General features: G+C 50.5%; 1 protein-coding gene and 4 long non-coding RNA genes across 11 annotated transcripts; 3 read left to right on the top strand and 2 right to left on the bottom strand.

Annotated features, from left to right (window-relative positions):
• Positions 1-11,023: 11,023 nt before the first annotated feature.
• LOC144305874 (uncharacterized) lies at positions 11,024-24,269 on the bottom strand. The gene is made up of 4 exons (XR_013372896.1): positions 23,988-24,269; positions 17,773-17,944; positions 13,807-13,894; positions 11,024-13,148 (listed from the first exon to the last, which is right to left on the bottom strand). It is a non-coding gene; the product is annotated as an uncharacterized LOC144305874 (long non-coding RNA).
• Positions 23,352-125,483, top strand: SGPP2 (sphingosine-1-phosphate phosphatase 2). 6 transcript variants are annotated; one of them, XM_077884999.1, is made up of 6 exons: positions 23,355-23,607; positions 63,485-63,643; positions 97,709-97,888; positions 101,034-101,123; positions 114,927-115,052; positions 122,269-125,483. In XM_077884999.1, the coding sequence occupies exons 1-6, from the start codon at positions 23,422-23,424 to the stop codon at positions 122,878-122,880; spliced, it is 1,353 nt and encodes a 450-aa protein (XP_077741125.1). In that variant the 5' UTR covers positions 23,355-23,421; the 3' UTR covers positions 122,881-125,483. The 6 variants fall into 6 exon arrangements, with proteins under 6 accessions (XP_077741128.1, XP_077741129.1, XP_077741125.1 ...); XM_077885004.1 differs by having other exon boundaries at positions 23,530-23,621; XM_077885005.1 differs by lacking the exons at positions 23,355-23,607; positions 63,485-63,643 and adding exons at positions 71,785-72,038; positions 72,446-72,529.
• On the top strand, positions 23,924-31,520 carry LOC144305875 (uncharacterized). Its single transcript, XR_013372897.1, has 3 exons — positions 23,924-24,639; positions 24,744-24,940; positions 26,901-31,520. It is a non-coding gene; the product is annotated as an uncharacterized LOC144305875 (long non-coding RNA).
• LOC144305918 (uncharacterized) lies at positions 38,497-46,313 on the top strand. 2 transcript variants are annotated; one of them, XR_013372948.1, is made up of 4 exons: positions 38,497-41,410; positions 41,938-42,091; positions 43,938-44,016; positions 44,318-46,313. It is a non-coding gene; the product is annotated as an uncharacterized LOC144305918 (long non-coding RNA). The 2 variants fall into 2 exon arrangements; XR_013372947.1 differs by having other exon boundaries at positions 38,497-42,091.
• LOC144305876 (uncharacterized) lies at positions 93,097-99,021 on the bottom strand. Its single transcript, XR_013372898.1, has 2 exons — positions 98,830-99,021; positions 93,097-93,449 (listed from the first exon to the last, which is right to left on the bottom strand). It is a non-coding gene; the product is annotated as an uncharacterized LOC144305876 (long non-coding RNA).
• Positions 125,484-132,474: the final 6,991 nt, after the last annotated feature.

The following is a 132,474-nucleotide window of genomic DNA, read 5'->3' as shown; positions in this document are numbered from 1 at the left end:
TCAGTTCAAGCATGAATACGTCCATGATTAAAAAAAGCAAGACACTAGGGGGAAGAAAAAAGAAAGCCCCACAGAAGAATAAATGGCGTTCAGAGAAGATCAAGCAGTGAAAACTGGAGACCAGAGCAAAGAATGGGTCTCTGAGTTCCTTGGAACACACCTGGCAGTGAGGACAGAGGCATCCTTGGGGCCAAGACCAGCAAACGACTCCAAACAAACATATGGCAATGAATTAAATTATCTTTTAAATAAAAAAAATGAAATATTCCTGGAGTCAATTAGAGCTGGACCAAATCCTGACTCTTGTAATTGAATATGGGAGATAATTTGGGGCTGCAGTTTATGTTGACGAAGAAACAGAACATGTAACACAGGCTCTTTTCTTTTTTTAAGAGGAAAGTGCTTCTTTAGAGCTTAGAAGTGCATTACTTTCTAGACCCCTAAAAGTGAGGTGCGACTTTCTCTCAAATCACTTGATTATAATGGCTGATGACTGATGTTGAAAAGGCTTTGACTTCATTATGGCCAAAGGATTCATGCAAAGAGTTTGGGGACCAGGGTATACTCATTATCTTCATACCGCAGAACCCCAAGTCTTATGGCTGAGGGTGGGCATTTATCCATCTGCAGGTCTCTTTTATTCAAATTTAAATTTTAGTGTGTTAACATACAGTCCAGTATTGGTTTCTGGAGTAGAATCCAGTGATTCCTCACTTACATAAACACCCAGTGCTCTCCTCAACAGGTGCCCTCCTCATGCCCATCTCCCACCCCCCTCCCTCCATCAACCCTCAGTTTGATCTTTGTTGTCAAATCTCTCGTAGTTTGTTTCCCTCTCTCCTTTTTCCTCTTTTCCCCCTTCTCGTATGTTCATCTGTTTTCTTAAATTCCATGTATGAGTGAGATCATATGGTATTTTTTCTTTCTCTGACTTATTTCACTGAGCGTTAGTAGCCTCTAACTCCATCCGCGTTGTTGCAAATGGCAAGATTGCATTTTTTGGCGGCTGAGTAATATTCCATTGTATAGGCACACCACATCTTTATCCACTCATCAGTTGGTAGACATTTGGGTTCTCTGCACGGTTTGGCTATTGTGAATAATGCTGCCATAAACGTTGGGTGCATGGACACCCCCCGCCCCGCCAAAGCTGTTATTTTGTATCCTTTGGGTAAATGCCCAGTAGTGCAATTGCTGGATTGTAGGCCAGCTCTATGTTCAACTTCTTGAGGACCCTCCACACTGTTCTCCAGAGCGGCCTCACCGGTGTGCACCCCCACCAGCAGTGCACCAGGTTCCCCCTTCTCCACATTGAGGACGTCTCTTTTATGTCCAAAATAGATAGAAACCGCCCAGTTGAGGGCTTTAGAAATCACCTCGGCCCTTCCTGGCCAAGGTCGCAGCCTGCAGGGGCAGACTCCATTCCCAGGAGTCACTTTGGGGCTTGGGGTGCTCTTCAGACAGCGCTTGCTGTCCCCAGCGGAGGAGTGCTGTGGCTGGCAGGGGTTAGGTCAACTTGGCGTGTTCCTCCAGATCCCTGCTGTGCCCAAGGCCAGGCTGGAGCCCTTGGTTGAACGTGACCTTCTGTTAGAGCCTGAGCTCTGTCGACTGTAACCTTCATGCCCGACACTTCGCAGTAGAAGCTGCCGGGGGGCGGTGGGTGGGGGGACCCCCACCCCGATACAGAAGGGGCCCACATGTCTCCGCCTCTCAGAAGAAACAGAATAAAAGCAGAAGGAATTGAAAGTGAAGCATCGACCCGCAGGAAGCAGCCCAAGTGGAAGGAAGCCTGTGGGGCCTGGGTGCACCGGGAGGGCCCGGCCGCCGCTCCTGCCCCTGCTCCTGGGTCCTGGGTGACCGCCTTCTTCCATTGTCATTCGCTTCGATTTGCTTTATTATTATCATTGGCCCAACTTTATAAGAGCAATAAGAAAGGGGGCAGAAGGAAAGCAAATGACTCAAGTGGGCTTGGAAATGGGAAAGGTTGTATCAAGATGACATTTGAAACGCTGGCCCAGCTTTTCCTTTGAATTGCGCAGTTAAGATCGCAGAACAATATGGGAAATGAGCCAGATTACACGGTACATTAAAATAAACTAGAGTTATTTCCTCCACCCCACAGAGTCGGCAATGCCACGGACCACTGCCTCTCCATGAGATGGAGAAATCCTTCCCATCTTTTGGACAGGTTCTATTTTAGTCCTTGGAAAGCATATTGGATTTCCTTATTTTCTTTGTGCTTCTCTCCCTTGTTAATGTATTCTGCAGAGCACAGGGCCTAAACCTCTTCCCGTTGGCTCCTACTATTGTGAGCTGGAGCAACGCATTGTTTCGGGGCTTGCTTTTTTTTTTTTTTTTTTTTTAAGATTTTATTTATTTATTCATGGGAGACACAGGGAGAGAGACAGAGACACAGGTAAGAGAGCGGCAGAGACACAAGCAGAGGGAGAAGCAGACTCCATGCAGGGAGCCCGACGTGGGTCTCGATCCTGGGTTTCCAGGATCACACCCTGGGCTAAACCGCTGAGCCACCCGGGCTGCCCTGTTTCGGGGTTTTCAAAGTTCATCGGCTCTTGGGTGTTTTCCTGTTGAAGTGGAGTTAAGTAGCATATTCCAAAAGTTTCTTTGCAAGGATGTTGTTTTCATTTTTCCTAGGATGAGAAGCAGTCTAGTAGTTTCTACCAGCCTTAGACAGGTTTCTGTATATCTCATTTGCATTATAAACATGAATCACCTCAAATTAATTTAGTATTTTTTATTTAGGTTGCTCTTGAAGTCCATAATGATAACTAAAAGAAAGCCACCTGATATAAGACCCAGCTGCCAAAAATTATATTTAAAATTAGAAAAATAAAATAAAATTAGAGTTTTCAGGGTGCTTGGGTAGCTCAGTGGGTTAAGCATCGGCCTTTGACTCCAGTCATGATCCCAGGGTCCTGGGGTTGACCCCCATGTGGGTCCCTGCCCTCCCCCTGCTTGTGCTCTCTCTCTATCTCTCTAATAAGCAGATAAAATCTTAAAATAAAATAAAATTGGGCTTTTCTTACTTGATCCTCTCTGGTACAGTTTAAGATGTCTCTTTCTGCAGAACATTGTTCAGTAGTCATTTTAAAGCTACTTTAAGGGGCGCCTGGGTGGCTTAGCAGTTGAGAGTCTGCCTTCCGCTCAGGTCATGACCCCGGGATCCTGGGATCGAGTCCTGCATCAGGCTCCCTGCAGGGAGCCTGCTTCTCCCTCTGCCCGTGTCTCTGCCTGTCTCTTGGTGTCTCTCACGAAGAAATAAAAAGATCTTTAGGGGCGAAAAAAAAGCTACTTTAAAATCATTCACCCTAAGGTCATAACTGAACACAGTTAAGACTTCTTGTTAGTTCACTTGGTCCTAGGGTCAGCTTCATAGAGTTACAGGAATTATTCATTCCTCCAAGCAAGGTTCATATCCTACCCACTTAAACTAAAGATGGCAGGAGACCAATCTCCCACTGAAACCTGAAAAGTACGTGCTCTTTTAATTAATGAATAAATAAACGTTTTGCAATAAAATTGCATAAAAACAAAAGAACATTAACTAGAGAGGCTTTTATACTCGGGCAAACATATCTGACACATTGAACTAAAGATAAAAAAAGGGTTTTTAAGAATAAGGCGAGCTGTATTTTATTAATATATTATTGAGATTGAGAACGCTTATTTGCAGATTTTATGACATAGGATGTAATGTGTATCCTAGTTAAGGCTGAAAGTTTTCTCTGCCTTCAAAGTTGTATTCATACCTTGTTTTCATTTCTTAAAACACAGTTACAGCTTGGACATTTCCCCCCACCCTGTTCTGAGAAACAACTGTGCCTCTGGGCTCCTTGCTCTGCCCTCAAAGGCATCCTTCCTTTTTCATGCAAGGTAACACATATCTGCAGCTTAGCAGTTTTATCAGCCAGTTTCCTGAGTGTAGGATTTGAGAAACGTGTCCGCGTTCTTTCATTCTGTCCCCTCGCTGTCGTTTACAACCCAAATTGGCGGTGCCTGTGATGGTGTAACATTCTCAACCACATTGTGGTTCTCTTTCATTTGCCACAGAGGTTTACCCAGGCAAATGAAATGAGTAACCCAGGTTACTCCATTACCCAGGAGGTTCCTCCACAGATCTTTCCTGAGTGATCCCAAGTCTATTCCTGGCTTCTGGGGAGATGACCAAGGGGATCCCTGAGTCATGTGCCCAATCTCTTCAAAGGGCCTTCGGTGTAAGTGGATTTTTTTGTTAAAGATTTCTATTTATTTATTCATGAGAGACACAGAGAGAGGCAGAGACACAGGCAGAGGGAGAAGCAGGCTCCCTGTGGGGAGCCCGATGCAGGACTTACCTGAAGGCAGACACTCAACCACTGAGCCACCTGGACGTCCCTGTGTAAGTGGATATAATGATCTTTTGATTCTTCTCAGGAACTAGCAGAAGGTTGTCTATGTTCCCCAAATTACTAATGAAGAAACCAAAACTTGGAGATACTATTAATTTAATATTATTATTCATCAATTTAGTATTTATTATATAGATCTCTCTCGATCCGCCAGAGTTACACTGTGGTCTTCTGTATTCCTCTAATAACCAGAGCCTCACTCATCTCAAGGTCATTGCTGTTCCCATTGCCTAGAATGTTCTACCTCCAAGTATCCATGGAACTGAAGGATTTTCTGGGATGTAGGACTTTCTGTGCTAAAACTGGGAAGGTCCGGGTAAACTGGACACATTGTTTATCGAGCTAGAATATATGCTTTACTAAGTCAGGAGTCTTGGTTGCATATTTGGGTTTCTACAGCCCCTAGAAGAGGCATACAGTTGATGCTCAGTAGATATTTGTCACATGAATAAATGAATACTATGCAGAGTCCATTCTGGCAGTGGGGGCAGTTGGGACAACCAGTCAAACGGAGTTTCCAGATGCAACATCCAATATCAGAGCTGATGGTGTGGGAGACACAAGACGTAACCATATGGAGTCTAGTGGCGATGTACTGGTTCGGTTCCAATCAACTCGACTGGGCTAAAGAATGCCCAGATGGCAGTAAAATATTGTTTCTGCATATCTTTGTGAGGATGTTTCTGGAAGAGATGAGCATTTGAATCACAAACTGAAATACAAGAGAGCTGGTGGGGGAGAGGACAGAACAGAGAGCATCTCGAGATCTGTGTGACAATATCATTCAGCTTAGCATATACAAAATCTGATTCCCAGAAATGGGGGTGGGGGGCAGATGGAATGGTGAAAAGATGTCAAGAATGCTCCAAAATGATGAACAATATGAATCCGCAGATCCTAAACTCAAAGCGCAATAAATATGAAGAAATCTTCAGGTACCACACAGCATAATAAAAGCAAAAATGAAGGCAAATCATAAAGGTAGGCAGAAAGAAGGACACGTTACATTCAGTAGACGCAATACAACAGTGATGACATCACCAGAGACGATCGAGGCCAGCACAAGCAAAGGACGTCTTGCAGGCACCGAAAGGTAACTCCGGGCTTTTATCTTGACTAGTGCTGCCATCCACAGAAGCCCAATCTCGCCAACATCATTGCTAGGTTGTTAAAGCTGAGGAAATCAAGAGATAGGATGAGCTCTCAGAAGTAGAAAGAGAAACTGAGGGCTTGAATAACACTCACAAATTTGGCAAGAGGGGAAAACCAATAAAGGACATAGAGAGTATGAGTAGAGTTACAACCAGGTTGCTCATTTCCACAAAGTCTGCTCTTTGCACATGGGGCTGGGTAGTGCCCCAGGATGTCGCGCATCCTCAGCTTCAGTCGTTCAGTCATTGTAAACACCAAAATGATGACCACTGGTCTTCAGGTTTTTCAGTACCCTCCAGGCACTGTACTACTGGTTATGGCTGGATTTCCTAGCCTTGGCAATCTGACATTCTGGGCTAGAGAGTCCTCTGTTGCTGGGGCCGTCCTGGGGACTGTAGATGATTAGTCACATCTTGGCCTCTTCTTGGTCAATGTCAGAAGCACCCCTGTCCCACTGTAATAACCAAAAATATCTCCTGGCATTGTCTAAACATCCGCAGGGGGCAAAATCTCACCTCCGTGTTGAGAATCACTTGAGTATAAGATAGAAAAAAAAAATCTGAATCTTAAAAAAAAAAAAAAAGTCATAAACAAGAAAGAGTAAAGAAGAATGTCTAAGGAAAAAAAAAAACTTTTCATATGGCAGCAGATACTGAAGTCAGAGTCAGAGTCAGAGTGCAGGTTGAGTCCATAAGGCAGCAGCAAAGGTGGACACTGAGTCAGGAAACTGGACAATAGAAGAAATTGGAAGATTCCAAGATAGGCAGCAGGGTCACAGGGTCTTGCTTTTGTAGTGAGAACTTTGAAACCTCAGGGGCAGAAGGAGAAAAGCTGGTAGAAAAAGGTCGCTCAAGGGCCTTGCTGAAAGGGAAGGGGACATAGGAGGCAGCGACACTCGGGCTGCCTGAATGCTGCAGACGTAGTTGGATACTGTGATGCGGGTATTCTAGAAAGTGATGTTTCTTCTGGAAGTCATCCCCCCCTTTTGTAAACATAAAGCTTCTGTCTCTTTATGACGGAGACAAATGAAATCAGTGGGTCGAGGCTCTTCACTTTGTTTTTAATCTACATTTGGCCATCCCCCCACCTCCCATCCCCACCCCCCAGACCTCTAGGGTGCGTCTCTCCCCAATCCCACTGCAGCTTGATAATCATCAATTTGCAGCTTCAAGGCAAAAATCAGTGTTCACTTTTGGACAGCATCTAATGAGATGAGGTAGAGGAGGAAGAGGAAGAGGAGTCTGGTGAGAAGGAAAAGAGAGGCAGAGAGAGAGAGGGAGGAGCAGCAGGAGGAGGAAGATGGGAAGGGAATGCAGAAGGAGAAAGGGGAGGGGATGGATGAGCAGCAGGTTAATGGATCCGTTCAGTTGAATCCTTGTGGTCTCAGCTCCGCCCTTAGAGTTAACCTATAGGAACCACCCTACTCTTGATAGATAACAAGTAGATAAAGATGCGAGATAAATGCAAATTGGGTTGGGAGAGCGAAATCCCTACCTCAGCCCCTACACTAAAATAAATTCCAGATGGATCCATGTTAAACTTAAAAACTGAAATAATAACAGTGCTGGAAAAAGACGTGGGTGGATTTTTAAAAACAATATGAGCATATAGAAGACCCTTTAAAGCCTATTACAAAACCCAAATTAAGTCCGGAATGGAAAAACATTGCTAAACATGACTGTTTAAAATTTTAAAGTTCTGCATGGCAAAAATAACATCAAAGTAAGGAGATAAAATGGGAAAAATTGCCATACATACTATGGGAAAAGAGCCATTTTTGTGATAGTACAAAGAATCCATAAGCAACTGAGAAAAAATATAGAAAAAATAGAAAAATGAGCAAAGGAAAATGATAAAAGAGTTCCTAACAAAGGAGTCAAATTAGGGCAATAAACCCTTATATTTATAAAGAAGCAAGTAAAGTCCTGAGATGCCCTTTTCACCTATCAAATAGGCAAATATTTAAAATATTGCTAGTGCTTAGTTTCAGAATTGAGTAGGAAAGGAGTTTCATGTGCTCTTTAGAGGGCCTTCGAATTGATGACATCTCTCTGCAGGATAATTTTGGAATATCTTTCAAAATTAAAAATGCACAACCCTTTGACCCAGCAAGGTCATGCCCAGGAGTAGAAGTCATTAAGAGAAACTCTGCACCAAGATGAATACTACAGAATGCTCACTGCATTGCTGCATTCTAATTTCTTAGGGGGAAAAAAAAAAAACCCACTGGGAACAGCTCCAAGTGTCCTGGAATTCTGGGCTTGTTTTCCTGTGTGCACAAATTACAGGTGAAAAATATTCTAACTTTAAAAAGCAGGTCATAAAAGACAAAGTTGCAGGGCTCAGGTCAGTCTGCATCTGGCGATGCCCGAAGCTGTGGGCCGGGCTAGGCCGCGGGAACGGAGTGTTTGGAAGCCCAGCCACTGCTGACGGAGCCACTAGAGCCAAAAAGTGTGTTACTGTGGAATGGTCTCCGAAGGGGATATGTGAATGAACGACTAAATGAATCGATATTGATGCTGATTCCTCTTCTTTGGAGGCAGCAGGACTTGTCTTACACAGTACGGCAGTGGGAGGGAAGGCAAAATGGTGCAGTAAGCAGATGGCTGGGGCAGCCAATTAGAAGGACCTAGATTGCAACCCCACGATGCCTATGCCCAGCTATTCTAATAAAGAGTTTTATTTTTAGAGATTTCTTTAAAGAGCATCATGGAGTAGAGAAGCATGCTAGCAATGCTCCTAATGCACATCTACGGTAGTTGTAAAGGGCCTAGAAAGTCAGAGCAGAATCCATCTGGTTAATTATGTTAGTGTGAAGCAGTCGAGGTTTATGTCAGAACAATTAGTCCCTGAATTCATTTCTCTAATAAGCTCGAGGGTCATATTCCATATCATCCAATTATGGTTTGGAAAAAAATATTGTTTCCATAAAGACATTACACAAGAATGAAATCCATGAACCACAGCCTGAATATTTGAATTATTTATTTATTTATTTATTTATTTATTTATTTATTTATGTATCCAAAGTACATTAAAATGGGTGGTGCATCTGCGAACCTTATGTAAATTAACACTCAGTGTCACAGTTCCCATAAAAGAGCCGGGTTGCAACACTGCATTTGGAGAGCATTGCGCATCTGTGTGTCTATCACTTTTGCATTTTAAATGAGAGCGACTTCTCTTGCCTAGATTTAGTTCACGGCATTGATTCATACTTAGTTCAATAGTTCTTAGAAGTTTGCTCTAAATTTATTTTCCACCAATGAAGACACTTTCTCTTTTTTAAAAGCACAGATCAATATATGCTTTCTTGGGTCCCAGTATAGGCACTTTTGTGATCCGCCTGGTGAATCTATGGTGAGGAGGACAGTGTGGTCCGTGGGGAGGTAGAGACGTCTCATTGGGCAATGAAAGCAGTTCTCACTATAATTATTGTTTACGTGCCCGTGTCCTCCGCCCTCCCCACACACACCCACACCCCACGTATCTGTGGGCACACACGCAACACCATCTTTGTAAATTTGGGCCTTAACCCAAATAGGTGCCCCTAAATACTTGTCGAGTTAGTGAGGACTCGGCCTCCCCAGCTGCCTGCTCGGTGGCCGTGGTTGTCTGTGCCCTTCTTGGAAGAAAGCCTCGATGTGTGCAGGTGGTGCCGGGGACGCAGCCCCGGCCGGGGCAGGGAGGAGGGCAGCTTGGTCTACACCAGCGCAGCTGGATGCCCGCGGCCGGTAATCCCCACGTGCGGGGGTTTTCTCCGCAGGCTTTCACACACCATCTCGCGTCCTCCGTGGGACCTAGCACGCTCAGCTGGCCGGACCCTTTGCCCACCTGCTTCCTCCTGACACGGAGACAGGGCAACGTGGCCAGGACTCAGGGGGTAGAAGGACTTGGCTACCACCGCCCAGTGGTCGCAGCGGCTTGGAGAGAGGGATCCGGGGCCTGGCGCCGCCGGCGGCCCTGACTGACCCCAGCCTCCGCGTGTCCTTAGGGGGCGTCTAAGGACCTCGCTGTCGGGGGGCCACTCTGGCCCTTCCTGCCGCGCAGAGTGGACGTCGCTGGCGCCCCCGTACCCTGTCCCCCCTCGCTCGGCTTCGCTCTTAGTCCTCTGTTCCCACGTGAGAATCGCCACCGGCTTAGCCGTCTGAAGCCACGTTCATCGTCCCCTCCCGGTTTTGGGGGGTGTCAGGCCTCTGGGCACCGCTGCGCTGGGTCTTCTGCCGAGGGTTTGACAAGGTTGATGCCAGCGGGGCTGCTCCCGCAGTTCTAGCAAAATCCAGTTCCCTGCAGTAGGCCTGGGGCCTGCGCTCCTCGGTGGTCCTGAGCCGGGGCTGCTTCCTGCTCTCAGAGGCTCTGCCACCGGCGTTTCGTGCCCCCTTTTCCTCTTCACGCCGCCGTGGACGGCTTCGAGTCTCTCACTTCCTCTGTCTCTCTAGATCTGGATTGATTGATTGATAAGATTTTATGTATTTATTTGACACAGAGAGCAAGAGAGAGAGAGCACCAGTGGGGCAGAGAAGGGAGCCCGAGTGGGGACTCGATCCCAGGACCCTGAGATGGGGCCCTGAGCTGAAGGCAGGTGCATCACCGACGGAGCCCCCCAGGCGCCTCTGCACCCTGGATTTAAGGGGTGCCTGTGTGCAACCTGCAGCCCTCTGCAGCCCCTTCCCAGCAGGCCCCGCATTAGCAGGTAGGAAGCGCGCGGTTGGGGCCGGCAGTCCCGTGTGACACAGCGTCCGGGACAGACGCTGGCCCTGCACCTGTGTCGCGGCTCCCAAGCCTTCCGACCCGAGCTCCTGGTGAGCTTTCGCCCTGCCGGCAAGTTCCGCTCAAACGAGCTTCGCGCGCCCCGTGACTGCAGATTCACGGCCAGTGCGTCCCGGGCCACGATGGCCGAGTGTCCACCAGTGGATCCGACTCAGCAGTCGATGGGGGGTCGGGAATGTGCAGCTCCGGGGAGGACGGCGGGAGGGTCCCGAGGCGAGCAGTGGGCTGACCCACGGGGATGGCTCCCTCCTCCGTGCGGGCCTCCGGGGTACAGGCCGTCCTCCCCGGGGTGGCCTGGGCACCGGTGACACGCAGCGTGGAAACCACCTGGCCCGTCTCGAGAGTGCAGGGAACGTGGAGCTGTTGCTCTCCTACGTGGCACAGTGCCTGCCCTGCAGAGGGCATTCAGGGCCCAGTGGGACCCGTTGAATGAAAACCGAAGGTGCGGGAGTTAGGAATACTTTGGACGGCTCGGCACCATCAAACCCTGACTGGTAGTGGTTGTTCGGAGCCAGGATTATTTTTTGCCCAACAAGCTGTTTGTCGGTTTGCCGTCAGCGGCTAAATATCTAAATACCAAGGCTGTAGGCTGGTGTCTCTGTGATTCTCTTTTTTAAAGGATTTAAAAAAACAAACAAACAAACCCAAAAACTCAACCAGTTCTGTTGGAATATAATGTACATACCAGAAAGTTCACCCATCGCAAGAATACACTTTATTGCCTTATAATATATTCACAGTCCTGCCAACCGTCACTGCGATCTAGTTTTGGAACATTTTCGTTGTCCCCAAAAGAGACCCCATTAGCAGGTCCCCAGGTCTGCTCTCCTCCTCTGGCCTAGCCAAGCCCCGATTCCCCGCGCTTCTCTGTAGATTCACGGATTCTGGGCGCCTCCTCACAGCTGTTTTGCAAGTGTGCTTGGCTTCATGCGCTTAGTGCCGGGTGAGCCACTCGATATTGAAGAGCCCAACGCCCATGTGTATTTTTAGCAACATGATTATGCTTCCTCCCTTATCTGCAGAAGCTGATCTCTGTGCCAATTACAGGACCCATTAGTTGACCGGCTGCCCTATGAGCTCTGTGGCTGTCATCACGCGGTCTTCTTCCCCGTGATCATTTTCAGAAGCGCTGCCCTCTCCTAAAGCAACGCGGGTTCGACCAAATAATACCCCTGAGGTGGATGATTTACTAATATAATATTTGTCCACCTAATTAAAGTTGGTGCAATGAAGCTTTTCTTCTCCATTTATATTTCTAAATGAAGATATTCAGATCCACATCATCTGAGAGAGAGGGAAAAAAGATCCTAATCCATTTTCTTTGTGTCCTGTGAACCGAGCCTCTAACTACTTGTATTAAAATAAACATATCCCGTTTATGTGACAAACGTCCAGTGGCGCTGGCTTCTAAACATAATGGAATTCTTCTTTTTAATATATTTAATCACTGCATGGAGACCTGTCCTAGTTCTTAAGTGGACAATTGGTTTCACTTTCATTTTTTTTTTAAGACAAATTCACGTAGTCCAGTGCTTGTGCTGGTGCTCAGTAACTGCTTATTTTTTTGTAAGTTAAAGTTAGTATTTAGTACAATTTTATCAGCCTGACTTCATAATTAAATTCACTGGGACGCCTGGGGTGCTCAGTGGTTGAGCACCTGCCTTTGGCTCAGGATGTGACCCCGGGGTCCTGGGATCGAGTCCCCCATCGGGCTCCCTGCAGGGAGCCCCCTTCTCCCTCTGCCTGTGTCTCTGCCTCTCTCTCTGGGTCTCTCATGAATAAATAAATAAAATATTTCAAAAAATAATTAAATTCACTAATCAGAAAAGTGTTTGGGTTACTGTCTAGAACAAAGTGGCTTGTGACGACAGCTGCATCCACACACTGCGTGGTGAGGGCCTCCTCTGCAGATCCTGCTCAGGCCATTGTGTTCATCTTGTCCCTGAACCTCTGCCCTGACGTTTCCCCTTCATCCCTCCCTGTCCTCCACCCACACTGTTCTGTGCCTGCTTGTCTTTGTGCTGTGCCTTCTGCCTCTTGTCTGATGTGTCCTCTCTGGATCTCTGCTCGTCAGCCTGACCTCCCTGCAGAAAGGACTCATCCAATCCTGCCTTCCTCACCCCCCGCTAAAAGTCACAGCACATGATGTCGCCTGTCCCAGTGACTTTGTACGTGGCTTCTGGGAAAGAGGACAGAATGGGACTTCTTGACAGCAGCTTAGCGGAAACAAAACTTGTGTTTGCCCTGAAGCACAGGACTGTTCATGGATGGTTAGGCCACTTGCGAATTGATGACGGTGGCCAGCCACTGGTTAACATTATGTTCTGTAGCAGTGATTTAACCGCCCCAAATCTCGGTGTTCTCATCTCTTAGACGGAGTAATAGAAACTTCCCCAAACTTTGCAGTTTCTTATGATGATTAGAGATAATGTTTGTTCAGTGTTGACGCACAGCGTGGCTCTCCTGGTTCTCAGGCCTTCGGGCTCAGCCTGGACCTACACCACTGGCTTCCCTGGGACTCCAGCTGCAACATGGTGGCATTTAGGTGATCAGGAAATAAAGGAATCATGGGATTGTGTGGTGAGTCATAGGGAGTAGGTGATTCACAGCAAGGCACCCAGAAGCCGGTGGCCAAACCTCATATCTGTCATGTTTGGAAGCTTCCACATGAGGCTGCCAGCGTCGCAGGAGCAGGACGGTGCACCCAGTATCACACCAGTATCTCCCATGGGAGGACTCTAAATAGGCCCTGTGCCAGTGAGAGTGAGTTTCAGAAATGCTGTTTTTAGGCTTCCAGCCCTGTGGTGAAAGGGAGAGCTTGGAAGTATTATTTAAAAAAAAAACCAAAAAAAAAAAAAAAAAAAAAAAAACAACAGAGAAAAGACATGAATCTATAAGATAAAATTGTATTAACTTCAATAGCCCCCCCTAAAAAAAATTGTCCTCCTTCCTCCCGTACAGCAAGTCCAGCAAAAGCCCACGATTTTATTTTATTTTACTTATTATTTTATTTCATTTATTATTTTCTTTTATTTTAAAAGCCCATGAGTTTAGCTGAGCAGACACTGGCCGGCGGTGGGAGCACTCCTGCCCTTGGACTCTCCGGCGCTGGCACTTTCTCCTAGAAGTCCGTCAGACGTGGGGGCTATTTACTGTGCAGTGGCTGGTATGAGACGTGTGTGACATTTATAGGTCAATGACACTGGCCCAGATTCAGCGGGGCCACTCCCCTGAAACCAGCCACCAAAGTGAAGGTTAACCGAGTATAGAAAAGGAAGTCGACTCCTTAACCCAGGCTGGGGAGAGGATTTTGCACCCCCTGACAGAGAGGGGACAACTTCCTGTCTCTTTATGAATTAAGACCTCACTTGTGTGAAAGCGATCCTCCAGTGGACGGAGAGAACCCTCCCGCATTCTTCCTACCATTCAGCCGACCCACGAGACCAGTGACCTCATGTATACAGATGGCACTTACCATGGTCCGTGAATCCAGTTCGTGATCAGAATGGGGATCTGTGAGTCTCCACAGGCGCTTGTTAACCAGGCCGCATGCTGGTATTTGGCTGAGACATAAAACATTTATAGGAGCTGTTACTACTTGAGACCCTCGAACTCACGGGCAACACACACCGTCCAGAGATCAAAGTGGGTACGAGTGTTCCACGTAGCAGCTGGCAGGCGGCGGGTCCGCGGCATTCCACGCTTTCTATCTCACCTCGTGGGGTGAATTAGCCAAGTGACGTAGGGGAGGCTGAGAAAGTGATAATGCAGATTGGAAAAAATTGGGGGATCTGGAGAAGATTCTGTGATCCTTCAAAAAAAGGTAGGCTGTGAAATACTAATACCGCACGGGTACAGAGGGTTCTCGCTGGGCTCAGAGTTAAGAGAATTGCCCGAAGACTACATGAAAGACCTGGATTTGAACCTGGGGTATGCAGATCACTCTGCCTCCTAGCCCCGCCGGCAGTGGGAGAGGGAATTAGCAGGAAGGAAGGCTGGTAGCAGGAGAAAGGCTGATGAGCAAAATGACAAATCAGCGCTCTGGTTAATTGTTCTGGAGAGGTAAGGGTTGGCTATTTAAGCAAGACAGTAACCTTACTAAAATTGCCAATGTGTGAACGTACCCTCAATAGAAATCCTACAAATGTCCACGTGGATGACATTCCACCCTCTTCAGGGAAATTCAAATATAGGATCGTTTACTGACTGTTACTAGCTATGCTTGAGGAAGGCGAGAAGATCTGGGTGCCAGGTTTCTAACTAGGTTTACGGGACCACCGCCTGTCCTGTCTCCCTGGCTCTATCCAGGTGCCTTAAGGAAAGGGATGATGATTTCTTTCTGTATCAGCCATTGAGAGACGGCATCCCAATGGATAGCGTTGCTTAGGAGCAGCATCGGCCTTCCTTGATTTAAGTGCCATGACTGTAAAACCCAAAGGCTTCAGGGACCGAGCCAACCATGAAATGAGCAATGAGAGAAGGATGTAACAGAACACGGAGCGAGGAGAACTGTAGAGAACCCCAGCATGGGGCCCATCTAGAGAGAACAGCAGATACTCAGCTCAGCTAAGTGTGGCCAACAATGAATCTTGGCCCAGGGAGATCAGTTTCCAGTTCTTTTTTTTTTTTTTTAAGGTTTATTTATTTATTCATGAGAGAGAGAGAGAGAAGCAGAGGGAGAAGCAGGGTCCATGGAGGGAGCCCGATTCAGGGCTCGATCCCAGGACCCTTAACTGACTGAACCACCCAGGCGCCCCCAGTTAGGAGTTTTAAAAGAAAAAAACAAATCCTTTCAAATCCCAGGAAGTTATACATGGCTGGGAAAAACTCAAACAAATACCAAGTGCACAGAGTGAAAACTGCAAGTTCCCGTTTGCTCCTAGCCTATGCCAGGAGCTGAACGTTAGCAAGTGGGTGTTTTTATCCTGGATCTTCTTCTGTTCTTGTGCGCACACACACACAAATATGTGTTTCGTGTCTTTTAATATCCTAAACATAAGTAGCAAAATGCCGTACATATTGTTCCGTATTATTCCGGGACTGGCTTTGTTTATTAGGACTGTGTTGGAGGTGAGTATCTGTGAAGCTTTCCGACCAACTTTCAGCTTGTAGATGATTCATGAATATATGCATGAACTATAGCTAAAAATGCTTTCCTTGGATTCAGGAAGCTTATTTGGAGGCTTTAAAATTTTGATAACCAAGTGGTAGGCTTCTACCCTGGTCTATGTAATAAACACAGCCTTAGTGTGCCGTTAGCTGAATTTGTATATTGAATCGTATGATAAAGATGTCCAGGAAACTGGTTATTGGAAAGGACTCAACCATGAGTGATATTCATAGGGAATGTTCTTTAAGAATAAAAATGACAAGGGATCCCTGGGTGGCGCAGCGGTTTAGCACCTGCCTTTGGCCCAGGGCGCGATCCTGGAGACCCGGGATCGAGTCCCACGTCGGGCTCCCGGTGCATGGAGCCTGCTTCTCCCTCTGCCTGTGTCTCTGCCTCCCTCTCTCTCTCTGTGTGTGTGTCTCATGAATAAATAAATGAAATCTTAAAAAAAAAAAAAAAGAATAAAAATGGCCATCCCTAATATACCACCCGTGAAGAGTCAGATATATTTTATTTTGTTGTCTTGCGCTAGAGCACTCAGTCCCTGGGCTTGACCAACCCCAATGCAAGCCTGATGGAACTGGAAGAAACTATTCACTTTTCTTTATTAGATGTTTTGATGTGTTTTATCAAAGCAAAAGCCAAACAAAGAGAAGGGTTGACTTAGCACTGCTCGGCACAAAAGATCTGTCCCTTCCTTCGGGTTCTTTAGTTAGGTATAATATGCTAAACTTTGCACTGTTCCGCATAAAGTGCGCAAAATCCATCAAAACTTATTGGAAGGGATGCCTGGGTGGCTCAGTGGTTGAGCATCTGCCTTCGGCTCAGGGCGTGACCCCGGGATCTGGGATCCAGGATCGAGTCCCACGTCGGGCTCCCTGCACAGAGCCTGCTCTCCCTCTGCCTGTGCCTCTGCCTCTCTGTGTGTGTGTCTCTCATGAATAAGTAAATAAATCTTAAAAAAAAAAAAAAAACTTACTGAAAAAAAGTATTTTTTATCATATGGTTGGATTCAACTGGATTCAAACCAAGAAGTTCTGGCTGAAATCAAATTCTTCTCCAATATTCGTCCTTATGCGAGGATGCGCATGGGACCTCCCTCAAATGTCTGCCGCGGGGCAAATCCAAGACTGAGCCCTTCTTCTTACCGTTTGCCTTCTTTCTGCGCCCCCCTCTTTGCAGGAACAACACCTGTAAATGTTTTCTTTTAAAGCAAGGTTTTAAGCTAGAGTTTCTTCCAACCTGAAAAGGTATTTTTTCCCCCTAAGAGAATTTATGTTTGGTGATTTATTGGAAGTGTCCAAAGAGGAAAAATGGTTTTCATTAGTGAGAGAGAAGAAAAAGAGTAGCACCGTGAACAACACAAGATGGGTTCTGTGCTTCACATTTCAGCCTTTCGGTGAGCCAGGTAGCCCATGGAGCCTAGGGCCCTGATCAATTTATCAACAAATGGTAGGTCTCTAGGCTGTAAGCCTGTTAATCCTCAGGTACTCTACATAATGTACGTACAAAGATATACGTTAGCACTAAAATTCATATGTAGTAGTTTGCAAATTCTGGAAGGGTTGTGTGCCAAAAGTTGGCTTGTATCTCAGAATGTTTAATCCATATAAAGTGACGAGGCTTCCAGCAAAGCCCAGGAAGCAATTTGATTCATTAGGAGGTTAAATATTTTCAGTAGATTCACTGAATTCCCGAATCTCCTAGGAAGCCCAGACTGTGTCACCCTCTCTAACAGCCCAGGGGGCTGGGGACAGGAGGGGGTTTAGGGAAGTAGGGTGGGGACCGGTGGTTTCCATGGCAGTAAGAGTGACTGCGGCCTTGGTGATGCCCTGCCCCTAACACAGGTGGGAAACTGCTCCCATCTGAGCTCTAGAGCCTCAGTTTCCATGTCCTGCCAATTCCTGGATATCTGAGTTAGGCCTCTTGAAGCTAAAAGGGATCGAAATGGGCAATCTGATACCAGGGATCTATGGGTAGCACAGAAAAGGAGCTCACAGGGGCTCCTAGGGGGCTCAGTTGGTGAAGCAGCTGCCTTTGGCTCACATCATGATCTCAGGATCCTGGGACCAAGCCCCCCCTTCTTGGGGTTCCCTGCTCAGTGGGGAGCCTGCTTCTCCCTCTGTCTCCCATGCTCCCTGCCCCATCCCTGCTCGTGCTCTCTCTCTCTCAAATAGAGTCAAGAATGAAAGAGAGAAAGAAAGAAGAAGAAAGAAAAGAAAGAAGAAGAAAGAAAGAAAGAAGAAAGAAAGAAAGAAAGAAAGAAAGAAAGAAAGAAAGAAAGAAAGAAAGAAAGAAAGAAAGAAAGAAAGAAGAAAGGAACCTCATAACCTCATAATGATGGAAACAGCATAGACCTGGCCCGGGGTGCCTTGTCCGCGTCGCGCAGCTCGTCCTCAGGAGCACACGGCAGGGTCGCCCGCCGGCTGGTGTAGGCCCTAGCTCCTGCATTTCCTCCTCTCTAGTTCAGCAGATGCCGAATGCGGCCTCGGAATCCAAATTCCTAACAAGGAAGCACGTGTGTTGAGCCCAAATTAGACCGGGGGTGCGGGCCGAGGCCAGCCGGCTGTGGCTCTGCGGCCAGGTCGCGCAGCTCGAGGGCGACGGCGGCCTGCCCTCTCACCCTCCGCCTTCCCGCGGGGAGCCGGCCTGAGCGCCCACCCTGCAGAAAGCATCTGCTACCTCTGTAAGTCGGGGGAAAATCTTCCGGCATCTCCGACGATCTTCGGGCGTGGGGGCCGAGGACCAGGCCCCTCCGGCACCCAGGGGCGCCCTCCCCGCCCACCATGGGGCTCCAGGGCCTTGCCCCCAACAGCCGTGGCCCTGCAGCCCCCGCCTGGGCGGTCTCCGGTGTGCTCCCTGGGGCCACAGAGCCCTCTTCTTAGGGGCACACCCAGCACTTGGGCTTGGGGACCCGTGCCACACTAGCCACACCTGCCACCATCCTATTTCTGAATGAGGCCCCATTTGAGGTCCTGGGTGCTAGGAGATCCGCGGAGCTGGGGGGCACAATTCAACCTGTATAACAAATCATACGACTTTTCCCCTTAGCGCTACTAATGCAACGGTAATATTGATGGATTTTTTGTTGTCGCTGCTACTTAACGACGTTTGTTCACGTTATGACTGGAACCAATTGCACTTAAGCCACCACACGTTCTTTTTTAAGCGGACTGTTGGGTTTCAGCTGTGGATAGCCTAAGATTTTGAGCCCTACCCACAAGTGAGAGTTTTCTGTTTTCCTCCTGGTGCTCTTTCAGCTTGGAGATCCATATCATGATGACTTTATAAGGGAATTTAGAAAAATTCTTTCTTCTGGAAATAAGTAGCATTGAGATCGTCCATTCTTTAAAGGTTGGGAAGAATTTCCCTGTGAAACTATCTAGCCTAAATGCTTTTTATGGGGGGCAGGATTTGAACCCCTTTACCTACATCTGTGATAATTGGCTGTTAGACTGCGGCCAATTTTTAGTAAGTTTTTTCTTTCTAAGAAATTCTCTATTTCATCTACATTCTCAGAGGGAATGGGAAGGGCATGGGAAGTACCCTCCAAAGACTTTTAAAATTTCCTCTGCTTTTGATGATTATTTCTTCCTTAGCATTTCTAATTTTGAGCTTTCATGTTTTCTCCTTTTATTCTTTGTCATGCTAGCGGTTTTTCAGTTTTGTTATTTTTTTTCCCCAAAAAAAATCTGTTTTTGGACTTCTTTATTTGTTTCATTGTTTTTCTCTTTGCCAACTTAATAGTTTCTGCTTTCAACTGTCTTTAAGGTGTCTATGACTTTGGCAGATTGGTGAGGTAATGCTTATCCCAGATTTGAGAATTTCAGCTGTGGTACATATAGTTTTGTTTTCTTTTTTTAAAGATTCTATTTATTCATGAGACACACAGAGAGAGAGGCATAGACACAGGCAGAGGGAGAAGTAGGCTTCCTGCATGGAGCCCGTGACGGACTCAATCCCAGGACCCTGGGGTCACAACCTGAGCCGAAGGCAGGTTCTCAACCGCTGAGCCACCCCGGCATCCAGTACAGTTTTTTTTTTTTACTAGAAATCAATCTTCTGATGTCCTGTGTCTTCCATTGCACCATTGTTCTCATGTCATTGCACCTTCTTTTGTGTGTACATGCATCTTATTTCTTTGAGCCCAATGCTATGAATCATATTTGTTTGGGATGATACGGATTGATATTATGGGTATGAAGATAGAAAGTTAATGTAGATGTAAAGAAGCTGTGGTAGGCAGCTGGTAATTCTTACCTCCTACTCTTTAAATTTTTGTCTTATCCCCACCCCCTTTGAACGTGGGCTGGACCTACTGACTTGGTTGTACTAAGTAGAATGTGACCAAAGTATTGGGGTGTGACCTCCAATATCAGATTGTGAAAGATGGCTACTTTGTCTTGCTTGGATTCTCTCTCTGATTTTCTGTTTGCTTGCTTTGATGAAGGAAGCTGCTGGGCGGTGAGCTGTCCTATGGAGAGACCCCTAAGGCAAGAAAGAGAAGGTGGCCTCTGGCCAATAGCCCACAAAGAATGGAAATCTACCAACCACTTCTTACGTGATTTTGGAAGCTGACCTACCTTCAGTTGAGCCTTGACATGCCTGCAACCTTGTGAGAAACCCAGAGCCAGAGGACCCAGTTAAGATGGCCCTGGATTCCTGACCCAAAGAAACTTCAAGACAATAAATGTTGCTGTGGGATCCCTGGGTGGCGTAGCGGTTTGGCGCCTGCCTTTGGCCCAGGGCACGATCCTGGAGACCCGGGATCAAATCCCACATCAGGCTCCCGGTGCATGGAGCCTGCTCCTCCCTCTGCCTATGTCTCTGCCTCTCTCTCTCTCTCTGTGACTATCATAAATAAATAAAAATTTTTAAAAAATGTTGCTGTCTTAGGTTGCTATAAATGGGATAATTGGTTATGAAGCAATAGATAACCAATACAGAACCCAACCCTGGATATCTGTCTTGATCTAGGAAATAATCGCCAAGTTGAAAACTGAATGGTTTTGTTGTAATGTGGAAGTGACCTGCTCTATAGAGAGAGAACTCTAAATCAGAATTTAAAATGTAATAATACGATCAATACCAATGTTTTTCATTTAAAAGGCATTTTGACATCATTTTCTTTTAACTTCCTCATTTTGGTTCCACAAAGAGATAACAGTTTTCCCTTTGAATTTACTTATTTTTAGTGCTTTCTTTTGACAAAGATTTGTATGTGCACGTGAGTATTTAGAATGTGTCAAATTAAAGACAGACTGCTAGATAAAATTGGGCAGATTATGGGTTGAATTATAACACAGATTTACATTTTACAACATTTAAACCAACACTGGTTTGATTTCCATGCCTGATTGCCCACCAAAAACATCTGTCCTCCCTGCTCTCACTGAAATACAGTGGAAGCTGGACATAGGCTACCCTGCTGGAGGTGACATTTCCAAGCCAATCTGGGGCCATGTGACCATGTTCTTACTGGTGGAACATAGTCTGCTGCTCAGGACACTCACTGGATTTAAGATGTGCCCATAACCAAGTTTCAATCATGCAGAAGAGGACAGTGACTTTGGGCTTGGTCTCAGTGGGTGGTGGAGCAATAAAATGAGAAGAATCTGAGTTACTGGGTGGCCTCATGGAGCCTCCCATTAACCCAGACTTCTCACCTTAGAACTCTTATATGAAAGGGAAATAAATAGCTGTGCTCTTTAAGCTACTAGATTTTGGGGTCTCTTTGTTATAGCAGCTTAACCTTTACCCTACTGAATACATCCATCACTCTTCCTTTAAAATATGTCACTTAGTAATTATTATATATACACAATTAATCAAAGTACAAATACCTGGATTTCTACACTGGCGGGGGGTAAAAAACCAGCAAAATGTATTTCTCCCAGGCATGACTAGCGTTAAATTATCCAAACAACTACAGGTTATTTTTCCTGCATCAACTTTATTAATTTAAATGCATAACTTCAGGCTACCGTGTAACTTCTCCACTAAATGTTACGCTAGAGCAGTCCTTCAGCCTACCACTTCTAGAGGACATTGATTTTTATTAGATGAGTTGGGAAATTTATGTTCAGAACATCAACCTGTGCCTTAAAAGAAAGGTTCTGGGGAGAGCATATGGATCAGCGTCAGAAGCCACTGGCTTTTTAGTTTCACTTGAGATATTCAGAGCCAAATCCTCCCGAAGATTCCTCCTAAATTGAGTGGCTCTGGTGCAAAACAGAATGCTATGGCCATGTCACCAGGTTGCCTTATAGAGCTTATCTAAAGATTTTTCACAATAGCCTTACAAAACAAGAAGTGCAGATTATTAGTTTATCACAGGGAGAAAACTAAGGCACCCGGTGACATCACAAGTCACTAGGAGCTGGAGCCAGTACTTGGTCCTCCAGGGAGATAAAGGACATTATCTGAATGTGCAATTCTTTGGCTTTATGTTACATGTGCCATGCTTGCTTTGCTTCTTTTCTTTGAGAGAAAGGAAATTTAATATGTCAGAGATACATCACTCAAGTGTCTTCATGGGAGAGCCTCTTTCTTTAACACATAAGAAGAATAGGCCCTGCGCTAGTCAAACGTGAGCTTTTAAAACTCAACTAGAGGGTTCCGTCCCAATGGCTGTAAATGGCAGTGACGTTGGGGAGAGGAGCCTTCCTGGGTTGTGACAGCAGCCCTGTGCTTCCTCTATAAGTTAAGTGACTCCCAGGTGTTGTGGCATTCTCTGTCCCCTTGATCTTGCTCTGGGCATGGGACCAGAAACTAAGGTGTGAGGGAGACCAAATCATCCTTGAAAGCTACATCCCAAAGATCTGAAAGGACAACCAGATACACAGGCAAGTGGCCGGTGTTTGTTCATAGTCATTTGTGCAACCAGGGAGTCAGTGTGCAGCCTTCTGCTGTCCACCGCAGACAGAAGGACAGAGGACTAGGTCTGTGCTTTGGCTGCAGGCTGATCAGGGAGGCCTGAGTTCACTGTGCGTCTCAGTCGCTGTGAGGAAGCACAGGAGCCCTCACGGGGGACCTCAGCACCCCTGGGGAGATTCAGGAGGGAGGGAGGGAGGGAGGGAGACCAAGGCTCCTCTCCTGCTGAGATCCTTAAGCAGGCCAGGGCGCGGTGAGACGTCCAACCCTCCTCCCCGCGCGTCCCCTGGTTCCCTCGGGGTCTAAGTGTCGGAATGAGCCTGCGCCCTTGCGCCACCGCCACCGGGGCCGAGCCAGGAAAGCAGCAGAAGCGGGAGGGGCCGCAGCATCTTTCCCAACGCAGAAAACCGGGAAAGGGGAGCGTTTCCTCCACGCCCGTCTCCCAGGGTGCTCACCCATTGCCAAATCACAAGAGCAGGGGAAGGAAGGCCCCAGCGGGTGATTCAGGGTGACTGTCAACCTCCCGGGTTCTTGAGCAAGGTCGAGGAGGGAGGTCGGGCTGCGGGGAGACGTTGCATCACAGTTTGGAAAAAAAAAAAAAAAACACCCACAAAGTTTGGGAATCCTCCCGAGAGGGCTCATTCTTCCAGGAAACAGGAGCGGGGTGCGGGGAGCCGGAGGGCTCGGGGTGAAAGTGGGGTCGGTGCGGGCCCAGCGCGCGCCGCAGGGAGGACGGCGCAGGTGTCCCCGGCTCGGCCCCCCGCGAGGTGGCACCTCTGCGCCGGCCGGAAGGGACGGGGCGCGGGGGCGGGGGGCGGGGGGCGCGGCCGAGGCACCTGCGCGCCGCGCCCCGCTGCCAGCTGGCCCGACGCCGGGGCCGCCCGAGCCCGTCCGAGCCCGCGGGGGGAGGCGGCCACCTGGGCGCGCGGGGCGGGGCGGGGCGGCGCTAGGACCCGCGCGGCGCACCTGTTGGCCGGCGCCCGGGCCCCGCCCGCCCCCCACCCCCACCCCCACCCCACCCCACCCCACCCCACCCCACCCGAGGCCGGCCCGCGGGCGCCCGGGCGGCGCTGCAGAGCGAGCGTGGGGCGCGGGCCCGGGCGCACCATGGCCGAGCTGCTGCGGAGCCTGCAGGACTCCCAGCTGGTCGCCCGCTTCCAGCGCCGCTGCGGGCTCTTCCCGGCGCCCGAGGAGGGTCCCCGCCACAACGGCGCGGGCCCCGCGGAGGGCGCGGCGGCCGGCAGGGGCGCAGGGGCGCCGGCGCACGGGCTGCGGAGCGTCGCGGCCCCGCAGGTAACGGCGGCCAGGTGCGCGGGCCGGGGGGGGCTTCCCGCAGGGCCGGTTACGTAACTGCGGACGAGGGGGGGCGGCCCGGGGGGGGGTCTTGTGCAGCTCCCGGAGGGTCCCGGCCCCCGGCCCCCCGCCCGGGGCTCCAACAGCTGTGCGGGGACCCCCCCCCGCCCTCCGAGTGCGGATGCGCAGCCGCTGCGGCCTAGGGGAGCGCGCCCGGGCATCGCCGCCTGGACGCAGGGACCCGGCAGGCTGCAGCGGCCGGGGGTGGGGGGCGGGGGGGCACCCGAGGACGCGGCTGCGGACGGAGGTGGGGGCCGCTCCAGCTCCCTCGGTCGCGGAGGGGTGGGAGGAGCCGTTCGGGGGCAGGAAGTGGCCCTTACCTCTGCGGGGATTTCTAGATCCAGGAGCTGAGGAGTTGGGAAGCCCCTGGCTTGCGCGGGGCGGCGCAGCGCGGGCCCCGGACCACGGAGCTCGCTGGGGAGGGCGAGGGCGGGGCTGTGCGGCTCTAGAGAAACCCCCTGGGATGCTGTTCCTGTTCCTTCTCTGCCCCGTGGGATACCTAGTAACTTTTAGAGGAGTTGGAGACCCGCCCCCCCCTTCCTCTCGCCTTAACAGTGGGGCACAGTAGGAGGTGAGGCCCGGCCACCTGCCTGGGAGGCGGCACAGCGGTCCCCGCGCACACCTGTGCGCACCGTACGCCGCGTCGCGCCCAGGTGGATGCAAGGGCCCCTTCTGATTCTCTCTCCCCACGCTTCCCCTGCTTCTCCAACTCCGGAGGCTGAAGCAGGACGCAGTTTCCCACTAATGCCTTTCAAACTGTTTTAAGCATTACCTTTGATAATGGAACTAAATTCTGCAAAGGGATCCTCTTGCCCTTTACAAGCAAGAGGAGCAGGGGTCTTGCAGAGAGGTGACTTCTACCTGCTTCAAAAGCCTGTGCACCAGCTGCAGAGTAGGGGTTTCTCCCCCACCCAACACAGGACCTCACTCACTACAGGCCATGAAATACTTAGATGGAGCTAACCATTCACGGTAAGAAGTCCGTGTACTGGTGTGTGATGGTGGGGAAAATAGCCCACGGGAGCATTCGATACAGGAGAGGTTAGTGAATGTTTTTAAAGGTGGGTTTGTTTCAGGTGACTTGGGAAGATTAATATTTTACAAATACGGGGAGAGTTCCCAAAGGAAAATGATTGCCTACCTGTCCTGGATAACTCATAAGAGCCTAAGGGGAAAGTTGGAAGACTCTCCAACAGCTGTCCTTCCCTGTGGCCGCTGGCCCCTGGGCCTTTCCTTCTTTCTCCAAATAACCCCTCATCCTTCATTTTCAAAGGTCAGTTCTTCAAGAGACCCCTTTGCTCACCTTCCAGTCTCTCTCCCCCTTTTATAGGTTCTCTTTCATTCTGATGATTCTTCACTATGGCATTTATCCCATTACGTAAATATGCCTTTGGGGGTGGTGGTGGTATCTGATCATTGCCAGGCTGCTCCAGTGGGTGGTAAGCTCTGAAAATGCAGGAAACTTGCCTGGTGTGCTCATTATTTTCTTCACATGGGAGCTCAGTGAATTCTGCGAATAAATGAGCGCAGACTGCAATATAAAATCTGCCCTTTAAAAGCAAGATAAGCAGATTTCTTGCAAAGACTTGTCTTTCTTGCTGCTTCAGCAAGTCAAATGGTAGGGGTTTCCCCCCTTCCCATCCCAACAGGGCTTCACTCACTATAGAGCATGAATAGTGAGAGAGAGAGAGCTAAAAATTCAAAATAAAAGATCACAGGTTTTTTAAAACTGAGGAGTAAATATTGAAAATCAAGTGTTTTCCCCGTAGCCTAGAAATCAGCTCTCAGACGCTTAGAGCTCTCACCTTGCAGACCCTCCAAACAATAGAGAAGTGTTTTCTTCATTTGGGTGGCTTTAGAACGCAGCAAATCTAATTATTCTCACTTCCCACATTTGCTGTATTTATTTCACTCCTTAAAACGGGACAAGTGCAGAAATGATTAAGAACTTCCTGGACCAAGTCTCAACGTAACAGCACGTTCTGCTGAGTTAAAGATTAACTAGGGCTGGGCTGGGATTGTTCAAAGCTGTCATTGAAATAGTCAGAGGGGGCCTCGGAGATTTCTCGGTAGTCATGACTTTCACAGACAGGTCTGAGTCCTGAAGGGTTAAATGCTTTGTGGAGGACTTCCCAGAAACACACACACAGATCTTTTGACTCTCAAGTCTAAACTTCTTTCTTCTGTACGCCTTCCAGGGAAAAATCCCAGGGTTTCATTTTATCTGTCTCACTGCGAAGGTATGAGGTGTCAGGGTGATTGGGAGCCGGGTCGAGGTTGGCTGGAAAGAGAACATGTCACTTTCCGCATCCTAGGATAACTGGTTTGCAAGGGTAGCCGTGGGAGGACGTACCTGGCAGTAGCCAAGAGCAAGAGGCAGGGATCCTGGGACCGAGTAGGAGGGCAGAGGCCTGCTTAGAATAATGTTTATTTGTTCTGGGGTAAAGCCAGCCTTGGATATAATGGTATTTTGATTTTTATCACCTTTGCTTACTCAACACAGTTGCATTAAGGTAGACTTTGCAGCGCCTTTCCCTATCATTATGTTAGACTGGAGTGATCTTTCCAAACTATACTGTGCTCGATAAATACTTTCTAATAACTATTTGCTCAGACATAGTTCTACAGTTGGGTTGAGGCAGGGATCAAAGATACGTTATTATACAAACCTTTACACCCCGATTTTAGAACAGCTGGGGCCCTCCCAGAATGTCAATCTACAAAAACTCACCCTTTATTTTATTAGCTTTGCTAAAGTGCAAAGAACCATCTTAGGAATCAGGAGACCTGGGTCTGACTCCACCTCCATGTCACTTTGAACTTCTCCAGGCCTCATCTGCAAAATGGGCAGAGTGCAACTGAGTGGGACAGAGTGCAACAGAGTGGCTTTCCACCTGTGGCTGTGCATTACAGTCAGAGGAGCTTGAAAAACAAAAACAAAACACCAATGTCCAGGGTCCAGGCCAGAAGTGGGGTCTGGAGAAGCTGGAAGACAGAGATGGGAAGCTCTGAATTCCCTTCTCCCCGGGCCCACTGCCCTTAGAGTGTTCAGGGCGAGAATGGTGATGCTGGCTGGAGGCAGTGGTCTCGGCCACGTTGACATTTGGGCTTGGTTATAGCTCAGGTGGCCCACAGGTTGAACTTCCAGTTTTGATTTTTGTGGATGTTCAAGGTTTGAAATGGTAAAATAACCCACTTCTTTGAAAAGGTACCTTGGATCACTTTTTTTCTAGTTACAGATATTGTTCCCATGAGAAGACTTGGAAAAATACAAAGAAAAGGTTAAATCCATGGTCATGATACCACTGCATGAAGATAATCACTCAGTACATGTTCAGCCTCATTTTCAGGGGCTATAGAATGTACTCCATAGAATGGATGTGCTATCATTTAGTTGGCCTCTTGCTGGGCTTTTAGGGTTTTTTCCTGTTTTTTTTTTTTTTTTTGTGTGTGTGTGTTAAAAATAACATCTTTGTATACGTATCTTTCTATATATCTTGACTATCTTTTTAAATTGAGATATAATTGGCACGTAATATATTAGTTAGAGGTGTACAACATAACGATTCAATATTTGTAAGTACCATATTGTGACATGATCATAGTAAGTCTAGTTACCACCTATAGTTACAGTTTTCTTGTGAATGAGAACTTTTTTTTCAAAGATTTTATTTATTTATTTTAGAAATAGTGTGTGTGCACACAACACGGGGAGGGACAGAGGAGGAAAGAGAAGGAGGGAGAGAATCTCAAGCGGACTCTGAGCTGAGTGCAGAGCCCTGTGAAGAGCTCAGTCTCGAAACTCTGAGGCCATGACCTGGGCCAAAACCAAGAGTCAGACATTTAACCAAATGAGCCACTCAGGCAAGAACTTTTAAGATCTACTCTCTTAGCAACTTGCAAATATACATTACATCCCCATGACTTACTTATTTTGTAACTTTAAGTTTGTATTTTCTTCACCCATTTCACCTACCCCCACCTCCAGTGCCCCTAGGCAACCACCAATCTGTTCTCTTAATCTGTGAGTTCAGATTTTTGTTTGTTTTATATTTCACATATAAATGAGATCATAAAGCATTTGTTTTCCTCTGACCTATTTTACTTAGCATAACGCCCTCAAGTTCCACCCATATTCTCACAAATGGCAAGATTTCCCTCGTTTTTACGGCTGAATATTCCAGTGTGTGTGTGGCACGTTTTCTTTATCCATTCATCCAAGGAACTAAAGTTGTTTCTAAATCTTGGCTATTGTAAACAATGCTGAAATGAACATGGGGGTGCAGGTGTCTTTTCACGGTAGTGTTTTGTCTTCAGATAAATACTCAGAAATGGAATTGCTAGATCATGTGGTATTTCCATTTTTAATTTTTATAAAGATTTTATTTTTAAGATTTATTCATTTACAAGAGAGAAAGAAAGAGAGGAGAGGGGGAGGAACGGAAGGAGAGGGAGAGAGAGAATTCGGAGCAGATGCCCTGGGGAGCATGGAACCCCAGGAGGGACCTGATCCCACAGCCCCAAGGTCATGGCCTGAGCCAAAATCAAGAGTCAGATGCTTAACTGACTGAGCCACCCAGGCGCCCATAAAGATTTTAAGTAATCTCCACACCCAACACAGGACTCAAACTCACAACTCCACGATCAAGAGTTGCATGATCTACTAACTGAGCCAGCCAGGAGCCCCTATTTTTAATTTTTTGAGGAACCTCCATGTTGTTTCCGTTGTGGCGGCACCAATTTCCATTCCCTCCAACAGGGTGCAAGGGTTCCCTTTACTCCACATCCTTGCCAGCACTTGTTATTTCTTGTCTTCTTGATAATAACAGGTATGAGGTGATATGTCACCGTGGTTTTGACTTGCATTTCCCTGAGGATGAGTGATGTGGAGCATCTTTCCCTGTGTCTGTTGGCCATCTGTACATCTTCCTCGGAAAAATGTCTATTCAGATCCTCTGCCCATTTTAATCAGATTATTTGAAAAACAATTCTCCTTATCAGATATATGATTTGCAAACATTTTCTCACATTTGGTAGATTGCCTATTCATTTTGTTAATGTTTTCCTTTGCTGTGCAGAAGCTTTTTAATTTGATGTAGTCTCATTTGTTTATTTTTGCTCTCATTGCCTTTGCTTTGGGTGTCAAATAAAAAAAAAATCACTGCCAACACTGAATTCAGTCTTTGTCTTTTAAATTTAAATTTCCAGACATGGAACTGCTGGGCAGAAATACATATATTAATGGATTTCAATACTGAACTGTCCCACAGACCAGGATACGTAACTGTGACTGCAGTACCCTCACCACTACCAGATATTAACACCCTCTTTAATTTTGGGAGAAAATAGGCCACCTCTATTTCATTTTTTAAAGATTTTTAAAATTTATTTATTTACTTATTTGATTTTATTTATTTATGAGAGAGAGCATGCACCTGTGTGCAAGCAGGGCAAGGGGCGGAGGGAGAGGGTGAGAGAGAGAGAGAGAACTTCAAGCAGACTCTGCATTGAGCATGGAGCCTGAAGTGGGGCTCCATCCTACAACCCTGAGATCAGATCTCAACCCAACTGAGCCACGCAGGCATTCCAATAGGCCACTTCTGCTTCTATCTCATCTTTTCTTCCTTTATTTCCAGCCAACATTTTTTTAAATTTAAATTTTACTTAACATACAGTGCAATATTGCTTTCTGGAGTAGAATTCAGTGATTGATCACTTACATGCAGTATCCAGTGCTCATCACAACAAGAGCCCTCCTTAATCCCCATCACCCACCCACCTCCCTCCATCAACCCACCGTTTGTTCTCTATCGTTAAGAGACTCTTACAGTTTGTTTTCCCACTCTCCTTTTCTTCTCTTCCCATTCCCCTACGTTCACCTGCTTTCCTTCCTAAATTCCACATGTGAGTGAGATCAAGATGCCAGCCAACATTTCCTGATCAGCTACTGGGTTAGTCCTCATCCTTAAAGGTACAAAGAGGGGCACCTGGGCGGCTCAGTGGTTGAGCATCTGGCTTTGGCTCAGGGCGTGATCCCGGGGTCCTGGGATCGAGTCCCACATCAGGCTCCCCGAAGACAGCCTGCTTCTCCCTCTGCCTATGTCTCTGCCTCTCTCTCTATGTCTCTCATGAATAAATAAATAAAATCTCTTAAAAAAAATAAAGATACAAAGAAAATAAGATCTAGGTCCTGTCCTAGGAAAGCCACAAAGAACATGATGCAATGCAAAAAATACTAGAATATGTAGGTTAATAATAATATTAGGATATTAGGCTAATAATAATAATAGGCTGATAATAGTAATAGGTTTGTGACCAGGGAGACAATAGCAGGAGTAGCTCACCATCTGCAGAGGAGCTCATGAAGTCTTGAGGGACTAAAAGAGCAATAGGAATCAAATAGATGAAAATGTGAGGGGGATCCCTGGGTGGCGCAGCGGTTTGGCGCCTGCCTTTGGCCCAGGGCGCGATCCTGGAGACCCGGGATCGAATCCCACGTCGGGCTCCCGGTGCATGGAGCCTGCTTCTCCCTCTGCCTGTGTCTCTGCCTCTCTCTCTCTCTCTCTCTGTATGACTACCATAAATAAATAAAAAAATTAAAAAAAAAAAAAAAAGAAAATGTGAGGATCTCAGGGCACGTAGGTGGCTCAGTCGGTTAAACATCCTACTCTTAGTTTTGGCTCAGGTTGTGATCTCAGGGTCTTGAGATGGAGCCCTGGGTTTGGCTCCAGGCTTGGTGGGGAGTCAGCTGGAGATTCTCTCTCTCTCTCTCCTTCCCACTGCTCACATGGGCACTCTCTGTCTCAATAAATTAATCTTAAAAAGAATGAGAATCTCTTTTCTTTGCCGGGAAATCTTAAACAATAGAACATAAAGACACATTGCAATTTTTGGTGAAGAGTGAAATGTTCAGCATGGGCAGAGTAAGACTCTCAGCAGGAAAGAAATTAAGGAGGGATTTAATCCTTAACAATGGTTAAAATGGCAAATTTTATGTTATATATATTTTACCTCAAAAAAAAATACCCAATGGTTCTACTTCAAGGAGGAGAAACAGGGGCCCCTGGGGGGCTCAGCAGTTGAACATCTGCCTTCAGCTCAGGTGGTGATCCCGGGCTCCTGGGATCAAGTCCCGCATTGGGCTTCCCACAGGGAGCCTGCTTCTCCCTCTGCCCGTGTCTCTGCCTCTCTCTGTGTGTCTCTCAGGAATAAATAAATAAAATCTTAAAAAAAAAAAAAAGGAGAAGAAACATAGCATCCTTCTTTCTAAGTGTGGGTTGCACAGAGGAGTAATATTATAGTATGGAAACCCATCAGACACAGCAAAAGTCTAAGACATGTTGATGGGATGTGCTCTTGACACATGTTGAAATGATATACGCTCGATACATGTTGGAAGTGGCGTTTCACGTGGGTGGTCTTCCCTAAAACCCACACCTTCAGTCTAATCATGAGAAAGACACCAGACAAATCCTAACTGAGGGACGTTCTGTAAAATACCTGACCTATACTCTTCAAAATTGCCCAGGCCCCAAATAATAAGGAACATCTGACAAAAGTCACAGCCAGGAACAGCCCAAGATGTGACAACTGAATGTAATTGTAGCATCTTCAGGATGCGACCCTGGAATAGAGTACAAAAAAAGGGGGGGGGGGGATGTTAGGTAAAAACCCAGGAAGTCTGCAAGTATGGAATTTAGTTAATAAAACTGCATCAGTAAATTTCTCTGCAAATAAAAAGCTGTTCTAAGAAATAAAGCCTATTTAAGTTTTTCTAAAAGGGGGCGGGTAATGGAAGGGAGTTCAAAGGTGAGGTCACTCAGGGTGAGCATCTTGGAGCAGGTGACTTTCAGCCTAGGAAGCGGGGGCGGGGGCTGGGGAGAGGGTTCAGCCCCAGGGGAGCGAACCGCCAGAGGGGCCCTGCTGCCCGGGCGGCCTGCGAGGGGAACGGCACAGCGGCGGGGCAGCAGCCGAGCAACTTGGGCCCCGTTCGGCCCGAGGCTGGGAGGCTGGGAGGCCGCCTGACGAGGTCCACGGAGGTCGGCCTCGTGGAGGAGAGTGGCCCTGGGAGGACGAATGGACACCGTCCAGGCCAGAGAAGCATCTAGAAATCGGAGCGGGAATCCTGGCTGGAGCTGGGGCCTAGAGCCCGAGTTGCAGGCCGAAGCCTGAATGTGGCCTCCTGCTTTTTTTTTTCGTGTTGGCTCCTTCCCTTTTATCCGGGAAACTGATGAAAGGTTCTGACTAATGAATAACTTTTTTATTGGTCTGCTCGCCCTGCTCGGAGCCGGGAAGGGGCTGTAGGGCCGGCTAGGAGTCGGTTAGGGAGCAACAAACACCTGCCGACTTAAAACATGTGACTGAATTACTTGGTTTAGGAAAGCTGTTGACAGCGAACCTTGTCTAATTCTAATTTTCTTGACTTAGAATTAAGATGTCAGCCTTTTAAATTAAAAGAAAAAAAAGCACTCTCACTTCTGTTGTTACAGGTTTTGTTAATTATTAAATCCTCTGTTGTCCTGATAAGAATTACGTCTCGAACAAAGGCATTCTTGCGTGTTGTTTGGCACAGAATTTTCCTGGGAGAAAATCCTGTCACGGTTTCCCGGCAACACACTTAGAGTGCTTCTGTCTGTGTCAGGGATCCACGAAGATGCTGAAATTGGGGGCCCCCACCGGCCTGTCGTACGCCACTTGGCGGGTGAGACGCATGGCACGTGCGGAGAAAATGAGACGTGAAAGATCCAGCAAAGACCACGGTGCGGGTCTCTCTGCCCTCCCTCCCGCTTCAGGCTCAGGCCGGGTATGGACTAATTAGCAAAGCGTTTTAAGAATCCGAGCCATCCTGAGGCACAAGCCGGGGTGGATGGAGGAGGAAGGAAATAACCACCTGAGATCTTGAAAGGGGGCTGAACCGGTCTCAGTATTGCCTCCAGGGCCCCAAGATACCCATTTGTTTATTAAACCAACCAACCAACCAACCAACCAACCAACCAACCAACCAACCAGCAGATCCACTCTTGCCCCGTTAAGGCTGTTTATCTGGCGTGGGGACCGCTGGAGAAATGCCCCCTCCGGAATCTCCGGGGATGGTTTGATTTTTCTCCAGGCAAGATCTCTGTTCCCAGCACAGTTGATGGGGAACAGCCCGCCAAAGCGAGGCCCCTGTGGGTACGAGGAAGAGGAGGGGAGGCTGGTGAACCAGAAGGCTCCTCGGGTTCAATGTTGGGAGCCGAGAAGCTGGGATTTAATTGGTGGAGAAAGGATTTAGGTGAACGTGGATTTTTTGCAATTAAAAAAAAAAAATCGCCCTCTCGTGGAAGGTGACTAAAAGTAGCCATGAACTAGACATCAAAGAGTTTGTTAAAAGCACCACACAAGCGAAAAGAGGCTCTGTTAGAACTTGGGTTTGGGGTTTTGGTTTTTTGGTTTCTTTTTTCTCTTCCTCTCTGAATTTTGATCTTTTGATGATTTTCAGCTAGGAAGATCTCAAATACGTTGGAAATTGATTCGTACGTGTTTCAACTCTTAAAGTAATTCACGTTTATGGTGAGAAGTGGTGGGTGACACCAAAGAGCATAAAGAAGGGAACAAAATTCCCGCATTCATTTTGCAGCCTACGGAGACACGTTCACGTCTCCGAGTAGCGATTCCTTTTAGGTCTGTGCACGTGCAGAAGATTTAAGTCGTGAACATTCTCTCCGCATACGGTTTTGGAAGTGGCTTTCGGCGCCCGGCTGGTGAACGTTTCCCCGCATCGTCCCCGGGCCTTGCTGCTGGGACTTCCAGAGTTGTGTCGTGACTTACCCTGCGATAGGGATTTAGGTTTTGTTTTTTATTTTCCACCCACTCCCTAACGTGTGCATCTAGGTAGTCTCAGTGTTTATCTTTGGACTTCGCCTTGAGTCTAAATGTCGAACCATTTCCTGAGAACCACAGAAGCAGCTCACTTCGGTTTTCGTGCTCACTGCCAAGTTGCCTTTTGGAAAATGGATCTCAAGTGTTGCTCCACATGGCAATCCAAGGCTGCTAGTTGTCAAGTATTATCTTCGTTTCCTTTGTTTTCCTTTTCTTTGCATTTATTGTAAGTCAGATACAGCAAGTGCACGGATCTTATAGGTGTACAAGGTGACACCTCTGACCAGATGTCTACCTCCCCGCAACCCCCGCCCAGAGGAGGGAAGGGGACGCGGCCTGACCCCCAGAAGGCCCCCTCAGGCTCCCGCCAGGCAACAGCATCCTCTCCCAGGTACCCACTCTTTTGCCTCCATCAACCATAATGTAGTTTCATCTCCTATTGAACGTAGGATCAATACGTTCAATAGGATAGGATAGGATCAATCGTAGGCAAGTAGGATCCTACAGGATGTGTAGTGTTTTCATTTTTCATGCCATGCAGCATCCAGTGTGCAAATATATGATAACCCGTCCTCTCTACAGACTGTTTATGGGGACGTTTGGGTTTTAGGGAATAAAGGCCAGCATCAGGTATTATTTTTAAAAACTTTTCTTTAAAAAATATAAATAAATAAAACAAACCTTTTCTTTTTAACTCTTCGGCTCTTGATGCAATTTCAGATTCTTGAAAATCTGCAAAAATATGACGGAGAAATTCCTCCATACTCTTGACCCGTGTTTTCCTAATGTTAGCAGCCTGTATAAATAACCACCGTGCGGGAATAGAATACAATCTGTGCACCTTGCTCCATTCTGGAAGTTCTCCAGTCTTTCTTTGCATTTCCTGACCTTGACCTCTGAGGAGTCCAGGCAGGTTGTTTTGTATAATGTCAGTTCTGACTTGTTTGGTATTTCCTCACGATTACATTTAGGTTCTACATTTAGGGTGGGAATCCTTCTACCGCAGCCAGAAACTGTGTCCTTAGTGTATCATATCAAGAGACACAAAATGCTGATTTATTCCATCACCAGTGATTTTTACTTCGAACACCTTTAAAAGTGTGTTAAGTGGTTTCTTCCAAGAAAACGTTTTTCTCTTTGTAATTAAGTATCTGTAGGGCCCCTGTCGGTGAAGCTTCACCATCCTCCCTGGGCTCAGGTCATGACCTCAGGGTCCTGGGATGGAGCCCCACATCGGGCTCCCTGCTCAGCGGGGAGCTTGCTTCTCCCTCTGCCGCTCCCCCTGCTTGTGCTCATGCTTTCTCTCTCTCAATCTCTGTTTCAAAAAAAATAAAAAATCTTAAAAAAAAAAAAAAAGAGAGAGAGAGAGAGAGAAGGGAGTATGCTGTAGGCCGGTATCAGACGCATTAGGAAAGCCTTGTTTCTCGGCGTTTTCATCCGTGAATTTTGTCAGCCGTTAGGGACACTCCCTTCTCAACAGTGATGTGCCGATTTGAGAGCAGAATGAAAGCCTCTCATCAGTCTAACATACTTTGCCTCTAATGAGGTTGAATATTTTTCTTCGGCTCAGCAGATACCTGTATCACCCTTTTTGTGAATGTCTGGTCGTCTGCTTTATCCATTTTTTCCACCCTGATTTTAGCGGGGGTGTTTACCTACTGATTTTTGATGGTCTTTTGTAATTTATCCGTTGTGCGTCAGAATCTTCCATTGTGTGTCCGTTAACATAAGCTCCTAACCGATCTATCACTAATCTTTCCTTGTAAGGAGAAAATATTTGGAGTCTGAGGAAGAGAAGGGGGATAGAGAGGGCGTAAGCTCCTAGGTATCCGTGGGCTTAGGTAAGTCATGCAGGTTCCCGTCTTCTCCACCTGTACCTTCTCCGGGTACAGAAAGCCCACCATTCGCATCCTGTGGAGTGCAGGCCATATTTCAGTACCTTGGGCAAAGGCTGCGGGTTCCGCAGGAGCTAGGGAAAGCTTAGAGACCCTGCGACTCTGAGCAAGGAGGGCAGCAGCTTAGAGGGTGTTACCCCCATATTATGATGATGTGAAGGGGAAGCAGGAAGTGAATTAGTTCTGTGATGAACTGCAGAAGGTGACAGACAATTCTGAGTCCTCCCAGCCTTGGGTCTCCCCTTCTCCCTAGTTCCCGAGGAGGCTTCAGGGCTGCCTTCTTGCCGTGCTCAGTTATATCACACACGCCCTCAAAGGGCAGGAGTGGGTTGGTATCCCCAATATCTATCCAGGAGCATATTTCTGATAACCATTACTCTTGGAAAGGAGGGGACTAATGGATCCATTAGATCCATTAATTTTGCCTCCATTTAGCCCCATCTAATGCCTCAGCCATATTTTATTGTCCACAAGTTTTGACCCTGAAGGAATCACCTGAATTTTTCCAACATGTTGGGTTAGAAATGGTCTAGCCCTGATTTTCTTCATGCTTACCACTCTGGTACCACTCACTACAGGGTTAGAAATGAGACTTCCCACACTCATCCTGAGTACTTCCTGGTGTAGATAAGTATATTGCTTCAATCAGGGACTTGTTTAAACTATAAGAACGTACTTCATCTTTAAAAGTTCGTTCTGAATATACATTTATCTTGCAGCCCACAATTACACTCCTGGGAATTTATCCCAGAGATATGAAAACTTATTGACACAAAAACCTGTACATGATCGTTTATAGGAGCTTTGTTCATAACAGCCCAAACTCAAAACTAACCGAAACATCCCCACTGGATAAATAGCTAAATCAACTGTGGTACATCCATGCCACGGAATACGACTCAGCAGTAAAAAGGAGTAGACTCCTGATATACCCAACAACTTGGATGGCTCTCAGGGGCATCGTGCTGAGTGAAAAAGCCAATCTTAAATGATTGCACTGTGTATATAATTCCATTTATATGACATTCGTGAAATGACAAAATTATAAAGATGGAAGATAGATTCATGGTTGCCAAGGGTTAAGAATGAGAGGATCACTATGAAGGGGTTGTATGAGGTGGATCTTTGTGGTGATGGGGCAGTTTTGTAGCTTGATGGCAGTGGTGGTCATATGGGTCCAACGCGTCCACACAGGTGTAGTAAAACAGCACAGAACTGTATACACACGCTGTCCCATTGCCAGAGGCTAGGCGCTGATATTGTGCTGTAATTATGTGAGATGGAACCATGGGGAGAAGGTGGGTGAAGGGTCTAGTGGATGTGCAGAGATGTGCCACCTTTGCAAATACTTAGGAATCTACAGTTAGGTCAAAATAATGTATTTTTTAAAATTCCATTGCCTTGTAAAAATTGGTCCTGCCCTTCTCACAGCCTTTACTGCAGGCGCTCTTGGTGCACTCTGCAGGAAGCCCAGGAAATGCAGAGCAGCATTTGGGAGATGTTCCTGGGTTTGAGCCAGCCATGCTGCTGCATCTGTTTCCAGAGCTGCAGGGCTGGGTCGCAACCCTGCCCTTGACCCTGGCTTCCTGACTTGGGAGAACACGGAGAAATAGTTGAGGGTCCGAAAGCACATCTATCCTTTATTTATTTCTCTCTCCTATCTAACTTTATTTCAACTCACATGCTTTATAGCTGCAGATCCTTTGCATTAAAAAGATTTTTTTGCATTAACAAAATCTGATGTTTTTTCCTTTTGTGGAGCCACTTCCGATTGGTGTTGCAAGTAGGTCAGATTTGCAATGTGCAAGTCAGTGCATCTTCAGTCTCTTCCAGGTGTCGTTTCTCCCTCTCGATCTGTAAACATGCTGAAAGCTTCCCACCCCGTCTTCACACACCGCAGAACATCTGCTCGCAGTCCCAGTGTCCCTGGAATCTAACGCGCTCGGTCTGTCTTGAGCCGCGAGTGTCCCCACTGGGTCGTCTGAGGTCCGCCCTCCTTTCTGCCTTCTCCCCACGCTCTCCAGCTGGTACAGCGTAAACTGCAGCGAAATCAAACCAGGAGCCATGATTTAGGGGGTTTACTTTGCTCATGTGTGATTTCACCGAGAACAGCTGACTTATTTTAGATTAAAAATTGTAAAAGATGGGGGATCCCTGGGTGGCGCAGCAGTTTGGCGCCTGCCTTTGGCCCAGGGCGCGATCCTGGAGACCCGGGATCGAATCCCACATCGGGCTCCTGGTGCATGGACCCTGCTTCTCCCTCTGCCTATGTCTCTGCCTCTCTCTTTCTCTCTCTGTGACTATCATAAATAAATTTAAAAAAATTTTTTAAAAAATTGTAAAAGATAAATCTCTCCTTAATACACGTAGAGAGCGAAGCAGCCCCTCTTTATTTCGTCGGTGCTCCGGACGGGCGGCTGCAGCTGCGGCCAGGGGAGCTGCGGGCGAGCACTGGCTGCTGTTCCTGCTCTGGCTGGAGTCACCAAGAGCCCTTCCCCAAGCGGTAAACCCACTGCGTCTGCTCGTCTGCTCGGTGGATGGACCCCCTGCTCCCACAGCTGATGTTCGTCGCCAGAAAGTGTTTATCAGGGGCGCTCAGGTGGCTCAGTCGGTTAAGCCTCTGCCTTCGGCTCAGGTCATGATCCCAGGGTCCTGGATTCGAGCCCCGCATGGGCTCCTGCTTGGCGGGGAGGCTGCTTCTCCCTCCCCCAACCCCCCCCCCCCAACTCCTGCTCATGCTCTCCAGCTCTCTCTCAGATAAATAAATAAAATCCTTTCTAAAAAGTGTTTATAGGGCAGTCCCAGTGGCACAGCAGTTTGGCGCCGCCTGCAGCCCAGGGTGTAATCCTGGAGACCTGGGATCGAGTCCCACATTGGGCTCCTAGCATGGAGCCTGCAAATTAAAATAAAATAAAATAAAATAAATAAAACAAAATAAAATAAAATAAAATAAAATAAAATAAAATAAAATAAAATAAAATAAAATAAAATAAAATAAAATAAAATAAAGTGTTTATAATATAACTAGGTTTTTTTCAACAATGTTCTACAAAGGGAAGAACTCAATAATGACATCCAAAGGAGATCTTGAAAGTAATTAAAATTCCATATATTTCTAGACATGGAAATGCAAAAAAAAAGAGCAATTTTAAAAATATCAAAAAATAAATAAATAAAAAATAAAAAATGATATCATAATATAACCCAAATTTCAAAAAGTGCATAACCATATATTTGAATGTTTTTTTTTTTAAAGGATCTGGAGTAATGAACCAAATGTTACCAGTGGTTCTTTCTGAATATCTTTGAATATTTCCTTATTCATACTTTTATTTTCTTCATGCTTTTCTTTATTTTCTGCATTTTTTTTTCACAGTAAAAAGGTGGTGGTTTTATGTTTAGAGACAATGAAACTATTTTTGTTTTATTGAAAAAAAACTTTCCCTGAGGATGTTTTGTACTTTTGAGGAATTTTAGTTGCTAAGATTACTAAGGTTGTTCCACATAAAACTGTTTTTTTTGATTACCATGGACATCTTTGCAACAAAGCCCCAAATATCAGCAGTCTTGCTTCTGTGTCTCCCTTGAGGGGATGTTTATTAAACCATTGGAAGTGCTCCAAAGCTTTCTTCAGTGGAACAGAATGGCTCCCTCCACGTCACTGCATAAAGACCCCACGTGAAGTTACAGTACACCTTCTCCGACTCTGTCCCAACAACCATATGAAATGCCTGGAGCTTAAAACACATCTCATTCTCCTGCGCTCATGGGCATTTCTTAATGTGCTAAAAAGAATTTGGCCTCGAAAAGATCTCTCCTCAACTTGGGCCAAAGCCGTATCATTAGAGAGTCCAGGAAGGTCTTAAGAAAAGCCACTGTTGTGGTTACTGCCCCACCCTTAAGACAATTTTTGGCAAGTAGTTTTTGCTGTTGCTTTAAAAGTCATTTAGGGAAATCTCCTTTTATTGTTGTAGGTCCAAACAGTTGCAAGTGGTTGGTCTTGAGTCACCTGCCGGCAGGCCCCTGGGCACGCTTTGTGTTGGAACCTGCTTCCTCCTAAGCTGATACAGTATTTAAAGAGAAGGGACCCTCGAGTGTGACTCAGCGTAGGGTAGGGGCATTGCAGCCACCACTGTCCACTGTCGGGTGTGGTTCTTAATTGTATAATATAAGAATTTGTCAGTTTTCATTTTAAAATCAAGCAATGTAATTCCTGATTTTAAAAACTAAGAGAGTGGATATTGTCTTTTTAAAAATAATGAATATCCCTTAATCCCCTAAAGAACTATAAAATAATTTTTACATAAGATTAATTTTAATGTAATTTTAATTGAGGTGTATTAAATCTATGGGTTAATTTGGAGGTAATTATCATCTTTACGATATGGAATTTTCTTACCCCGGAACATGTTAGGGCTTGCTATTTACTTATGTCTTTTTAAATATCTTTCAGTAGGGTTTATAATTATCTCCATAAAATCTTTACCCCTTTTGCTAGATTCATTCCAAATTACCTTATGTGTTTGTTACCATTAAAACAATATTTTGCAATTGGTTTTTTGCTGGCATGTTGGAATGCAATTGAATTTTGTGTATTGATTTGGCAAACTTGCAAACTTTTATTGATTCTAACAAATTGTCTCTCGTTTCTTTGTGTTTGCTCTGAAAATGGCCAAAAAGCAGATTTTTTCATCTTCCTTTTCAGTTCTTATGCCAATCATTTGCTTATTTGTTTCTGCCTTATTGAGTAGACAAGGACCTCCAGTATTATGTTGAGTAGAAGGGGTGATAGCCCACTTTCTTGTCTTGTTCTTTTTAAAAAAAAAAAAGATTTTATGTATTTATTCATGAGAGACCCAGAGAGAGAGAGGCAGAGACACAGGCAGAGAAGATGCAGTCTCCTCGCAGGGAGCCCGGTGTGGGACTCGATCCCAGGACCCGGGGTCACGCCCTGAGCCAAAGGCAGACGCTCAACTGCAGAGCCCCCCAGGCGCCCTAAAACCGTTTTGTTTTGTTTTTCCCAAAACCATTTTTAAAAAGTAGTTTCTTTTTGCAATGTGCATCTGAGCCTCTATTTGAACCCCAAAGTGTGTGGCAGTTTGTGAATCCACATTGGAGAGACTCCGCCCGCAAGCGTCACTCCAGTCTCATCTCCTAGAGTTGAGTATATGGCACTTGCCTTATGTTTTCCAACATACATTTGGAAAGTGCTGGTCGAAACTGGATTTCAGACCGGCTGCTTCTGAGAGCCGAGGACTGGCACTCCGGCTCTGCTCCCCCCGATGTCTGGCAGCGGGGCCCGGTGAGCAGAGCCGAACACACAGCGGCCACGTGTGACTCACGGCTTTTGCCCAAGGAGCTGACCCACTCGCAGGTGGTGGCCTTTGTGAAACACCCACACTTTAAAGGAAAACGACACCATTAGTGCTTTCTCCCCTGAAAAGAGTCACAAAAGTAAAATGGAAAATATACCATCTGAGCGGTGGCTGTCCTGTGAAGTAGAAGCACCGCATCCAGAAATCAAAGAATCCCTGGCTTCACTCTGTGAACCGTTTTTCCCCCGATCTCAGCTTATTTCATTCCTGAAAGAAAGGATTTCGGAGGGGCCAGCGCAGCGGGAGGTGAGGGGCCCAGCGCTGGGCTTCCCTCCTGTCCCTCCTACCGTTTCCTCTGGCTTGTAGTCCCCGGGCGCTGTGCTAGGCCGGCGCAGGTGTTGCCATCATTCTGCTGTTCGGATTTTTTGACCATTGGTTTTGGGGGTGTTCACTTGGCGCATGTGCCACAAGGAGCACCCCCAGCAGAAGGCCTGCGTGTTCTGTGTCCGTGCAGGACTTGGGGGAGGCAGGCCGCGCGTGGACCAAGCTGGTGCCTTGCTTCTCGTGCTTCCCAACCGCGTCACCTGGGGTGTGTGGCCTCAGCTCGCCCACCCTGCTTGCCTTGTCTGTGAAGTGGAGGCAACAAGTGCATACACGCCTCCTAGAGTTCTGAGGGTGAGTAAGGTCATGGCTGGGAACCCTGATGCGTGTCGTGTTGTGTCGGGCACCGAGGGAGCTCTCAGATGCTGTCTCCATGCCGGTTCCTGCTGCCTCCTGCCACCAGGGCTGCTACTTCTGCTCCTGCTGGTGCCCCAGCTAATAGGGCATTACTGACACTCTGCTCCAGAGCCCCTACTGCAGTCTTTTCCAACAGGTCTTTTCTGGAATAGATTTCATCTCTTACGGTGGGGCCTGAGTGGTGGGGCGGGGGAGTGTTGGGCCCTCCAGGTGGTGCAAATCTACTCCCTGGGCCACTTCAGAATGGCTTCCACCCTAAAATTTGGGTCAAATGTGCTTTAAATTGTACTGAAGTATATTCACTTTTATATTTCTTCCTTCAGATACTTTGTAGTATCCAATCACTTGCCATAAACATGCTTTCCCAGGTCCTGCTTCCCCTTGTCCGAAATTACTGAGTTATGCAAAGTATTATGTTGTTTGCTCTGAGATAATACGATCAATGTTCATCCAAATACATGAAGCTCTTGACAGTGTGCCAGACCCCGGATTGTACTCTGAGCTCCCGCAGCGGTTCCGTCTCACCTTCCCTGCTCCTGAAGAGCTGTTGGTCCATCAAGAAGGCGGGCAAATAGATGAACACCACCTGGGGAGGACAAAGTCTCAAAGATTATCAAGGTTAGGTTGAACAAGATCTTCCTTTCTCAGATTCTTCCTCATTCCCCCTAAGAAAACTCTTAAGTGAACATTTTGAAAGATGTTGCTTTTAAGATTTCTAAAGGACCAATGAAGAGGATGCAAAACTCACCAAATCTAGAATTAGGACAGTTGACATTTTCAGATTTTAGACAACAATAAATGTGATGTCACATGGAAAAATATTCCTGGAGATTTTTTTTTTTTTAACTACAGTCTATGATATACAGATTTCACACCAAAGACTAGAGTGTTGTAAGTTAAGAGAATTTAAAAATGGGAAAAGACATTGTGTGCACGGGTAACACGGTAAAGCTTTGAGCATGTGGGTATCAGGACTCCTGTCAGTTCCTGGCCAAACCCCCGACCCAGGAGAGCATTAACTAGGCAGTGATTGGGAAAAGGAGTTTCCTAGGACCCCTTTCCTTTGACTATGTGTGGAGTTCTGAGGATAAGGCCACCACTCTAGGGCCCCTAAGCCCCATGCATAGGAAAATGGTCATCCCATGTGGGGTGAAGGTAGTAACTGTTGTGGTTGGGAGGTAGCCTTGCCTAGGGAGGTGGCCCATTTTTAACCATGAAGCACAGGTCACAGACCTGGGCCTGGAGGACCAAATGTTGACCACGTACACATTTTCTTCCCATGTGGTTTTACTAGGAAAAACTTTCTAGATTTTTCTGGCTTCTGCTTTTTGAGAACATGGAAGATGTAGCATGACCGGCTCACACTCCTGCACAACCTGAGAGGCTGGCTTCCACTTGCTGTTGCCTCCTCAAACCAGAGCAGGCCTCACCACCCCCTTTTGTCTCACACCTACATTGGCTTTGCTGACTTACATCAGTCATTTGACCCATGGAGGCATTTGAGTTTGCCATTCCTGGTCTAGAAAATTCCAGAGTAAAGGAGGATAGCCAGCATTCCCAGGGTAGAAGCCCTCAAGACACCCCCAGAAATGGTAGGAGGAATTTGGGTGCAGTCCTAGGGAGCAGGATGGCACTCTTCGATGCAGGCAGTGGTCCCCAGGAGACACAGGGTCATTTTGGAGGGATTAGGGTGTGCAAATCTGCTGTTGGGGGATGTAGAGGTGGAAAGGCTGATGAGCTCTGGCTTCTCTGAATCCTCCCAGCACCAGGCTTGGATGGACCTACCCTGACTCATCCACGTCCTGGCCCAGGATCCTCATCCTAGGACTAGGCTTGAGAGAAAGGACAGGTTGGGTTTTGAAGAATGAAGAGGATTTGAGTTGTGAGAGGAAATGAAGAGAACACTCCAGGAGGAGGGAAGCGTGGATCAAAGGGCTGTGGTGGGAACAGATGTGCCGTGTGAAAGCAACAGGAAACCAGACCCACAAAGGCAGGAGGAGAAAGTGAGAATAAAGTTGGTTTTTTGGCCACTCAATCTGTTCTTGAATACCAGGCTGAGGATCTAGGGGGCTTGATCCAAGACAACTAGTCACTGTTCGATCTCAGGACCCAGATCACCCAGAGATATTATATTCACTGTTACTATTTTGGGGTATCCCGTTCTAGACACTTCTGTGCATACGTTATATACATCCTTAAATATGGTTTTCAAAAAAAAGTCCTGTTTTCCAACCTGAGCTTCCAGTTGATAAATCTAGAGCTTTGTCGCACATCAACAAATATTTGTTCACAGTATTTTAATGACTACGTAACATCCCATTTTCTACCCGTTATTTGTCATGATTTATGTTGTGCCAATTAAGATCATTTCCATGTTTTCTGCTAATGCAAACACTGTAATAGATGCCTGTGTGCACAGCACACCCTTATTGACCTGACTGAGACGTTCTGAATGGATTTGCAGGACTTGGAGGTGGATGCTTTCTTCGCCTCTTCTATTGAAAGATAACTCGGCATTCTGAGCCTGAAAAATATGGAGCATAGTGAGTATGTCATTGACATAAATGAGAAAATGTGGAAAAAGGAAGAACTGCACTTGTGGAGAAAGACACAGTAGATCAGTCAAGAACTTGTTTGCTCTAGATTTTTTTTTTTTTTTTTTGCTCTAGATATTTTTTAGCTGTATTAATAGTTACTTAAAGTTTTTATTTTTTCTTGTGTAACAATAAGTCTAGGGTTGGGGAAGGCTGATGTTTGTTCAGCTGCTTCACAATATCACCAGGGACTCATGCTGCTGCTTTTTGCTCCTCCATCCTTAGCTCATTGTCTTATTGTCTCATCTAGGATGGCTGCTGTTGCTCCTGGCATCATGGCCATGTTCACGTTGGGAAGGAGGTAGAGGTCATGATGGTTATCTCCATCCTTTTTATGAAGAAAACAGAAGCTTATGTAGAAGTTCCTCCCCACCTCCTTCTCACTGGCCGGAGTGGGTGGTGTGGCCACCCCTAATTGCGAGTGAGTTTGAGAAAGGAGAAAGTAGAGTCACCCAGATTGACTTGCCCTGTGGCCTGAGGTTTGAACGAGTTTGGATTCTGCTAACAAGCCGAAGGGGACGGGTGGTCCCTAGTAAGCAGCACATGATGTCTCCGATGCTTTGCTTTGAAAAGCTGAGTTCCTGGGACATTCAGGGAGTATGGCTGGGCAGTGAGGAGGCCTGGGACCCGGGCCACGCCGCCCAGTGGGGCAGAGCAGCATGACCCCCGCCTCGCCGTAGAGGGAACCACGCTGGGACGGCAGACACAGAGGACAAAGTGAAGCAGCAGATTATTTGGTTGGAGGGAGCGAACCGTGAGAAGTGGGAAGGGCTCCTCCTTGTAGATGGGTCCACGGAAGCCTCTTGATGACACCTTAGTCGTTCTCCAGATATTACTGAGTGCTGAGTGCTAAGTGCTCCCTGAGAGTGGAGCTGGGCCCCAGGGACACGGTGGAGAAGCCAGGAGAAGGCCATGTGTTCGGTGCTGACCGACCCGGGAAGGAGGCCCAATCCCCACCGGGCGGCAGACGGTGGCAGGTGGAGGCAGTGCTGCGGGAACGCAGACAGCTAGACGAGGGGGGATGTGTCCTCCCAACACCCCCGAAGCAGCTCCTGTGGCCACTGTACCACCGAGGACACTGAGGTGCCCGGGTGGTGTGTGGGAGCCTGGCCATCAACCTGCCCGGCCCCCAGAGCACAGCCTTGGGAACTTGCTCGTTGCGGTGGCCTCCTGGGCGTGGGCGGCCAGGCCTAGGGACTGTCGTGTGTGCCGGGATCCTCGTCAAGGCGGTGACATATTCTTCTTCTGCTTCTTCTTTTTTTTTTTTTTTTCATTAACCCTTTAAGATTTACCCGGTATCAACTTATGAATACCAACCTCTTTGTGTATATTCCTCATAACATGAGAAAAAAATGTATAGTGACCAAATGCAGAATGCATTCCTGTTCTCATAATTAGATGGACTCCCCCCCCCCCCGACAATGTCTTCACTTTTAGTCAGAAGCAGCAAATGCAAAGAAACCATATTAAAGAGAAAAGAGGGAGGAAAAGCTGGAATCAGACACTTAGAGGGAAAAAATACCAAGAAGTCTGCTCTAAAACAACTTTCCAGAAGCTGTTTTGCAGAGTACGGATGACGTCAATCATCCGGGGGTGGTTTTGAAGGGAGAGAAAGGCCTGGCATATTGTCTTCATGGGACCTAAACAAACAAAAAAAGTAGAATGTGTTCCTCGCCCCACTGGGGGAGAGTGCTTGGACAGTCACACTAGTATTTAGGTGACGCCGGTGACAATGCACGGCGCTCTCCAGCTGCCTCTTTAGCCCTGTAAGTGTGGGAAGAGTTACCTTGCTGGCCTCGAGCCTACGTGCTCTGCACTTTCTGTGCCTGGCCTGGGAAGCGCGGAACCAGGGGCCGGGGCCTGGGTCCCGAGCTGTCCTGGGAGGCACGGCCACCTCGGACACAAACGCCCCATCTCGTGTCTGAGGGCAGGTGTCCAGCACCTGCTCTGCCCTGTGACGGGTGACCGTAGTGTCTGAGCCGCTTGGTGCTTTGGTTTCGGATTGATAATGTGACAAAGGCAGGAAAAGTAAAAGATGAATGTGGAACCGTCTATGGGAATGGAAAGGAAGGAAGAAAAGGAAAAGAATAGTGATGCTTGGGGGCACCTGAGTGGCTCAGGGTGTGACCCCGGGGTTCCAGGATCGAGTCCCCCATCGGGCATGGAGCCTGCTTCCCCCTCCGCCTGTGTCTCTGCCTCTCTCTCTCTGTGTCTCTCGTGAATAAATAAATTTTTTAAAAAGATAATAGTGATGCATGGATCTTAAGAAGGGATGCTTGTGGCCTGTGAGCACGATGGCCGGGGTGCACGGGACGTGGTCCTAGCCGTGGCCGCTGAGCGCTGGGCCAAGTGAACCTTGTCGCCACTGTCTTGGGCAGCGTACGTCCACCCAGCACTTTCTGCAGGCCACGCACCGTTCGCAACACTTCGTGTGCATTGATGCATTTAGTTTTCACAGCTCCAGGAGGGTGAGGTTTTTGTTTCTAGCGCTGGGGACACAGGCGCAGAGCCAGGGCCCTGCTGCTCGTGGATGACAGAGCAAGGATGGAAGCCCCGGCGTGTGGCCGGGGTGCGGTCCTGCCTCTTGTGATGAGGGTGCCAGGGGCCGTTTGGCCATTTCATTGACCATAACGTGGACGCCAACCACGTGGACGTTACCACTTAACTTTCTTCTCTAAGGGCCCCTTTGGAGCCTCCAGGAATGAGGCCTTTTCCACCTTGTGCGTTTTCTGCCGATGCAATTCAGGGGAGTTGGTTGTTTTTGGTTTTTTTTTCTCTTAAACCTGCCAAGAGTCGAAAGGTAAAGGGAGGAGAAACTGGTGGTTTTTATCTTCCTAACAGAGAGAAGGAAAATTCTATCCCTGCTGGCTCTCCCTGGCTGCTGCCTGCTGGTCCTGTTGCCCGGGTCCCGTCTCAGGGGGTCAGACTGCGGAGAGCAGCCGGGGCGAAATGGGCTACGGCTCCGCCCAGGTGGACGCCTCGATGCCAGGAGAACGTGGGCGAGACAGGAGCGAGTTCGGAGCCAATGGGACAACTTTGGGCTAAACTTTAGGTGGCCCACCGTGAAAGGTCTTCCCAGTCCATGATTCAGAAAAGGCTTCTCCTTCCCGTGAACCACAGAGGTTTTACGGGGACAGGGGGTCCAAAGTTCATGGAAATTTGTTCCCAGGTAGTTGAGCTTCTTAAGACACCTAGGCTTTTTGGCTTGACTGACCCAAGGCTCAGCCAAGCCTGAGTTTCAATTGCCTCCTCCCAACATAGGACAATTGGATAAAACAGTGGAGCTTTTAAAAAATAAACCAATTTGGGCCTCACTCCCAATCTGGTAGATCAGACTGACCATAGGGGTGAAGTCCAGGCATGTGTGTCCCTCAGCTCTCTGGGTAGCCACTAAGAACTTCTAGATGGTTCTAAGGCCCCTTCTATCCAGAGTGTGTGCTGATGGCAGGCTCAGCCTCCATTGCTCTGGTCAGTCGACAGGTGTTTATCGGATGCTTGCTAGGGGGTGGGCGGAAGGATAGCCACCGTGCTGGAGGCCAGGGACCCCACAGGAGGGCGTTGGCCAGGCTCGCTGCCTTCAAAGAGTTTGCCGTCTAGTGCAGACAAGCAATCAGGTACCAGAGCGAGAAATTCCCAGGCGGGATAAGCTATGAAGAGAATGGAACAGGGCCACGCAGTGGAGCCACTGAGAGGGTAGCCCGGGAAGGCATCTCGAAGGGAGGCTCTGAGGGGCTGGCATCTGAGAAGTGAGAAGGAGCCGCCAGGCAGAGAGCTGTGCTCAGAACACGGGCCGTGAGGCTGCAACCCACTCAAGGAACAAGTATGAAAAGAAGGCCACAGTGGTTGGAGCATAAAGACGAGGTCAGCCTGTAGAGAAGCAGGAAGGATGTGCAGTGGTCAGATCTCCAGCCTTGACCATGAGCGTGCATGTGGACCTCCAAGTGCCATGGGGAGCCACTGGGGAGCCACTGGGGAGCCATGGGGAGCCGTTGGGGAGTCACTGGGGAGCCATTGGGGAGGCATTGGGGAGCCATTGGTGGGCAGAGCCACTGTTGGTTTTGTTTGCTTTCTCAAATGAATTGGTTGTCTCTGATTCACAGTGTCATTCTGGCTGCTCTATGGTACCTGACAGGGAGGACTTATGAAATTATTACTTAGTATTTGGCCAAGTACTAATTATTACTTAGTATTTGGCCTTCGTATAAGGCCAAGTAGGCCTTACTTTTTAAATTGAGAATAACTCACACGCCACCAAATTCACCCTTTCAGAATGTACAGCGCAGTGGTTCTCAGTATATTCACGAAGCTGCGACACGACTCTGTCTCTGTGGCGATGATACATCACCACTATCTGCTTTTAGGACTTAAGAATAATTGGCTTCAAACTGCAAAAATGTGACAGTATAAGAAATCATAGTACCAACAACAGAGTGAGAAGAGAAGCCTTGACTGGAATTACAGAGAAGACATGAAGACTCTTCCCGTTCAGCACATGCAACACAACTTCCTGTGAGGACGGAGACTTTCCACGTCTATGCCGTCCAGATAGGTAGCCACTGGTCACATGGGGCTGCTGAGCATTTGAAATGTGACTAGTACGGCTAACTGGATTTTTTTTATCTAATTAAATTTAAATTTAAATTTAAAGAGCCACATGTGGCCACCATATCGGACGGAGCAGCTGTATGGCAACATACAAATTCAGCCTTATCTGAGATCGTTACCCCCCTCCGCCCCGGTCCCCTAGCTCCCTCGTTTCCAAAATGATTGAAATTTTGAAACATATGCTGTACAAATTGTTGTATTTGAACTTAATCCTCACTACAAAGAAAAAGCTGCAGAGTTCCCACAAGGAATCCAGATGACGGGGTGGGGGTAAAGGCATACAGATTAGGGGAGCCTCTTCTGGAAATACATCTGAGTGGGGGTCCGTTTGGTTGGCACCAGGCATGGGTGACATCTGTACACTCACAGGAGGGCCAAAGGAAGTTGTGAGCTTGGCCTCGGCTTCACAGCCCCCAAAGACTAAAAGTAATTCCAAAGCCGGAATATTCCGGAGGGCGTCCAAGTGAGGCTGTGGGTTGTGGGTGACAAGAGCAAAATTGCCCTTTCTGGGATTCTATCCCCAAACTATCCGTTAAGAAGAACCAGAGAGCCCTGAGAGACTATAAACTCTCATGCTTAGACTCAATATGTTTCTTCCCCTCAAAGTTTCAGTTAAGCTGTTTCTTTTACTTAAAAAAAAAGTCTCCAGCAGCTTTGCTTCCCCCTCCCCCATGATGTGCTTTTCCATCTTTCAGAAGAAGAAGGGTAGCTCAGGAGTGCCTGTTTTCATTGCTCTTTATTTCTTGGGGGGTCCCCCCCTTCTGTTTAACCACCATGGTTTGCAAATATGAGACATACATGAAGACAAACCCATTTAAGATGCTTCTTATCATAAGGCTTCCTGTACTGTTTTGGAGCAAAAATAAATCCTTGGTATTTATTATGTATGAAGTTATGAAAAGATGAGATGGCCTTCAATGAATATTTAATATCTCCCCATAAAACCTGACATGCTGGGGAGACCAGAAACACTCACTGCTTGATAAACTTAGAAGAAAAGAATAATCGACCTCTAAAATTGCAAAATTTTAGGACAAGTGCACAAATGGAGTCAGAGATCCCATAGCTCAACATATCCTAAAGTTACTTCTTTAACTAATTTAGGCATTGACTATATCATGTCATGACCTCCTACTCTGACGCGTGTATCTTCCTGTGACCTGGAAAGCCAGGTTCACATCTGGAATCCTCAGGCCAATCCAGAGTTCCACGCTGGAATGTGGCATAATCGGGGAGCCAGCCTGTCACCCCCGTCCAGGGCTGGGTGATGGACCCCGCTCTCCATGTGCCTGGGCTCTGTCTATGTCATCCCTCTGATCCCTCGGGCCTGGGGAGCACACCTGGTGCTCCTGTCCACACTAGGGAGGACGGACCCCCGGGAGAGACCCGTCCCATGTGTAGGCTTGGGCATTTGAACGAAGAATGCTGGGGTTCCACGTGCCCAGAGAACAATCTAGAAGACTGGACATCTTCCTTGCTCTATGGAGAAAGGACATGGCTCAAGGATGGTCGGGTGGTGGGGGTGGGGCGGGCTTCTAAATCACAGAGTCCAGGGCACGGGCCCTGGTGGCCGGTTCTAAGGGCAGCACCGAACCTCCTAAGAGCAAGCTAACCCTTTCAATGCCTCTGTGTCCTCCCTAACAGCCCAGCCAGCCAGCGAGCTGGGGCGGTTCCTACAGCCTCTCTTGGGTCACCCTCCACGACCCGGTTCTCCATGTGGTCTCTGTTCACAGAAATCAGAAGCTTGTAATTCAGTCTTTCCAACCGCCCCCCCCCCCAAGTGCTGTTATTTATATTTCAGAGCTTTATTGAGAGACTGTTCACCTCCCTGCAGTTCCCCGATTTTCATGTTTCTGGACATTCGCAGAGTCAGGCTGCCGTCGCCACAGCCGTCTGCGAGCATCCTCAGCACCCTGAAAAGGAGATCTGTACCCATGAGCAGTCCCTCCCCTCAACGCCAGCCCCGGGCCACCCCCGGGCCACCCTCTGACCCTACGTATTCGTCTGGTCTTCACGGAGCGACTTTGTAGGCCCAGAGAGAACAGTATAGTCTCAATACATTCGACCGTTTTATTCGTTTTCTCAATAGATGAAGATTTGTGCTTCTCCACCATTAATCTTCTCAACTTTAATGCACGTGCGAATCCCCTGGGGAATCCGGTTAGAAGTCCCAGTGATCCCGCAGGTCCGGGGTGGGGCCTGAAATCCTAAATTTCCGACAAGTGATGCCCATGCTGCTGCTGGTGGGCGGGGGGCGGGGGTCACACTTCTGTGAACAAGGACGTGGATGATGCTGAAGCCACGATTTTAACCGGAGCAGCCTCTGTTTCAGACAGTGTGCCAAGGACGGTCGTGGGGGCGCAGGGGCCGGGCGCGGCCTGGAAGTGCGGGTGCACGTGTGTCTGCAGGAAGCAGTGGACAGGGCTTTGCCTACGTGGGCCTCTGTCTACCGTTCTGAACGTGGGGTGGGAGGACCCCCAAGCTTCCTCTTCTTCTCCCTTCTGTCTTCAAGTCCGCCCTCTCCCTGGTTCGTCCTTGTCCCGGTGCCAGCAGCAGAGATGCCACGGGCTGTTTGGCTCCGTCGGGTTCTCGTGCCCATCAAGGCTGCGAACCCACGTGGCCCCGACCATCTCTGATGCCCCGGGGTCATGGCTTCTGGTCACATAGCACTTGCTGGAAATTGTGTTTGGTGAAAAGAAATGAGAACCACGTTTTCCACACTTTGGTGTCTTCGGGGAGTTGGCTGTCCTTAGGTGTAGGGACCGTGGTCCCTGTTGGCAGGGGCAGCGGTATCTGAGGCACGTGGCGCCCGGTGACGGAGCAGAGCTGGAACCCAGAGCCTCTGGGTTTGTTCCGCGTGGGTCACCGTCCGCGAAACAACTCGCTTTCTCTGGGTTTCATCAAATTGTTTTTGTTTCTGTGGTTTCTCGCCAAATAGCTGTAGCATCAGATCCCACATGACTAAGCCGAGGCCCCACAACAGAAACCGAGCTTCCTTCGTCCTCCGTGATGGCCCGGGGGACCCCCAGAGCGTCCAGCTTTCATTTCAGATGTGAAATGGGGGCATTAGCGAGGCTCACGCGGGTTCGTGGGACTGTGGGTGGCAGAGGGGGTGGGTGTAACGCCCCGAGGAGTGCAGCGTGGGAGGAGGCCCGGTGGGCCTGTGGCAGCCTGTTTGCAACCAGCCCTTGGAGGGAAACTCACTGAGAAATGACAGGACCGTCTGGAGGCCCGTGGGGGCCAGTTAGAGCGCGTGTGACCAGGTCACTTCCCGGCCCACGGTCCACGGCTCCTGTCACCCAGCCTCCTCGTGAGGGCCTAGGACTCCACTGACCGGCCCTGGCCTTCCCCTGGCCCCGCTTCCGCAGCTCCCCTTGTGGCCCTGTACGCTCTAGCTTCCTGGACACCTGCAGCCCAGGGACACTGTCACTGGCTACCTCCATGGCTCTCCCCATGCCTCTGCTTCAGCTAAAGGCCCCTCTTCCCTTTGTCGTCTGTCCCAGTTCCTTCCAGTCATCCTTCCAGGACGGCTTACTTGCCTCCCCTATGATGTCTTTGTCTTTTATTTCTTTGACTTATTATGTTTTTTAAAGTAGGCTCCATGCCCCCCAGCACAGGGCTCGAACTCATGACCTGGAGACCAAGACCTGGGCTGAGATCAAGAGTCGGATGCCTAACCGACTGAGCCACCCAGGCACCCCAATGCCTTTGTTTTTTTTCAATCATCTTCTTTCCCTCCTCATATTCTACAATTGGGTACTTTGACATTTTCTTATTATTTATACTGTTGATAAAAGCAATGCAAATGCAACTATTTAATGAACACATACTGAGTGTCTGATGTGCTGTAGTGTGGTTTACACGAGGGACTTTTCCAAACATCTCTGCAAGGGAGCTGGTGTTAGGCTCGCTGCACAGATGAGAACATGCACACTGCACAGGTAAGGACATGCCCACTGCAAGGTGAGGACACACCCAGTGCACAGGTGAGGACATAGACATGCAGAGGTGAGAATATATACACCGCACAGGTGAGGACACACATCCACTTCACAGATGACACAGTCCAGACCTCCCAGAGCAGCTGCAGCAGATCTGTCAGTGGACCCAAGGCAGCCTAACACCCAGAGCCTCTCAGGTGCCAGCTGGATCCACGAATCCCAACCAGAGCAGCCAGAGCTGGTGCAGGAGGCTCGGGTGGTGAGCAAGCCCCCAGCACCTCCAAAGCCCTTGAGACCTGGTCTCACCTGCTGCAAGATGCATTATGGGACCGTTTGCGTGTGTGCCTCTGGGTCATTGTTCCTTCAGCAGGAGGCTTTGTGGCCCCCGGACAGCCTCAGTGTCCCTGAGGCCTTTGGATAATCTGGCAGAGACTTGGGATCACCGGGGATAAGAACCAAGCAAACAGTAATACCAAGAAGTATAAACAGGTGGTTGTGGGGAACATTGTGGGTGGGCGCTCATTTGGTCGGGGAAAGGGCCGCGTAATGGGGCCTGCAGGTGCCCCAGCAGGGTGGGCAGGGGCCTTGTCGCTCCCGGCTGTGACGCAGGCCATCCCGCAGGCTCGCTCGCTGTCTTGTCTGCCTGCGAATCTGCCGTGAGAACCAGTGGGTCAGGGAGTGGATGTCGGTGAAGGGAGCACTTTTAAGAAGGTGACGGCCAAAATCACCATCTAGAGTAATATTCAAGGACCTAGGAAATAAACCAGTGGAGATATCCAAAGGGGCTGAGTCCTGGGGGTGGGATAATGGGTTGTTTTTACTTTGCTTTTACGTAGTTTTTGGACTCCCACATGTTCTCCAGTAAAATGTGTCGATCAGAAACAAGACCAAAAAAACATGATAATCAGATAATCAGGAAAAAACAAAACAAAAAACCCCCAAGTGATATAATAATAATAATAATAATAATAATAGCCCAAACCTTGAACTCAAAAATACTAAAGGTAAAACAAAACGAAACAAAAAATCAGCCTTCCCAAGGTACAAAGAGACCGGAGTGTGCCAGGGACTGGCCGGGTGGGGAGGCCCATTGTTCCGACCCAGCGTGGCTTTCTTCTCAATGTCCTTTCATGTGTGCACACACCATTGCAAAGCTTTTCCTAAGTTTATTTTTGCGACCGGCAGCTTTAAACGGGCTCGGAGAGAACCTTCTAGAGGGAACTGCAGTTTGAAAACATGGTGAAGGCTGATGGGATCTCTTGCCCAGCTCAAGGGCAGGGTGGAGGGAGCCAGGCTCTGGGCAACGTGCTCCTCCTCCCGTCTTGCCATCCCCCCCTCTGATGCCCTCTGCCCCTGACGGACTGTGCCCCAGGGAGCCGGGGAGGGGGGGGTCAAGACAGAAAAGTAGCCCCAAAGTCCTGTCTTTACCGTCTCTTTCCTGGAGAGCTGGATTCAAGGAATGAGGACAAGGTAGCAGGGAGAAGGCTTTTCCTTCCTCCTCCTCCGTGTCCACACCCGCCCCCCACTAACACGAGAGACTCGGACAAGCATACCTCAGAGTCAAAAATGCTGTGCCCAGGGCGCCGGGGGCTCAGTGGGCGAGCGGCTGCCCTCGGCTCAGGTCATGACCCCGGGATCCCGGGATCGAGTCCCGCGTCGGGCTCCCTGCGCCTCGGGGAACCTGCTTCTCCCCCTGCTTGTGCTTGCTCTCTCTCTCTAAAATAATTTTTTTTTCCTTTTTAATGCTGTGGCCATTTTGCCCAGAGAAACAAGAAAGCAGGAAAACCTCAGGATTTTAAAAAAATGCCCTTGACTTTGGTTGCAAAGCTGTTGGACTTGGTTTTCCTTTTTGTCTGCCTTCCATGTGTTTTTAAAATCTGTAGATGTCAAAAATCACCACGGAGAAAACCTTCCGTGTGCCCGAATAAGTCTCTTACATTTCGATGGCGCCTTTTAATGCCGCAGAAAATGTGTTGTTTTTTTTTAAGGGAAAGAGGAACGGGTGGGGTGAGTTGGTGGCGCCCGTTGGGGCAGCCCAGGGCAGCCCGGGCGTGGAGCCTTCCAGGTGCCGGATTCTGACCGGATTCTGACCGCGCCGGCGGGAGGGGGCGAGGCCCTGGATTAGAGCTAATGAACTCCCAGTTTGTAGGACGCCTTCTGGAACGCACAGCTCTTCCAAATGTCATTTTGATAAGTTCATATAAAGGAATCAGAAACAGCTGCACCAGAAATCCCCCCAGTACGCGAGGGCTTACCGATCACCGGGAAGAGAGCTGGGGACAATGTGTTTCAGGTTTTAGCAGATCCAAAATGTTTTGAAAAACAGTTAAGTTCTTAACACATTCTGAGAATTTAAAGGGCAGCTGGTTCTCCCTCCCCCCCCCACCTTCCCCCCTTCAAAAATGGGAATGGCTGTTTCTGTTGTGTGTGGATTCCTGCTGTTCCTGCCGCCCCAGGAGGGAATCCTCCCCGCAGAGGCCACCTCCCGTCCCTCCCTCGTGTCTGCAAAGCGCTGCTCCCTCCCTCCGTGTCTCCGATTCCTTGATTTGCTTCCTAAGCACAGACTCGTGAGTGTCCGGCGCAGGGCTCTGAAGGTGATCAGATGAGACCCGGTTCTCTCAAGTCATGGGATCTGTTTCCAACTTCGTGTGGGGCACTGCTGTCACCGCGGGTCACTTGTCACAATTCTGAGAATTTCACAATCTGTGATACCTACCCGTCCGCTCTTTCTGCTGGTGCCCGAGAGCCAAGTCCTGAGGGAAAGAAAAAGAAGAGATCAGGGGCCCCTGGGGGGGGGGGGGTTTCAGGGCATGACCCCAGGTCCCAGGATCGAGTCCTGCATCGGGCTCCCCGCAGGGAGCCTGCTCCTCCCTCTCTGCCTGTCTCTGCCTCTCTCTGTGTCTCATGAATAAATAAAATCTTTCTAAAAAAAGAAAAAGATATCTGATGTTCAGAGGATGAGCTGGAAGGTGACGGATTGGGCAGGAGGGGAGAAAAAACAAAGTTCAAACCCCATGAGAACCCCCCCTCAAAAAAAAAAAGCCCTTCCACCCCTCCTCGCTTATTCTCAGACATGGGGGGGGGACGGTGGGGGGCAGGGGTCCCGACAAATGCCGGGGAAGCAGATGGAGGTGGATCGTGGGCAGTTCCCTCTCAAGCTCTTTTACCCAAAGAAGCTGCCCTTTTACTTTATTGACTCTCGGCGTCACCATCCTGAAACTTTAACCACCGAGTGCCGGGCAGTGTCGGTGAGATCACCCGGCTTGTAATTCTATCTGGACGTGGGGGTGAAAGGAGAAACCGGTGCTCATTCTTGTTGCTTCTGTGTCCCCTTCGAGGACACTGCCGCCGTTTCCCAGGCTTGCTAAGCCATCATCGCTTCTTGTCTTTGTAGGTTGGACGGTCTTGATGCCTTGAACCTAAAAAAAATAATAATAGAGGCACCCGGGGGGTTCAGTGGTGGAGCCTCTGCCTTCGGCTCAGGCCGTGATCCTGGGGTCCCTGGATCGAGTCCCACGTTGGGCTCCTGCATGGAGCCTGCTTCTCCCTCTGCCTGTGTCTCTGCCTCTCTCTCTCTCTCTCTCTCTCTCTGTGTGACTATCATAAATAAATGAAAAAAAATTTAAAAAAATAGTTAATTAGAAGTGATGGAAGCATATTAGTAAATAGGTGTGAATTCCGGGAAAACCGCGTGTCTCCCTGGCTGTGGAAGCAGCGGGCCGCCCCCTCCCAATTTAAGTGCAGCGCGGCTTATTAATGGTATTTTGCCTTGAGGTCTAAGAAATTTTAGAAACCCCAAACCCAAAGAATTAAAGCAGGGCTTCTTCTCACTCTTTCTGAGCCAAAATGTGTTCGTCGTCTTGTCAGGTGGGTCAGACCCTGCTGTCCCCCCGCCACTGTGTCGGTGCCTCCCCGCGGCCACCCTCCCCGCCACGTGCCTGGTCCCCACTTCGGGCGTTTCACTAAGTGCTTTCTGCCCCCTCAGACCCCAAGGAACCACGCACCTCGCCCCCGGGCTCCACTCACCCCCTCGGAGGGCAGCCCCAGCACGCACCTGTCACCTGCTTCGAGGTCCCCGTGTCGCTTGCTCGCCCACTGCCAACCTTGCATCACGGTCGGTCCACGTAGACGCGGCCTCTGTGTAGGAAAGATCTGCAGGTTTCAGGTCGCCTTTGGGTGGGGTGGGGGGGGAGCCTTCGCCCGGCCAGCGTCTCACGGGCCTCGAGAGAGCGAGTGTTGCATGAAGCTTCCCGCGGTGGTCGTGGCAGGTCCCCCAAACCCGGCCTCGGAGGTGGCGGGACCGAACCTCTGCGAGTCATAGATTCCGGTGAAAGCGGCGCCGCGCTCCCTGGGCCCCTCCGCCCGGGGCTCTGGGCCCGAGCTTCCCCGACACCCCAGGCCGGACACCCCAGGCCCGGCCGCAGGGCCAGTGGACGCTTAGCCCCGAATCTTGCCTTTCGGGACGTTGCCCCAGGCACGGAAGGCGTTGTCGGGGAGGCTCCGGGATCCGTAGGTGGCGAATACCCTGGCCGCCCCGGCCGCCCCCCGCGCCCCACAGCCCCAAGCCGGTCGTGGGCAACAGTCCCGGGGCCTTGTCACGAGGCTTCCCCGCAAACGGATGAACGAGCGGGCGGGGGCAGCTGTGGGAGCACAGATCGGACTAGGAACGACAAGGAAGTTCCCAAATTGGGTTAAAAAAAATCAACTTCCAAAAACCATTGATCTTAATAGGATATATGGGATATTTCCTTCTTGGTTTTTATCTTTCCTTTCAAAAAATAATAATAAAGCAAATCGCTTTTTCCTCTTTAACAGAGAATGAGGCGAGGACAGATGCTCCCACTGCAGACCTTAGAGAACCTTGTTTTCAACCCAGGATCCTGCAGGATTCTGAGAGCGGTGCAAAGGCTCTTTGTAGGGAAATAGGGCTTGCTGGTCTTCACTGTGATGGTCTGAGAGGTGAGGAGTGTTCTCCAGACTTCAGGACTCCTTAACTAATATTGGGTTCCTCATTCAGGAGTTTATGCAAACGCTTCTCGAAGGAAGGCAAGGAGCACGAGATGGCTTCCTTCTTTCCTCCTAATCAGTTGGTTTCACAATCCCGCTGCGATCTCCGTGGGGCCTCTCTTCCAGTGCCTTCCCCTTGGTACCTCCTGCCACCGAGCTGCTCGTCTGGGCTCAGTTCCTACGTTCAGTGTTGTAGGATCATCCCTGGGCCCCGCCGTCACATTCTGGTTTGTCACCAGCATTTTTACCTGTTGCGTTGCTCACGCTACCTTCTGCTCCTAAACACCCACTGAGAGGATTAAATCTGAGAGCTTGGCTTTGACTTTAACATTCTTCGGGGGGCTGGCCTTCCTACACGAAGCACGGCCCGTGGCTGGGCAACGGGGTGGCCTACGCCCCACCTGGGAGCTCCGGAGAAAGCTCGGCCCTGCCCCACGGGAGCTACATCACGAGCTGCGTTTTTAATAAGATGCAGGTGATGCACCTGCACATACTTAGACCTGAGAGGCATTTCCTGAGGCATCTTTACTGCTTGCATCAGCACCTGCGGCCCGCAGTGCGGTTTTTTGTCTGTCGGGCTCCGCGTGCATCATCAGCAATACTGAGTGGATCCTGCCGGCGTCCCTAGGTGATAAATGTGTTATTGTTCCCACTTACAGGAGGACCAACTGAGGCCCAGGGGGTCAGGTCGTTGGTGTGACCCGAGTCAGGTAGCGTGTGGTGGCCCTTAGCTCTGGAGCCCATGCTCCTGACCTCGGGGCCTCGTCTCTCCAGGCCATCCGCTCTGTGTTCGGTGGCTTCTTTCCCATCAGCCTGTAAAAATCCTCTGAGGAAAAGCCGTGGTTGGGGCGCCTGGGGGGCTCCGTCGGTGAGGTGCGTGCCTTGGGCTCAGGTCACGATCCCAGGGTCCTGGGGTCGAGCCCTGCATCCTGCTCCCTGCTCAGCCGGGCATCTGCTTCTCCCTCTCCTCCCTGCTCATGCTTTCTCTCACTATCCTTTCTCTCCCTCTCTCTCAAATAAATAAATAAATAAAATCTTTTTTAAAAAAGCCATGCTGAAGGGAATGCTGCTGTCTGGTGTGTTTTATAAAAGAGCTTTGGGCCTTAAAGTTATTTTTTAAGGAAGACCACGCCCTACCCCATATAGATTTGACCTCCCTCAGCCCTCGAAGATGGGCTTCCTCCCACTGGCATGTAACGTGCCCTTCCTGGAGCCTTCGTGGCCCGACGCGGAGCCCTTCGGGCTTTGTCGAGGTAGAGGACTGCCTCACCCCTGACCTTTGGAAAACAGTCGCGTGTACAGCTCTGATATGAATAAAAATTTGATGACATTGGTCCGAGTTTATCAAATCCTTTAAAGGCCTCAAGGTCGGCATACCCGTAGCCAGTGTCCTCAGGGCCCAAGGTTGATTACAGAAAGGTGTGTGCGATCCGACACCGAGGAAGGCCAGCCGTTTTCAAACAGATTTCTGGCCTGTTTCCAGGAGACCTTCCAGAGAAAGACTTGGGGTGCAGCATGGCCTGGCCTGACATTAGGGGTCCTGCTAGGCTTCCCCTCCCTTTCAACCTGCTAGCCCAGTATTCTTTTATGTAATAGGCCCTGGGATAACATTCTCCTTAAGGGGCCTTTCCCTACCTGCTATTATTATTATTATTATTATTTATTTTATATATATATATTAAAAAGCTACTGAGCTAATCCAACCCCATCTTTTGCAGCCCAGGCCACTGAGGTGCAGAAAGGCGAATCGACTTCCCAAGGTCACATATTGTTTTGCTAAAAGCAATTCCTTGTATTTGTCCTGTGAGAGCCCGGGTGCAGGGCCAGCTGCCCAGTCCGCTCAGGTTCGCCCCCTGCTGCCTGGGTGGGCCCGACCTGCCCCGCCGCTGGCCCGGCCCTGTCCTCCCCGTCCTCCCCGTGCAGTACTCACAAACCCAGGTCGGGTGTCCACGAAGGGGGTGCAGAGCCGAGCCAAGAGCCCTGGATCCGCGCCTTCTTCCTCTTCCCGGGAGCGGCCAGCCGGCCTGGTTTCCCCTCCTCCCCACTTATTTCTGCATCGAAGGAGCCTTGCGGGGAACACGGGCTGCACCGTTACCGGCAAAATAGAGCAGCTCTCCTCCCTCCCGAAGGCCCTGACCAGCAGCCCCACCGGAGGAGACGGCGGCAGAGGAAATTGGAACCTAAAAAAATGGGGGGGGGGGTTTGTTTTTTGTACCCATGGAAACACTTTTTGTTTTCTTAGCTTTCCAGAAAATAAAGCAATAAGCAAAACACGCAAATACGAATGTCAGTGACGTTTTCCAGTTAGTGATAATGGACATGGAGTCCTTTCCATCTTATCCTCCCTCTTTACTAGAAACTTCTGCGTTTGGCTTCGCGGCCCACGAGGGGCATGTGGGGAAGTACCTGATTTCTGAAAGAAGCTCTCCACCCACCTAAATATTCGATGCCTTTATGATTTTTTAAAAAGATTTTATTTATTTATCCATGAGAGACACATGAGAGACACAGAGGCAGAGACCCAGGCAGAGGGAGAAGCAGGCTCCCTGCGGGGAGCCCGATGTGGGACTCGATCCCTGGACTCCGGGGTCACGCCCTGAGCCAAAGGCAGACGCTCCACCACTGAGCCCCCCAGGTGCCCCCTGCCTTTATGATCTTTTGTCTAAAAACTTAGCTGCTGATCCCTGCCCCCTGGGTCCGTGGCCCAGAGACCGTGGCCCAGGCTGGCCCGTCGGGCCCCGTGAGGGAGGCTGGTCCTACAGAAACAGAGAAGCAGGGGCCTGGGACCTGGTCTCCACCTCCAGCTTTGAGTCTCCCCCCTGCCCCTGGCTTCCTCTCCCATTTCTGTGTCCGCTCCCCTGCTTCCGCTCCCTCTCATCGTTCCCAGTGGGACCAGCACAGACACTGGCGTTCTCATTATTCCCAAAGCTGTGCTGAAGTCCGTCGCCGTGGACTCTTGTTCTGCGTAGACAAGCACCTGGCTTCTGCTTAGGCACATCTAGTTCCCAAGGATCTGGAGGCCGGTGCTGGTTCTCCTGCTGCTTAGTTACGTATTCAGAGATGTCCTCTAGAAACTCCTTTGGGTGTCCTATATAGGCGCTGGTATTTTTAGTTTCCCTTTTGCTGCGTCTGTTCCTAAGAAGATTTAGAGAATTTCTAGCTCTCCTCAGAAAAGGAGAATTCCTAAGAGATGGTGAAAGGCAGGTCTACAGATTCGCGCGAATAGTCGGTCACCCTGGGAGGTTTGCTGTCAGCCCCACGGCCTTGCCATTATTTAATAGGACTGAGGTATTGAACTTGGTGTCCAGGACGTCTCTAGGGTAGGGAAATGGTTGTGGCGGAGTGTGTATAATGTCCTGTGACATTGGGTGTCATGAGGGGCACCTGGGTGGTTGAGCATCTGCCTTTGGCTCAGGGCGTGACCCCAGATCCCAGGATCGAGTCCCCCGTGGAGCTCCCTGCAGGGAGCCTGCTTCTCCCGCTGCTTGTGTCTCTGCCTCTCTCTCCAGGTCTCTCATGAATAAATAAAATAAAAAAAAAAATACCTCTAGGTATCATGAAATGACACAAGGGAGGAGTGTGATTCCCTTTTCACAGTTTGGGAAATTTCTCCCCGTAAAGCTTCAAGGCGGGACAGGTTACGGGGTGACTGGGTGTACGGCGGCCGCAGGCTAAGATACCGTTTATGTACAAAAGGGCTTGTGACAGGCTTTGCCTCAAGGACAGGCCTGTCGGATGTGCATTTATGGAACAGAAGCCGAGATCAGCCCTCCTATCAGAGTGAGAGAGGAGTTTGTCATTTATGTGTCACAGTTTGATTTTATTGGTCCTAGTCCTGCAGTTCCAGCCATAGTATCTTGGCAGAAAGGCAAGACCATAGACTTCTTCCTTATTTAATTCATTCTGGGGACCATTGCCTCTCCTACCTGGGACGGCTCTATCACCATCCTAACTTGAGTTCACTTAGACGTTGCGTTCGTGCCCGAAGAGACGTGAGTTTCTAGCTTATCGCCGCGCCACGCACTCCTTGGCTTGGGGCTGAATCCTTGAACTTCCCGTGACTGAAGCAGAGAGGAGTGTCACCTTCCCCCTGAGTCACAGGACCCTGGAGGGGACGCAGAGATGCTGGAATAGAACCGGGAACCTCTTAGGAGAGAGGAATGCGTACTTGGCAGGCAGCCAATGGTGTCAAGTACAGTTAATTTCTTCCAATTTTCAAGGTCATTTTTTTTTTTGTATTCCTTAAATATAAAAGTAATCTTGGCTTTTTCCCAAGGCCTCCAACACAGTATTGGTCCTTTAAGCCTTCATTCCCTCAAACGGTCCTCTTTGCCCCCCAAGAGTCTCCTTGAAGCCAGGGACCAAGCGTGGCTCATCTTGGCACTCCACTCAGGTTCTGGGTCGTGGTAGGCACAGAAGGAATATTTGCAGAATAAATGCATGCAACGTGGTGCCAGGATTCAATGACTCCAGACACTGTGTGAAACAACCAGGAGCCAATATACAGACCTCGGAGAGTCCCTTTCCCGATTACCCCTGTAATAGGGCTGCCTCTTCTTCCCATTTTCATTGTCAGCATTTTGCTTTGAAGTTATTTTTTATATAGTTTATGACCACCATTAGTAGCATATGAACTTTTTTTTTTTTTAAGATCTTATTTATTTATTCATGAGAGACACAGAGAGGCAGAGACACAGGCAGAGGGAGAAGCAGGCTCCCTGTGGGACTCGATCCCAGGACCCCGGGATCACGCCCTAGCCCAAAGGCAGACGCTCAACCACTGAGCCACCCGGGGGGGGGGGGGGCAAGGACTCTATTTTTTAGATTTATTTCACAGGGTGACAATGTTTGTGTTACCTCGTTGCTAATCTATCCTAATTTCATGGCGTTTGTTGTATTTTAAAATAGATTGCTTATTCCTGTCTTTACCCCGTTAAGTCTTTTATTTCCCCCTGCCTACTGCTAGGATAAGAGAGAAGGAAGGGATGGTTGAAAATAGGATTACGTCTCAGCAGATCCTGCGTGTGCTTCTTGTGTTGCTTACACCATCCCGGGACTGGGTTCACTCGACCCAGTCCAAATAACGATATTCATGGGCATGTGATTTTTCCAAAGTCCCTACTGGTTATCCACGGCTGCTGTAAGTAATGACCACCTGTTTAGGGGCTGCAAACGCCACCAATGTATTCCCTTTCGGCTCTGGGGGTCAGGATTCCAAAACAGCTCTTATTCGGACAAAACGAGGCATCATCAGGGCAACGTTGCTTTGTGAGGCTCGGGGCGGGGGGTGGGAATCTGTCCCCTTTCCTTCTTCCAGCTTCCAGAGGCACCCTTCATCCACCAACCTGTGGTTCCTCACCCCGTCGTCTCCTTGACTTACTTGCCTCCTCCTCCTCCTCCTCTCTGGTGATGAGCCTGGGGACCACGCTGGCCAGGTGATCCCTGCATCTCCACATCATTAATGACACCGCAGAGTCCTTTCTGCCACGGGAGGCGGCACATTCACGGATCCCTTAGGATGTGGGAGATCTCTGGGGACACTAATCCACCTGCCATAATCCTAGACCCCAGAGCGTCTTAACAGATCTTTTATGTACAAAGGGAAGAAAAGGCTTCGGCTTTTTGGGTGCCTTGTCCTGATACCCTGTCTTGGATGTTATGTCATGTTCCGAAGGACTAACCGCTTCTGTGTTTCGTGGGCAAGTCGGGGTTGGCGGATGGTCAACAGCGGTGGCCGGGGTGATGGCAGTGATGCTGTCGTTACATGACGGAAGCGCCCTGGCAGTCGAGAGCGAGGGAGTTCTAGAGAGAAGCATTTAAAACTTGTCGGAGGAACTCAGAGTCTTTTAACTTTTGTCTTTCAGCCTTATGTACAGAAGTATGTTGTGAAGAATTATTTCTACTATTACCTATTCCGATTTTCCGCCGCTTTGGGTCAAGAAGTGTTCTACATCACCTTCCTTCCGTTCACTCACTGGAATATTGACCCTTTTTTATCCAGAAGACTGATCATCGTATGGGTTGTAAGTATGCTCATTACTCAGCAACCGCTGCTGCTCTTGCAACAACTACCTGCTTTGGCATTCGAGTACTTTGCACATCTGTTTCTGTTTTTTAATCACTTAGAGTTGAGTTTTTATATGGTTATTTTGGAAAAAAAATAATAGGAAAAATTCAAAAGTGACAAACACAACTTGCTTGCAAGAATGAACAAACCTGTGATTCATGTGCATTGGCACACCCCTCTGTTTGGGTGAAGAGAGATGAGAGAAGAGAGATGATGTGACGTGCAGAGGAGAAAGAAAGGATTTCTGAGAAGCCAGGGAGGGGCATAAAATGCGTTCTCCCAAGAGGCTGATTTTAATAGTTTGACCAAAAATTGAAACTAGAAGCTGTTAATTAATAATTCCCAGTGGTCTTGGAAGACCATGTAGTAGGGCACCTGGGGGGCTCCGTGGGTTAAGTGTCTGCCTTCAGCTCGGGTCACGATCCCGGGGCCCTGGGTAAGCCCCACATCAGCTCCCTGCTCAGCGGGGAGTCTGCTTCTCCCTCTGCCCCTCTCCCTGCTCGCGCTCGCACGTGTACGCTCAGTCTCTTTCTCTCTCTGAAATAAGTAAATCTTAAAAAAAAAAAAAAAAAAAGACCACCCCGTGCACAGAACGAGGGGCCTGGCATGTGGGGGGGCTCCACAAGTCGTTGCTTGAACAGGGTAATGCTTAGTCTGCGAAGGTGAAGGCGGTTTATTTTTTTTATTTTATTTTTTTTATTTATTTATGACAGTCACAGAGAGAGAGAGAGAGAGAGGCAGAGACACAGGCAGAGGGAGAAGCAGGCTCCATGCACCGGGAGCCTGACGTGGGATTCGATCCTGGGTCTCCAGGATCACGCCCTGAGCCAAAGGCAGGCGCCAAACCGCTGCGCCACCCAGGGATCCCCGGTGAAGGTGGTTTAATGAGCAACGGCTTCCTCGAAGGTCAGACTGTTTGACTGGGCGGGGGAGCCCCAGGGCAGGGCCGCAGGCCCGGCTGTCTCCCCAACTCCAGGTTCTGTCCCGAGGCCCAGAAGCCCCCGGCCGTGCGAAAGGAGCCTGGGGTCCCGCCAGCTCTGCCCTGAGAAGCTGTGTGATCCTAAGCAGATGACTCCACCGCTCTGGGCTTGGTTTTCTCAGTTGTGGTCCAAGTTAGAGCGGCCTCAGCCAGAAGCCATCACGTCACATGTGCTTTAAGGCAGGGGAAGGCAAGTCAGAGAAGTCCTGGCTCGGGACGGGAGGTGTCAGTGGGCGTCCCAGTGTGGCCAGTGGGTGCACTGGGGAGCAGCGGCCCCTCCGCACCACCTGTGACTGCCGTGAAGCAAAACAGGCTAGGGTTGCCAGATTTGGTTTTTTTATGGGAAGCCTCCCATTTTTTTCTTTTTTCTTTTTTTTTTATTTTGAATATAGGCTTACATCTTTAAAACATTAAAAGTCAGCTGAACAAAGACTCCTTGAAGTGCACATGTATGAGGCTTGGTTTGAAGCTCCAGCCTAAAGCTTCCACCACTAAGGTCTCTGGGGCTTACGGTTGGGATTCTTTGGTCCCCAATTCTTTTGACATTTTTCTCCTTTTCCCTCCAAAGCCACAGCCATGGGTTGCTTTCCCCAGCTCCCCTGCTCTGAATTCTAGCTCCTGGATGACAGTATGACCTGAGACTGCGGAAGCTTATGCTTCTTGCCAAAGGCCAGTGTGTGTGATGGTGCAGGCTCCTCTGAAGTCTGTCGCACACCCGGGGAGCAGGGCCTCCCCTCCGGAGGGGCAGGGGGGTGGGGTGGGGAAGCACACGGCCCGGCAGCATCTTGAAATGCACCCAAGGTCCCCGTGCTTGAGCTTGCTCCCTGTCATTTACTTGCTAACACACTGTGTGTGCGTGGGGACGCGTGAACACACAGCACTTTTCCAAGCCTGGTGGTGGCCGAGCGGCGCACACGATGTGACGCACGATGTGACCCACGTTTATCACTGCTGACGAGTGCTGGCAGCTGTGGCTGGCTGCTGCCAGGCCAGGAGGAACCGTCCCCTGAGGGCGTTACAGGCCACCCCATCATCTCGGGAGGTTCTGTTTCACTGCGTGTCCAAGGATTTCCCAAGCAGCCTGTGGTCAGAGAGCGAGCAAATCGAATCCTTGCCCCAGAAAGGACAAGCTCAACCTTCCAGGGGCAGGTTGTCCTGCGCTTTGGAGACCTGTTGCTTGCTTTCAAAAGTGGGGGTACGGTCAGGTCCATCGGCCCCCAGCTCAGGGTTTCATATCCCATGTGGACGCTGGGATCCCTGAGGTGGTGGATTCCTTGGAGTTCCTTGTACCGATGGTGGAGGCCCTCCCGGGAGCAGGGGAGACATAGGGACTGGGATGGGGAAGGACGTCGGGGTAGGGGGGAGAGGGGGAGAGATGGGGGAGGGGGAAGGGAGGGGGGTAGAGGGAGAGGGAGGGGAGGATGGGGGAGGGGAGGGGAGGGGGAGAGATGGGGAGGGGGAGGGGAGAGGCAGGGGAGAGGGACGGGGGAGGGGGAGGAATGAGGGAGGGGGAGGAATGGGGTAGGGGGAGAGGGGGAGAGATAGGAGAGGGGGAGGGGAGAGGGGGGCGGGGGGAGAGATGGGGTGAGGGGAGAGAAGGGGAGGGGGAGAGGCGAGAGGAGGGGGAACAGGGAGAGATGGGGTAGGGGAGGGAGAGAGGTGGGGTGGGGTAGGGAGGAGACGTGGGGGGGGGGGGAGGAGAGGGAGAAGGGAGGAGCCCTGTGCTGTGCATAGGTTGTAAGGAGAGATGCCTGATGGCTCGGTGGGGAAAGGGGGAAGGGGGGTAAGAGGGGGGTTGGGGAGGAGGCTGGACGGTCCTCCCTCTCCTTTGAGCAGAGCTGCAGCCCTGCGGATTCCCTGGGCTAACCCCCAGGCCAACGCCAGGCCGACCCTCGGGCCCACCCCCCCAGGCCCACCCCTAGGCCCATGCTCGGGCCCACCCCCCCAGGCCCACCCCCAGGCCGACCCCTAGGCCGACCCCAGGCCACCCCTAGGCCTACCTGTCGCCTCCTGGGTGAGCCCCTCCCCGCCCCACTTGCCGGGTTGCAGGTGCGCTCCCCCGCATCATTGCACCAAAGTTGCTCGCGGTCGTGGGGCGACCGATGCGTGTGCACGGGGCGGCCTAGGCGGGGTCACGGCCCTAGCTGCCCCCCCCCCACGGCGCGGCTTCTAGTGCTTTCACGGGCGCCTGTGTCTGCGCCCTCACTTGGCTTCCTCGCCGTGGGGTGTCAGTGTTCCCATTTTATAGACGGGGATGGTGATGCTTCAAATAAGAACAGCCGCGCCCTGGGTGGAGGCACGTAGCCCCCCGCCGCGAGGCCCCTTTGCCTGTTTCCACCGCCTGTAACCCTGCCCAGGCCCCTGACAGGCGCTGATTGCCAGCCCACTCCGGGTCCGGGTGGGGAGCTGAGGTCTAGAGGGATTAAAGAACTCACCCAGGATCACGTTGGGCTCAGGGGATCTCCTCCCGGCTCCCAGGGCCCCCTGTGCTGGAGGCGGCCGCCGCTGTCCTTTCTTAGAGCTAAGTGACATGAAAAGCATCCTCCTTTACCAATTTAAGATTTTATTTATTTGACAGAGGGAGAGCGAGAGCACAAGTAGGCAGAGTGGCAGGTGGAGGGAGAAGGCCCATCCCAGAGCCCCAGATCATGACCTGAGCCCAAGGCAGAGCCACCTAGGTGCCCCCCCCTTTTTTAAATTTTCTTAAGAGCTGTTAAAACCGATGCTTTACGCATTAAAATGACTGGCCCAAAGTTATCTTTAAAAAAAATTTTTCTTAAGATTTTTTTTATTTTTTATTTTTATTTATTTATGATAGTCACACACACAGAGAGAGAGAGAGAGAGAGAGAGGCAGAGACACAGGCAGAGGGAGAGGCAGGCTCCATGCACCGGGAGCCTGATGTGGGATTCGATCCCGGGTCTCCAGGATCACACCCTGGGCCAAAGGCAGGCGCCAAACCGCTGCGCCACCCAGGGATCCCAAGATCTTATTTTTAAGTGATCTCTACCCACAACATGGGACTTGAACTTAAAACCCCAAGACTGAGAGTCTCATGTTCTCCCAGCTGAGGCAGCCAGGTGCCCCCCCCCAGCCAGAGTTACCTTGTTCCGCACATTTGCTGTGATTGTGTTTCAGGTTTTCCCATATGACATTTGTGAACTCCGAATTCTACTTAAGTGCCGTTTATAGAACTTTCTTGCCAAGTCGAAGGTACTTTATCCCTGGAACCTTAGACCAGCGAACCTCCAGTCATGGTTTCCCTCTTCTGTCACTTATCAAGGTGTGTAACCTGGCACGGGACTCGGCCAGTGGACTTCACTGAGCAGAGAAGGCTATTCCACCTAGATTCTCATGAAAACATACAGTAGGTCATGTTTTAGGAAGAGTCGCCGTCCAGAGTGGCCGTCCCCTCTCTTGGCTTCCATTCTGGTGCACTGGCAGCCCCACCAAAAAAATACATAAGCTATAAAATAGTATTGCTGTGTCTCAAAAAGCTGAGAGGCCGTTACATTGAAACTGCATGGTGGTCGGCTTGGCAACATGAGGCAACAATCTCACTTTTTCCTAAATCAAGCCATTCTTTTAGTAAATAGCAATGCAAGTGTTGATACTCCGCTTGATCCTTGGGAAGCTCCGTTTTGTCTGTTCTTATGACATTTTACTTATTTATATGCCACCTCTTTTAAGTTATCTCCTGGCATTCAGAATGAGATGCAAGGGAAAAAAAAAATGGGAGAAGCAAAATTAGGGGAAGTACGGATAAATTAGGAGATAAAGGCCTGGTCTGGAGTGAAATGTTGCCTGCTGATTCAAAGTAGAGCCACAAATTTGTCTTTGACTTAGTCCTGACCAAACCAAAATGAGATTAAGTTACAACCATAGGAAACAACTGGCTTGTTCCTAAGGGAGCAGAACTTTTCCTGACACGCAGAGTTCATAGAATCATTGAGCTTAGTGACGTCTGCTGCTAAATTATTTTCCTAGAAATCGTTTGGTATCAGTACCCCCACCACCAGTGGGAGTACCCATTTTGACTTTTCCTTGTAAACTTTGTGCATCCTCATTTTTCTTTTAATCACCGCTGATTTCCCCAATGGAAAAGTAGTGTCTCAGCTAATTTTCATTTCATAAAGTCTTAGTGAAGATGAAAGCATTTTTCAGAGTTTGATTAGCCATTGGTATGATCTCTTCTGTGAAGTCTGCCTTTTGAGTGTTTTTTAAAGGGGGCTTTGGTTTTTTAATTGGTTTTTTTCACCAGTTATGAAATGATACTCAACTATTGATTTTCCATGGATTAAAGGCAGTAGATCTTTACAGATAAGTTTTTTTTTTTTTAGAAGTTTGAGACTTTGGGAAGTGGTATTTAACTTTATGGTATCATTAATATGACTTAAAGTCATCTAAAAGTGAATTTCAAGGCCGCCTGAGTGACTCAGTTAAGTGTCTGCCCTTCAGTTCAGGTTATGATCCTGGGGTACTGGGATCAAGGCCCACATCGGGCTCCACACTCAGCGGGGAATCTGCTTCTCCCTCTTCTGCCCTCCCTCCTTGTCGTCTCTCAAATCTTTTAGTAAAATTGAATTTCAGTGCTTTTATACTGGCTGTTTAGTCTGCACACAGACCTCACCACTCCCTATTGTCTTACCCTTTGTGACCACCCTGGCCCCTTTCAGGCATTTGAATTTGGGATTCCTATTTTCAGGCACCTAATCTTTCTGGCCTGTAGTTTCTCTGGCCATAAATAGCTTATGCAGGTGACCAGCCCTTAGAAAACCTGGTTCTTGGGCAGCCCCGGTGGCGCAGCGGTTTAGCGCCGCCTGCAGCCCGGGGTGTGATCCTGGAGACCCGGATGGAGTCCCACATCGGGGTCCTTGTATGGGGCCTGCTTCTCCCTCTGCCTGTGTCTCTGCCTCTCTCTCTCTCTCTCTCTCTCTCTCTGTGTGTCTCTCATGAATAAATAAATACAATCTTTAAAAAAAAAAAAGAAGAAAGAAAACCTGGTTCTTGCTGCCTGAACTCCAATAAAATTAAAATTTGTCTTTAGTTTTTCCTTGCCTTTTTTTTCTCATTTGTAAACATTTTCCTTGTTTGCAAATATTTTTTTCTCCTTTGCAAACATTGCAAATTTGCAAGTCAGAAAATCTGCAATTTTTTTTACGTGACCTCAAAAGATCTGTTCCCCACTGTATCTTACCTAAATGTGATGATTTTTAAAGAAATTATTATCCAAATGGTTCTGACAGCTTTTCTGGTTGCTGCTTCTGAGCATTTTCAGGCAGAGTTCATCTCTCTCCTGAGAACTCACGGCTTCTGTTGACCCCCGATTGGAAGTGAGGTGTGTACGTGGGGTGGGAGGGGCTGTTTGCACCTGCAGCAGCAGCTTTGAGGTTTGCTCAGAAGCTCCTGGTCCTGTGATACCATGAAAGGAGCAGCGGGCTGATGTTTATAAGTAGTTTTCTTTGGTTTCCAGAAACAGAGACCCGCTCAAAGTAGCTTGGGAAAGGGTGGGGGGGATTTGTTGCAAGATTCCGGGGAATCCGAGGGCCAGGACTTCACGGGGGTTGATGCGGTGGACGGTGTGGTCGCCTCCCAGCGTGAAGCTGTGACCCCACCTACCTGCTGCTTTACCTCTGTTGCCAGGCAGTCACCTCCCAGTGGTCTTTCCCTTTAGATTTTCAAGACCACCTGCCCCGGCTTGTTTTGTACCGTGATCCCTCCGCCTCGTGCCCGTGTATACTTGACTGTTCTTGGTCCAGACAGCTGCTCTGCGGGGCGGGGACAGACGGGGAGTTGGGGCACCAAGCCATGGGCCAGGTTGGGATACCCCGACGTGGACTGCAGCCCTCGCCGTGCAGGTGCTCGAGGCAGGTGACAGTTCCGACTTTGAAATGAAAGGAGCCAGCCTGAGGGTCCTGGGAGGGCTGTGACACGGCCGAGAGTCGTCCCTGTCTGCTCCCCGTGTGACCCTTAGACGAGATCCATCCAGGGCGTGGAGTGAGGAGGAAAACAGCCAAAGTTGGGCCAGATAACAACACTTGAATAGACGGAAACCAAATCCACGTCCTCCCCTCTGCGGGCCGACGTGAACGTGGCTTTCCTGAGTGTCTCGTGCACCGTCGAGACCGCCCGGCAGACCGGTGGCCGGGTGACCGTCGGGCTGCCCGCCGTCTGCGGCCCCCTGGACCCAAGCAACGCTTTACGGGGAAGCGCGTCAGTGCACGGTGACTATAGAAGGCACCTGCGTGGCGGACTTCCGCGGCCGGGCCCCCTGTTCCTACTCTGCGGCGTCCAGGTAACTCACCTGGGAGAGCGCTCGTCCAAAAGGATGGGTTTCGGGGGCCCGTTCCGGCGACTGAACGCTGGCCGGGAGCTCTGTGCTACGGGGCCCACCTGAGACGGCCGCTGGCACGGTGCCCGCCGTCTACACGGTGTGTGACTGCGGTGGAGTCGAGTGTTATTGTATACAACTGGCCCGCAGATGGGTGAGGAGGCAGACTGGGTGATTCCCGGGGTCGGGGCGCTGTCCCGGGGGGCGGGGGTCAGAAAGGACACGGAAGCCCAGCCCGTCCCTGTAATTCACCCCCTCTCGGCTGGGGTCGACTTTAGGGCCAAGAGATGACTCTAAATGTGATTAGCCCCTAATCCTCTGTCTAAACCGCGACCGCCGTTCACTTCAAAAGACTGCCCAGCTCTGGCCGAGGTCAATGGGGCCCGAGGCGTGTGCGGCCGGTCGACCCCACCGACCCGACCCGCGTGGAGTGCAGTGGAGTCAGGCGCCGGATCCCGCCCACTGTCTCTGAAGCAGCGCCTCCTAATTTAGTCTTAGTTAAACATTAAGTAAATGGCCCCAGGGGCTTGGCTAGGCAAAAGGTTTGGTTTTGGTATTGGTTTGGTTTTGAAACACAATAAGGAACTACTTGGGTTTAAAAAAAAAAGCTGAAGACTGGACTCGTGATGGTAGCACAGGTCGTTTGGGGCTCCGCAGGGGTCACTTCATCACCCTGAACAATGATCTGCAGCCCCCCCCTCCCCCGCACCCCCTTCTCCTTTATGACCATGGCTGGAAAATGTGCCCCACCTTCTTCCCCACCCAGCCTGACCCTGCTCCTCGCCCCTCCCCCCCAAGACTGCAGCTCTGGGGTTGGGGTTGGTTCTGTTCTGATGAATTGTTCTCCTCCCCCAGAGCGGCCCCCCATCCCGAGAATCCCTTCTAAACGCATCACTTAATCTCTCTCGCGGGCGTGTGATTGCTTTACCGCTGAGCCAGGTATGAAGGGGTTTGGAACCCCGGCGGCCTGGAGGCAGGAGCCCTTGGTGGGGCTGCTCAAATGCTGCAAAACGCTGAACATTTCATGGAGTTTGGTGCACAGTGAGTCCTCTTCTCCCGTTGGTTTTATGATAGCTTTTCAAGTCTTATTTAAAAAAAAAAAAAAAAAAGCATTTGCCGGGTCCTGCTCAGGCCGGAAGGCAAGCAGCAGCCAGGCAGGGAGAAGCAAGGCTGTTTCTCTGAATTCCCAGGAGTGGCCTGGGAAGGGGGTTGGAGGCTCCTGTCCCCCACTGCCTGTGGGTGAGTCCCCGCAGGGCTTTACAAAGCACCCTTCAGGACTGGACTTTGTCCCAGATTCCCTCCCATTCACTTGTAAAACAAAAGAGAATCAGCTAATCAGTAGGCCATGGGGTGGTGGGGTGGTGATGGCCATTCTTTCAGCTACAGTTTTCAAATAAAATCTTAACAATTCTATTCTTTTTTTCCCTGCCAATCAATCCCGTTTGCAGAGCTGTCGTCTTGAAGGGTCTGCTTACTGAGCACCCCCACAGCCCCAAGCCCAGCGCTTTACATGTAAGAACCCCACTTCCTAGGTGAGAAAACTGAAACCCAGAGGGGTAAGTGGCTTACCCAAAGACACACAACCAGAGAGGAGCTTAGGGAATGTTCACACCTGGTGTTAGTCCCCAACACTGGGTCTTTCTCCTCTTGCTCAACTGGCTACACTTTACTTATCCACACCCACCCCCAATTCTTCAGAAACATGCTTGGTCTGTTTGGAACACCTCCTTTGCGAGGGCCCTCTATGGACCTTCTCTGTCCGTCAGTCCTCTGTGCTGTGGTCCTGGGAGCACCCCCGCCCTTGTCAGGCCCTGGGTGCCAGCAGGCCAGGGCCTCGGAGGGTGAGGGAGGGCCCTGGCGCCTTGTTTCAGGGCTGGCAGCCTGAGGACCGCCACCTACCCGTCCTGTGGGCTTGCCACACCTCGGCCCACGCTCCCATTCTGTATCCTCTCCCCAGCAGCCAAGCCTTAGAGGAGGAGGGAGGGTGGCCCTTTGTCCCATTAGGGGGTGGTGATCTGACCCGCAGGGGACTATCCGTGCTGGGGAAGGCCAGCATTTCCTGTCACTGTGCTTCTGGCCTCCTCTGCCCTCTGCATCCCTCGCCTGTGGGCCCTGCCAGGTGAGGATGAGGAGCCTTACAAAGGCCTCTGGAATCTTCTGGAAGCTTGAGAGCTGCTAGACAAACGTGGTGTTATTAACCAGATGGCTGTACTATCTCCTCCCCGCTGTCCTTCCACCAGAACACCCAGGCTTCTCCGGAGGAGCCCTTTGCTGCCTTTTCTCCCCCCAGGGCAGACAGTATGGGCAGCCCTCTGTCTCGAGAGGCTGGCTGCCACCTTTTGGTCTGGTGGCCTCTGTGGGCATGCGATGGCCTCTGTGGCACACACCAGTGGCCGGGGGACACTTGGCCTGCTTGGTAGGAGTTGGGCCTCCATCATCTGAGGGTTCATCTGGGAAACTGAGGCTAGCCGGCCTGACCCCGGAGACCCGGGCCCCTTTCCAGTCCACCTGCTGGTGTTGGCACCCCGCCTCCAGCACGGTCCCCTCAAGGCTCGATCCAGCGCACAGGCCCTCAGATGCCCCCAGTGAGGCTGCAGGGTCACCGCTGCACCGGCCGAGCCTGGCTGTTCCTCATGAGCGGAGCCTCTGTGCTGGCTGTCAGGACCCTGAAACCCAAGTGCAGTGACAGCTGTCATTCATGCAGTCCTGACTGAGCTGGGTGCGGAGCGGTGGGCCTCACAGACATGACGGCCTGCCACAGATGCGCTATTATTATTCCATCTTCAAGGCAAAGAAGCGATGTGAGCAGGCCAGCCAAGCTGGCATAGCCCATTGGGGACAGAGACAGGATTTGAACCCACGACCATCTGATCCCAGAGCCCTGGCCGAGAACCACTGCTCTCTGCACTAGCCTTTTCCCTTAATTATGTTCAGTGTACTCCCCACTTTTTTATGTATGTGATATGCCCGATTAATTTTATTTTTCATTTTGCAAGTAGAGAACCACAGTAATGCAAAAACCAAGAAAATCGGGAAAAGTATGCTAAATTTTACTGCACGTACTGGCTTGAGGGTAGCTCAGCCTTTTCCTGCCTATTTGCTGGCCCATCCACACAACATCTGATCACAGCTACTACACACTGCTCGTGATAAACAGGACTCAGAGTTCATGCATGAATACGTAAGAAAAAGGGGGATGTGGGGTTGGGATGACTCAGGAATCTTTCAGCCTAAAAGGAACAAATGAATGAAATGATGGTTTGTTTACCCTGAGAGTGAGGAAACTTGGATTCTAATCCAAGTGAAAATTGCTCCCTCTCTCTTTACCCCAGTGAGTGCTGCAGGAGTAGGAGCAGAAGCGCTCCTGGGGGTGGGGGGCCGGGGGCCAGGGGCCCGGGCCTCCTGCTTGCTGGCTGGCACAGGTGTGCCACCCGGTGTAGCCCAGAGTTGACCAATAACTCCCCAAATGGCCTTTATTTCTGGGCTTCGGTTTGACCATGGGTGAAATATGGAGCTGAACAAAGGGACCACAGGGCCCCTTATTTTTTGAGAGTGTCGTAACTATAAAAGTCCTGATGGAGATGGGTCTTGGCAGATACTCAGTCTTGCATCATAGGTTCTGACCTCAGCAATGCATTGGACCCTATAGCATTTCCCTGGAGAGACGCCCCTACACCCTGACAGGGTTAGCTCCTACCAGTTTCTCTTAGGGTCTCCCATGAAAAGCAATAGTGGTTCCTGGTGAAAAGGGGCCCTTAGGGAGATCATTGGACCCACCTCAAGTCTGAGTCACTAGGAGTCATTAGGCCTTGCAAATTCAAGCCAGGGGTTGGCGTGGGCGGAGGGACGCGCAGAGGGTTAAGCACCCACCCTAGTTGGGGCACAAATGCAGTGGCGCACATCAAGGCTGCAGATCTTTCCCTGAGCCTCCGTGTGCTCACGCGCTTGAGACCATTGTTGGTATTGCCTCTGCTCAGATTTAACGAGAAAAAGATGTTAGCTTTTGTTCCTTTTAAAATTAAATTTCTTCTGGCATTCGTAGGCACCGAAATCAGAAGGGGAAAATGTGTTGTTCAGTTTGAAAATGTTTTTCAAATGCGTAGCAGTTTGACTCTCGGGGTTGGGAAACGACATCCTGAGGGTTTTTCCAAAAACTGTTAGCTTGGAAATGAGCAGCTGTGAGCAGCAGCAAGCTCGCTTCCTTTTAAACTACCGCTGCTGTACAAATAAGGGCTCAGTGAATGAAATAAGGAGCTGATTTCTTTTATGAGGCCAAAATAGAAGGTTCAGTCAAAGGAGAAAAATGAATCTGCATTTAATACTAACTGGAATCTTAGTGACTCACCTGGATCAGGGCAGCCAGCAGGAAGTGAGCCTGCACTCCTGGCCACACCCCACGACGCCTTCTTAGACCGGACCCCCCAGGAACAGATCAGGGTTGAGCAGTTCTCAGTGTTTGTCTATGAAAACATTTAGTTGGAAAGAATGGACATAGGGGTGGACTGAATGTCTCCATTTTTCTCTATGCCAACAAAAATCACAACGTGACTGCTTAATTAGAATTTATTTAAAAAAGGGAGGGGGGGGGGACTCAACTCACTTGGGTAAGCATTCCAAACAAGCTAAGTGTTCTTTGAGGCTTTTGCTTAACTGGGGCCTGGATTCAGAAATTCAAACCTAAATTGTACTGTAAAAGCTTTTAGAAGGCGTAAGACTGGATTTTATGTTTGTTTTTTTTTTTTAAAAAACCATACTAATCTACAAAGAATATTTGACTACTTTCCCTGGGGGCGATTAAAAGGGTGCGTTTAACACTGAATGGATTAAATAATTAACACTCTGTCAAAGGCCTGAGTTTCAGAAAACCAGGTGCCTGTCTTTGTTTAAAACCCTCTCAGTTACCTGCCAGGGCGTTTGAGGTGTGCTGATCTGTTATCTAGCTCTCTTAGGGATATTAATTTTGTGGGATTTTTATACATTCATGAGGAATATAGTTTAAGGAAAATCTACAAAAGAATATAAACCCACCGAGAGCCTTTTGAGGGGGTCACCTTTAAGATCAAAGCATATAAAGAGCCACTCAGATGGACCCTGGTTCAGAAAATATCTTTGGAAAAGGAACACCTTTTGTGATTGCGATTGCCCTAGAAAAGTCAAGGTGAATGGACAGATGCCCAAATTGAAACCCCATGATAAATAAGATACGCTTTTGAGGTCCTCTGGCCATTTTTCACCCTTTGCAACCCGAAATGCGGAGATTATGTGCGTTTAAACGCTAGCCAGTGATCCAAGTAGGAAGATTAGTGTGAAGCTGTCTCCTAGAACGTGGCGCTTGCATTCTTACACAGGTGTCAGGCTTAATTCGTCACCTGTAGTTTTTTGTTTGGGGATCTTGTAACCATAAACATTAGTCATCGCTACCACCACTTAGGTCCTCAGCTACGTGCAGGTGCACCCCTGCCGAGCGGGCTGGGGGTAGCAGGAGTAAGTAAAGGCAGATTAACATGTGCTTGTCTCTTAAGATGATGAGATGGGGCTGGAGTGTCATTGATCTCACACCAGACCTTCACAGCTACTGTGACAACCCCCAGACACAAGCACTATAGAAATAGGCACTGTAGCATTTTCTAGATCTAAAATATGACATCAGGGGCACCTGGGGGGCTCAGCGGTTGAGCATCTGCCTTTGGCTCAGGTCCTGACCCCAGGGTCCTGGGATCGAGTCCCACATCAGGCTCCCTGCAAGGAGCCTGCTTCTCCCTCTGCCTATGTCTCTGCCTCTCTGTGTCTCTCATGAAAAAATAAATAAAATCTTAAAAATATATATATCTAAAAAACAATTGTGGCTGGGCAAAAGCACCCCTTAGGAAAGTTCAAAGGAAAACAATCTTATATTGAGTCACTATCCCATATGTTGAGTAAATAAGAGCAGGATTTAGAGACATCTAAGCGTTTGGTAAAGACTGAGCCTTTTTTCTTTTTTTCCTAAAGGAAAGTTTTCATCTTTTCACTCAGCGATCCAAGTTCTGGTTTCGCCTTGTGTCGACTTCTCAGAAAGCTCCTGGCAGTTTTCTTCGGTTTGTCCATAACCTAAGATGATGGTTTGAGGGCCATGAAAGGCTTGGCAATGTCAGAGCTGATCTTATAGTACTTGTACCAAAGTCCTTTTATTTTTATTTTTTAATTTAAATTCAATTAGCCAACATATCGCACATCATTAGTTTCAGATGTGGAGGTCAGTAATTCATCAGTTGCATGTAACACCCAGTGCTCATCCCATCACATGCCCCCCTTCATGCCCGTCCCCCAGTCACCCCATCCCGCCCACCGCCCCTGCAGCGACCCTCCATTTGTTTCCTAGAGTTAAGAGTCTCTCATGCCTCCCTCTCTGATTTCTTCCCATTCAGTGTTCTGTTCCTTCCCCTATGGTCCTCTGTGCTATTTCTGAGGTTCCACCTGGGAGTGAAGCCGTATGATAGTTGTCTTTCTCTGACTAATTTCACTCAGCATAATTCCCTCCAACTCCACCCACGTCTATGTAAATGGTAAGATTTCATCCTTTCTAATGGCTGAGTAATATTCCATCGTGTACACACACCACATCTTCTTTATCCAGGCATCAGTTGATGGCCATCTGGGCTCTGTCCACCGTCTGGCTATTGTGGACGTTGCTGCTATAGACATTAGGGTGCAGGTGCCCCTTCGGAGCACTGTGTTTGTATCTTCTGGATAAATACCGAGCAGTGCGGTTGCTGGGCCATAGGGTAGCTCTATTTGTAACTTCTGGAGGAACCTCCATAGTTTTCCAGAGTGGCTGTACCAGCTTGTGTTCCCACCCACAGTGCACAAGGGCTCCCCTCTCTCTGCGTCCTTGCCAACATCTCTCATTCCCTGCCTTGTTAATTTGCCCCATTCTCACTGGTGTGAGGTGGTATCTCATTGTGCTTTTGATTTGTATTTCCCCGATGCCAAGTGATATTAAGCATTTTTTCACATGTTCGTTGGCCATTTATATGTCTTCTTTAGAGAAATGTCTAAAGATATTCCATGACTGGATTATTTGTTCTTTGGGTGTTGAGTTAGATAAGTTCTTTATAGACCTTGGATACCAGCTTTTTATCTGATGTGTCATGTGCAAATATCTTCCCCCATTCCGTTGGTTGGCTTTTAGTTTTGTCGACTATTTCCTTTGCTGGGCAGAAGCTTTTTATCTTGATGAAGCCCCAGTAGTTTGTTTTTGCCTTTGTTTACCTTGCTGTTGGAGGCATGTCTAGCAGGAAATTGCTGCAGCTGAGGTCATAGAGGTTGCTGCCTGTGGTCTCCTCTAGGATTTTGATGGTTTCTTGTCTCACATTTAGATCTTTCATCCATTTGAGTCTATTTTTGTGTATGATGTGAGGAAATGGTCCAGGTTCATTCTTCTGCACGTGGCTGCCCAAATTTCCCAGCACCGTTTAATGAAGAGACTTTTTTCCATTGGATATTCTTTCCTGCTCTGTTGAAGATGAGGTGACCCTAGAATTGAGGGTCCATTTCTAGGTTCTCTCTTATGTCTGTTTTTGTGCCAGTACACACTGTCTTGATGATCACAGCTTTGTAATGAGCTTTGTCTTGTAAATGATTGAACCCTGTCTCCTCTGACCAATCTGGATGATACCTGACTTGACCAAACTTGAAATTTCTCTCCCGGCCCAGGCCCCTGAACTTTGACCCACCTTTGCACCAACAGCACACAGCCCGTCCTGCAAGGCCATCCTGAGAATAAACCGAAATCAGAGTTCCACCCTCTGATCTGCTGTCCTGTCCACCTCCCCACCCCTAAGGAACATCTTCATTCTTCCCTCAGAAAGAGAAGCCCTTCTCTGCCAAATCTTTGAACAATTGCAGATCTCCCAATCAGAGGTGTTCCCCGATTGCTCTAGTCCCTCTCCCACCTTGCAATAATTGTTTCAAATAAAGCCTATCCTTACCTAAATCCAGATTTAGGGAGGTTTTTTTGTTGGTTTGTTCAGTAGAGACAATGAAGAAGCACAAAGAATTCCACTCTAGAAGACCTCTGTGTGGAGGCACCACCTTTCTCTTTCAGATACCATTTTGTAGTTTGTGTTTGCTGCCCTTAGACAACACACAGTCTTTTGTATTGCATGATACCTTTCAGGAAGGCATATGAATTTTTCCTCTAACCAGAGCAACTTATAAATAACAAAGAAAATTAGAAGACGGAGTCATCTTGTTCAGGCTAGTATTTAGAAGCCGGGTGGAGATCTAAAGATTGCTGCTCAAACACGAAGTGTGTTCCTAACTTTATTTTTTAGTGTCACATCACAAGCATTTGATAGATTGATTACATTATAGTCGAGACAGTTGACCCTTGAACAACGTGAGTTTGAGCTGTGCAGGTCCACTTATTCGTGGATTTTTTCTATAAATACAGACTAGCACTGTAAATGTAAATGTATTTTCTCTTTCTTATGATTTTCCTAATAGTATTTTGTTTTCTCTAGCTCACTGTAATGTATATAACAGTATATAACACATATAACATACAAAAATGAGTTACCTGGCTGTTTTTATTATTAAGGCATGTAGTCGACAGTGGGCTATTAGTAGCTACATGTAAGGGGCACCCAGCTAGCTCAGTCAGGTGACTCTTGATCCTTGGGGTCGTGAGTTTGAGCCCTATGTGTGGCGTAGAGTTTACTTAAAAAGGAAAGCACCAAAAAAAAAAAAAAATAAAAAATAAATTAAAATAAAGGGAAAAAACCTTTTTTTAAAAATCTACATGCATATTTTCCACTGTGCCTCTAACCTCTATGCTATTCGAGGATCAACTATATATTCAAATATAACTATAAAAGCATCTCCCACAAACAAACATTGCACCATTTCTGTATGTTTCCCCCTTTTATATATTTAGAGCTGGCTTTCCCAGCCTTCATGAGAACCATTGAGAACCTGCTCCCTAGCACCTCCTCCTCAGCAGAGTACAGATGGTCTATTAACTTGTTTTCTTACTGTTTCTAATCGAAGAAATGGTTCACAAAGAACGTGAATTTTTAAAGGATGCTGTATCATTTTCAAATAACATATGGGAAAACTATTTTAATGCTATTAGGACATACTGGCTGCTGATGAACTACATCAAATGTGTGTTCTAAATGTGTGTTGATCCCGGGACCTTGATCTCATGAGATGTATGGTCAGGTCTGTAGTAATCAATCTTAATTTTTTTGTTGTTGTTGTTCAGCCCATAGTTGATCCTAGAAGTTACGTAGTATGGGAGAAGGTATTACATAGTATTTTACCTAAGATTCTCAACTATATCCCAGAGTGCTGGCTACAAGCTGTAAATCCTATGTTATTGACCAGTATAAGTGACTGGCTGACTTATTTTTTCCTGACCTTGGTGGATCCAAAGGGTAGAACTTTTCAATCAGAACATCTGAATGGTCTCTTTTAACACAGGGAGCTGTGAAACAGAAAAGCTACAGTATAAACACAAGCACCTCAAAAGAGTTCATGGCCACTAGTCTTCATTTCACACACTGATATGTTTTCCATCACAGTGAGCAGAGACGTTCTCCAGGGGCCTTGGCTGGTCCACTTATTCGTTTAGGGGAGATTTTTATTCTGTACTGTGTACGTGTAATTTTATACCTCCCACATTTCTGGAAACATTCCCTCGGTTCAAGCTGGCATCATCTTTATTTAGCACTATTGCGTTAACTTTATAATGAATCTCCTTCCAGCTGTTCAAATGCACCCCTGACACACACACACACACACACACGCACGCACAGCACGTAGAGTGATCTCCCTCATGCAAATGTGACCACATACCAAAAACATGTTAACATCCAAGCACCTTAAAACTGCCTGTGAGGCCTTTTCAGACTAGATTTCTGCTTAAATCTCTACCCTTAGCCCTTCTTCCTACCCCTGTCTGGCATCACAGAACTCTGATGACGCACACTCCCACCTCAGGGTATGCATTGTAGGCAAGCCATGTTCTGCTTTATGCTTTCTTCCAGTGCAGCCACCGCCTCTCATGATGTCACCTGTCCCTGCCCCCTGCAAGATCCAGCACCAGCACTATCCTTAGAGAGGCCACCCTTCATCTTGTATCTGCATCCCTACTAGAAGACTCCTCATTGTCCCTTGAAACTAACATGTAGTAGCAACTCAAGTAATTGGGTAAAATAAATAAAATAAATCTTTTCTAAAGATGATTTAAGAGCTGTCCCCCTGTAGGGGACATCCTTTACAGAAGTAATTCATAGTTCAGGGCACTAAAGATGCCCTGGGGAAAAAAATCTACAAAGTATACTAAGTACCCTAGAGATCTTTTAAAAATGGAATCTCCCCCATCCCACCTCCCGAAATCTGGAATGGTTCTCCAGGGCCCCTGATGGAAAGTCAGGACCCACGTTTGGTCCAAATCCCATCAAGGTTTTTCCAGTATGGAAGGAACAACGCTAGTTGTTTCTGAGCTGATTAATATTCAAATCGGAAACCAGATTCTTCTCTGCTTTTTTAAAAAGAGTGTCAGATCTTCGTTCTTACCTTGTCATTGCAGGGCAACAACTCAAATTTTAGTCACTGGTTCATTCATTGAACTGACACCCGACAATACTACTGTAAGCGCTGGGGAATAAGCCACGAGCAGGACAGCCGGCATCCTGCTCTCCTGGCTTTAGCGTGCGGGCAGCAGCGACGGCGGTAAGGAGGTCAGTGCAGCAAAGCTGGTTTGGTTACCGTTTGGGCCACAACCAGGGTGAGAGTAGAGACCTACCTGAAAGAAGGCGATCAAGAAAGAGCACTTTGCGGGGCCCCGGGGCAGCTCAGGGATTGAGCTTCTGCCTCCGCTCAGGGCATGGTCCCAGGGTCCCAGGGTCCAGTCCCACACCGGGCTCCACTCAGGGAGCCTGCTTCTCCCTCTGCCTGTGTCTCTGCCTCTCTCTGTGTGTCTCTCATGAATAAATATATAAAATCTTTTAAAAATTTATTTAAAAAAAGAGCACTTTGGGATCCCTGGCTGGCTCAGCGGTTTGGTGCCTGCCTTTGGCCCAGGGCGCGATCCTGGAGTTCTGGGATCGAGTCCCACGTCGGGCTCCCAACATGGAACCTGCTTCTCCCTCCTCCTGTGTCTGCCCCCCTCCTCTATGTCTATCATAAATAAATAAATAAATCTTAAAAAAGAAAAAAAAAAGAGCACTTTGTGCTGTTTCATTTAACTTAAGGCTGGAAGGATGAGGGGGGGCCGGCCAGGTGGGAAGCTGGGGGAGAGATTCCAGGCTGAGACGGGTGGAAGGAGGGCAAAGCTCCCCAGTCCCGCGGGGCGCTATTGCAGACGCGGTCCCGAGCAGGGCAGGGCAGCTGCTGGGGGGAGGATGGGCCGATGACATAAACACGCGCAGCTCAGTGTAGACAGGGTGCGAGTCTCTGCAGGCAGGGGGAAGGTGGTCGGGAGGCCCTGCTGCGAGGGGCCCCTGGGCGCTTCCCGAGCAGCCCCAGGACGTGGCCTAGGCCCGTGGAGAGGTGCCCCCCGTGGGGACTAAGGGCCTAGGCCCGTGGAGAGGTGCGCCCCGCCGCCTTCCCGCGCCCCTTAGTCCCCGCGGGCTGGGATCCTGGCAGCTGGAGAGCGCGGGGCGCCTAGGGACAGAGCCGGGCTGGGGCTGGGGCTGGGGGGCTGGTCCCCTGCAGGCTCCCCGGAGCCGCGGGTGCAGGGGGAGCGCGAGGACGCGGCTTTGGGGGAGAATCAGCTCGCGGTGCGGTGCGTGATGTTCTCAGAGGAAAGACATTCTTGTCTTTCCAAAATGATAGGGAAACTCGCTTCTCAGGGATGACGGCCCGGAAATACCTCCCTCCGTGTCTTCACCGCCCGCCACCGGCCGCAGCGACCCCCGGCTCCTGGGAGCGGGTTAGTTGGGCTCATTTGCTCGCTGTGGTCGCGCTCACGCCAAGCAAGCCCTTCCCTGGAGCTTGCTGGGACCAGAGGCTCCTGGCAGAGACCGGAGGGACCGGGGTGCCCGCGCCCCAGGTGAGCTCCGACCTGGGGTGGCTCAGGGCGGCCTGAGCCCCGGGATGGCAGAGGCCTGGGCTGCACGTGGGGGCACTAGGCGGGCTGCCTGGACCTCGGGGCTCGGGGACTCCTCCTTTCTGGGCGAGCCCGTCCGAGGCCCAGGCGGTTCCCAGGACTCGAGGTTAAGTCTTAGACGAGGGCCCAGTACCCTTACGAGTGGGATGTGCCGTTGCTGTTACCACGGGGTGGGGGGCGAGGGGCAGTGGGGTCGTGGCCTGTGGTCATGCGATGCCTCTGCTTTCAGCGTGGAGGGAGGAGGAGAGATGGCCAGACGCGGGAGACCCCCCGCCTGGGGCCCTGGACGTGGGCTGGCTCGGGCACAGGCAGGGCCCCCTGCTCCCTGCTCGCGCTGTCACGTCGATGTGGTTGGGACATGAGCGCCAGAGAGGCTTTGCCCAGGGCCGACAGCACAGCCCACGATGTCAAACTGAGTGGAAATAGCTGTTGTGTATGGAAAAAAAACAATAGAAGAGTCCATTCGGCTCTTCCCCCCGATTCACTGAGTAGCTGCCGCGGATCCGGGCGCCCCGGCCAGCAGCTGACGTCATCCGCGTTGTCCTAAGTGGATTTTCTTCCTCACATCCTAGGATTGTGGCCTCCGTAATCTTGTTAGCTGGCATATTGCATGTTGTTATTCTTAGGCGGTTCCTTAGCTCTCCATTTCCTCCCCAGCCTCTTAACTGGTAATTGCGTCTGCTCAGGGATGGGGGGGCACGAGACAGCACCCCTGGAGGAAGCGGCCTCCCCCGGGAACGTGCAGGGGCGCGGGGTGAGGGCCCGGACCCGCGGCCTGCGGGCTGCCCTGGCCGCTCCTCCCGCCACTTAGCTCCCTGGGAAACTGCTCTCCGAGGAAAGAGAAGGGAGCAGCCCCGGGCAGGCAGGAGGCCCCTGACCCTTGAACTTCCTCCAGTGGCGCCATAAACTATTCCTCTCTGCGCAGCCTGGTTCACTGGTCCCATGAAGGGGAAGGCGCCGACATGGGGTGACTGGATTCAGAACCTGCATAGACGAGGCTGCCTGGCTTGACTCCTTGGAGTCTTTAATCCTTCTGGAAAGAAGGCTTTTTCTTTCTTTCTTTTTTTTTTCCTCTTGAGTGGCCACCATTCAGGGCTTTCCTGAGTTGTGTAAGATGGTCAAGAGAGGCCACCTCGAGCTGCACATGCTCTCAACGCCTGAGAGCCTCCCTTGACAGGAAGCCACCTTGAGGTGACCCAGTTCCGACTAAATGTGTGAGGAGAGCCTGGGACGGCCCGAAAAACTAGGGGTCCAGTGTCAGACCTTCAGCCTAAAATCAGGCTCAGAGTCGGTCACGCCAGCATGATGGGCAACCTCACCCCAGCCCCACCACATCCGGAGGCTTCCTCGTCCACAGACGCTGCCATAGAAAGGCAGGCAGGTGCAGTGTGGTCATGTTTTTTCTTGTCCCCGAGTAATGCAGGGCTAGACTCTGTCTGAGGCTGGATATATTTCGAGACATACCGAACCTGAACCCCATTTAAATAGTACCTACATTTTTTCTAGTTAATTTCTTTTCCTTCTTCAGAAAATTCTGACACATATTACAGAAAACAAATGCTTTAGCCTACACGGCCGTTTTTTGTTAGGGTTTGGGTGGAGTTGAAAGGGGACACGTAAGAACATTCATTTTTATGACCAACACTTTTTAAGACCGAGGCTTTATGGTGAAGCACAACTTACCTGGGTGCCACTAGCACGGCCCGAGCCTTAAGAAGAGCCTGGGTGGGCAGGCGTTCCTTGTGTCACTCTTGTAAGTTCTCCCATTTCTCAGGCCCACTCCTAGAACACGAGTGATTTGGAATTGTGGAAACATTTGTGAAGGATGAATGAAACAGAGAAACTGGCCGAGGTGAAGTGGGAGATTTGCTCAATTAAATTTTTTTTAAAACATCACCAAGAATTAGGATATGTACATGAAAATGTCTTGGGAAAATTTAGAGATCGAAAGCTGGTGATTTAAATTTAACCTGCTAGTCTCCGCTTCTTATCATGTCCTTGGAAACGAGTAAGAGAGTGACTTGCTAGGGTCCTTTGAAGGTAGAAAAGAGTGCTTTCCTGACTTACTGCCAGAGCACATCCCATATTTGCTTTATCATATGCACTGTATATAGGCTGCTGTTAGCAATGTTGATTCTTTACATCTAAATCATCTAAATGGCTCCCAAGATGATTTATATATATAAGCAAGTGAGGATTCAGGTAAGGCCAGCTTACTAGTAATGCACTTTGCTGCAAAGCTCTAGCTTGCTGTTGATGAACACAAGAGCCCTGTGGGGAAATGATAGCACATTTTGGAAGCTATTATTAGAAATGGCCAAGCCAGTGAGCTTCCCATTCAGCTCGGGGATGACCTTGCACACAGCTTTGGCAGGACTGAGGGATTCAGGAATAATGATCGCAGACTTTACACCACAGCTTTCCGGAGGGGCCGTGATTGTCATCCACGATCATCATGAAACCATCATGATCCAGGAACAGCGAGGGCATGGGCCACGGTCTTAGGTTCATCCACATCTCCAAGGTCATCATGGATCACCTTGGCCAGGAGGGCCCAGCACTCAGTCTGTAGATGGCAATACTGACAATCTTGAAGCAGTTGTCATTGTCACATCGTCTCCCTTTCTGGGGTTGGTGACATCAACACAAGGATTCAGGATAATAATCCTTTGTCTTCATCTTTCAAGTGAGTGCTGGCCTTGCGTAAGATGGTGAAGATAGTGGGCTCTGTGAGGTATTCAGCGCATCATCCCATCTGATGTTGGTGGGATCTTGCTTCTGGAAAATGAGGATGGAATTCCCATTGAATGTCAGCTTTCCATTCTCAGCCTTGATGGTTCCTTGAACGTGCGAAGGGTATGTATGATCACTTATTAACAAGTAGTCTGGTTATCAAGTTCAAGGAACAAATCAGTAATGGCCACAGTGGCCACTTTGGAAGCAGGCAGGTGACAAGGCACCTGATATAGGTAAATCCCCTTAAGCCAACTTTTACCATCATGACAAGGATGTGGCTGGCGCTGCATAAAAAGGTGAAGCTTCTGGGGCAACTGGGTGGCTCTTGATTTGGCTCAGGGTCCTGGGATCGAGCCCTGTGTTGGGTTCCCTGCTCGGGGCCGAGGCCTCTGCTGGAGAATTTCTCTTCTTATCCCTCTGCCCCTACTCCCACTCACTGTCTCTCTCTCTCTAAAATAGATAAATGAAAAAAAAGGGGGGTGAGGCTTCTATTGAGTGAGGAGGGACTGAGAGAGTTGCATGAGTTTTAAACATGAAAAAGGAAGTAATACATTTTAGGCCAGGAGACAAGGGCTATGAGTTGCTCAAATCTATTTGGTTCCTGAGTTCTAGACGGCAAGTAGCATGAGGTTTGATAGCAAGAAATTTATCCAAATTTTTACCTAAATCTCTTCAGTTTCCGATTTCAGGATAGAAGAATTTGGATAGTGAGAGATACATGCATCTTCAGTGCCCGCCTGCTTGCGTGCTTGCCTGCGTGCATGCATTCATTTTTTCAGGACCTACCTTGTTGCAGGGGCCAAGGCATAAAACAAGCATAGCCGGGACACCTGAGCAGCTCAGTTGGTTGAGTCTCCAATCTTGATTTTGGCTCAGGTCGTGGGATGGAGCCCGCAGTTTGCTCCACGCTCAGCGGGGATCTGCTCCTCCCTCTCCCTCTACTCCTCTCCCTGCTAGCACATGTGCTCTCGCTTTCCCTCTCAAATAAATAAATAACATCTTTGAAAAAAAGCATAGCCTAAACTAAGGTAATTGTATAAAAATGAGTGGAGATCAGTAACTGCAGGACTATGATTCCCAGAACACCTAGTACGTGCGGCGAGTTTTTATTTTTTAAACATGTACGTCTTGGTTCTACTTATGTTGTAAAATATAATCAATAACAGGTCATGATTTCACAAATGTTTTACTAGAAAGGAGTAAGCCAATTTGAAGACCAGTATTATTTAATAACATGAGTCATCTGTGCATGCGACACAATCTAGATGGTGGTTTGTAACCGATTATCGTTTGAATAACGCTAATGAGAGCTGGGCACTGAGGGGACCCCAAGGCCACATAGGTACGGGGCGGGGGGCACAGAAAGGGTCCCACCAAAAGTCCAGACATATTCCAGGTAAAACTCTGCTGGGTCAATCTTGAAAATCCTAAAACACTGGTCACTTAGGCTGTTCTTGCCCCATAAAGACCAAGGATGATGATGCTTGGCTGATTGGCGAAGCCAATTGGCCAAGAATTCAGTTAGGCTCTTGGCTCCAATGGCTTGCGGTGATTCTCCTTAAAGTGTTGGGTTTCTAACCTGTGGAAAAGTCCTGTGGCAGGTTTTTCTGTGTTTGATGCAGGCAAGAGCAGAAAGGGTTGTAGGTTAAGAATAGTCAGCCAAGACCGAAGATGGACTTTCCTTCCAGCTTAAATTCTGAGACTTTTTTCCGCTGTAGCCTTGGCTGGCTTGGCTGGCGGGTTACGTACACAGATTTTAGCGCCCGCTTGGAGATGCGAGTAGTTTGTGGTTTCAATCAGATGAGAAAGTTGAACACGGTGAGTCAGTGACCTCTAACCGCATTTTGGCTTTAAAGGGGGATCTCTAACAATAAAGGTTTTGATCCTTCCGTATTATTTTGCAGTTTATTTTTCTGCACTCAGCAGGACAGACAAGGGAAATACTTAAAAATGTGAGCAAGACGTCTCCAAGAAAGGAATTTTCTTTGCGATGGTTACGTTGTTATCTGAAGTGAGTTCTTGTTTGTCTTTGTGGGAAAAATTCAAACAGTACACAAGATACCCAGGAGACCTCCGTTCCTACCAGCCGCCCCCACCCGTGATTCTACCTCGAGGATTTCCCACGTGCCTCCATGCATTTGTATGCAAATGCACTTTTAAAAATACAAATGGGATCAATATATACTCTTGCAGCCTCTGGCTTTTTCTCACTTGACCGCATATGTCACAATGCTTTTTGAACTGTCGCATAATTTATTTAACCAGTGGCCTGTCACGGATATTTAGAGCTGTTTCCAGGTTTTTGCGATCGGTTGGTTGGCTGAAGGAGGGCAGGCTTGTGCATGGTTTCAGCTTCCATATGTGCTCTAACTATTAGGACGGAAGACCCCCATTCCCTCTCTGGGTGCCATTCTGGATGTGGCCTCTTTCCAGAGGCGAGTACAAAACCTTGGTCCCAACCTTCTGCTGGATGGCTCACTGGTGGAATGGTACAGATAGGAATTGAAAATTAATCTCTTACTCCCAAGGGCAGTCAGGTGACCTCTATTGAGCGCCACATGAGTGAAATGGGTTAAGATCATAGAATTTGGGCTCCTTAAGGAAAGATATCTGTTTGACTGTATTAATCATCAGAGGCCAGGTGGTGGAGTATGGTGACAAGAGTGGAGGATTTGGAGTCAGAAAACAAAATTCAAATCCAGCTCCACTACCCTGATTGTGTTGTCTTTAGCCAGACACTCACCTTCCCAGTTTCCTCATCCATAAAATAGGAAGGATATGAACATTAAAATAAACAAGGTCTGTGAAAACGCTCTGGATAAAAAAAAAAATCACTGCATCACTGCACAAACATCAGGTTATTACTTAACCCGCCTCCTTCTTAATCATGAAAAGGAGGCTCAGTTGGTTTGAAGTAATTTTCCTGAAGGTGTTCATACCTATGTGACTTCATTGCTAATCTTGGTACCTTCAATGTTTGTCTTCAAAAAGTTCAGAAGCAGATCTGAGCTTGAAAAAAATGGAGCGCTAGAAGGAACCAGCAAAGGTTGTCACTTCGTTATTTGATTTTTCTCACCTGTCATTTGTGCTTTAGTTATTATACCTCCATTTCCACGGGACTCTGAATACGGAAAGACCAGTTTTCTGTCAGTCTTCTGGGATTTATAGTGTTTGCTGTAATTTCTTTGTTTTGGTGCTTCAGGCATGGAATGAAATCTTATTAGTTTGAAATTACAGTTGCTTCTCTCAGTGACTCACCACCCAGCCCGTGAGCACACACACACACACACACACACAGCCAGAGAACGCACTGGAAATGGGCTCAGAATTTTAAAGAGTAAATAAAGTAATGCCACAAGTATGAGAAGAGATTCACCAACTGAAAACAACTTTGCACACTGGCTGGTGGGCAGTGGCTTCTAGAATGTTCCGAAAGGACCACCACAAAGAGCTGCTTTTAATTCACTCCCTGACACCAAACAAGCTGCCACAGAGCCTCACTGCTTCCAAGGAGAAGGGACGACTCTACCCTGAATAAACGAACACAGCCAAGCGCAGCCAGTCTTTCATAAAAGTATTGATCTGAAAAGGTTCCACAGCTTCAAAAAAAAAAAAATTGCTTTAGAAATGAGTCCTCTAGGGGCCCCTGGATGGCCCCGTGGTTGAGCATCTGCATGACCCCGGGGTCCCGGGATTGAGTCCCGCATCGGGCTCCCTGCAGGACCCTGCTTCTCCCTCTGCCTGTGTCTCTGCCTTTTTCTGTGTCTCTCAGGAATAAATAAATAAAATCTTTGGAGAAAAAAAAAACCCTAATCCTGGTTTGAAGTTGAGTGGGTTTCCAGCAGCTCCTCTGTGGCATGGGCCGTCACCCCTGGGTGCCCTGCAGAACCGGGTCGGGGCAGGCCCGAGCAGGGCTCCTGGAGCACAGAGTACTAGGAATCCCCGTAGCCGCTTCCCTGGACTCAATACAGGAAGGCGTTGTCCCCTAAGACTTTTCAGCAAAGGGCTTCAAGAACACAGAGAAGGATTTCAGGACCCATTTTAATGTCTAGGTTTTTTTTTATTCATTTGTATGTTTTATTAAAGTCTGGGCTCTGGATTAAATTAAAATCCCAGCTTTTTTTTTTAAGATTTTATTTATTTATTTGAAAGAGAGAGAAGGAGAAAGCAGGAGAGCATAAGCACTGGAGAGGGAGAAGCAGGCTGCCCATCCAGCAGGTAGCCCCATGCAGCACTCGATCCCAGGACCCTGGGACCATGACCTGAGCCAACGGCAGCTGCTCAACAAACTGAGGCCCCCAGGTGCCCCTAGTTTCTTTTTAGGAATATAATTCTATGGTTTTTAGTGGATCCATATAGTTGCACAACCCTTACCCCCATCCCCAACTATTCTAAAAATAGTTTCATCTGCCCCAGAAGGAACCTCCTGTCCCCATTCCCCTCCCCTCCTGCCCCAGACAACCCTTAATCTACTTGCTGTCTCCAAGGGTTGGCCTGTGTTGAACATTTCAATAAATGGAATTATATTATTATATTATTATTATAGAATATTTGTCCTTTCATCGTCTGGCTGCTGTCACTTGGCATACTGCTGTCAAGGTCCATCCTTGTGTCTGTACCTCATTGCTTTTTATGGACACATAATATTCTGTTGTAAGGACATCCTGCTCATTGCTTCTCCATTCACCAGTTGATGGATGTTTGGGTTGTTTACACTCCTTGGCTGGTGTGAAGGATGATGCTAAGATCATTTGTGGGCAAGTTTCTGTGAGGACACAGGTTTTCGGTTCTCAGGGCTTCGTACCTGGAAGTGGAAGGATTGGGGGTCTGGCCTTTCCTTACCCAAATCATCATATCAGCAACCTGAGAAGAAGAGGAAGGAGCTTAATTTGGTTGGACTAAGAAATGATACGGGTCTGTAACTGGTAGAGAAGCTGTGGCCTGTGGGTTACATGTTAGTGTTCTCTAGTCCGCAGCAGTTAAAGAATGATATAACCAAATTCCTGGCTCCTGAAAAATAAATCCATGGATAGGCCATGAATCCCAGTGACCCACAATGTTTCCACCCCCTTAAATCCCGAGGGACACACTGTAGTTACTGTGATTCCCCCCGGGCAGAGGAAGCTGTGGGTAGAGAAGGAAGGAAGGAAGGAAGGAAGGAAGGAAGATGTTCAAGTTTATCAAAAGGTGTGGGTGGGTGGAAGAGGTTAGGGGGACATAATCTGAGAAGAGCCTCTTGATGCTCCCTGTATCATGCAGAAGATTTAGCTTTTATTATAACAACAGTGGAGCCTTTAAACCATGGGGATGGGGGTGTTTGAGAGGAGGAGGATAAATGATAAATGATGGGGAGGTTCAGCCGGTCATCTCAGTGCATAAGAAAGAGGGAGTAACTGCCTAGTAATAATGTTCTTTCAAGGATCCTCTATGTTTGGAGCTATCTAGGTTTTATTTATACTAGTGTGAAGAGTAAAGTCTGGTTAATCTAAGATGTGTTAGACGGGGTGAAGCTGTCAGTGGGATCGTGATAGCCAGAAAGGGCTACCACATTAGGAGAACTTCTCTGACGGCCCCAGAGAAGCCCAGATGTGAAGAAGAGACCCCACGTTGGAAGTCCTCTGTGCCGGGAAGACCTGTTTTGTGTTGACAGAATTGGTTTCCTAGAAAAGCTTGGGATCTGCTTGGGATCAACGTCAGACTCTCCAGAGAACTGAATTTTTCCCCCCACTTACACATTTCCTTTATCTTAAAATCAGGGCAGAAGTAAAAAAATAAAAACAGACTGATTCCTCATCACAAAATGCTCTAGGGCCCCAGCACCATGCAGGAGACCCAAGACAGCTGGCTAAGGCGTTAATGATCTGTAATTGCTTCCTGTCTTGCCTCCTCTCATGGATCTTTCCTTTACGTGTAGGCCTTTGGGGCCTCAGCCCAAAGGAACGTGATGGATGATGAAACTTAATTTGGTCCCTTTAGGCAGGGGAGCCTTTCAACAATGGAAAGCGAAGCCCTCCATTTAGGGCAAGCCGTGTCAAGTTAATCATTGCACTCTTGACTGCAGAGTAAATGGAGAAATAGTTCTCTTCTGCCATAGGACTCTCTTTCTTTATTTAAAGATTGATATATTTTAGAGCAAGTGAGCACACGAGCAAGAGGAGGGACAGAGGGGAGGGAGAGAAAGAGAGAACCCACTGACTGGGGACCCCTGCAGAGCTCGACGTGGGGCTCAATGCCAGCACCCTTGAGATCATGACCTGGGCTGAAATCGAGAGCCAGCCACCCAACCGACTGAGCCACCCCGATGCCTCTGCCACAGTACTCTTTGTAATAGACTTTATTTTTCAGAGTGGTTTTGGGTTCATGGCAAAGTTGAGTGAGAAATCGTGATTTCCCATATAATCCTTGCCTTCAACCAGGCACAGCCTCCCACTAGGAACATCCCGCCCTACAGCAGTGCATTTATTACAACTGACGAGCCTACACTGACACATGATGATCACCGAAGCCCGTAGTCTACAGTTCACTCTTGCTGTTGCACCTTCTATGGGTTTGAACAAATGTATGATGACCCTTTGCCGCCATTACAGTGTGTACAGAAGCGTTTCACCACTTTGCCTATTCATCCTTCCTCTCTTCCAAAGTCTCGCAACCCCTGATCTTTTCATTTCTCCATAGTTTTGCCTTTTCCAGAATATTCTATAGTTGGAAACTTAGAATATGTCACCTTTTCAGATGGTTTTCTTTCACTTGCCAGTGTGGACTTGAGGTACTCCCATGTCTTCTCAGGGCTCAAAAACTCACTCCTTTTTAGCGCTGAATAATATTCCTTTGTCTGGATATATCCACTCACCTACTGAAGGGACGGCTTGGTTGGGTCTAAGTTTTGGCTCTTATGAATGAGCTGCCGTGAGCACGCATGTACAGGCTTTTGTGTGGACATAAGTTTTCGATTCATTTGGGTTAAATACGAAGGAGCACGATGGCTGAATCTTACGGTAAGAGAACGTTTCGTTTTGCCAGAAACCACCAAGCTGCCTTCCAAAGTGGCTGTGACGTCTTGCATCCCCACCAGCAATGAATGAGCCTTCTTGTTTCTCTCCCCCCTCCTCATCAACATTTGGTGGTGTCAGCAGTTTAGATTTTGGCCATTCTGATAGATGTAATGTAATGATAGCACATGGATTTATTTTGTAATTCCCTAATAACATGTGATGCTAATATCTGCAGTATTGTTTCTAATATTTTTGACTTTTTGATTTTGTCAGATCCAGCACACTTTTTTTTTTTTTTTTAAAGCAGGACAGTGCTGTTTCACTGGACCAATAAGATGCAAAGACTCCAAGCATACTTTCTGCCAATGTTTCACTTCATATGCTCTCCGAGAACAAAGATCTTGTCTACCTTGTTCTCCATGGTCAACCCCAAAACAGCACGGTGCCTGTTCATTCACATACTGTTTGCTGAATATAGTGGATTTAATGGTAGTCTTCAAAAAGCCGTGGGACCTGTGAACACTATCTTGAGAAAAAGAATGATGGCAGATGTAATTCAGTTAAGTAAGATCTTGAGATGAGGAGATGGTCTTGGATATCTGAGTGGGCCCTTCCATGACAAGTACCCTTAAAAGAAAAAGGCAGAGGAAGAGTTGAGATGGACAGAAGATCAGGAGACAGAAGGAAGGGGAAGAGACAATGTGAGCACAGGGGCAGAGATTGGAGCCCCCCCCCTCCAGGGCCCCCAGGAGGGCCTACAGCCACCAGACACTAGGTGGAGGAAACAAGAAAGGACTCTGCCCTGGGAGTGTGGCCCTGCTGACACCTTGATTTCAGACATCTGGCCTCCAAGCTCTAGGCAACCGCTAATCTATTCTGTCTTTATGGATCTACTGATTCTGGATATTTCATATAAAAGGAATCATGCAATATGTAGCCTTTTGTGTCTGGCTTCCTAAATTTAGCATAATTGCATTGCCTTTTACATTCTTTTTTTTTTTTTTTAAGATGTTATTCATTCATGAGAGATGCAGAGACAGAGACAGAGGGAGAAGCAGGCTCCTTGCAGGGAGCCTAATGTGGGATTTGATCCCAGGACCCCAGGATCATGACCTGAGCCAAAGGCAGATGCTCAACCACTGAGCCACCCCAGTGCCCCCATTCTTCCAACTCTTATAAACCTATTCAACAGTCTCCCAGCTTAATTTTTTTTTAAATCTGTCTACTGCCCCACTTTTGCCAACCTTGATCCCTTTCTCTCTCACCTGGATGTTGCAATATTCCCATACCTGGTCTTCTTCCCTCTAGTCTTGGGGTCTTTGCCTTCACTCTGCCCAGGACACCTGAGGACAGATCCGGTCTGCCTACACCTCTTCCCTGAACCTCCAAGTGGACCTAAGACCCACACGGTGTCTCACGGCCAGGCCCACCTCACACATCTCCTCCTACTTGAGAAAACCTCTGAAATGTTAACATGTTGAAGCCTAGTGTTCAATGGGATGGTATTAGGAGGTGTGGCCTCTGGGAAGTACTTTGGTCGGGAGAGTGGAGCCCTCATTAATAGGATAGTGCCCTGTAAGAAGGACCCCAGGGAGCTCCCTCACTCCCGTCGTCTGGTGAGGACTCAGCAAGAGTATGGCTGTCTGTGAACCAGGAAGCAGGTCCCCACCAGACACCAAATCTGCTGGCGCCTGGATCTTGGACTTTCCATCCTCTAGAATGTAAGGGATAAATTTCCATTGTTTATAAGCCACCAGTCTACGCTCGGTTGTTATGGCAACCCAGGCGAAGACAGCCACTTCTTGAGATGTGATAGACATCTAGTAAATCGCACGTCTTTAGCAGCTCTATGGGGGTGTAATTTGCATACCATATAATTGACCCATCGAAAATGTCCAATTCCACTATTCTGAGTGTGTTCACAAACTTTACACGTATTTAAAATGTACAAGTCAGAATATTTGGGCATGTGTACGTATCCGTGAAATCATCACGGTGATTCAGATCGGTATCCATCACTCCTAAAAGTATCCTCGTGCCCATTTGTAGTCTCTTTCCCCCCCTTCCTGGCAACCATTGGTCTGCTCCCTGTGCTTGACCGATAAACCACTTCCAAGAATTTTATAAAAAGAGAATCCTATAGTATGTACTTCTTTTTTGTTGCTGTTGTTGTGGCTTCTCCATTCTGTCTCTACATACATACATGTCCATAGAATTGATTAGACGATATTTTTCAAGGCGTATTTGCATTATGATGAGATCTTCTGTACGTGATGGTTTCTCCACTCGGGCGGGAACCTGATGCAGGGCTCGGTACATTGTCGCCCTGCTGTCGTGAATGCAAAGGCCCAGACAGGCCTGCGCAGGCCTCCAGTACTACTCCTTTCCTGTGACTTGAAGAATAGAGCTCTTCCTTCTGTGTAAAGAGAGCTGTCACTACGGTAATCTTACTCGACATTTATCGATCAGATACAATGTGCTGCTGTGGCAATATATTGAAGTGAAATGAACAATTGTCCTAATTCTTAGAAAGTTCCTTCAGGGACACCTGGGGGCTCAGCGGTTGAGCGTCTGCCTTTGGCTCAGGACGTGACCCCGGGGTCCTGGGATCGAGTCCCGCATCGGGCCCCCCTCAGGGAGCCTGCTTCTCTCTATGTGTCTCTCACGAATAAATAAGTAAAATGGTTTTTAAAAACCCTCCTTCTCCATCTGCCTGTGTCTCTACTTCTCTCTCTGTGTTTCTTGTGAATAAATAAGTACAATATTTTTGCAAAAAAAAAACCTCCTTCAAACATAGAAGGAAAAATAGAAATGAAGGCAGAGGGATTCGTGAACTTTAAGGAAATTTAAACGTTTGTCCGAAGGCTTCCCTGGCTGTCTTCGCTTAATGGTTTTTAGGATTCCTGTCTGAGGAGTTTAAGTGTTTTTGAGCAAACTGGAGTTATTATGCCTGCAGGTTTTATTTTTGCGGGTGAGTGAGGAAGGGACTGTGTCAAGGAATCTAGCTCAAGCAGCTTCCGAGACATTCCTGGTAGTCACTCCACACGTAATTGTCAGTCTGATGTGGGTTTTTACAGGTCCCCAGGAGGGAGGCAGAAACATAAAAGAGTGCGTTGGTTTCCAGGACAGTAGTTCCTGGTAATAAGGCGACGGTAAAGAGGTTGGATTTCAAAGTCCGATTAGAAATCACAGCTATGGAATTCAGTGATTGTCACTGAGGATTTAAAGCCTGTGGATTTGGCCTGCTGTGCACAGACAGTGGTTCTTGGTTTTTTAACCCAGAGCAAAATGACAGTGGAGCAGAAAACATAAGCAGCACCTTGGGGGGGGGTGGGGGGGAGAGTGTGCTGGAGTAATGCTCAGATGTAAAGGAGTTGAAAGAAAGCACCAGAAGTGGAAAACCCCAAAGCACTCTTGGCTGACTAATGGAAGTTATTTTGGAATAGTCCTTCACGGTGGGTTTTGTGCCAAAGCAAGGTAACACCATCCATCATGAGCTAAATAAAGCCCTGGTAAAATCAATGGGTCATGGTAAGACGATGGGAAGGTTTATCATTAAAGCCCAGGCCCAAGGGACCTGGGCGAGAATACAGGGTCATGCAGGCCTTCTCAGGGCCTTCTGGGCCCATGAACCACCTGGGATTTGTATGAAAACAGGGTTCTAACTCTAAGTCTGGGCGGGGGCCTCGGATTCTGCCTTTGAAACCAGCGTGTAGGTGGTGGGCACGCGGCCCGTCCTCAGACCACACTTCGAGTTGCCCACGCAGACTTGAGTAAATGGGCTGCTCTTCCCTCTTTATAAACTGATCCTGAAATCATCCTGTCAAGCTCTCTGACAAGATAAGTCTGTGGTTAGCAGCCCTGTTCATCTCTGAAGGGCATGGAAGCCAAATTCTGATTCCATCTTGTGCTTTAAGAAAAAGAAAGGGGGGGCAGTTCTTCATTCATGCCACCATGAAAAATCATTTGAGAAAACTGTCAGTTGAGTTGCCTTTATTTTAAGGTTGAAAATACTCATGCCATTTATTCTACTGATGCTCCTGATTATGGAAAGAAATTGAATTACATCCAGTGTGTCACCTGCATGCGTCGGAAGAAACCGTGGCGTTCAAAAATATTGTCTTAAGCAGAAGGTCTGTAAGAACAGTCACTTTTCTGGTTAAAACTTAAAAACAAGGGCCGTCAGATTTGAGAACCATCCTGGGTTTTGAGGTGTCGTCGTGGTGGCATAAGCCGCAGATTTTGAAGCAAAGCTACTGGGTTTCGAATCTGGTGCTCCGCTCGCTAGGGACAGTGGTTACCCCCCTGGGAAATAGAGCTGCATTCTGTGGTGTTACTGGATTAAGTGAATTAGTATCTGTAAAGCTCCGAGGACAGTACCTGGCACACGTGCAAGCTGTAGAAACGCTTGTTGAGTATACCCCGAAAATTTAGATATGGGTCGGTGTGGGGACGCCCGTGTGGTGCCGTTGATGAAGAGTGTGGCTCTTGGTTTCGGCTGATGTCGTGACCTTAGGGTCACGGGATGGAGCCCTACCTTGGCCTCCACAGTCAGCTCGGAGTCTGCTCGAGATTCTCTCCCTCCGTCCTGCTTGTCCCCCACTCCTGCACTCTCTCTCTCTTTCAAATAAATAAATCAATCTTTAAAAAAAAAGAAAAGAGAAGAAAAATGATAGGTGTTAATGTCACTCATGTCTTCGGGGCCCAGGAAGGCCTGTTTCTCTTCCTCCTGACTCAAGCAGCCTCCTACAGGACTTTCCCGGCAGGTAGGTGGACCAGAATGGGTGGGGAGTTCGGCCAACGGACCGGGAGCCCCGAAACAAATTCATGCAGTTTAGGGGTCTTGCTGATTTGGTTGGACTCACGGCGGCCCTTTGGTTTTGCAGTTGGTGATGTATATTGGCCAGGTGGCCAAGGACATCCTCAAGTGGCCACGGCCCCTCTCCCCGCCCGTGGTGAAGCTGGAGAAGAGGGTGATCGCCGAGTACGGAATGCCGTCTACCCACGCCATGGCCGCCACCGTCATATCCTTCACCCTCCTCATCTCCACTAGGGACAGATACCAGGTGAGGCCGCCCGACCGCTCCTCCCCGCGCGCCTCATCCTTGCAGGAGGCAGCAGGGAGACGTTTGGTTTCGGATTTGTCCCCTGGGACACCTGGTGGCTCAGCACTTGAGCGTCTGCCTTCAGCCCAGGGCGTGACCCCGGGGTCCTGGGATCGAGTCCTGCATGGGGCTCCCTGCGTGGAGCCTGCTTCTCCCCCTGCCTGTCTCTGCCTCTATGTGTCTCTCAGGAATAAACAAATAAAATCTTAAAAAAAAAAAAAAAAAAAAGGAATTGTCCCTTTTGCGGGACTGATGTTTATAAAATGAAAACTAGGCAAGATGGAAACAAATGGAGCCAGTGACACCGGCAACCGTTTCTTGGCAGAGGAAGTGACATATGGGTCAGCATCCAAATCGGGCTGTGCCTCATGGGGAAAGAGACACCCCCGGTAACAACACCCCCACTGTCAGCACGACGTGGACTGTCCCGGGAGCCAGGGTGCGGGGTCTCCCCCACCCCCCAGCCCTGCCACCCTGAGCCGCCCGACGAGACAGCACGTGATCGGTTCTCTCGGCCTCTGTTGGCAGCAGACGTGAGGCGCTTATGATCCTCGTAAACGATCCCCGGGGGCTGAGATGATCCCCCCAGATAAATCCTCCTGCTAGACTCCCCGGGGCCCGGGGTGGGAGAGAGTCGTGCCCCAAACTGGCTCCCAGGGGTGCCTCTGCTCCTGGTTGGGGCGCGGCCCCTAGAGATAAAGGCTGCGTGTCTTCTAGAGGATTCTCTAGGTGACAGCAGGTTGATAAATGTTGAAAAGAGAAGAATTTCGCTTAATTAGTATCTGCTTAGATGCCGGTTACCGTCAGACCTTTGAAAAAGTAGGTTAGTACCGCGGTAGAGTTTTGTTTGGCCTCCCCGACGGGTTCTCTCCCAAGTCTGCATTTAATTGGAGATGTTTTACCTTTTACTCTCCAGACAGTTTAGATTTCATGAGCCCCGGCAGTCTTGCAGGTGGATGACAGTGCTGTTTCACCTCGTCCCTTCCCCCCTGGAAACACGGGGACAGTCTCCGTTCCAGGTGGCGGGGAGCTCAGGGAGGAGTCGGCCTGACGCCGTTGGGTCCTGGCTCTACCCCTGCCGCCTTCTGCTTGGTGACCTGGGTGGAAAGGGGCAGGTCTAAGGATGATGTCCCACTAGGTATAATCTTGTACTGTGACTTACCCATGTGTCACGCCAGCATCACAACCGTCTGAGAGCTCCAGGCCCCACTGAATTAATTTCATGCAGACCTCTGAGCTGCGACGTAGGCAGCGCCTCTGCCCCAGGGGGACACAGGGGCCCCGGGCGGCCCCCAGCGGGCTGCCCTCCCTCCGCCTCCCTCCGCATCCAGAGAGACCTCGTGCAGCAGAAAGGCCCACGTCGCCGTGACTGCGAGGACACAGCGCCAACCACCGTTGATAGATTCGTGTCACGGCTGCCTGGTGCTTTGCAAAACATTCTCTTCACCTCAGATGATGCAGCAGTTCCGTCCGAGTTGTTATGAACGTTTTTCCTGTTCAATTTTTAATGATAAATAGATTTAGCTCTTGGGGTTGCTTGCTGTAAATAGTTCTAAAGATGATTTATTTCTATAACTATGTGTTCAGGCCAGTGCCCAAACTCTAATTTCTGAACGCATTAACTCATTCATTTTTGACACTTTTTCTTAAATTAAAACCTGAGACTCTGGTTAGTGATCAATGTCAAGAAAAGACATAGGATCGTGCGTGATTGTGATCACATCTTGCACCAGAAAGAAAGTGCTGGGGACACCTGGGTGGCCCCGTGGTGGAGCCTCTGCCTTGGGCTCAGGGCATGACCCCGGGGTCCTGGGATCGAGTCCTGAATTGGGCTCCCCGCAGGGAGCCTGCTTCTCCCTCTGCCTGTGTCTGCCTCTCTCTGTGTCTCTCGTGGATAAATACATAAAATCTTTTAAAATTAAAAAAAAAAAAAGACAAGAACGAACGTGCTGGATGTGGACTCAGAAGATGCAGCTTCTGGTTCTCTTACCCTTTTACCGGCTGTGTGACCTTGGGCGGGTGGGTTTGCCTCTCCGAGGCCTGAGGCCGGTGCCCGCGGTGAGGATCCAACCAGATGATTGAGGGGAAAGCACCTTTGTGCCTGATAAAGTCCGATAGTGATGAAAGTGATTGTCGAGGTTCAGAGTTCCGCAGCTGTGGGATGGAGCTGATGATAGGCCCCACGGTATAGGGCCGCGTGGGCGCGGCGGGAGGGCGGCTGTCCGGCGCCACCCAGAGTACAGGCAGCTGTGCGTCCTCGTTGTCTTCTCGCCGTGGAACAGCGCGGCGCTAGCGTTTGAGGCCTGTGGGGTAGACCCCTCGGTGTGCATTTCCACGCAGGGCGTCCCTGTGTTCCTTACGTGACTCCGTGGTAGCCAGATTCCTCTGCTGCTGCTGTGACCCACCGGCAGCTGCAGAGATTTAGCAAAGTCTGGATTGTCGCCTGCCCGTCTGCGGGTGAGGGCGCCCGTTCCTAGCGTGGGCCGCGGCCCCTGGGCTTCCGTGGGGAGTCGGTTGGAGGGACTTGGTTGCACTTGCAGATGCCAGTCCTATCCATCCACCCTGCCCCTTGCCCCTTGCCCGACACTGTGTACTTCCTATGTGTTACTCTAAGAATAGGTCGAGATAAAAAAAAAAAATTTACTAAATCACTAAATTATTTACTAAAACTGTCAGCACCATGTGTGTGGTCATGAGGCTTAAAGCCAAGCCCTGACCCGGTCTGATATGGATGTTAATATGACATGAGACTTCCTCCCAGGACTCTGGTCCTGGGTGTCTTCCTTCTCTTTGCTCTTTTTCCCACTTTCCAAGTGGTTTTATTATTATTTTTAAAATTTGTATTTATTTATTCATGAGAGACACAGAGAGAGGCAGAAACCCAGGCAGAGGGGGAAGCAGGCTCCCCACGGGGACCTGATGCGGGACTGGATCCCAGGACCCTGAGATCACGCCCTGAGCCGGAGCCGACGCTCCACCGCTGACCCCCCGGCACCCTCCACGGAGTTTCAGACCAGAGACTGCAGGTGCAGGAAGCTGAGGTGGAGGCTCACACGGTGGGGGTGTGAGCAGGAGCTAATGGCCTTGTTTTCTCTCCTCCCCCCAGTATCCCTTCGTCTTGGGGCTGCTGATGGCTGTGCTGTTTTCCACCTTGGTGTGTCTCAGCAGACTTTACACCGGGATGCACACGGTCCTGGTAAGTCCTTGTGCTCAGGTCTTCGGGTGACCGTCCCCGCAATACAGTGGCCGGCGGGTCGGTGTGTTCCCCACCCTACAGGCCTCTCAACGCTGTTTGCATGTGTGATTATATTTCCCGCCAGGCCAGTGAGGTAAGTAACTATTACTTGTGGCCCCTGCATGATGACAATGGGTCATTAAGGTAGGATGGAGGAGGCTGCGCTGGGCCAGACCCTCGCGACCCGGAGGCCTGGCTGGCGTGGCACCAGGGACTCGGCCCCTTGTTTTCGGGTTGCTGTACGGATGGTGGTGGGTCTCCACCCTCAGCCGGCTGAGGGGAGCGGGCGTGTGCTGGGCTCCCCGCTTGGCCCTCGCAGAGGCGGCCTGCATGTCCAAGGATCTCGGCTGCACCCCCACGGAAAGGGCCCCGCTCCTCCGTGGGAAGAGCCAGAGTCACGGGCTGGCTTCCCTCGCGCTGCCCAGGCCGGAGGCGACGGTGGACGCAGACACGCCTGCAGTAAGGGTCTGGCCTCCCTTTCACGGTCTCCCGGGTCTGGGGCGCTGCCGGCAGCCCGTTAACACGGCCCAGAGCTCTGTTCCGGGGGTTCCAGGCCCCGGTGCTGGCCCCGGTCCTCCTCCGGGCGCTACTGATCGTCGTGACTGGTACGAGGAGGATGTCGCTAAAAACCCATGGGTGTCAGTCTCCAGGTGAAGCTCAAAAGACCGCCAGGTAGTCCCCAAGCGCAGGAATCGGGAGTCTTAAAGGTGCCCGAGGGCTGCTCTCGCACCACGCCAGGATGTGCTTAGCTGTCTCCTGCACGGGGAGGGGTCTCCAGCTCCTGCAGGTGTGAAGGGGGACACAGGTGGCCACACTGTGAGCCGCAGCCCTCGGGGACGCCAGGGGTCCGGCCTTTGAGGGACGTCAGTAGTGCTCATGGAAAACATGGAAATCAAACACCGCAGCTCTGGTGGGCCTCGGGCTGCTGATGCCCCCCCACCCCCGCCTGGGGCCGCGGCCTCTAGCTTCTGTTCAGGGTAAAAAGTCCGTTATTACTCGAGCTGATTTTTGTGGAAGTCTTACGTTTCCCATAGTGAAAACTATCCTAACCGATGATTCATAGAAACCATTTTTATGTGTGTATGATTTCATGTTCTCTTGATTTCAAGAGTAAACCAATTGCAGCTGAAGGGGGGTGCGGGGAGACAGGGTCGAATGTCTTAGAAGGACTGGGGCCGCTCACCGACTCCATGCGGATGAGGTTGAGCAGTTAAGCCTCTGGAAGAGCCAGAACCAGGGTGTCTCTGAGAGTGCGCCCTGTCCCCTCTGGGCTACCACCATTCGAAGAACCCCACAACCTCTCAGATCAGAATCTTCATTTCCAGAGGTGAACCCTTGATGGCCATTGGACCAGTGAGGCTCAACAAGCGGAACAGGTCTCAGAGCACGCACAAGCCCGCAGAAGCCACCCCCGTGGGCTGCAAGGGCCCTGCCCCGAGAACAGGGACTAGAAGGACAACCCAGTGAGGTCACCACTACTTAGAACTCCCAAACCTATGAGGTTCCCATCTGCACGAGTCAGGGCTCCTTGAGTACAAATGATAGACGCCAACTCAAACTCATTTAAGGTTTGAGGAAAACGTATTGGTTTTTACATCCACGCCATAGAAAGGGCAGAGTTGCAGGTCGCCATTGGGAGAATGGGACCTGAGGTCCAGATCTTTGTTGGAAGTCTCCCCGCTTCTTCCTAAGCTTCTCCCTACATCTCTTCACATGGTAGGTCCATGTTCTTGGGCTGCCTTCTCTCTGAGACTAGAGCCTGGGAGCTCTGGGCTTAAATTCTTTGTTTTGTTCCTGAAAGGACTGTAGTAAGGAGAATTGCAGGCAAGTATCTAATGGCCTGGCCTGGACAATGAGCCTATTGCTGCATCGCACGCTGCCGAAGGGTGCTGAGCACGGCAGGTTGGTCCAGTGAGTCAGGAGCCAGCCTCTGTGAGCCGGGGCTGTGATGGGCAGTGGTGGTTAGGGTTGGGGTTACGGTTGGCCTGTGGGAGGGGCAGTTCTCCAAAATGAAATGGATCTGCTGTCAGAAGAAGAGGGCAGACCAAGCCCCAGTGGTATCCTTTCTACATTGACATTATTGCATTTTCCTGCTCTTTCAAGGACTCAAAAACCGGGTATTATACTTGTTTATGTGGGGAGGGGAGGATTAGAGCAAATCAAGATGGTTTCATACTGGTTTTGGTGCCTGAAATTAATCAGCTTGTACAGAATTTAAGTCTTTTGACTGATAAGGTAACCGTCCCTAATATGTGAACAGCAAAATCAGCCCGAGTTGTTGTTGTTGTTGGTGTTAGATTAATGAATGGGTGTTCCATTATTTTGAACTTGAATTAGCTGAAATGCTGTTCTGTTTTATCGTCGCTCATTTGTTTGATCTGTGGATAATTATATAGATACTGGGTTTTATTTGCTTACTCATTTATTTTGTTCCCCTAAGTATTTGCTTTAGTTTTGGTTGCAGTTGGAGAATGTTGAAAAGGCTTCTCAAATATTAAATTATCTGCATCCCATACAAAACTGTGTTCTGGCTTTGGACTAGAGCAATGTCATTGTGTTTTTTTCCAAGTTCTTTGAAACTACTTAAAAAAAAAAACAACAACTTAGTTCAAACTGCCCTTCTTAATATGCAAAAGAAAGCTAATTGTAATATAAATTAAGGCCAGCCAAGTCTTACTTTCTGTTGTAGGATAAGTTAGTTACTGAGATAAAAAGGGAATTTGGTTGTGTTTGTGAGCTCCACATTATTATGCACATCGTTCTTTCTTTACCTTACAGAGACATATTTTTATCCTTTTATTAAAATAGAGAAGGGGCACCGGGGTGGCTCAGTGGTGGAGCATCTGCCTCCGGCTCAGGGCGTGATCCTGGAGTCCCCGGATTGAGCCCCACGTCGGGCCCCCTGCATGGAGCCTGCTTCTCCCTCTACCTGTGTCTCTGCCTCTCGTTCTCTCTCTCTCTCTGTGTCTCTCATGAATAAATAAATAAAATCTTATAAAATTCTTAAAAAATAAAATAAAATCTTTTAAAAATAAAATAAATAAATAAAATAGAGAGGGACGCCTGGGTGGCTCAGTCAGTTGAGCACCTGCCTTCAGCTGAGGTCATGATCCCGGGGTCGGTGATCCAGCCCCACATCGGGTTCTCTGCCCAGTATGGAGCCTGCGTCTCCCTCTCGCTCTGCCTGCTTAAGTGCATTCTCTCTCTCTCCTCTCTCTGTCAAATAAATAAATAAAATCTTTAAAAAAATAAAATAGAGAATTATTTCTGGTTTCCAAGGTAATAAGGGCTCACAGTAGGACATTCATCCTCTGTGGTTTTTAAAGTTGTCATGTCATATGCGGGTTTTGGTTTTTTTCTAGATGAACTAAATCATTATTAGCAGCCGAGGGGGCGGCGGGCGGCCCAGGAGGGCACAGGGCACCTCTGCCGTGGCCCACCCTGTTGGGGCACCTCCCGCCAGCCGCCCGGGGCCATGTCTGCTGACAGCACAGGTGACAGGCTCATGTTCCCTGTGCTCCCCGACACCGGCCTGTGAGCCGTGGCTCTGCGGGTCCTCACCTTCAGAAGATGGATGTACCCCTTAGAAAAGAATCCTACACATTTAGTATCAGTAGTTCAGAGCTGTAGAGGCAGAAGCCAATCCCTCGTGCTCAAGGTGAGGCAACTTGGTCTCAGCCAGGAAGCCTCTTATACCCATCACGTGGTCTCGAAACTGGAAAAAATAGAAAATATTAATGAATATTTATGTAGGCTTAAGATAGAAAAAGGCATGATGTTGAATGTAATAATCCACAAAGACAAGTTAGAAGAGCTGACCACGTACTTTAACTTCTGTATATAAAAAAAATCAAAAGTCATTATTAAAAACATGAACGTAATAAATGAGAGACAAACAATTATTACAAGGAATCAATAAGCAAAAGACCAGCGAACCAATAGCAAGAACAGGCAATTCCCAAAAGACCAAAATAAAAATGTCCAGTAAGGATAAGGAATCGATCCCACCTATATTTATAGGGATGTAATAGAAGTCATGAAGGGGGTGCCTGGGGGTGCTCAGTGGGTTCAGCGTCTGCTTTAGCTCAAGTCGTGATCCCGGGGTCCTGGGACCAAGCCCCACACCCGGCTCCCTGCTCAGCGGTGAGCCTGCTTCTCCCTCTGCCTCTGCCCCTCCCCTCTGCTCGGGCTCACCCTCTCCATGAATGAATAGAATCTTTAAAAGAAAAAAAAAAAAAGGATGAAAGACAGGTAAAAATGAGATGTCATTTAAAAATTTTTGCCTGTGAGATTGGCAAAAAATAAAATCCATCAATGAGAATAAGGAGTTGAGTCATGGGATAATCTCATAACGGCACCTTTCGATGTGATATGTATCAAAAGCAGTAAAATGTGTGATGCAGGACTTTTCCAAATACTTATCCCAAAGAATAATTGCACATATCAGTTGTAGTGTCCTTTAAAAATAGTGCAGCAGAAAAAAAATAAAAAATAAAAAATAAAAATAGTGCAGCAGGAAAAAGAATATAAATGTGCCACAATAAGGCACTGCCCAATTAAACTATCCACGGAGGGCAGCCCGGGGGGCTCTGCGATTTAGTGTCTGCCTTTGGCTCAGGGCGTGATCCCAGGGTCCTGGGATCGAGTTCTGCATCCGGCACCCCGCAGGGAGCCCCCTTCTCCCTCTGGCTGTGTCTCTGCCTCTCTCTGTGTCTCTCACGAATAAATAAATAAAATATTTAAAAGAAAATAAACTACGAATCGTGACCTGGAACAACATTCAATTATTGATTATGTTAAATTTGTTTTTTGATAAATATTGCATTTATCGAAAATAGTATTCATTGCTAAAGCAGGTGTCCCCAATCTCCCCGGCCGGACACCCCGCAGCACCCCCACCCCACCCCAGCCCCCGCGAGGCCCGTTTGCCCCCTGGGGGGAAGTAGGCCAGCAGGAGGAAGCCAGGCGCAATGGCTGGATCCCGGGTGACTGATTCCTGTGACATCTGGAAAGGGCAGAACTCTGGTGGGGACAGGAGAGCAGCAGCTGCTGGGAGCTGGGGTGCGGGAGGGCGCTGCCAGGTGGCCGGGGACCCGGTGTGCGCCAACCCCCCCAGCTGTGAACTGTCCGAGGTGAACCTCAGGAGCTGCCAACCTGAAACTGGAATCATAGCCCTAAACAGGGGGGAGAGGGAGAGAACGAGCACTCGCAGATGAATAAAAGCTCAAGAGACTCCGATTTTTTTTTAATTATATTTATTTATTTGAGAGACAGCACAACAGGGAGAGATGCAGAGGGAGGAGCAGATCCCCCCCACCCCCCGACATGGGGCTCGACCCCAGGACCTGAGCCGAAGTTGGATGCTCAACCGACTGAGCCACCCAGGGGCCCCCAGACTCCAATTTTTTTTTAAAGTTCTATAACACAGAGATCTGCTCAAATACATCAAGTGAAAAAAAAGCAGGGTACTCCTCTCTGTTGCATTTTGCACAAAGTTCCCTGGAACCATTGTCCCGGGAGATTCTCTGGTCTGAATAAAGATCCCGAGCAGGTTTGCACTAGGCCTCCGGCCCTCCTCACCCCGACACACAAGAGCATGTCCAGGTTCTCACAACATTTGAAGTCAAGGAAACCAGTGCAGCGCTGCTCACCCAAGCCTCTACCCCGTTTTACACAGTGAGGGAATCTCTAAGGGCCTGTTGTAAACTACAGACTAAATCTCTCTCTGGCCATCATCAGGGATGATTCCCTGGTGGAAATTGCTGGTCCCAGATTGACTTATTTTTGCTGCTTTGTGTGTTTCTGGTCCTGACATCTGTGGATGGGCTAACCAAACAGTAGAATTGTATTAAAAAACAAAAAAACCTAAGACTCTGCACTGGAGTGAAAAAAGAGTCACCTCTAGGTATTTTAGCAAAGTGAATTTAAACACGGGGAATGTGGTGCTCACAAAATGTTGGAAGGGCTTGATGGGCAGAGAGAGCCCGTCGCTGCCGCTGCTGCCCACCCTCCTCATCGCCGCCTCTCACACTCACCAACCAAATTAACAGATGCTAGGCTGAGCCCAGCCTCCGTAATGGCCACAGATGCTTCCAGAAAACCGGGCGCTGGTGACTAGAGGCTGGAATCCTCAGACCTGCTGCTTCAATTCACGTGGCTGAGACTTTGCCGGGTCACAGAAGCAGCAGGTGGACGGTGGCTTCCCACGGGGCACCTGTGTGGGGGACCCGACTTCCCGAGGAGCTGAGGGGACGAGGTCTTTAACTTCTCCACGTCTCCAGTTCCATGGGATGGGGGGAACGGGTGGTAGCTGACGAGTTCCATCAGGCTTTGGGATCCTTTTTCCCTTTTTCATCTCATTTTTTTCTTTTTCTTTTTTTTTTAAATTTTATTTATTTATGCATGACAGACACACAGGGAGAGGCAGAGACACAGGCAGAGGGAGAAGCAGGCTCCCTGCAGGGAGCCTGATGCGGGACTCGATCCCAGGACCCGGGGTCACACCCTGAGCCGAAGGCAGATGCTCAACCCCTGAGCCCCTCAAGGGTCCCACGTCTCATTTCTTCTTTGAAGAAATGAGACTATGAAAAGCCCTGCTTGTGGTTGTTTCCAAGAAGTGGGCCTCCCGGGGGAAACTGTTTTGCCGACAGGAAAGACAAGAATGCGAATTTCCCCACCTTTCTTTCTTTTAACTCCCCTACAAATATTTCTATTTGGGTAGAGTTAGGGACCTTCATTGCATGTCTCTCAGGTGCCTGCATATCTGAGAGTGTACAGGTCACCTTCTAACCAGGAGGCGCAAGCTGTGATGGGCCTGTGGTTGGTGATACTCATCCTGTAGGCTGCGAGGCTGGTGAGGCTAGGACTCTCCTGTCCCTGGCCTCCTGACTCCGAGTCCCCCCTCAGTGCCCGACAGTAAGCGCGCAGTGAGTAGCCAGCGCATTGCATGGATATCGTCTGTAATCTGTTCCTGAATCGATGTTTTCTCTCTCATCTCTTTGTGCTTTATTAAGTCGGATTTGACAGGATTCATCCATTAGCTGGAATATTGCATTCGCTGTCGGACACCAGGCCGACTCCTATTACCTGATATTTGTCCAACATTATTTCCTTTTGCCTGTAAGAGGAAACTCGCGGAAAATTTAGTAGACATGTCACTGCAGCAGTAAATAGCGGGCAGGCACAGATGCTCATTTCGAGCTTCTTGAACTCTCGGGAGTCGAATGTGGCAGACGGGACCGTGGAGCAAGTGGCAGCAGCATGAGCTTTGCGGCTCCTTGAGAGCCCAGTTCCTAGGAGAGAAGGGAGGGTGTCTGAAGACGTGCTGCCCAGTGCCTCACATGCTCCGTTTAATAAATAGGATGATGGTGTAGCCGGGCTGAGGAAGAAGGTTCTGTAGTTCCTGATGGACTTGAGAATTTCATGGAGAACCTAGTGCCTGGTTCTTGGATATAAGGCACCTAGAGGATGAGGAGAGAGAAGTAGGCACCCCAAGTAACTACCACCCAGGTCATGGTACCTGTAGCATTACCAGTACCTTAGAAGTGCCCCCCATGCCCTCTACACTGCACCCCCTCAAGATACCTGCTTCCCAGATCTCTGACCCCATTTCCTAGCAGAACTCCCCATAAATGGAGTTACATACCAGCCATTCTTCTGCATTGGGCTTCTTTCATGACTGTTTTGTTCATGATCGTCACCCATTTTGTTGCTTGTAGCTTAGTTCATTAATGTTTATTGTTGGGTAGTAGCAGAACCTACGACTACATCACACGTTATCCCTTCCGCCACTGGTGGATCCCCTGGATTGCTTCCGGTTGGAGGCTACGGTAAACGATGCTACTCTGAGCTTCCTTTTACATGGGTTTTAAAGCAAATATACACTTGACTATTGAGTGTGAATGTAGGAGTAAAAATGCCAGGTCATAAGGTAAGCTCGGCCTTGGGATACGCAGTTGTATCCTCTGAAGATCACTTAGGCCAATTCCCGCTCCCATCGGTGGTGTCTGAGATCTTCAGTTCTCCGCTTCTCTCCCACCCCCCCACCCCCCGCCCCCCACCATGTCAGCCATTTTAATTGTAGTTGTGCCAGTGGGTGTGTAATAGTAGTTCATTGTGCTTTTATTTTGATTTCCCTGATGAATAATGACAGCCACTTTTCATACATTTATTGGCCATTTATATATCCTCTTTTGCAGGGTGCCTATTTGTCTTCTGACCTTTTCTTTTTTCCTGGGTTGCTCATCTCTATTGGTGAGTCGCCGGTCAGGTCTACATACAGTGTTGCAAATTGCTTTTCCCATCCGAGGCTTCCTGTTTGCTCTACTGGTGGTGTCTTAAGGTAAAGAGAAGTTCTTGATTTGAACATCAACCTTAAGATACTTTTGCCTACACCACAGTCATGAAGTTTCATGAAGTCTTATGTTTGAAAAGATTTATTGATTTGCTTTTGTTATTTAGATCCACGGTCTACTTGGAATTGATTTTTGATTCATCTTTGCTTTATAGGAATATCCAATATGCTCAGTGCCATTCATAAGGATTGTCCTTTTTCCATTTAGTGAAGCATCAATTTTGTCGTAAATCAAGGGACTGTTTATACTATACACACACACACACACACACACACACACACACACACCCCTCCTCCTCTCTGGTGGCAGTTATCTTCGTGCCCATATCACTTCCTCCTTTGCTGTAGCTTTGTAATAAGTCTTGATGTCAGGTGGTGAAAGTCTTTCCAGTTCTTTTAGTGGTTACCCAAGAGATTACAACAACATGCATCCTTGATTTATGAGAGTCAACTGCAAATTAGTACCTTTACCACTCCCTGGTAGTGAGTCATTAAATGAAATTCAGTTCTCCCTATAATTTAAAGCCCACAAGAACTTATTCTTATTGTTTTATAGGGAACATACATCTAGGTTTATCCACATATTTATCCTTTCCATTGTTCTTCATTCCTGCCTACAGTTCTGTTCGTCCAGGTGGCATCTCTTTCTTTCTGCCTAAATTAGTCTATTTTAGTGTTTCTTTTAGCATGGTTATGCTGGTAATGAATTCTTTCAGTTTTTAGGGGTTTTAGGGGCTTTTTAGGGGTTGTCTCACTTTCATTTTTTTGGAGTATATTTTTGCTAGGTATAGAATTCTTTGTGTCCTTTCCTTCAGTGTCCCTGAACTGGAATCTTGCCACTTCCACTTGTCCACAGTGTGCACTGAGTCGGTGTAACCAGTTTGGTCAGATAACAGTAAGTTTCCAGAGTTCATGTCTGCCAAACAAGGATGACTGTCTTTAAAAATATGGATAATCCATCCGGATAGGCTTCTTGGAGGGCATTTTACAGAAGAGATGGATGTCTAAAATGTGCATTCTTAGTCTTCCGGGCTTCTAGCCCAATTCTAGGAGTTTGCTCTAAAGCATATAATTGCACAAGTATAAAGGTGAAAACAACAGCAAACATTTTTTAAAAAAGATTTTATTTATTTATTTCTGAAAGACACACAGAGAGAGGCAGAGACACAGGCAGAGGGAGAAGCAGGCTCCCTGCAGGGAGCCCAATGTGGGATTTGATCCCAGGACCCCAAAGGCAGAAGCTTCACCCCTGAGCCACCCAGGTGCCCAGCATTTATCAAGTACTTATCATCTGCTGGGCTCCATTCTAAGTGCTTTGCATGTATTAACTACCTCATAGGGCAGTTAACCACCTCCAGCAACCGTACGAGGAAGGTGCTAGTGTTATTCCAGGCTTACAAAGGAAGCATGAAGCAGAGGTCAAGGAACCTGACCAAGGTTCTATAGTTGATAAGAAATTGGACTGAGATTCAAAACCAAGCAGTCCAACTTCAGAATCCATGTTTTGTTTTGTTTTTTTAAGAATCCATGTTTTTAATTGTCATTCTTTCTATACTGCCCCTCTAGGATGTCATTAATACATTTAAAAGCAAACAATGAGGATACACTAAGTGTCCGTCAATCAGATCTAGTTAAGTATAGTATATCCAGAGTGGAATGTTCTATAGCCATTAAAGTAATGCAGTTCTGTAATCATGAAAAAAATGTGGATGACATATTGTCAATGAAAAAAAAAAAAGCATTGGGATTCTATAGAACAGCTTATAGAGTACAGTGCCATTAGTTGTGAAATTGCATGCACCAGGGGGTGGTTATGGCAGACGCCTCCACGATGCATTTTTAATAGTGAACCTGACTATTAAAGTCAGGGGTTTTTTGACAAAAAAACAGTAAAGCTATTTTTGGCTAATGGACAGAGACACTATCTTTACTCTTCCTCTATCCTCATATATTTCTTGGTACATAATAGCCAGTTGAAAATAAAAGCACATGATGGCTATTGAATGGATGAGTTAATAAATACTTGAACTCTATTGTTATTTACATGAGGGTTTCCCAGAAGATTTTAGACATTACTGTCATGAACAATAACTCCTTTTTGGGTGCTTGTATTTCGTAGCATTCCCCTGCACTGTCCCTCTATTTGTTTTTTCTTTTGAGAAGCAACACTTAATATGGATTTTGGCAATAAAACAAATACATGAGTTTCAAAGGGCTTATTATATCTTGTGTCCTTTTATTGTTTGAGAATCAATCAGATCAGCAAACTGTTGGTTAGCAAAATTCCTTTTAATTGCTATAATCCTACCTCCCAACTTAATTGAAAAAAGGAACCAGGTTCTCAACAGAATTAATATCCATCCATCCCTTCTCTCTGGTGATATGTTTTTTTTAACCACCCCCCCACCCGCCAAATATTTTATTTATTTATTTATTTATTTATTTATTTATTTATTTATTTATTTGACAGAGAGAGAGCATGAGCCCCAGGGGAGGGTCAGAGGCAGAGGGAGAAGCAGGCTCTCTGCTGAGCAGGAAGCCTGATGCAGGATTCAATCCCAGGACCCTGACACCAGGACCTGAGTCAAAGGTAGATGCTTCACCAATGGAGCCACCTGGGTGCCCCAGCGGTGCTGTTTCAAAATGCGAAGTTCATCTGGAAGAGTTTTGAGTCGAGCTGACCCACATTGCCTGTGGAGAGCAGCTGCAGGGTTTGGCCGCAAAGGGCCAAGGGACTGCGTGTCCACTGCAGCCGTGAAACTGCCTGCAAAGGAGTCTTCCTGCCAGAGTGTGTCCTGCTGCTGGTCTGACGGACAAGGCTGGGGCCCAGCGGAGAGCTGGGGAGGAGTCAGAGAGAGGCCTTGCATCCTGTCCTCTGAAAATCTACAGAGTCCAGGATTTAATTTTGATCTCAAAACACTACGGAGGTCTGTGTTTATGTATGTCTGTGGGAATGTTCCTTAAAGCAAGCTCACTTGGGAAAGGAAGTAAAGACTCCATGTATCATATTTTTAAATGTATACAAGTCTTCCTAGTAGTGCCATAATTTGATTCTTAAAAAAAAAAACCACCACCCTGAACCCTCCATAAGATTATGTGCATAGATTGACACCACAGTTTGGTTTCCGTACCACACCCGGAGTTCTCCCGGCGCTTACGAAAGCAGAGGGTCACCTATGGACACCATCTAGTGCCTCCGTGTGTCCTGGCTCTCACATCTCCATTTAAGAACGTCATGTGGTTTTGCTTTTTCTTACCCGGTACACACTTAGTGACAAGGAAGTGACAGTCCTGTAGTTGGGGTGGTCCAGCCTCAGGGACACTGCAGGGCCATGTTCAACAACACTAGGACAGTCTGCAATGCAAGACTGGTATTTTTTCTTTTAAGATTTTATTTATTTGAGAATGAGAATGAGAGAGAGAGAGAGAGAGAGAGAGAGAGAGAGAGAGCACGAGGAGGCTGAGGGGCAGACGGAGAAGCAGACTCCCGGCTGGGCATGGAGCCCAACGCAGAGCTCGATCCCAGGCCCCTGGGATTGTGACCTGGGCTGAAGGTAGCCGCATAACCAATGGAGCCCCAAAGCTGGTATTTTCCCATCATCTCTAGTTCCTACTGTGATATAAGGGCCACAGACAATGCCCTCCAGAGGTTCTGTTTTTGCACTGGGAGCCAGGGCTCAAGGGCTCAAGCCAGCATTTCCCAAGGTCAGTTTACTCCTCCAAACGTGAGGACCCCTGTTGCTAGGTCGACAGAATTTTCAGATCTTTCCCTGGTACCTCTTGATACCCAAGAGTTTCTACATCAGGATATCCCCTTAGGACTTTCAAAAGCTGTACCATCGCTTTCAAGTACGGTACCCCCCTAATTCAGAAGTTTTAGTCTTTTGTGTGTGTTTTAAAGAAGCCTTCCAGGAGCTCTGACCTGCCGTGTGCCTGTGGAAGCCCACGTGGGCCTCGGGGGTCGAGGAGGGGAGGTGGTGCTTGCCCTTCCCGGGGTGGCCCCTGGGGGCTGGTTACAAACGCAGACTCTCAGGCCCCACCTGGACCCACTGAATCAGAACCCGCCTCTAAGAAGCTTCCCAGCAGATTCAAATGCAAGATACAATTTGAAAAGCGCCAAAACGGCCTACGTACAAGATCCCTGCAAACATGGGGACGATGGCGGTTATGTCGCAACCTGCCCCGGCCTGTTGAGTTCTGTTACGTTGAGCACGACCTGCTTCTGTTCTCTTGTTGCTCGGAGGCCCCCCTGCCCACCCAGATCGGAGAAAAATCGCTCAAATGTTTGACAGTGCCTTTTGTGTCTCCTAGCAGATTGCCCTTCCCTACCCTTGTCAGTCTTACAAGCTGCTTAGCAGTTGTCAAAAATGATGTTATAACCTGTCTGGAAGCCTGTTTGATCTGCTATCATAATCCTATTGACCTGCCAAGCCTCGTGATTCAGTATAGTTTGAACTGGTCACATGAATGTGAATTATGGGTGGGGAAATTTAGTCTGCTTCATGAAGATCTGTTTGGACATGTTCGATTCTCTGACGCCAAGACAAGCAAGAGGTTATTTCCTAAATCATGCTGCACATGGACTCAAGTTTAGAAATATATACCCAAGTATCTATTGAGCTAATATCTATATTGTAAAACACATGCAATAGTATCTTATTATAGCATCACATTAAGTGACAACACTGGGGTTTTTTTACTTGTTTAGTAAACCAATGCCATTTTTTTAAAAAGATTTTATTTGTGTATTCATGAGAGACAGAGAGAGAGAGGCAGAGACACAGGCAGAGGGAGAAGCAGGCTCCATGCAGGGAGCCTGAGGTGAGACTCGATCCCAGGACCCTGGGGTCACCGCCGGAGCCAAAGGCAGATGCTCAACTGCTGAGCCACCCGGGTGCCCCAAGAACTATCACCTTGAGACTGTTGGGTTATATACAAAATTCGTTACTGTCCTATAGGGCAACAAACTGTAAACCCTGGACTTACCATTTCTGCTGGACAGAAATTATTTGTCTCTGCCAAACAAAAATCTCAACTAGCCTGTCACATTATGAAGTCTGAGACCTCTCGTCGGGAGTAAACAGTGAACAGAGAGTTGTCCCTTCTGTCATCCTCGGGTGGCCTTCCCCCTCTCCCACCATGGGACATGAGAACGAGGTATTTTTTGAGGCCTCATGTCCAATTTTATGCCATGTTTCCCGACACGCTTCCAGAAAACCGTTCCCGGTTAAGAATGTCAACATAATCTCTAACGAAGCCTTAAGTGTCCTCCCTTGGAAAGTGAGCATTTATTTTAAAATGGCAGGAGGTGAAAGCTGGCATACGCTCACAGTTACTCCTAAGCTTAGTGAGCTTGCAGAAAGTCCTTTTCAAAGCTTTCTCTTTATGGCCATCCTGATCCTTGGTCTTAGATTTGTGCCCGGATATCCGGTGGCTCAGACGACAGTCACGGCGAAGAGGGGCAGCAGCGACAGCGTGTCCACTCAAAGAGCCACCAACATCAGGAGATTCCAGCTACGTTCACACCAGGTGGCAAGGTAACCCTTCCCGCCTTTCCTTGGTCCCTGTGAACGCTGGTGTGTTTCAATAGGAAATTAATATTTTTTGAACTCCTGCAGTCCCCCTCCCTCCCCTATGCGTATGCTAATCACATAGCGGTAGGCTTCTGTCTGTGATCATTCATATTCATATTCATGAACAGCGTTGCCTCTTGCCGTTTGGCTTCTACTGAACCTCACTTGCATTATTCTCAGAAACTGAACCAATTGTGAGCTAGCATGGGAACGAGCACGTATTCAGTGTGTTAACTGGGAAACATCGATCCATAACTAAAGGTTATCTTCTAGAATGATCGTAGGAGTTTGGATTTTTCTTTTTTTAATGCGCCCCCCCCCCCAGTTTGTCTTAATGTCAGGGTCTGCTCGCCTTGAGAGCATTCACTGAGCGTACAAAGAAGTGGGTCTTGGCTTTTACTCTGCTCCTGGCTTCAGCTCGCTCCATGAAGGCAGCCAAGGGCAGAGAGGGCCCTTCACACTCTCAGTGGGGGACCTGGCGGAGGGGAAGATGCCAGAATCTTGGAGTTCTCTCAGCATAAATAGTTCCGAGATCTGAATGCATTCTTTCCTAACAATTGAATGAATGGTTTCGGCGCCCCCCCTTCTTTCTAGCTAGCTGACCTTGTGTTGTGCCGTCCCCTCAATAGCATTCCTCGGTGAAGATGTTTGGAGATCGAATGTGAATTTGTCGCAGAAAAGCTGCATATGGGAATGGGATGTAGGGTCAGAATTCACAAAGCCGGCAGTTCTCAGGGTTGGGGCCTGCGGCTGCAATTTCTGGAGAGTTCCCCAGGAGGAGCGCTTCTGTTTGGCTAAGAATAAAAACGTTACTTTAATGTGTTTCTCTCGACACCGAACTTCGTGCTGATAGTGGGGGCTCTTTGATTAGCGTTCGTTCCTGAACAATCCAGATGGCCAGTCTTATATTCTTGTTTTCGGTAACAAGACATAATAAAGCTCAAGCTTTTATCTAAATACTAAGTTTATAATTGAAGATGAAGATAGGCACAAGAATCATCTGTTTGCATTTCGACTTTGGAAAATGCCAGTCTCATGTAATTTTTTTTTTCCCCAAATAATGTAAAAGCTTTTTGTTTAAACCCAGGAATGGTAAATTGAATGAACCTTTAGGTTCATTATGTCTCAAATAGCGCACTTGGTAAGTAGGCTAGCCCTGGCAGTGGTACCTTTATTTTAAATGTTGGTTAGGTCTTGGAGAAATGGTAGGTTGGCTATCATCTAGATGCTTGGGGGTGTTTCCTTCCTTGGCATGATGTAAGCATCTATAAGCATCAGTTAATTGTTTCTGTGTTCGTCTATTTTGAAACATTCTGATTTTAACATCATGATTCCTTCACCAGGATTATATTTCTATTATAGTAAAATAATGGGTGTTGGGGCTAGAAAATCTATAAAATATTGCAAGGCATGGTGGAGATAGTAATCATCTGTAATATACAAATAGGGAAAAAAACCCTACTTTTAATATTTGTTTATTTCCTTCTGCTATTTCGCCCATGCATGCAAGTACATATTTATATAGAACCAGGAGCATCCTCTGTGCCAAGTCTGTATTCTGCTTGATATTATCTCCCACTTATGGTCATTTTGAAACCACAGAAAATAAGGCTCCAGAAATGCATCTTCTCAAATGTAAAATGTTCATTCCAAATTAGTACATATTTTTATCCTATTATAGAACGCTTGATTTATATCTTCCCAGATTCTTCTTATGATGCGTGACCTTTGTGCTATTTTTTGCTTGTTTGTATTTTTGGATTGTTCTCTAGTGGAGCATGTGTTACTTTCTGGGCTTAATTGGTATGAATTGAGCTAACCCAACAAGAATCTTCCCTATACATAAATCTGTGAACAGCTTGATTATTTTCTTTGGTTTTTGTTTTGTTTTGTTTTGTTTTTAAAGAATAAACACCTAGGAGTGGAATAATTGGGTCAAAGTGGTGAATATTTTGTATATTTTGTATACTTCATAGTCTATATTCATAGAAAGGAGTTTTAACACACCCCCCCCCCAAGTAAGGAATATCCAGTCTACCATTTTCGTCCTCGTGTCTTTCCCTACCATGCTTTTGGCACCATTCTGTTTTCCTGGTCCCCCGTGCCGTTCACATCTCCCTGTACACCGCACAGGCTTTCCCTCTCTCCCCTCTGCCCCTCCCGTGACGTGCACCTGCTCGGAACAGCATTGTCGCAGGCCCGGCTGCCGACTCCCCACCTCTGCCCTCACGCCCTCTGCACTGACCTCTGCCCGCAGCCCGTCCAGCCCTCCCAGGGGCCTGGGAACTGTTTTCTCTCCGGCCCTGAGTACTGTGCCGGACGGTAGAGGTTCCAGAGAAAAATCACCTCCTCATTCGGAATTTGCCAGAATCAAATCAGCAGATGCTGTTCTGAGTTGGAGATTCTTGTCAGTTTCTGTCATTTCTCTGAATTCAGTAGCTTGAAAAAATTAATATAAAAAGCTGTTCTTGAGTTTTTAAGCATTATCATCCTTATTTTTAGAAGCTGCTTTGGATACTTTTCTTACTAGAAATGTAGAGCCCCAAATAGGAAAACTCACTGGAGATGGTTCAAGTAGTTTCCTTATAAAAAATACCTAAATGTCTTTATTAAGGGCAGCCCCGGTGGCTCAATGGTTTAGCGCCGCCTTCAGCCCAGGGCCTGATCCTGGATTCCCAGGATCGAGTCCCGCGTCGGGCTCCCTGCATGGAGCCTGCTTCTCCCTCTGCCTGTGTCTCTGCCTCTCTCTCTCTCTCTCTGTCTCTAATAAATAAATAAAATCTTAAAAACAATAAATGTCTTTATTACAAGATCACCTTTATGGCAGAAAATCCAATGTGTGGCTAGTAGGAACGAAACTATGCCAGAAGCACGTTGGCTAGGATTCCTCTTGCCGCAAAGGCTAGGGCTGCGGACCCAAGGAGTGTGGTCTCCTGGTGCCCTGGAGACTATTCCCACCAGATGTCTGGGGATCGGTGACCGTAGTTACAAAAAAGACCGAAGGAAGGAAGGAAGGCAACTTGTCTTTTCTGTCTGGAGACAACGGGTCTCAACTCTTATGGATAGTCAGGGTAAGAGAAAGGCATGCACTTGTCCCCGACACTGCGAACCGAGCATCTGCTCCACGGAGGCTCTACTGTGACGTGTGCCAGGGTGCGGGGGACTCAGGCGGCCCATCACGGCCTTGGCGGGACTCGGGGGAAAGCACGCGGCCACCGGACAAAGGCAACGTAAGGGAAGGGCTCCGCGAGCGGTGGGAAGCAAGGACCTTCCCGCTGGGTTCAGGGAGAGGTTAGCCCCAAGTGCGGTGATGCGCGAAGCTATTTTGGAAAGGAAATAGCTTTTGAGCTGAGCCTCGGATGAACCGATAGGATCTTGAGAGACGGTCCAAGGGACATACGTGAAAGGAATGCGAACCCCGAGTTGCCTCATCGCACCGGGCAGGTTTGCGGGGAGCAGGTGGCCATGTGACCGCGACGGCGGAGTTCAACGGGGAGGGTGGGGGGGGAGCCCCCCAGAACCATAGGCTCATCAAACCCATATCGCACTGGACTCTGCTTCGCAATCTGCAGGCTGTCGGCCCTCGGGGTTAGTATCTAGGCTTCTGCTACCTCTGCGACTCGTGGGGTGTTAGACGCACGCGCCCAGGCCTGCCTCGGTCCCCGGGGAAAGTTGGAGAAAGTGCTATTGAAGCCGCCCTCAGGACGGCAGTCCCTGGAGGTGTGGGGGGGGGGGTGCGGTGACACGAAGGTCAGAGCCCTGGGTGGCAACAGCGGGAGCAGGATCGTGTGCCGAAGGGCCCAGGTTATGGGCCGAGGGGAGGGGCGGGCAGGTAAGGAAGGCAGGGCTGGCTGTGAGCTTCCGGGCGGGGGGGGGGGGGGGGGGGGGGGGGGGCTGGGGTGCCCCCAACAGCGCATGGAGAACACGTGAATCTCCCCAACACCTAGGGATGGAGCCTGACCCCCACCCTCCTGCAGAGCTGCCTCCTGGCCCCGCCCCGTAACCACCTCTGGACTTCCCAGGGCATCTGGCACCTGTTCTTGGACCTGCCTGAGCCCCTCGCGCCTCCTGCTGCCGGACCGTAGGTGTCAGGACAGCCTGGCTGGATCCCCGCTCCCTCGGCCAGGCTGGGTGCTCGGGTGCTCGGGGCGTGCAGGTCCCCCCGCACCCCACAATCCCTGCCCCAGCGGCTTGAGGACCTGTGGGCCTTGTCCTTCGGCCCCTCCCTGCTTGTCGCGGTCCCCAGCCTCTGTCCCTGGGAGCCCAGCGGGTCCCGCAGGAAGGGGGCGAAGCTCCAGACGCCACAGGGGGCAGGCCTCTGGGCCTTGCCGGGCCCTCTGCCCGCGGGGTTTCAGAGCAGCCCCGGGTTGTAGAAATTGAGGCAAAATGACTCTTGTCCCCCTGGCTCCTTCAGGGCTCAGACGGCATGTGGGTGGGGCTGCCCACCGAGTACAGGCCTGTTGGGGTCATCGGCCCTGGGTCTCCTCCTTTCCCTAGATGCGTGGTCCTTCAAAACGTGCAGGCCACTTATGCTCAGTCCCCACCACCGGTCACCAGGCTCCCCAGGCCCTGTGGAGGTCACGGCCGGGCTCACCTGGGACGCCCACTCACCTGGGGTCGGAAGGGAGAAGAGGAGACACAACTCTTCCATGTGGGTGTCTGGAGATGGTGTCAGTGTCAGGCACGCCCAGCGCCGGGTCGCGTCTGCTCCGCCGTCGCCGCCCCCACCCCCCCACTCTAATACTCACTTGCCTGCCCTCCCGCTCCTTAAAATAAATAGATCTTTGAAAAAAAAATCCCATGTCCTGGATGAAACCTCCTTAAGCATTTCACAGCAGCAGAGGACACCCCATCATGCGACATGACCAGGCTCAGGCCTACCCAGTGGAACTTGGCATTTTTCTAGTCGGGTCCCCCCACCCTGAATGCCTGGGTATTATTACTTTTAGGGGCTTTGCAGATTTTCCAATGCATTGTGGGAAATATTTTAAGATTTTCAGTTGTAAAGGTTTCAAAGAATCCATGTGAAACCCTGTAGCAAACCTCAGCAAGCTTCCAGTCCTCTGACCTGGCCCTACTCCTCCCATCCCAGGGCTTTACCCTCTGATACATTTTGCCTTAAGAACAGTAAGGGAAGGAGAAAGTGGGTGGCGTTAAGGAGTTAGAGGTGGTTTTAGGTATATAAAGAGGGAGGGGGAGAGAGAGAACCCCAAGCAGGCGCTGCCCCCAGCGAGGAGCCCTACCGCCCGACTCCACGACCCTGAGATCCTGACCTGGGGGAAATGAGGAGTCGCAGCGACCAAGCCCCCGGGGCGCCCTGGGGTTAAAGATGTTTTAAATCGGTGTGGAAGGAGGGAAGGGAGGAAGGGAGGGAGGGAGGGAAGAAGGGAGGAAGGGAGGAAGGGAGGAGAGCTAAAGAGGAGGACAGAGAAGGGGAGGAGCCGAAGCAGGGACAGCACGTGCCGGGTGGGCCCAGCGGGGAGTCCGGGGGGCGCAGCAGGTCCCCAGCTCCTGGAAGCGCGGGGCACGGACAGCCGGACAGCGGGACAGCCGGACAGCCCGGCAGCAGGGCGAGGAGGGCCACGCTGCCCCGCCCCCGCTGACTCCGCCGGCAGGCCCGAGGGTGGGGGGGCCTGGCCCCGAGCCGGAGGGGGGGGGGGAGGGGTGCGGGGGCACCTGGCCCCGAGCAAGAGGGGGGTGGGGGGTGGGGGTGCGCCTGGCCCTGAGCAGGCGGGGGTGAGGGAGGAGGGGGGGTGGAGGCGTGGGGGGGCGCCTGGCCCCAAGCAGGCGGGGGTGAGGGAGGAGGGGGGGTGGGGGGTGGGGGTGCGCCTGGCCCCAAGCAGGCGGGGGTGAGAGAGGAGGGGGGGTGGGGGGCACCTGGCCCCGAGCAGGAGGGGGGAGGGGGGGTGGAGGGGTGCGGGGGCACCTGGCCCCGAGCAAGAGGGGGGTGGGGGGTGGGGGTGCGCCTGGCCCCGAGCAGGCGGGGGTGAGGGAGGAGGGGGGAGGGGGGTGGGGGTGCGCCTGGCCCTGAGCAGGCGGGGGTGAGGGAGGAGGGGGGGTGGAGGCGTGGGGGGGCGCCTGGCCCCAAGCAGGCGGGGGTGAGGGAGGAGGGGGGGTGGGGGGTGGGGGTGCGCCTGGCCCCAAGCAGGCGGGGGTGAGAGAGGAGGGGGGGTGGGGGGCACCTGGCCCCGAGCAGGAGGGGGGAGGGGGGGTGGAGGGGTGCGGGGGCACCTGGCCCCGAGCAAGAGGGGGGTGGGGGGAGGGGGTGCGCCTGGCCCTGAGCAGGCGGGGGTGAGGGAGGAGGGGGGAGGGGGTGGGGGTGCGCCTGGCCCTGAGCAGGCGGGGGTGAGGGAGGAGGGGGGGTGGAGGCGTGGGGGGGCGCCTGGCCCCAAGCAGGCGGGGGTGAGGGAGGAGGGGGGGTGGGGGGTGGGGGTGCGCCTGGCCCCCAAGCAGGCGGGGGTGAGAGAGGAGGGGGGTGGGGGGCCCTGGCCCGAGCAGGAGGGGGGAGGGGGGGTGGAGGGGTGCGGGGGCACCTGGCCCCGAGCAAGAGGGGGGTGGGGGAGGGGGTGCGCCTGGCCCTGAGCAGGCGGGGGTGAGGGAGGAGGGGGGAGGGGGGTGGGGGTGCGCCTGGCCCTGAGCAGGCGGGGGTGAGGGAGGAGGGGGGGGTGGAGGCGTGGGGGGGCGCCTGGCCCCAAGCAGGCGGGGGTGAGGGAGGAGGGGGGGTGGGGGGTGGGGGTGCGCCTGGCCCCAAGCAGGCGGGGGTGAGAGAGGAGGGGGGGTGGGGGGCACCTGGCCCCGAGCAGGAGGGGGGAGGGGGGGTGGAGGGGTGCGGGGGCACCTGGCCCCGAGCAAGAGGGGGGTGGGGGGAGGGGGTGCGCCTGGCCCTGAGCAGGCGGGGGTGAGGGAGGAGGGGGGGTGGAGGCGTGGGGGGGCGCCTGGCCCTGAGCAGGCGGGGGTGAGGGAGGGAGGGGGGGTGGAGGCGTGGGGGGGCGCCTGGCCCTGAGCAGGCGGGGGTGAGGGAGGAGGGGGGGTGGAGGCGTGGGGGGGCGCCTGGCCCCAAGCAGGCGGGGAGGAGGGTGGAGGGGGGGTGGGGGGCACCTGGCCCCGAGCAGGCGGGGAGGAGGGGGGAGGGGGTGGGGGCTGCGCAGGGGCGGGTGGGCTCAGCCGGGTGTCCCCGCAGGACGTGCTGGGCGGCATCGCGGCGACGGCGGTGCTGCTGGCGCTCACGTACCCGGCCTGGAGCCTCATCGACCGCCTGGACTCGGCCAGCCCCGTGTTCCCGGTGTGCGCCGCCGTCGTGCCCTTCCTGCTGTGCTACCACTACCCGGCGCCCGACTTCTACAGCCCGACCCGCGCCGACACCACCACCATCCTGGCCGCGGGCGCGGGCGTCACCATCGGCTCCTGGATCAACCACTTCTTCCAGCTGGCGGCCGCCCCCGCCCCCGCCCCCGCCCCCGCGCCCCCGCCGCGCCCCGCGGGCCCCCCGGGCCTCCCCCTCCCGCCGCTCCCGCCCCGGCTCCCGCCCTGGCTCTCGGCCTTGGCCGCGGGGCTGGCGCTGAGCCTCACCAAGTTCGCGGTGGGCATCGCGCTGGTCCTCGCCGTGCGCCGGCTGGTCCAGGCGCTGTCGCTGCAGCTGCTGTGCTCGTGGTTCCGGGTGGTCCCGCGGGACAGGGAGGCCCGGCGGAGGCTGGAGATCGAGGTGCCTTACAAGTTCGTCACCTACGCGTCCGTGGGCATCTGCGCCACCACCTTCGTGCCCATGCTGCACAGGTTTCTGGGGTTGCCCTGACCCTCACCCCCACCTGGAGGCCGGCCCACCGGACAGGGGAGCGCACCGGGCACAGGTGCGGCGGGCAAGTCGCGCCCATATGTGTTTTTCCTTAAAAAAAAAGAAGTCCTTAGGCCCCACGCGTGTTCCGCTGGCACCTGCGGGTGCACCCTGCTGCGGGAAGCGGGCCTGACCCCGTGTGCTTGGGCGCAGGCCTGGCTCGGGAGACCGGGGCGACCCGCTGATCGCAGGGGCTGGAGGTCAGGCTCACCTTGTGCATCGCGGGGCCTCCTGTCCAGACTGGACACTTGGCTCTGGAGAAGGGGCCGCAGCGTATACAACTGCAGCCTTCGGTTGGCAGGGGTGGGGGGCGCTTTTTGGTCCTGAGGTCACTAGACTGTGCCCCTGGGTGGCAGCAGGACGTACCCCCGGGGCAGGAGCCCGCGCCCTGCTGAGCCCTGGCCCCAGGGGTGTGCGCATCTGCCCCCCCCAACCACGGGTGGGTTTTGCAGAACCCCAGGTGGCGTGGGGACCCTCCTCACCCACGGAGCCCACCGTCCGGCCCACCTCTCTCCATCAGGGCTCCTCCAAGTGTCCTGTGCTCTCCCACTTCTGGGGACTGGGACCAGCCCAGGACCCACCGTCGGGGGTTTCATGCTCCCGTGCAAACCCTGCGACGGCAGATCCACAGACCCGATGAACTGGATCCCTCCTGCGGCCCGATGGGGGAACAGGCCTCCCGGACATCACCCTCCATTCCTCAGTTCTTTCCTGCACAGGATCAGGGGCTCCCTTTCCATCCCCCTCACCCTCATCTCTGGGCAATCTTGAGGGTAATGAATGCAAGAACGGCGCCCAGGTGTCCAGCTGACCTAACAACCCAGGCCTCAAGCCTGGGGGAGCCCTCCTGGGGCCCAGGAAGGCCACCTGACCTGCGAACATCCCCACGTTCCCTCTGCCGGCGCCTCTTCAGTCCTTAACCCTAAGGAGCAAGCCTCCAGAACTTTCTGAACCGTGAGCAGAAGCGCAGATGTCAGGAGGCCTGTGGTCTCCTCGCTCAGACTTCATTCCCGCCTGGGACAACAGGCTCCTGCTTCTGCCTCCGGGGTGAAAACTGAAAACCCCACTTGTTCTGATTTCAAATATGTTCCCCGACCTTTGTGCTGGGATGATGCGCGGCTTCGTGCCCCCGTCAACAGAGAACAACTTCTAGAAAGATGTTCTGCTTCTCCCTCAAATCCTTCCCCCGGCTGTGGGCTGTCGTGGTTAAGGAGGCAGGGATCCGATGACCTGCCGTCTGAGGTGCTAGTGCACCACGAGGGAGGGGAGGGAGGGCCGGAGGAGCCCAACCTAGAGGCGCCCCTGCCCTGGGCCGCCCCCCAGCCCTCCCAACCCCCCATTCCCCCACAACCCCCATCCCCCCACCTCCCTCACCCCCCACCCCACCCCCACCCCAGCGGCGGGTGAGGCCCCTCCCCGGCAGCCCTGATGATATTCCCACAAGAATGACCTCTGTTGATTTTTCTGAGGCCAATGGGTGAAAGGATGGGGTCTTCCCACCTCAATCTTTTGAGAGGAGGGGCTGTAACTGTCACAGCAGCGGGCGTTGGCGGTTCCTGCAAGCGTGTGTGTGATTTTTAATGCTGTCCTTTAAGTCCCCACGACGGGACAGCCATCGGCCGTAGTATCGTCTTTATGTGAATGTACTTAAGGCTGCATTTACACGAACTCGCAGGGTTGGACTGAGGACATTGGCCTTAGCCGTGGATCATGCTGTCGTGGTTGGTCGCTTTTTAAAGAAGTGTGTTGTTTTGCACCTGGAGAAAGAGGTATCCGTCCATGAGGACGATTTTAGTCTCTGCGGCCTGAAGTGAGGCGGCTGGCCTCTGCTGGCCGGCCCTGCACGCACCTCCCACGCCCCAGGCCCCACCCCAGGCCTGTCCCTTCCACACGGAGACCTAGGCCACCCGCCCCTCCGCTGCCTTGGGACCATTAGGGTTTCTCTCCCTGGGAGAGACTGCCCCCTGCCGGTGCAGCCGCAGCCTGGACGGAGCCCCAGCGCGGCCCCAGTGCAGCCCCAGTGCAGCCCCTGTGCAGCCCGGGAGATGAATCTGCAAGCCAAGCTCCCCGCGGTGCGTCCAGCATGTGTGTAGGGCCTGCGGCCTGGCCAGGCCTGCGTGTGCAAGCCGTGACCCCAATGCCCTCGGATGACGGGCGCCTCCAGGAGCCCACCAGAAGGCGCACTGTCTGGAACATTCCTGCTCCCAGCGCCCCGGGGCCTGCCCGCCCCAGCAGCCTTCTAACCGGCCGCCCCCACGCTGGTTTTGCCCCCGACCTGCGGCGCCACAGCAGGTGCGGAAGGACACACAGAGGGGACCCTGAGCTGAAAACCCCTGAGTGGCGGTGCCCGGAATCCCTGTACCAACATGCCTGCTGGTCGCCGGGTGACACGGCATCTTCTCCCCGCAGTGGGCGACTCGTGCTTCCCGAGTGTAACCAAAGCATGTGCTGTTTCGGGCCCAAATGCTCCGGGTTTCTATTTTGGGAGCCTTCGGCTGTCTTGCTCATGTACTGTATGTAAATTCATTCTTTTTAAAATAAAATCTCTTTTTTTTTTGGTTTGATTAGGACTTCTTATTAAATGTTTCACAAGCCAGTGCTGTGCTCCCCTGGATCATCCCCCCGCCCCCCTGCTGCCCCCCAGCCCCCCCAGCCCCCCCTTCAGGGTTCACCGGGACCTGAGTTGAGAAGAGGCAGCGAAATGAAAGGACAGGCGGTGTGATCCCGCTGGTGTCCCGCTTCCACACGGCGGTGCTGGTGAGCGTCGGGGCGGCCCTCGTGTGACACGCAGGAAGTGGGGCGGGTGCCCCCTGGGACCCCTTGATGCTGGAAGGAATCCTCTCACCAGAGACACGCGGCAGCGTGTCCCGTTGGGTAAGTACGATGGGCGCTGCGGGTCGAGGTGACGAGAAGGTTCAGGTCAGTGAGTGCACGGAGTCCGGGGAGCGTGACCCCGTGACCCCGTCCCCGCCGACTGCCCACACCCTCTTTGCTGCCTGAGATAACAGAGGCAAGGCCAAGGTTCCGACCCACCGAAGCTTTATTACCTGCGAGGCGGGCATGGGGGTCACGGGGGGCACGGGGAGCCCCCAGGACGCAGGAGGCTCCGGGATGCCGAGGCTGTGGCCACTGAGCGGAGGCTCCAGCCCTGTGGCACCGTGGGGTTCACGGGGACGTGCGGGCAGGGAGGTACCGGGGTCCTGCGTGGCGAGGCGTGGCTGGCCGGAGAGCCCCCCAACACCTGCAGCTCTTCTAGGGAGAACCCGACCGAACCGGGCTGGCGACGGTGTAGCAGTGACAGTGGTGGCGGGGGCAGGACAGAGGGCAAGCAAGGGCGCCTTGGACACGCAGAACCGAGCCACGAGGACAGGGTGGAGGGATAAAGAGGGGGAGGCTGAGAAAGCCCCTCAGTCCCTCCCCGGCCATCCCTGTGGGGCCATTCCAGAGATGGCGACATCCAGGGGCGACGTCCAAGTGCCCTGTGCCGACCCATTTGGATCCCGAGGAGCCGGCCGTGGGTGCCCTCCCTCGGCGACCCTGGTGTGGCCCCCCACCCGGCGGCGGTGTCCCGGGGAGCCTTGGGCTGTCCTGGGTCCCCACGGCCAGGTCCCCATAGCCAGGCAGGTCCCCACAGTCAGGCAGGTACCCGCAGTCTGGCAGGTCCCCGCGGCCAGGCAGGTCCCCGTGGCCAGGCAGGTCCCCGCGGCCAGGCAGGTCCCCGCAGTCTGGCAGGTCCCCGCGGCCAGGCAGGTCCCCGCAGTCTGGCAGGTCCCCACGGCCAGGCAGGTCCCCGCAGTCTGGCAGGTCCCCGCGGCCAGGCAGGTCCCCGCAGTCTGGCAGGTCCCCGCGGCCAGGCAGGTCCCCATGGCCAGGCAGGTCCCCGCAGTCTGGCAGGTCCCCGCAGTCTGGCAGGTCCCCGCGGCCAGGCAGGTCCCCACGGCCAGGCAGGTCCCCGCAGTCTGGCAGGTCCCCGCGGCCAGGCAGGTCCCCGCAGTCTGGCAGGTCCCCGCGGCCAGGCAGGTCCCCATGGCCAGGCAGGTCCCCGCAGTCTGGCAGGTCCCCGCGGCCAGGCAGGTCCCCGCAGTCTGGCAGGTCCCCGCGGCCAGGCAGGTCCCCATGGCCAGGCAGGTCCCCGCAGTCTGGCAGGTCCCCGCGGCCAGGCAGGTCCCCGCAGTCTGGCAGGTCCCCGCGGCCAGGCAGGTCCCCGCGGCCAGGCAGGTCCCCATGGCCAGGCAGGTCCCCGCAGTCTGGCAGGTCCCCGCGGCCAGGCAGGTCCCCGCAGTCTGGCAGGTCCCCGCGGCCAGGCAGGTCCCCGCAGTCTGGCAGGTCCCCGCGGCCAGGCAGGTCCCCACGGCCAGGCAGGTCCCCGCAGTCTGGCAGGTCCCCGCGGCCAGGCAGGTCCCCACGGCCAGGCAGGTCCCCGCAGTCTGGCAGGTCCCCGCAGTCTGGCAGGTCCCCACGGCCAGGCAGGTCCCCGCAGTCTGGCAGGTCCCCGCGGCCAGGCAGGTCCCCGCGGCCAGGCAGGTCCCCATGGCCAGGCAGGTCCCCGCAGTCTGGCAGGTCCCCGCGGCCAGGCAGGTCCCCGCAGTCTGGCAGGTCCCCGCGGCCAGGCAGGTCCCTGCAGTCTGGCAGGTCCCCGCGGCCAGGCAGGTCCCCACGGCCAGGCAGGTCCCCGCAGTCTGGCAGGTCCCCGCGGCCAGGCAGGTCCCCACGGCCAGGCAGGTCCCCGCAGTCTGGCAGGTCCCCGCGGCCAGGCAGGTCCCCGCAGTCTGGCAGGTCCCCGCGGCCAGGCAGGTCCCCATGGCCAGGCAGGTCCCCGCAGTCTGGCAGGTCCCCGCGGCCAGGCAGGTCCCCGCAGTCTGGCAGGTCCCCGCGGCCAGGCAGGTCCCCATGGCCAGGCAGGTCCCCGCAGTCTGGCAGGTCCCCGCGGCCAGGCAGGTCCCCGCAGTCTGGCAGGTCCCCGCGGCCAGGCAGGTCCCCGCGGCCAGGCAGGTCCCCATGGCCAGGCAGGTCCCCGCAGTCTGGCAGGTCCCCGCGGCCAGGCAGGTCCCCGCAGTCTGGCAGGTCCCCGCGGCCAGGCAGGTCCCCGCAGTCTGGCAGGTCCCCGCGGCCAGGCAGGTCCCCACGGCCAGGCAGGTCCCCGCAGTCTGGCAGGTCCCCGCAGTCTGGCAGGTCCCCGCGGCCAGGCAGGTCCCCGCGGCCAGGCAGGTCCCCGCAGTCAGGCAGGTCCCCGCGGCCAGGCAGGTCCCCGCCGCAGGAGTGCGCGCCCACCGGGGAGCCGCGGCGGCCTCACGAGCCGCTGACCGCATCCAAGGCGCGGGGACCCGTGCGGGCGGCTGTTTTCCTGGAAGCTGCCTGTTTTCACTTTCTTTTCAGACTTGAATTCCAAGCGCGCCCAGGGGTTTGCTGTTAATAAGTGGCCTTCCTAACCACACGGCCCGTCACTTCTGCGAGCAGCGGTCTGCGGCGGAGGGCTGCGGGCGCCCGCGTGTCCCGCGTGTCCCGTCCGCTCCGCGGCCGCACCTGGGCCCAGGCTGCACCGAGAGGGAAGGAGCGGCCGGGACCGTGAACAGACGCCGGGCTCCGCTGGCCGCAGCCGCAGGACGGGGAAGCTCTGAGCCCAAGTCCTCCTTCCTGTCCACGTCTGTCCACCCGGCCTGACAGATGGACTAGACCGGGCTTGCGCCACACCCGCCTCGGCCTGGGTCTCGGGCCCGAGCGGTCCCCTCGCGGGGAGCAGCAGCCAGGTCCCCCGGGGCGGCGCCTCTGGACGACACGAGCCTCCACACCCCCCGGGGCCGTTTTAAGTGGGTGCTGGTGACATTCCTTGGCTGGAAAACTCTTTTTGGGGGTTGGGAGGACCCTAGCTTAGGTCCGCTTTTCACGAAGTCCGCTGTGCTGCTGGCCGCAGCCGCGAGTGTTCTTTCCCGCTGTATTCCCTCTGTCCCAGGCTTCGCGGCCGGACGTGAAAGTATCTGTCTTCCAGCCCCGATTTGTCCTTCCTCCAGCCTGTCGGGCAGATGGGACACGGTGACCGGAACGTCCTCCCTATTCGTTTATCATCCCTCATCTTTGTCACTTTTTTTTTTTTAAGACATTTTATCTATTTATTCATGAGAGAGGCAGGGACACAGGCAGAGGGAGGAGCAGGCTCCTGCAGGAGCCCGACGTGGGACTCGATCCCGGGACCCCGAGGTCACGACCTGGGCTGAAGGTGGCCCTAAGCCGCCGAGCCACCCGGGCTGCCCCCATCTGTCACTTTCTGATTCCTTCCCCCCCTTCCTCATGGTCACCGGGCTTCCCCGCTTCCGGCCGCCTGGCGACGCGCGGTCGCCCTTGCTGCCAACTCTCCGCTGCTGGCCGTGGCGGTCGGTGCTGCGACAACTACTCGGCAGCTCAGCCCCGGCCGGGCCGCAGCTCGTTCCCCGGGGACAGTCCCTGGGCTGGTGTCCCTTGGCTTCGTCGGGCGGAAGCAGCACGGCGCACGGTCCGGGGTTGGGTGAGGGTGCCCCGGCCGTCGGAGTCCCCAGCTCTGCTGGCCCCGGGCGGGAGCTGCCGGCCACCTCCTTTGGGTCCGCGTGGACGTGGGAGGCCTCGCGAGCGCAGGCAGGCGGCCCGGGGCCCCTCCCCGGAGGCATCTGTCTGTAGGGCCGCCCTTCCCTGCACACCACGTGCCTAGCAGGTGCCCAGCAGGTCCCAGCAGACGCCCAGCAGGTCCTAGCAGGTCCCACTAGGCGCCCAGCAGGTACCAACAGGTCCCAGCCAGCAGACGCCCAGCAGGTCCTAGCAGGTCCCAGCAGGTCCTAGCAGGTCCCACTAGGCGCCCAGCAGGTCCCAGCAGGTCCCAACAGGTGCCCAGCAGGTCCCAGCAGGTGCCCAGCAGGTCCTAGCAGGTCCCACTAGGTGTCCAGCAGGTCCCAACAGGTCCCAGCCAGCAGGCGCCCAGCAGGTCCTAGAAGGTCCCAGTAGGCGCCCAGCAGGTCCCAACAGGTGCCCAGCAGGACCCCAGCAGGCGCCCAGCAGGTCCTAGCAGGTGCCCTTCCATGGGGCTCACTGCCGCCCTGGGCCCCCACGCATGCCAGCCGTGCTGACGTGGCCTGCCCGCCGTGCCCCTGCTGTGTGTTGGCCCGTGTGGGTGTCTGCGGGGCCTCTGCCCTGACCGCCACTCTCCTGCTGGCCCCGAGCCGGTGGCTGGTTTGTCCTAGAGACTTTATTTTCGGGCTCGTGACAGGGAGTCGTGACTTGCAGGAGGTGGGAGATGGCTTCCGCCCCCGGGCTTGGAATCACACGCGAGGCTTTGCGTGTCCATCCCATGGACAATTTGCCCTGCACGACTGAGAAGGCCTCACGTCTCAACGCCGCGCAGGCCCTGCCGCATGTGCCTCCTACCGCCGGGGTGTGCGTGGGGCGGGGGGGCGTTCAGGGCCTTTAAGGTGGGATCACATCAGGTTCCTTAAGTAGGGACACGATCCAGGCCAAACCCTATGGGTGAGTGAGACTTGAACGGAGGCCCCGGGCACACTGTTCCCACCCCGCGTGAAAATTCACACAGGGCTTCAGGCCAACGCAAGGCAGCAAGTCGCGTCGCTGGAACCACCTGTTGAACCCCGGCTGGAGCTGCAGTGTCTACACCCATCCCTTCCGTTTACTAGGAGATCAGAGCAGAGAGTGGGGTAGTGGGAAGCCAAGCGGGCAGTAGTGTGACAGTCACTTTGGGTCAACTTGAGCACCTGGGGCGCCCACTTCTTTGTCACAGGCTGGCCTCCTGGTTGCTCTACCTTTATCCAGGGAGGGGCTGCTTGCCTCGCGCTGGCTTCGGGCCCCAGGGGGCCGCTCACGGATCGTCCGGGGGCTCCTGCTGCGCTGAATTTCATGAGGCATATGCCAGCCTCTACTTTTTTTTAAAAAAATAATGTTATTCAAGCTCCTTATAAGCCACAACCTGGAAGACCTCAGCTGCGTCCAATGCTTTTGCAGCATAGGGGGCATATTTTCCAGAAAGCACTTGTGTCCCTTTGAGGACACCTGTCTGGCAGTTTTGGAGAAAATGGACCAAAGAGCCAACTTAATACCCAAGCTTTGGGGTTTGCCACAGTCATGGAAAACATCAAGCATGAGGAGCAGCGGAGTCTGAGACACCAGATCGTAAGCAGGGCTCTTGTACCACCTTGATGGACTCCGTGCTGCTGAGGTCCCGAGGGGCAGCTGTGCTAGTGGCTTCTAGTTAGGCCACCCCGGTCTAAAAGGTGATAGTAATTTAGCATCCCCTACACCTAGGACTCTAACCTCCTGGGATAAGACACTGCTTGAGTGCAGAAGTCACGTCAAAGGACCATCCAAGGGGCTCCCATGCGTCTCCGAATGTGTCTGTCAAACACCAAGTGTGGGGTGCACATGGCCAAGAGGCCTGGGCTTCGTGGCCTCCAAGCTGGTGCTATTTTAGGAGGAGGCGTAGGGAGGCTCCCTGGCCTCTGTAATTGCAGAGTTGGAAACAAGAATGTCAACCGAGGAAGGGCTGAGTGGATTATGGGCATCTGTACAGTATGGCGTCATTTAGGAGTTGGGTCTACAGGTTCTGACCTAGGAAAGCAGGACATGCTTGGTGAAATGTCATGAGATATCCTATGTAATTTTTTTTTTTTTATGACAGTCACAGAGAGAGAGAGAGACAGACACAGGCAGAGGGAGAAGCAGGCTCCATGCACCGGGAGCCCGATGTGGGATTCGGTCTCGGGTCTCCAGGATCACGCCCTGGGCCAAAGGCAGGCGCCAAACCGCTGCGCCACCCAGGGATCCCCGAGATATCCTACGTAAAACAAAAATCACACCTGCTGCAAATCAGTAAGTAGAGTTTGACCCAAAATCCGAGAGCATGTGTGTGCATGGCTGACGGCCCAGGCTCAGAAAACAGGAACAGCACGAGCTAAATGGTTAGGACCCTTAATAGGAGACTGGGTGGGGGACCTTGGGAAGGTCTTAACTTTGTACAGTTTCCTAAAGAGTTATGACTTTTAACTGTGTTTTGCTGTATTTTTTTATACAAGAAAACTCAGATTTTAACATTTTGGAAAAGTAGGTAAATGACCCATGGAATCCAAGTCACTCATGTCACAAACCCATTTATTACCCATGTGACTCTTGGGCACATCATTAATCTCTCCAAAGGCTGAACGTTCTCCTATCGTAAATCAGGGAGGATTCCTATTTCTGACTACCTCCTTAAAATTCCTATTTCTGGGTGCAGTTAAAAAAAAAAGTGAATGTTGAAACAAAATCACGTGTGAAAATACTTTGTAAACCGACGAGTAAAGGAGTAAATCACAAGAAACCAAGGGTCTCTAATTTCCCTTTTAATTGTATGGCCCCAGTGTTTCCTGAGAAGGCAGGTGTCTTCTCAGGCTGAGGCCCTGGCCCCGGGCCCGATGCCCCCGCCGGGCCGAGTCCGAGGTGACCTGGCCGTAGACGGAGCCTCGAGGCCTGAGCTGGGGGTTCACTCCGCCTTAGGTCCCCGATATGGCTTTTCTCCCGACGATTTCCTGCCTCAGAGCAGGACCA

The sequence above is a fragment of the Canis aureus genome, chromosome 36 (assembly GCF_053574225.1).
Source record: "Canis aureus isolate CA01 chromosome 36, VMU_Caureus_v.1.0, whole genome shotgun sequence".
Lineage (NCBI taxonomy): Eukaryota > Metazoa > Chordata > Mammalia > Carnivora > Canidae > Canis > Canis aureus.
The sequence above is the reverse complement of the archived record's forward strand: the minus strand, read 5'-3'. Positions and strand labels throughout refer to the sequence as shown.

Bases quoted from the DNA above. Each gene is read 5' to 3' on its own strand.
- SGPP2 (XM_077884999.1), top strand. From the start codon at position 23,422: ATGGCCGAGCTGCTGCGGAGCCTGCAGGACTCCCAGCTGGTCGCCCGC. The intron at 97,889-101,033 runs GTGAGGCCGCCC...TCCTCCCCCCAG, and splicing joins CCACTAGGGACAGATACCAG to TATCCCTTCGTCTTGGGGCT. The intron at 101,124-114,926 runs GTAAGTCCTTGT...CCTTGGTCTTAG, and splicing joins CCGGGATGCACACGGTCCTG to ATTTGTGCCCGGATATCCGG.